The sequence below is a fragment of the Mercenaria mercenaria genome, chromosome 9 (genome assembly GCF_021730395.1).
Source record: "Mercenaria mercenaria strain notata chromosome 9, MADL_Memer_1, whole genome shotgun sequence".
Classification (NCBI taxonomy): domain Eukaryota; kingdom Metazoa; phylum Mollusca; class Bivalvia; order Venerida; family Veneridae; genus Mercenaria; species Mercenaria mercenaria.
This window is the reverse complement of record NC_069369.1, coordinates 59,350,263-59,460,050: the sequence shown is the minus strand read 5'-3', so window position 1 is coordinate 59,460,050 and position 109,788 is coordinate 59,350,263. Positions and strand designations below refer to the sequence as shown.

Genomic DNA, 109,788 nt, shown 5'->3' with positions numbered 1-109,788 from the left:
CATGCATTTCTACAGTAATGGGCCTTTGTATTCCTCTAATAACAGAATATATGAAAAATGAAAATGGTTTAAATGCGATTGACTAAAGTGTAGTAGTTTAGGTAACAACCCGACCGACAGTAGAATTACTCCTATACACCTTCTTCCCGTCACCCAACAAACACGCATGCACGCACGCACACTGTTTTCTTAAAAATTTAGGTACCATAAGCGTTCCGGACCTCGGGTCAAAGTCAAGGTTGCTGTAACTGAAAACGGAATTTTTTTTGTTAAAGAACCTTAGTGATAAATAAGGTTTTGCGACCAACTTTTGAACTGAGGACTCTTGCAACTTGGTTATGCTAGTTATATTTTGGGCAGTTTTGGTTAATGTCTGGGTTCTTGTTAGTAAAAAATAGAAAAGAAGGTTTTCTCACAATAACAATAATTTTATCATGGATGAACAGCAATATGTTGAAAATCATTGCTTATAAAACTGAAGTCATTGTATTTACCTCTCAAAGAAACGAAAAACATATAGAATCGGTTTCTGTGAAAATTGGAGAAGAGAACATTAAACCATCTAAATGTGTAAGTAATCTTGGTGCTTTTCTAGTCTCCAAAAGGAGCATGGAAAAACATGTTAACTCAGTTTGTAGATCGGGATACGGACAGTTACGTAAAATAGGCCACATCAGGAAATATCTAAATGATGTATCTGACATAGTTCTGCTGTCCGAAAACTCGGAAGATGTGCATTTTTATGCTAAATGTTTTAAAAGATTGTTCTTCTAACATTGACACTGAAACAAATAGCAGTTAAAGTAAAATTATTCATTTTTGTACTAACTCTGTTACTATAACCAGTGGCATCTTTACATGTGGCCCAGATATTATACAAGTTGTAGATAGCTATGTGTATTTAGAATTACTTTTAGATGACTTTCTTGATTAAAATGTTATTGCTAAAGCAGTAGTTCAGAGAGCAAGTTGTACATTAGTGCTAGTAATTGCCAAAGTGGGGTGCAATTTGATGTTTATACCAAATTGTTTGACTGTTTTATCTGGCTCATCATCAGTTATGGCCTTCTAGATTTTGGTGTGAGATCATTTTCTTGTAGTAATGCTGTGTTTAACAGATCAATGAGATTTTATTTGGGTGTTAGAAAATATACCCTAAATGCAACTGTAATTGGAGAAATAGGTTAGCTCCCTATTGAAGAGTGACAATGGAAATCTGTATGTATATACTGGTCCCGCTTATCAAATCTGAGTTTGTTAACAAACAAATTGCACTCTGGGCTGATGTAAATGCAGTTAGACATTGACGTAATTGGTTTTACTGTGTTAAACAGAAACTCATTCCATTTTATCTTGGTGTTAATTTTGATATCGGTGTTAGTATCTCTGATATTTGTAACCAGGTAGAGAAAGTGTCAATGCATCAATTTATTCAAGGCTGGTCGTAATGATAGTAGTTCTTGTAAGGGCGGTAAAATTGAGAACATACAGCTCATCGGAATATAAATTTTGCACTGAAACTTATTGCAGGGTAATATAAGCGCCACAACACATAGCGGCATCAAGTACATTCAGTTGTGGGATGGCCCGTATCAGAATTGAAACTGGTAGATATGAAAGTCTCGCACTGGAAGACAATTTATGCTCATTCAGCGATATCACTGAAGCCGAGTCTCGTGTGCTTTTAGAATGTAAGATGTATGATGACTATCGTCCTTTTTTATTTGAAAGAGCCATTGAAGAAAATGATCGTTACTTTATGCATACGAAAGATAACCTGCCGCTGTACATTACATACTTATGTAAACAATATGTCGTTTTATTACTGTATACATTTTCCATTTTGTCTGTAAGGCTATGGTTTTACGCAACAATATTATTCTCATCTGTATTCAAGTTAGTTTAATGTATGTAAATTAAACAAGACAATAATTGCCATTAATTGTGTGTTTTGCCGGTGAATACAATTACTAGTAACTTGAGGTATTTTCAGTTTTATATGTCATGCATTTATCCTTTACCACACATACCCTCACCTGCACATACATCTGATACTAACAGACACAACGCTAGCAATCACACACCAGTTCACATACACAACTAGCAACATTTTATGCTTTTTCCGTCACTGATTTTATATACTTTTATTAAAATTGTGTTTAAAGTAGATTTTATAGCTTAAGTACCAAGTACTTAAATAGTGTCTTGCAATTCTTATGAAAATGACCATTTTTTTGTTGTTTTTTTTATACCAAACTGACTGACACTTCTACATCTGTCTGGTTTTTTTTCGGCGACGCCGTCTAAATTCGTTTTCGTTACATATGCCACGTGACTTCAGTTTGCAAATCAAACTGCTTGATAACGCATTATAGATAATTTATCAAAATGGAAGATTTATGCAACACTCCGCCTGATTGGACGAGAGTGTCAATTTCTTTCACTCTGTTGATTGTGCTACGCTGAGAGAAATGCAGACAAAGCGTTTATCCTAAACGACGCTGTTCACAGTTTTAAAGCCAACTTTGGCTCAGTATATTTAGCAAGAATATTGATATATCTCAAAATGATAAGTAAGTTTAATAAATATGATAAAAACCTGTTCAAATACCAACATATATCAAATTAAAGAAAGAGCTGAATACGGTCTGCGTATCACATGAATAAGGGTGTGATAAGAGTCTTTTATGTAGAGAAGTGCTTTTTAAAAGATTTTCCTTGTTACAGTTGTCGTCTGTATATGAAAAGGTTTCTTGCTTTTGTGACTTATTCAGATTGCATATTAAAATGAGTACTTGTTTGCTTTGATATATTTGTTATAAATTATTTAACTGATTTATTATATATGAATATTTTTCTTTAGTATGGTATGCAAATATTGAACTCAGTTGAAATCTGTTTCATTATATATATGCTATATAATGACTGAATCTCATTACACTGAAATGAAGGTACGCTGCATACAGTTTATCTATGTGATATGACTACGGTCAAACTTTGCTTATGAAACAGAAATATTGAAATAATTACAATTGTATGTTTTGCTTGACCTTCACTTTTTTATAGGTGTGACGTCATTGTCCAAAGATTCATGATTAGCGAATATGCATTTGTTAAAGCGGGATCAGTTGGCCTATTTTAGAAATAAATAAAAATAATAAATAAAAAAATCCTTTAATTGATTTTTTCTCATGTATTCTAATCAAACTTGATTTGTAGCATCTTTATTAGGCCCGCAGCCAATTTTGTTCAGCCGGGACATTTGACCCCTTTTAGGGGCTGCTAGAGCTAAAACTAGAAATGCCTTTATACAGCGTCTCATGAACAGCTTGGTGGATCTTTGTCATAATTGGTCTGGAGCATCATTATAAGGTCCTCTTCCAAATTTATTTATATAGGAACTTGGGCCCTATTAGGGACCACTATAGCTATAAGCAGATATGCCTTTCTTCGCATTAATGGATTTTTATCAAACTCGATGTGTAACAATATCGTAAGGTCTCCTGCTACTTTGTTACAAATGGGGATAGGGACCAATTTAGCTAAAGATATAAACACGTTTAATGACCTCTTCTCATGAACCGCTTCATGAATCTTCATCAAACTACTGCTGTAATTATTCGTCTAAGGATAAACGAAACAAAATTGCAACCCTACGAAACCTTTGCGAAAAATTAAAAGAGATCCATTTAAATTGTTAAAGTGCGGTGTTTAGTTTGCAATTTGAAAAATGTTAGATGAAAGATGAATGTTAGATGAAAAATTCATAAACTTCTTTCCTTATAACAATTCGCCGACCATCATTTTTAAAGATATTTCTTGTTAAATGTATTTAACTTTCCTTGAACAACAACATGTGTACTTGTGTTAGGCGAGGGTAGGGGGTAGAGTCGGCGATGTGGGATGGGGAATGATAATGATCAAAGAAGATGTCCATAATTGTCCTGGTCTTGTGTGAGATGAGTTATGTCATGGTGAAAATACTACAAAAATGACTAACTTAAGCCTGTCATGTTATTTCCCTAAGATGGTGTAATTAAAAGAAGGCAAATGCTTTTCGGAGAATAGAAGCAGAAATTATCTTAACATAGAAACCTGAGAGAGAAAAAAGCTTATAGTAATCTTGTATTTCTACGTTTTCTTGAAATCTATAAATAAAAATACTATCTGCCATTTTTAAGATGTTGTAGTCCATACATACAAATGCAGCTACTAGTGATAATAGTGAAATCCCAGTCAGCAGTAGTATGAACCAATTTTCAGATTGCAAAAATGGTAATTATGGAAAGAATATTAATTTTGTGACTTTGGGGAAAACATTTTTCATAAAAAAAGTCAGATTTATGGGAAATGGAAATGGTATTCGCGCTTGTCCTATGGCACTAAAACATATTGCCAGTTTCAAAATGATATCTGGACGAGACGGGATATGGGCGGACAGGACAAAATGAGTCATATATAGACCCCTTCTCCAACAAAGTTTGGTGAGGGTATCATTTATTGATAAAATATCAGCAGTCAGTTACAAAAACATGTATCTTCTTGTATTACTTTGTTCATCCTAATCGATTGTGGTCGACAACAATGCACTTTTACTTTGATCTAACAGGTCTAAAACCACACACGGATATTTATGAAAAAATTAATATGCTATATAGCCACATAGGAAGTAAAAAGGAAAACACATAGAATATGTACATTGTAATAGAAAGTGCAAAGTTAAATGTTAAACAGTCTTTGTGGTGATTAATCCTGCCTGGCTTTTCAGTTTCTTACATTTTCAGTTGTTTTTCCATAGCTCACTTTTTGCTTGTTCCCAATTCGCTCAGGTCCATTGCATCAAAGGAAGAACAGTCAACGCTATAAAATGATGCTCAATTGTATTAAGTTGAGACATCTCTAAGTGCTCTAAGATTAGTATCCATAGTTCAAAATCTCAAAAACAATAATCACAATTTTCTAATTCTATAATAAACTTGGTTACAGTAAATTTACGGTCATTTATCAAAAATAAACAAATTTTTGTTGATTTCTATGCAGATTTAAACGCTTTCAGAAATTGATCAATTCATAAAAAAACACAATTTTTATTAATTCTTAAATGACCTTAATACCTTAAATGAAACTTGAAAATATCGTTTGAATTACAATATCGTTAGTTCTATTTCAATTTCACTATCTGTTGACCTGCCGTGTTGCCTTTTCATTAAAAATATTCATTATTTCAAAAGACATTTTCTTGTACAAATCTCCTTATGAGTCGTACATATGCCGTTTAATGATGAAATAAATAAGAAGGTCACATTTCTAATACTTGTATAAAGTATATGTATCTCAGTATACAAATGTATTATTATGTGACAACATCGATAAAATTATAACAATGTTTTACGATTTCAGCCGAAAGATCTTTTTCTGTGAGGTTTGGACGTAGTCTGTGCGCGGAACTGTAAAAACCTACCATGTCGACGATGTGTTGAAGACTTTCTCTGGCATCTTAGATATATTGAGACTGTCACACAAGATTCTACTCAATGTCACTTTCTTAATCTCCGTCAGCTGATCTACAAAGCAATAAGCAGTGCATGAAAGTTACATCATATTTGATAGCAATTTAATACAACAGCCTCGGTAGCCAAGTGGTAAAGCGCTCGTTACTAGTGCGGGGGTATTTGGTTCGCTCCCTTGTCGGGTCATACCAAGGACGTGAAAAATGGCACTATAGCTTCCTCGCTCGACTGATGCAGGACTAGGACTGGCCAGCTAGGTGTCAGTATAATGTAATTGAGTTGGGCATCATGTCACATGTCTACAACGTGATATTCAGGTGAGGCAGCAGTATAAAGTTGACATTGTGCTCACTGCTACAAGCAGACGACTGAAAAAATTGTCTGTCTTAGACGAAACTGAAAAACTAATCGGATATAAACGATTTGTATCGATTCAATCTGAAATTAAATTGATTAATGTTAAGTTTGCTTACCCGCGGTAAAGTCTGTACTTTCGTGCCAAAACCTGTCCCCATATTTTAAGTTTGCAAACTGCTTGGCAACAAGGCATGACTGTGTGGGACCCGAAATAGAGGTACCTACAGTCGTCTCCGTCACTACGCCTGTCCACAGGTCAATGTCTCTTGGGTCACTGCGAATAGAACAGAATCGAAATATTTATGTAGTGGTTTGTAATAATTTATACCTTCTATATATGTTATTTAGCTTTACTCTATATCTACTTTAGATCTAAATACAATTTCATTTCAAAAGTTTTCTCCAAGGTGTATGTTGCATAAATATGCATAAATATGCAAGTATAGATATCCAGACCTGTAATCTACGTAACCTTCAACAAACTCTCCATGTGGACATGTTACATTGACAACACGTGACAGGGATGACATTTTTGACGGACGGAATGACGGAAAAGCGCATTCCCATAGTCCCCGAAACTGGTTTTCAGCCAGTAGGGGACTAATAATGAACTTGTCCATCATTCCATTTGGGCAGTACCACATTATTTGGAGGGGTGTTCACCGAAAATTTACTGACTGAATAGCGAACAGTGCAGAGGTTGACTCGATAAGTATTTCAATACTTCCGTCAATATCCTATTGCTTGTGTTGTTATGTCTGTCTGTATGTGTATGAATGTATCTTGTTTAACATTTGCAATAAAATATTCTTAAACTAACAGTGCAGACTAACTTGTTCTGGACTGGCCGCAAAGGCAGAATTAGGCTAAAGATTAAAAGGGATTCTATAAGTGCATAAAACAAAAAATATTATCCGATCACTCCAATCGTAACGATAAATGAACAGTCTATCTGAGATGCGTCCTGTAAAGTAAATACTTATAGGTTATTAGCTTTGTATCGAAAAAAAATATGCACGAGTTCTTCTGCGGAAATATTGCGCGACTTTAGGAGTTTAAGAACGAGTGCATATTTCCCGATGCAAGGATAATAACCTTTTTATCACATACGCATCTACACGTATAAATATTATGTAAATATCATAAATAAGTTCAATTGCCTGAATAGGATTGACAATACTGAACTAAACAGAAAAAATAGTGCAACAACACACACTGAATTACGTCACGCACCCGATATGAAATTCAGGCGTCAGTGTATTGAAAAAAATTGACGTTTCCGGTACCAGTGTAACTTAACGGGGAATTGAAACGAGTATGTAATAAGTACTATATATTAACCTACAATTCTTTTGCCAATATTGAAAAAAATATCTTTTGCATAGTGATTATAAATATTCAAATAAGAAATTAAGCGATATACGTTCATTAAAACTTTTGTGCAAATCTTGACGTTAATGATATCAAAACTGATTGCGATTTCAGTTCATTAAATGTAATTAGTGATGTACATGTATGTGCAAACCTTGTTAAACAAATATGTTACAAAATGAATTCAAACTGAAATGAATCTTGTACGTTACGCGCGATTCCTAGGATCATGCGTACATTGAAATACTATCATGATATCTAAATATTTATTTCTTCTTTTTGTCCTTGATAAAAATGCATGTTTAAATTAACTTTATCAAAGAAAAACTGTTATACATTTATCTGTAAAAAATAAATCATAGAATGTGGGAGCCATTACAAATAAAGTCTTAAAAAGAAATTGAATAAGATGTATTGTACCAGATTTTTTTATTAAAAAATCAATTTTGAAATGTAGATTCATTTAAAGATAAAATATTTTTAAAGTTGCTTACTCTCGGTCATTTAGTATGTGCATTATGTATAACAATATAACTGCTATTAAGTCAAATGGCTCAACAAAACATTTTAGTGCATTGTACATGTAGTCTACATCACTGTTTCAAGATGTTATCATTTATATTGTTTCGACTAAAATTTGATTTACATTTTTAAGTTGTTAACATAGATTTTGGGATAACATTTGTGTCAGGTTAATTTACTTTTCTTCGGTGATACGAATAGACTGACGAGTGTACCGTGATTGTGCGATTTTCATTGTATTGTGTTTTTCAATACACACCGAGTATTAAGTACAATCATTCATTCATTCATTTCAGTAAATCACTTTACGGTCTATGTATATTATGCACAAAATAGCACTGTGGTCTTGCGACTTCATACGGTATACTTTACAGTCTTTTATGTGATTTCTGCGTTATGGTATTAACCTACCAACAAAACACAAACTCCGGTTTGCAATGGGCAAGACTTATTATATTTATTGGACGAAAAGCAGGCGCACAAAATATGCACATGTACGGTAACAAATAATGAAAATTGTGTTAACATAAAATCTTGCTTTAAAATAATTCCGAGAAGCGTAATGGGAATGTGGTTTACAAACTTCGGAAGGTTTTGGGTCATAGTAATTTTCCAACTGTATTTGATAAAAATGTAAAATTATAAAACGTTTTATCAAACGAGATTATGACCAAAATGTTTCGAGACACACCGCACATTTAGTGTTCAACCCTTTTAGAGTTGGACGCTACGCTTCCCACTGATTGTGTCTGGCGGAAGAGAGGAAGGACTCTGTGATAGTCAGTTTTTAAATCCCACCGGCACTGAGCTGTTTTGATAGTTGTTTTCTTGCCTGTTCCGTCGGGCCCTTAATAGTGTTCATCTTGATGCTCTTTCTTCTGAGTTGTGGGTCTTAAAGTTTGCTTTTCATATAAATTTATTCGAGCATTTTTGTGTTTTAAATGCTGATTTTCAGCTAAGTTATATTTTTATTTCTTTTTTAATTTTGTTGTTCAAAGTTTGTTTCTCAATAGTTAAATATTATAAACGGTGCTTGTAAAACGAGCAAAAAATAATATAATTAGAAATAATGCAAAATACTAAAATTACTTCTTTTTTTTTGTGTTGTGGCGCGCACCTGCTAAAATGTAAACAATGAATTTATTTGTCGGCTTTTTGAGTACAGTCAGAGAATTTGACGAATCGCATACTGCAAAATATAGATACATTGAATACTTTCATTATATCAAAAGTTATGACATAAATATAAATTTGCCTGTAGATTACGGCAAGCATTTGATTTACCAAGCGTTGTCAAGCATGTTTTTGCCATCGTCATGTGATTTGCTTTGTTTGACAATATATCTGCGCGGAGCTTGTGACTTTTGAACATGGTAGAGGTAAGAGTGTGGTTAGGGGCGCACCATAAACCATTTTAAGCTCTCCAGTGGTGTTTTTCCACTGATTGTTCCAAGGCGGTGCCCCACTGTGTTCATTTTTGTCCGCTTTGTCCTCATGTGTTTGCTGTGCGTGTGCGTGTGTGTGTGTGCTTGCGTGTGCGAGTTGTATATTTATCCTTGTTATACTATCAACATAAGTTCAAATATGCACATAGTAATCTTAAATCAATCGTTTTAGTGAAACCTTCAATATGAAAAAAAAAACAGTCATTACAAAAGCATCAAGTAGCCTATGCAGTACAATAAATCTCGTACAACTGAATATGAGTTTGTTATCCTGCATCGGCAAATTAGCAACTATTGTGAAATGTCTTTGTTAATTTGCTCACAAAAATGATAAATTCTAACTAATGTTACTTGTTGATAAAAAAAACGTACATAGCTATGAAAACTCCTACAGAAGTGATCGACTGGCCGAGGAAAACCCTGAAATAAACCTTTATATTTTTAAAGGGTAAAAACCCAGGAACCTCCACGCATTTGTCATCGACGAGTTGCGCCGGCTGTCGTAGCACTAGAATGATGTTGGGTCTCATCCCTTTACCCTTCCAAAACAATAGCGCCATACATTAAAATAATATTATTATAACCGTGGTGAATCAATTTATATAGCGAAAATACGCGTGGCCGTACAGCAGTCAAGCCTAGAACTGATTTATACGGCTCAGACTGCATCGCACAAAGTGTAACCGCTATTTTGTGCTTCGCTCAATTTTTGACATTTAGCAATTATATCCATCAAGTAAATTGCTTACAAAATATGGCAATATAATACAGTAATTAGTTTTTTGTCTAATATCGTACGCGTAACGTACGGTATAACTCTGAATTCCATATATGTTTAGACAATTGTATTGTATCATACAGAAATTCCAGTCAAATCAATTCAGCTCATCTTAACGCAAAAACGTAAAAAAAAAGGGATCGAAATTTTTTTAGCAATTAAACATTATTTTTACACAAATCATAAAATGTACAATGACAATGACCACGTTTTGTCAACACTAAAATGAAGATTTTAAAGTTGTTAAAGCTTATATTTAGAGAAGTATAAATGTAAATAACTACACAAGTTGTTTCCAAACAGATTTGCTCTTTAAAATACTCGCATAAACTTGTAACTGTTGTGAAAATCATCGTATAACCATAATCTGCTGTAAAATATGTCTGCCATACAACTGGAATGTAATAAACTTGTCAAATATTTGGAATTAATCATCTTATTCTTTCTTTCAAAAGTGCTCTTTTTTCCGATCACACGAAGACGCAAAGACACGACAAATCGGCCCCAAGCACACGAGGACACTAATTTTACACGTAGTCTAAGTGATCATAATTATAGTATTTACTAAATGTATCGGTGCCTTCGAACATAAAAGGGAAGGAACAAAAGATTGACTAATACAATGAGTTTCCATTACTCTCGTTCTTTGTTATCGATTAATAAAGAAGAGACAGGGAATAATCATGAGAGCATTTTTTGCTACCACAGAGTAAAGTATGACTGTCAAGAAATTAAGCATGGAGCGATAACGTAGCAGAAAAAATGTATGTGTTCATGCAGGCTGTTCTTTCGGTGTATCTTGAAAAAGAATCAAATAGGATATTCACATCAAACATGGGTTAGCAAAATGAGAGTAAGTGAAGTACTTCAGATTATAATGGAAAACCTATTCATAGTGTGTGTTTATTATACTCTAAAGTTTGCCAAATAAATGCGTTTATGTATTAGGCAAATAATTGCAGAATTGTATATTGAAGATGCTGTAATCTACCTTTGCTTTTTTCTGCAAATGCTTCTTCGGAGTCCTTGTTAATTCGATACCAATTAGTAAACATTTATCAACTGTTATGACTTTGTTGTATTTAAGAAATAATAAATATGTCCCTATATTTTATCAGTTAATAAAATACGGACAGGAGTTCGGATGCGTAATAATTAAATCCGAAAGACTGCCCATATTTTATTAACTCATAAAATTATTGGAACATATTTATTATTTCGATTCTAACCACGCAAATTCTCCGCATTTTACAGCACTACATTTTAGCTCGATACGTCATTCGGCTGGTCATTTATAATCAAAGTACAGAAAGGCTGGCTACCACAAAACACTGGATGAAAACTGTGCGGGAAAGATGTTTGCAAAATCTTAAATATTATGGTTTTTCCATATCAGAGTAAGGCAAGCATGTTGTGATGAATCATCTTGATTAACTTGAGAAGGTAGTGTAAAGATATTACAGACTATAGCTGGTGAAAAAAATACATTGTGTTTGCTCCATTGGGGATAACATAATTAGGCCTAAAAATATTTTTTGTTTCCGGTAACATGCTCAAAAATATTAGGGTAGGTAGGTCGGATTTTTTTTTTTTTTTTTTTTTTTTTTTTTTTTTAAGTGAGACTTTTCCGAAATTATATCTGTCAAAAAAATGAATACAAATATGGGGGTTATGCCTTTAGAGCATCAGTAAGTTCATTTCTTACATCACTGACCATGTTTAAAGCATAAAAAGTGAAGTTTTACAACTTTTTGTTAAAAAGATTATTCTCCAAGGCCATAAAAACATTTAGGGTTGGGCCAGAAATTTAGGGTAGGTCGGGATACCGGAAACAAACAATTTTTTTACGCCTTAGTGAGAAAAACGGCACATAATTCTCACTTGGGAATCTGAAAAACGAAAGATTAATTTCTAACAAAAAAAGTCAGGTTCCTAGAACGAAATCCAATCAAACCGCAACCCCGTAACAGTGTATGTATTGATTTGTACACATAAACATATCTTGAAAATATAAACGAAGTAAAAATTATCGACAAACGAGGGCAAACTGAACAATGAAAGGAACACAGTCGCATCGTCTTGTAAAAGTCAGTTGCAAAACACGTCACAGGTTAATCTAAACCGGTTTATGCTACGTTTGTAACCTTATCATTGGTCCCACCATGGTGTCAAAGTTAACACTAAAAAGCCAAGTTGATTCGTTGTCTTTAATATAGCATGGATTTGCATAATAAATAAGTAAAATCTCATATCAATATACCGTGTTTAGGAGACTATCCTAAGGACAATGAAATTGCTTACAATGTGTAAGTTTTAAGGGGTACAAACCATAGCAATACAAGACTTTCTTCTGGTTAGGAACATTGCAAACAAAAGTGAGGTATAATAAATAACAAGTACAAGAAATGGAGTAACTAAAAAGGAAGAAGAAGCAAAGAATGTGAAAAATACCCTACGTTGCCAAATTAAAACTTTATGAATAATTTATCGGCTTTTACTCTTGAACTTTTGGTAACGATTTCGCATATTTTGACAGTCAACGTTAATATATGCTTATAAAGATGCGATAATGTAACGATATTTTACTTTTTTTGAAAAAAAAACAACAAAAAACATTGAGGGACATAATATCAGATAACATATAAAGGTAACAAAAACAACATCCGTACTTCGATATGCAATCCCCCAAATCATGTATGAAAATTAATCAGGTTGAAAAGACTTGCATTTTTTAATAATGTTCTAGTAAATTACGGTGAATTTAATGCCAAAGGAATAAATTCCTATAAATATTATAAACATATACTTAGCACAGTAAGATAGAGAAACGTACGTGCGGTATGGCTTTTATCATGAGGCACAAATAGCCTAAAATAGAACATAGGAAAACCTAAATGATCTTAGGAAATCTAAAAATAAATGCCTGAAGCAAACTCCATTACTTGAAAAAAGGGATATAAAATGACATCGTTTTAATGTCTGTCAGAGTTTTATACCGTGTTCACACTAGCAGATCGGTTTATTTTTATCAGGCGCTAATTGGCTATAATTGGTATTTGACATTTAAAAACCCGTCAAAATATAATCTAGTTTGCTTCCACACTAGGCAAAGAAATGTGGTTTAAATATAAACCTGCAATGTTACAAGTAAACAAATATTTTGCAATAAGCAAAAAAGGTTACAAAGAAGGGGGCTGACAGAAACAAGAAGGAGTCATCAATGTTTAAACTTCTGTGTTCATCTAAGAATTTCTGTCCATCCATCTATAGTCCATTTTGAGCATCAGCATGACTCCAAATCGCAATTTAATGTTTTTGTTTCATCAACACTCCAATTACTTTTGCCAGCCATAGCATCAATTGTTTGATACAAAAGAGAAACACATGGTATTCATCCGCCAAAAGGTAAAATCTGGGAATTTAGGATTGTAAAACCAGTTCTAACTCCCATTTGCGTTCACACTTGTAAATAAATGTAGTATTACTTTTTAATATAGTATTAAGACCACCTCCCCAGGTAGTTTTAATGCTATATTACAGAAACCACTTGACCTTTACATAATTCACATTTTACACCACATATAGTGTGGACGCAAACAAGTTTAAAAGATAAACCCAAGTTAATATAGGATTAAAAACGTAGTCTGAACACGGTATTAATGTATCTTCAAGATCAAAGCACTGAAGTACTGATGAGGCGATCTTCTTGTCGGTATGAGGGAAATTTTGAGCTCGAACCCCGCTTCAAGCCGGACTGTTACTGATTATGGTCTAGTCCTGTTCCTTCCCTAATACGATGGCTAGGAAAATTAACGGACCCGTAATAGTGTACCTCCCTTTTTGAAGAGTATTCAATTCCTACCAGAAGACTACTTTATCTAATTTTTCATGAGGGCGTAGGTTCAAGCCCCACTAGGACCAAACATTTTTTATCATTGTATTTCTTTTATCTAGAAAGATAATTGTTTTTTTCAAGATTTATTATCATTGATTTGTTGTACAAAAGCGGAATTTTTTTTATTTGATTAGCCATTTCTTGCTATTAAAAGTGGATTTAACCTCTGATACGGAAGGGTGAAGGTTTAGACATCTTTGAAAATACTTATTTACATGTTGTAAAAATTATTGATTTTGCATTTATTCTTTAGTTAACAAATTTTGGAAGAAATATAGGTAGGTTTTACTTCTGCCCTATGGTTCTTTTTGAATGCAGAGAGCAAGGCCATAATTTTTCAGTGTTGGAGCTTAATTTCTGTCCAATTAAATCCTTTTACTTGAGGCTCCCCAGAAACATTTGTTATCGACAGTTTTATTTTGTGTTTTATAATTGTTACGCAATACTTTGAGGTTTCTTTTAGCAAAATATTTGGTATAATGAATTCTCTGCGATTGTTTTGCCCAGTGGTTATCACTTTGACATTTATTTTGAGGAAAAAACATAAATTATACAAAATTAAATTTTTTTTTTTAAAAAAATCGACACGGTAAAAGTTTTTTAAAAATGCAACACAGTACGAAACAATGCTAACTTCAAGACTGTATAGCGTTAATGCAATTGTTAAACATTACCATTACGGGTCCACTATCTTAATAAAACATGAAATACAGTTGAAAACGTGTGTTTAAAAAAAATCGCTTACATCTACGCCCCCACCCCACCCCACCCCACCCCCTTAAGTAAATTGGAGACAAAGTACTTTTTACAATTTTATTTTCAGCATTCGTCAGAATGTTTCTAAAACGAATTTGTTTAGTATAGAAATAGCCAAAAAAAAACAACAAAAAACAAACAAACAAACAAAAAACAAACAAATAAATAAACTGCCGTTAAATCAAATAATATTATAGTTTTTATTGTAAATGTTAACATTATTTCTGTAGCAAAACATAACATGTACGCTGTTTTGGTATGTTGTCATTTGTTTCTTCTCACGATACCGTGGCAATTCCACGCAGCGATTACGTCCCGTAGAACATATAGCAACTGATCTGCAAGAATCGGTTTTTAAAACTTATGCTTCCCTTTTACATTATACATATTTTGTGCTCATTATTTATTGTATTATATGCAAAATCATACCAAGTAAAAAGCGATACTTTTGTTAAACATTTAATTAATAATGCGCAGTATAATTCATATCGACATCTGTTATGAATGAAACTGTGCTTGGAACCAGTTTGTTTAATGAGCTATTTATAGACCGAGGTCGTAATCTATAACGATGTGGTCGCCGGAATTCCGTTTCCATTTAAACAACATAAAGATTATCTAAGTGTTTCGATAAAATTTTAATTCGATGTGTTGTATATTTTTGTTAAATACGTTTTACATTTCGCATGATTTATCAGCATTATCTCTGCATATTACACAGTGTGTGTATTATGTCAGTTTTACATTACCAAAGACGAAAAAGTTCCATTCATACAGACATTTCATTCATAGGGGGCGAATTCATTTACCTTCATTATGTAATATTTTCTAATGTTATTTAAAAGGATAACAGAGTGATGCATGACATAATCATTTACAGAATCAAACAAAATGGTTGAAAAAAAAGCTTTTATTGAACAGATGAGTTTAACAATCTTTAAACAAATCCGTGGTAAAACTGATATACATGACGGAACTGTTTGAATTGCGCATGAAATGATTTATGTTGTCAGTCTCAGCACTCGGTTGATCATTATGACTTTCGATTTGTGGTAATAATAGTCTGGCGAACAAACTCGCCAGCCTAAAAACCTCCCCACGATTGGAAAGCGTTGCATAACGGAATTTTCCGATATTTAGTAAATCTTAATTAAAGTACAAGTATTAAGTAGTTACTGCTGTGAAAATGTTATTTTCAATAACATCTTAGGTCGGAAAAGATCAGAAGTAAATACTTTATTCAAATGCAGTTTCTAAAAATAGTACACGTCACCTATGATGACACTGCAACATACACACGAGAACATTGCGGCATATAAACAGGTAAACACTCGAGTCTTAGAAGATTGGGGCATGAATTATAATTTATTTATTCTATATCTATTTTATCTATCAAATCGCGAACGTTCAATTGCAACACGTGACCGTACAATATATTGCGGTATTTGGACGCACGAGCGTACAAAAAATCCTGTATTTTCTGTATTTGGACGCACGTGCGTACAAAAAATCCTGTATTTTCTGTATTTGAACGGTTCAACAGTCCCATGTTAAACATACGATAAAGCCCGAAACGCGTGAAAATGTTCCGAATGTAAATCGGATGAAGTAGGCGCTCTGTGTACAGAGTTTGATTATGCGTCTTGAAATCAGGATTTAATTGCCATTTGTTTGTTTACAACACACAAAAACGATTCAAGTGATGACAATGCTATCTGATTTAGAACAAGTTTCAGAAGAAGAAGAACAGGTATTCTCAAATAGAAATTATGTAGATCTAGATCTATACAGATATAATTGGAAGAAAAATCTTATTGATTGGAAAAATCTATTATTTTGTCACAGGTTGAGAAAATTTTGAATGGCAGTGGCTAGGGATCTGGTAACCGGACCTCTAGACAACCCGTACAGGAAAACTGCAAATTTAGCCTTGTCCGCTCTTTAAATCCAACAGTTTTCATCTGATCTTCACCAAACTTGCTGACAATGTTCATGGGCATAATATCTCGACGTATTATGTGAACACCTGTGGCAGCGGGCGGGCGGTCGGCATCCAAAGCATGTCCGCTCTAATTCAGTTTTCATCGGATCTTCACCAAACTTGCTGACAATGTTTGTGGGCATAATATCTCAGCCAAGTATTATAACCACCCAAATCGCCAAATGGCTGTTGTTGTTGGGAGGTTGCACCATATAATTTATTTAAAGTAAATACTGATACGCAGAAAAACAACATTCAATGAATTACGTATATTACGTATGAAGTGAAATAAATATTGAATAAAAAGGCTATTTAGGGCCTAGCATTGTTCTGTATAATATATACATTTGCACTCATACCAAGCTGAGAAAATACAGAAAAGGCAGGAATACAATATTCAGTGAAACATTTTTAATTTAAACTAAGATAAAATAGATATAGAATAAAAAGGTTATTTAACATTGTACTGTACAATACGAGATATATTTGGACGAGTACCCAGCTGAGAAAACCATATTGGACTCGCCTAGCGGCTCGTCGTGTATGGTTTTCTCAGCTGGGTACTCGTCCAAATATATCACCGTATTGTACAGAACAATGTTAAATAACCTAATATTATTGTAAAAGTGGAATGTAGTTGACATTTGTGGTGCCTACAACGCAGAAATTGTAAACTAGGGCCTACGTACACAACCAGATATAGATGCTGAAACTTACTGGTACGGTGTAAAATGACTGAAACATTTTCTTACGGTAAAAATATAAACAAATAAATTCATAAGTTTGAAATTGTTTGTTTCAGAATATTTGATGTACTTTTTATTACTACTACTAAGCACTGAAAAAGTCGAGTATTTAGTCGGCATACAACGGAAGCAGAAGCTTATAGTCATGTTACAATCGTAGGGTGGAATGGAACAGCTATATTTTATCGTATTCAGATATAGGCGATTTCGCTATATGTTTATATAGCAACTGCTACGGATCGTGTTAGAATTGTTTTTCATCAATTGTTTGGATACTGTGGATACTAATACCTTCGATTAAGTTTCAAATGATTTTTACATGTTACTGTGCAATCCATGCGCTGCATTATTTGCGCCGGGTCAATGGTAATGATGTTTACTAATATCCGTTTGTATATCGCTTCACTTGTTTACGAATACCAACAGTTTGTTAATACAATAACTTATGGCAACAGTATAAGAATTAACAAAATTTTCTGCTCCAATCTAATTGGTGAAAACAGATCTATGATATCTAATAAAGGCTGGGAAAAAAGTTTATCGACATTTTTTCCGTAATATTTCTTTTCGAGAAACAATTTGAAATGTCACTATTGTATTATTTTGAAAGAAATATCATAAATTCGTTGACAATTTGAGGCCCGTCTGCTAAAATGGCATTAAAGCGCACCAGAATATTGTGTTGTGACTATTCAACTGCATAGAAAATCAAGGCTTTATTGTAAAGACACAACTGAAGAAACGTACCTCAAATACCCCGGGTAAAATCTCCTAACGGTAGATATCTCAGTTTTAAGCACGCCTGCACAGGGCGGACAAGAAAAACATGTATAAGTACCACGGTGTTTTATTAATATACCAAACTAATGTCTTTAATGTAAACGCGCCGTTTATCTTTTTTAAAGATATTTCTTGTTTGTTTTACATGTCATGCCTTCTGTTGCCATTGGATTCGCCCAGCGAGGATAACATTACTAGTGGGAGTATGAATAGATGTGCACCACCACTGGTTTAACCCCAAGTGTTATTTTAGCTACTGACCGTTCCAAGCGGTACCCCACTGTCTTTCTTTATATAATCATTTCGTTTTCGTGTGTTTGCTTTGTGTATGTGCGCGCGTGCGTGCTTGTTTGTGTATGTGCTAGTTATATGCACGTTCAAGGACTGTGAGAGTTTTGTTCTCTTATGTTTGCCTTGTGCTTGCGTGCGCGTGTGAGTGAGTGTGCTAGTTATGTGCACGTTCACGGGCTGCGAGCGTTTTGTCCTCGAGTTTGCTATTAGTATGCGTACGTACGTGCATACGTGTGTACGTGCGTATGTGTGTGTGTGTGTATGTGTGTGTGTGTGTGTGTGTGCTAGTCTTGTACACGTTCACGGGCAGTAAGTTGCGTTTTGGAGTGGCTGCGGTTCTGGAACAAGACTTTCCCCGTTGGATACCCATCCTTGTTTTTAAGATTTTTGAAAAATGTAATTTAATTTAATGAAAGAAAACCCTAATAAGCCCGTTGGGCCTACCCACAACCGATCACTTGATCATGACTAGAGTAAATTTCAGAGAGTTTCAGAGACTTTGTAGACTGGCAATAGAAAGAAAAACAAATCATTAATATTTCAAATATACTGAAAAAGAGTTAGCTGTTTTGTTCCTATATTAACGAACAGAAGTTTCGTTTAAACTAATTAATAAATTCGGTTTGACGATTCAGTATTATCGTATAACGGAACGAAATACCGAAATCAAAATGTTCAGGGGCTCCGTATATTAATATGTTATAACTTTCCGTCGTTTCGTCTGACTGTCAGACTTCCTTGTATGTTCAATTACTACAGTTTCCTTACAATTCAAATAAAACTCATATCCGACTTTTTCTCGAGGTAATTGCTTGTTCATTAAACTTAAAATGTACCAGCTACCTGCCTACCTTGCCTATTAAACTTTTACAGTTTCCGTCCAATTCAAATGAAAATTGACATGCATGAACATAAAAGGAACATTCGTATAACTATTAATAAGAATATATTCAAAGGTGACATTTTATTTTTCAGATACTTCTCCTAATAACCACTTGTGACACTCTTGTCTGTATTCACAATGTTGAAAAGGATGTTTGTGACTTATTTGTCTTCCTTGCCCGCAACCAGATAACAAGATAAAATACAGAAAACTTAAGATATACATCGTTAGAAAGAGCTGAACGCAGTGAAAGATCTTTATCTAGGGTTTTTTTCTACCAGGTTTTGTTTAGCAACAGAAATAATTTAGATAAAGTACTTGATGTTTACAAAGTGACATTGAGAAACTATACGTTTACAATGCTATCCACATAGTGATCCTTTTCATTTGTGCTTTGGCCACATTTGTACTTGCATGTAGCTGCAAAGTATTTTAAACTGTTCATACCATTAGCTTATTAATAACTGATTTAGGGACAATGTTTTTGTCAGTGATCATTATTCTAGGAATATATTCTACTTTTGGTACCTGTACTGCCTCGGATTCAACAGATGTATGGGAAAAACTGACTCAGGTTGAAACGATTCTGATTGATATGGTTGCTCAAATAGCAGATGTGAAAGGGCGACTAGACAATCTTGAAAAAGAAAAGGGTGAGATATTTATATCGTTATCAAATTGGCGTGTTTCCTTCGTTTCCGGTTACTTAAATGGTCTCGAAAAATATCATTCTAATTTCACAAGTAGAAGCATAACAGATATTCTCAATTTATTATAGAATGTAAATCTTGTGAATCAAAGTGTATGAGACAGATATGAATAAACAGTTAATTAAATGATATTTTCACAGAGTTACTACTTAACTTTTATTTCTTTCATGAAATGTATAAATGTTTATTTTAGGGGACGATAGAAAATCAGGAGCGGGGCTGGCTTGATTATTCATTGACAAATAACGAACTATTACTTTCATAAATGTCAGGCAAAATTATTTTTCAATTCTTTCACCATTGCTACGGTAAACTTTTCCATAAATGAACGAGCTGTCACTGAAATTGTCGATTGAATATAGGGAAAGGAAAATGTGATCATGATCGCAGACCGTCAGTGCGAACTTGACCTTGGACCTAGAAATATAAATGCTACTTTATGCAAATCTTCCCAGCGGTTTATAGTAAATTGCTGCTACAACCGATTGTACAATGACCGATAGATGTAGAAAGTTGGGAGGGAGGACTCAGCTTTTTTTTGTGTTTGGAATGGTATTAAATGCATCAGATGGAACCCCAGTCTCTATCTGTACCCCATATTCAAGGCCAGTGCGGTGTAGTTGTCAATCTGTTTTGCTCACATATTTCTTGTCTGAAATGGCTTTAAAAGCCACCATTTGACTTGACATCATTTCAAAGTATTTCATCGGGACCACAAAACTCTCATTCCTACATACACTTCAAATATTCGTACTAGCAGAGGGTACTTGTCAACGTGATTTAAAGTCAGATTATAATGTTTTCTTTCTACCTTTTGAATAAGAATCTTTAGAATATAGATTCAGTCAACAAGACTATGGCGGGCGGAGAGAGCAATTGATTACTGCCTGGAATTCAGGCCAGATAAAATATTTGCTTTGAACCTGAAGACAGACAATTGATGTACTCGTATATATTTTTAATTTTGGCCTAAATAGTATTTACTCACTCCGCCAGTATTTCAGACATACAAACTGGACAGATCCTTAAATGGGCATCCCCTTTAGACCTCTTATCATTATTTGCGTGTTACTCATGCCTCATTACATTTATATAATTATATAATCTTCAGCAGAATCCACAACACCATGTCGTGATCGTTGGGTAGCATATAAAGGGTCTTGTTACTACTTTGGATCTACTGCTGTTAGCTTCAGCGAGGCTCAGGTATAGATATTCATGTTTTACTATGTTTACATCGTATTTCAATGATTTTATTTATATAAACACATCCTGGATTCTGAGCAAGTACTGACTTGCTTTCCGCCGCAAATAACTGACAACTTTTCCAGATGACAGAGTCGTGAAGGACGTGTAACGAACTGTTTATTGTATTTAGGTATGTTCATGTAAAAAACCATTGGCATATCATTGCCATAACATTGCCTAAACAATCTGTTAAGAATATGGTTTGTCTTTGATTTGACTATCTGTTGGCCATACAAGGTTATATTTTGACAATAAACAAACTAATTCCAAATCATTTCCAAAGAAGGCACTGTCAAAACATAGTCAAAACACAGAATTCAAGACCATGGCCTGACCTTCAAATGGTAGTGTGCCAATTGACTAACGTGGTAGAACCATGACTTTACCATGGTCATTTTGGACCTATAAAAGAGCTAGAACATGGTCATTGACCCTGGTTCAACCATGGTTTTATCATGGTTTTACCATGGTTTGGACATGAATTTTTCCGCAGGGAGAATAATGCTGCAATCTGGTCACTTCAACGAGTATTGTGTTTTACCTGCTGACCAAGCCGGAAGGAATGGTTATTTCAAGACACACATCATATACACTGATATGTTAAAACCCTGTTGATTAAACGCTTGACAATGCAACGTTTTGTGTACATAATAGAATGCTAGTCTTATAACTCTATTTTGATTATTACGCTCTTGGTAATAAAGCATTATTTGTTCACAGAACCAACTGAACAAGCTTTTGAGGGTTTTAGCAAAACGAAAACAATTATTAACAACACAAAGGACAATAAATAACGATCAATCTATGTTTTCTTTTTCATAAGCTGTTTATCTATTTGTTACAGGATATATGTACATCTCTTGGGGCTCATTTAGTTCATGTTGACAACTACAAGGAAAACATGTTTCTTAAGGGCTTCATGCATAGTCACAGCAGTAAGTGATTTAAAATAATCCATTGAGAGTGACATATGCCAACATTTAGAGCTAAAAAGATCTACTGAATATCAATAATAAAGGCATTATAAAAGCTTTGTAATGTGGATACAATACTTCTTTAGAGATATTATTGCCTCAGAAGGCTTTATTATTTCAAGTCACACGGTCAAAATACAGAAACTGCAATTCAGCTACAAATGACAAATGAAAAATGTTTGCATAATTATTACATCAGTTATAATAAGTAATTGCTTTAAAAGATTAGCGGATGAAAAAGTACGTTCAGTTTCATGCAACCAGTCTAAAAGCGTAACATTACATCAAATTGAATACATATGTCTGCTGCTAATGGCAATAAGTTTTAATTTATCAATCATTTTTGAAAAAAAAAAATGGATTTTTTATTTCAGAAAATGATTACTGGGTTGGTTTGACAGATGCCGCGAAAGAAGGTTTATGGAAGCTTACGGGAAAGAACACAATAGCTCCTTTCTTGGACTGGGGAAGCGCAGAACCGAGCGGTGGGACTATTGAAAATTGTGTGATGTTTGCAATTGGACATCAGTACAGTTGGGGGGATGTCTCTTGCTCACGAAGAATCCGGTATTTATGTGAGAGAACCTGAGAAATAGAAGTGCTGTTGTCATTTGGAACGCTTTGGCCTATATGATTCTCAAACTTAACATTGCTTCAGCCGTAATTTGCTCCGCACAGGAGTACTCTTGTTTATCCACAAAAGTATATTTCTGAAGCAGCTTTGTTTGTTAATGTTCTTCAAGTTATGTTAAACTCAAGTTTTATAGAGTACGGATATACTAATATTATGTAGCATCTTACAATAATTTCTATACTTAAAATTTACAGCTTTGAATAAATAGTATATGAAAATATTGGGTTATCTTTTTACTGACATTGAATATTTTGCCAATCTTGAATAAGAAAACATGATTTGTACAAAACACAGTAAAATTGCATTAAATTTCGAAATATACTTTACACCATGTTCATCTGTTAGAACCGAGACGTAAACAATGGTACTAGTAGCTTCCTCGCTTGGCGCTCAGCATTAAGAGGATACTGCTAGGACTGGTCAGCCCAGTGTCAGTATAATGTGACTGGGTGGGGTATCATGCTACGTGTCTACGGCGTGATATTCCAGTGAGGCAGCACTATAAAGTTGGGCATTGTGCTCACTGCTACAAGTAGACACCGACGTTTATATGACTGAAAAATTGTTGAAAAAGACGTTAAACCCGAACACACACAAAGAACCGTGACATCGCGAAATGATCATGCACCAGTACTTGACAATGTGCTGCGAGCAAGGACCACGAGACCAGCTGAAAGGTCGTCATGGTGTGAGTTAGCTACGTTATTGAGGCATTTTACAAACACAAACTGTAGTGAAACCAGTCCAATTTTCTTTGATCTTTGTCAATATTTCTTACTGTGGAATTAGAAAAGTTATTGAATACAGTTCTTCGTCTAGGTCGTCTGAAATGAATTCATTCAAAAGCCCATGAGTTGTATTCGTTTATCCGCATCTTATGGAAAAAAAAAAATAATGAAATAACTACAGCTTGTATTTCCTTGTATAGATCTTCAAAAAGCGTATTATGTTGTATTTCTGTTATAGTCATTGGAAATGATAGAAATAAAGTTTGATAACTGAACACATTTCGATTTAACATGAACGAACGTTTAAGTAATACGTACCACCATCATAGAACGGTATAATAGTTATTTAATAATAGCTTTACATAAGTTACCAAATCCTCTTTTACAATATAGTATTATATTTAATATAATACTATATTGTAAATGAGGATTTGGTAACTTATGTTACTATCATATCATCTGGAGTCGTCAATGAATTGATACTGCAGAGTCGTAAGCATGGAATAAGACATAAATTCTAAGCATGGCGGAGTGATTTCATAGGAACATTTTGGCATTTAGCTGCAAATGCACTTTTGAAAATCGTCGTAATACCTCGTTTTAGTTAATAGTCAACCGAGTATATGAAAAGTAGTCATAATTGAGCTACAATACTTATCCATGAGTATTATCCAAAGCATAGCCTTGTGCCAAGAGTGAGAACGACAAATTAAACCCAAAAAAAGCAATAGTTCGATCAATATTGCTAGGTAAAATTTCTCCCCTTAGGTGTGGGAATCACTCTACTTATGTTTGTAAATACACAAGACACAAAGCTCAATTCCAGTTACGTTTAAATCTACGCTAAAGTCATGTTATAAAGAATGTGAACAGCAATTGTTTGAAAAGGGTAAGTTCTCTTTCTCTAACATATTTGCGACTTCGTAACCTTTCCTGCAGAAAGTAAACCAGAGATTCTCCGCAATGAAATACTCTAAAGGAAAGAAAACAAAACAACGTTTAAAATCTATTTAAAATTACAACAAAAGTTAACAACAGATGCAGTCGATATATTTTGGCAATATTAAACACTAGATGCAACTCGAAAATGATGCATTAGTCACATTATAGTTATGCCTGGTCTTTTGGAAATCAGGGAGTTGATTCGATGTACTTTTACCAACAGAGTGGTGCAAATGCGACGTGTCGCTGTTTTTCATTAACTCCTGTGAACAGAACGAGTCTGGTTTTATTTTTCTTGTTTGCGTTCAGTGCTACCAAATATTCTTATACATTCATTGTTTTCCTTATCATTTATCTACACAAGGCAATATAAATAGTTTTTATTGAAAAGGGCAGTGTCATTCACCTTCATGATAAATATGTTGTTCTGATATTTTTCACTATAAAATCCTCGTATTCTTTAACGTAAATGTTAACATCTGCACAATAGTTACAAAAATGAAACCCTTTAACATTAGTTAAGATAATGATTTGTTATAAGTTAATACGAGCAAATATGTTGGGATATAATACGTACCAATTATATGGTAAATTTGGTTATATACAGAAATTTCCAAACAGCATAGCTATCCGCAGTAATGCAGAGGAAGCATCGGTAGATTACTCCCAAACACCTCTTCAAAAAAGCCTCGCAACATCCAGAAATTAGATAATTATACAAAAATGGTTATAGCCTCATGATTTATCGATGAACAAAATGAAAGGTTTGAAAAACTGCTTGTACAAAGACGTTAGAGTACACAAAACTGATAACATTACTTCCTTTTTATGCTCCCGAAGGTGTGCGTCCATGAGTCTGTGCAACCATGCGTCCGTGTAAATTCGTGTCCGGCTTCTATAACTCTAACATACATGAAGGGATTATGAAATTACTTGGAATAAATGTTCCATATAATAAGACGATGTGTAAAGCGCAAGATCCAGACCCCTAGATCTAAGGTCAAGGTCACACTTAAAGGTTAACATAATCTGTTTCTTGTCCGGTCTGAAACTGTGACATAGATGAAGGGATTTTAAAATTACCTGGCGTAAATGTTCCCTATAATGAGATGACGTGTCATGCGCAAGACCCAGACCGCTAGCTTCAAAATAAAGGTCACACTTAGAAGTCAAATGTTACCATGGTCTGTTTCTTGTCTGGTCCATAACTCTGCCATTTATCAAGGGATTTGAAAATATTTTGACTATTGATTATTTCCTCGGGACAAAATATCTGCCAGGCATTCTCAATACTTTACTCATACAATTCGCTCAAATGGACAAAAAAAAACGTTGTAGGTAACGTGCACAATGGGTTTTGGGCGAAGTGTTCGAAGAAAGAACTGAAAATGTGATGGCCACCCTGATATCCTAATCGCCTCGGAACCCGAATAGTCAATGTCCGCGTCCACACCTTGGTTAAGGTTATGATGCACTTTTATTTTATCTCTGATATGACTTGATGGATTTGCTTCAAACTTAAAACAGTTATTCCTCATCGTCATCCACATTTGGCAAAAGGGCTGTAACTATCGCGAAAATATTATAATTGCCTCCACTTTCTTAACTTAAAATTTCATAGATTGAACTGCTGGTGCACTTTCACACTATTCACACTATTTCGTTTACAACTAAATGGGATCTGATTCAAAATTAAAACAGTTGTTCCAAATCATCACCCACATGATATGACACAAGGTCCATAACTGTGGCGTCAAATGTTTATGAACTATGCTCACGTTTTAGTTAGAATTTTAGGTGTTGGTGCATTTTCACTACATCTCTGTTATTACAGAGGGATTTGATTCAAACAAATATATTTTTTCCTCATCGTATGATACAAGTTCCCTAACTGGGGCATATTTTATGAATTACATGTATATCCCTTTTTTACTGATATTTTTACCAATAATTTAAGTCTAATTTTGATGCTTTACCGACATACAGTCGACTCTCATTGGCTCGAACCCGGATCGCTCGAATACCCCCGTTCGCTCGAACTCATCGTCTAGTCCCGATCTTATTTCTTATATATTGTATATTGTTCGACTCCGGATGGCTAGAACACCGATAACTATATCTTTATTGTTACTGAATGGATTTTATTCAAACTTAACATGGTCGTTCAGCATCATCACCCACTTCATATGAAACAATGCCATAACTCTAGCGCCGATAGTATATGAATTCCGCCCCATTTTTAATTTCAGGCTAAAGTGATGCACTTACTCAATTTTAGTTGTTGAGAAACTTGATTCAAATTTCAAATGGTTGTTTTACATTATTGAAGTGTGTCCTATTTCCCTATTCAGTAGTGAAATATAAAAGTGGAAAAGCACAGGTCGCACAACACGACATAAACGAAAATGGTGTAGGCTCGGTTTGATCGAGCCTGTTCATGGACGGTAGTCCACGCCCTCAAGCACCGGGTGGAGAGGAACTCAACATTTACAAATGTTAAAAGTACCAGAATAAAATTTAGAGACACCCGCAGATGTATTCATAAGGCAGAACTAAACAAACTGGAGAGGGGATATGCGGTTATGAGCCTGCATATGGCAGAAACTGCCAACAGCAAGCACCATATCCAAGGAGTGATTAAAAATATCCAAAGCTTTTAAATCGGGAGTTTTTGATTCACCCAAACCGAAATGTTTAAGCGGAAGAATTAGTCGATGAGCCAGTCCCGGTAATTTTGGCTAGCGGTACCACCCGAGGGGAATAAAGCTCATTGCTATTTTTGGAAAGGTGAACATCTGTATAGTCCGAAACTATGTAATAGCATTGCAGTGGTGGTAGTTTTTTTTGTGTGTTATTGGCCGTGTAGTAACCCAGTCCTAAATACTAAATCCTAATACTTTTTTTCAAACTTGCGTTAGACATTACAAGACTTTCTATTTCAAACTAATGGTTCTATCTTACTATTGACTATATTTGCTTGACAATTCAAAGAAAAATAGCTCAGATTATTTATTTCATAGAAATGAGGTTGAAATCTTGCCTGCATTTAATGTTGATCCTTCTTTTCACAAGAGGCAATCTCAAATACGCACCAAGTCTATAATCTCGAAACCAAAGTTTAACACTAACGGAGAAGGGCTACGAAAGATAAAGATACTGATTGCAGGTTAGTGTGTTATGTAATAGATCTGTAAGTCACATCATATTATATGCAAAATTGTACAACCAAATGGTGGAGCGTCCACAAGTAAGGCGCTTACTGATAAAACGGTGTACTGAAGTTTATCTAATTTCTAATTCCCCTCTACTTCCGTTGTCTGGAAAGAATAGCTAGCAGTGACATAAGTCTGGGGAGCGTCGGAGGCGTATGTAAAACCATGTTTAAAATGCCCGACCGCATTATATCTGGGTTAATACTCCTCAGAACTGAATGAAACTTCACACATACATTCCCCCAAGATACTCCTAAGAGAATGATCAGGGTCGTCATTTTGATTTCTGTTCGTCCGTCGGTCCGTCTGTCTACACTATTCTTCTGATGACATGTACTACCGATAAGAATTGTACCTAACTTGATCAGTAGCATCCTAGTCCTTTATCAAGTTTGTTCAAATGTTTTGCTTGGCCCTTTTATGGACCGCTAAAGTTACAAATATTTCTATATAGCGCTTAAGATTGAAATGACTTCTTCTCATGAACCGCTCGATGGATCTTCTTTAAACCTTGTCTTTAGTATTACTGTAAAGTCCTCTGTCAAGTTTGTTTAAATGGGGGCGCATGGTCCCTTTTAGTGGCAACTAGAGCTAAATATAGAACTACCTTTGAATAACTTCTTATGAACTGCATGATTGATCTTCATTAATTTTGGTCTGTAGGATCACGGTAAGGCCGCTCCTAAATTTGTTCAAACATGGGTACATGGCCCTTTTAAGGGCCGCTAGAGCTAATAATGGAAATATATCTAAACAACTTTTTAATGGACTATTGGATGGATCTTTATCAAACTTGGTCTTTAGTCTCACTGTAAGGTCCTCTGCAAAATTGTTTTCAAATAAGGGTGCATGGCCACTTTAAGGGGTAAATAGAGCTGATATAGGAATACCTTTAAACAATTTCTTGTCATGATGGGCTTGATGTGTCCGGAGCATAACGCAAAATCTATTGAAGGAATCTTACTCTTGCTAGAACATTATTCATTCAGAGGAAGTGCAGTACAAGGGGAAAATGACTACTTTCCTTACTCTTTAAATAGTCTTCATTTTAAAAAAATACTTGAAAGTTTTGAAAGGAATTTTTATAAAATTTTCCATCATGGTAAAGAACATTTCAGGAACTGCTATGTGTATAAACCGTAATCATTGCATACATAATGAATAAAGTAATTCTTGATAACACTCTTTTCCTCTTTAACGTATTATACAATTAATTATTTCAAAATAGTTCAACTTCTTGGCATGAAACATTGCAATGGTGGCTGGGGGAGATTGCCATGTCCAAAATGGCTATTGTAAATTTGGGCATTTATTTTCATGAATATCGAAATATTTGTTCCAAGAATGAAATAATTGCCATATATAAGTGAGGCGTTTTAATGCCCATATATGTATATCAGCAACACACTGTGTTTGGTAACGGCCACCAATACTTTTCTGTTCTATAACTGTTTGCCCTACAGCTGGACGTTGTATTTCATTGTCATATTTGACACATTCGTAAAATTGTACATGGTTAATTATCTTATTACCGTCGTATTGGTAGATTGTTTGCAATACGGATATTTGTTTTCTTCATTCATGCATTATTAGGTATTATTGTGTGAAAAGTTGTATTTGTTTGAGAAACTGTATGGACAAACATTGATCTTGTTCATGAATATCATTTACTATCATCTACTTTTGCCTGATTCTAGGCAATTATCCTTATATAACAACAAGCGAAACGTCCTGACATGGAACAAACTCCATATATCGTCAATATTAGTTTTTTCTATTATTTGGTTGAGGTGGAGGGGAGAGGTAACATTATTTGCTATATATACCTTAATACACAATATACATAAACAAAATAAAATTGTTAGACCCATTAATAAATTTGCTACAAACTCACTAAATAAACGTGTTTCTGGTCTTGTATTCACTTATCAACAATAAATGATAATCTGATACTTTTTCTAAAAGTGGTAGGATCTATCTCACTGCTGGATAAGTACCACTACTGACAGACTTTTCATATATTAAGCATGCTGAGTACTTTTTATTGAGAAACAAATGATCAGCTAAAGGTTAGATAAATTTAAATGTGAAAATGTGACTGATACCAAATGCTGTCAGGTTGAGTTAGAATGTCTCCATCTGTTGCTTGGGAAATATCCAAAAAGTCTTAGGCTAGGCATATAAACAGGATGATTTCACACAAAAAGCTACAACTGATACAATGCTATCACATATCATCTAACTCTAGGGTTGTATACCTTGCCAAAAATCACTGTGAGAATTAATCCCCCAGATGGTACAGACCAGCACAACGGCTCATCAACTAAACTAAACAGTACACTAATACGATATAAATGTCGTGCTGAACGATATGAAGAGATCGAAATATAACAGCTCTGATTGAAGGTACGGGGCACATCGAGCGCGAGATTTCTTGGGGATTTTTTTGATTTACATGTCATGCCTTCTGTTGCCATTACGAGATTCACCTAGTGGGGATAACATTACACTTTTCCTTGACTTTAGAATATAGTAGAGGTTAACAATATGAATAAATGCGCACCATAACCGGTTTAACCCCTAAGTGGTTTTTTTGCTAGGTGGCCACTGTCTTTTTGATGTGTTCGTTTCGTCCTTGTGTGTTTGCTTTGTGTATGTGCGCGCAGGCGTGCTTGTTTGTGTATGTGTGTACGCGTGCGTTCATGCGTATGTGCGTGCTAGTCTTGTACACGTTCACGGGCATTAAGTTGCGTTATGGAGAGGGCTGTGGTTCTGGAACAAGACTTTCCATGTTGGATATCCATCCTTGTTTATGAGATGTTTTGAAAAATGTTATTTAATGAAAGAAAACCATAATAAGCCCGTTGGGCCTAACCAAACCTTATCACTTGATCATGACTTGAGTAAGTTTGTTAGAGCTTCAGGGACTTTGTAGACTGGCGATAGGAAGAGAAACATTAATATTTTGAATATACTGAAAAAAACTTATTCCGTTTTTAAATTAATGAATTAAGAGTTCGCTGCAACGAATTGAGGTTTCGTTCCTATAACAACGAATGGACGTTTCGTTTTAACGAATTAATGAATTTGTTTGGACGATTCAGTATTATCGCATAACGGAACGAAATACCGAAATTAAAATGTTCAGGGGCTCCGTAGATTTATGTTATAACTTTCCGTGTTTTTTTCTGACTGTCAGATTTCCTTGTGTGTTCACTTCTTACAGTTTCCGTACTAATATCCGACTTTTTCTCGAGGTAATTTCTCGTTCATTGAACTTAAAAATAAACCAGCTACCTGCCTACCTTGCCTATTAAACGTCTACAGTTTCCGTCCAATTCAAATTAAACTTGGTTTGCGTGAACATAAAATGAACATTCGTATACCTATTAATAAGAATATACTCAAAGGTGACATTTTATGTTTAAGTAAATTCTCCTAAAAACCACTTGTGACACTCGTGTCTGTATTCACAACGTTGGACTTATTTTTCTTCCTTGCATGCATCCAGATAACAAAAGAACAATACAGAAACCTTAAGATACACATCACTGGAAAGAGCTGAACACAGTGAAAGATCTTTATCTAAGGTGTTTCCAATCCGGTTTTGTTTAGATAAAATACTTGATGTTTACAAAGCTACAATAAGATACTAACATAAGGGGTTTACAATGCTATCCGCATAGTGATCTTTTTCATATTTGCTTTGACCACGTTTGTTTCATATTTGCTTTGACCATATTTGTACTTGCAGGTAGCTGTTAAGTATTTGAAGCTGTTCATACCTTTAACTTAATTGATTAAGGGACAATGATTTTGTTATTGATCATTATTATAGGAGTATATTCCACTTTCGGTACCAGTACTGCATCGGTTTCAACAGATGTATGGAAAAAACTGACTGAGATTGAAACGATTCTGGTTGATATGGTTGCTCAAATAGCAGATGTGAAAGAACGATTGGACACAGAAAAGGGTGAGATATTTATATCGCTACCAAATTGGCGTGCTTCCGGTTACTTAAAAGCTCTCGAAAAATATCATTTTATTTCACTTGTAGATGCAGAACAGAATAATATTCTCAATTTATTATAGAATGTAAATTTTGGTAATCAAAAAGTATGAGACAGATATGACTAAATAGTTAATTAAATATTTTCACAGAGTTACTATTTAACTTTTTTTTTTTATGAAATGTATAAATGTTTTGTTTAGGGGATGATAGAATATCAGGAGCGAGGCTGGCTTGGTTATTCATTTACTAAAACACTGGCCAGATTAATTATTAACAAATTACGAAATTTTACTTTCATAAATGAGGCAAACTTGGATTATTTTTCAATTCTTACACCATTGCCGGTACGGTACACTTTTCCAAGAATAAACGAGCTGTCACATTGCCGATTTAATATAGGGGGAAAATGTTATCATGACCCCAGACAGTCACTGTGAACTTGAACTTGGAATCAGAAAGTGTATGAGACAGATATGGATAAACCGTTGATTAAATGATTTTCACAGTGTTTCTACTTAACTTTTATATCTTTTATGAAATGTATTGATATTTTGTTTAGGGGATGATGGAAAATCAGGGACTTTCTTGGTTATCCCCTTACTAACAAACTTTGGACGGATTACTCATTAACAAATGACGAAATTTTACTTTCATAAATGAGGCAAAATTGAAGTATCTTCAATTCTTACACTGTTGCTACGGTAAAGATTTTCCGTGAATAAACGGGCCATCACTAAAAACGATAACTAGAAATATAAATGCTACTTTATGCAAATCTTCTCAGTGGTTTATAGTAAACTACTGCTACAATTACCAATAGATGTAGATGGTGGTGGGGGTGGGGGTGGGGCTCAGTTTTTTTTGTTTGGAATGGCCTTAAATGCATCATTTGTCTTGTAGATTTCATTTTTTTTTTCGGGAAGCCCAGGTCGAATCCAAGTCCCTATCTGTACCCCATATTCAAGGCCAATGGGGTGTAGTTGTCAATCTGATTTGCTGAGATGTTTCTTGTCTGAAATGGTTATAAAAGCCACCATTTGACTTGCCGCATTTCAAAGTATTTCATGGGGACGACAAAACTCCCATTCCTATATACACTTCAAATATCCATTCTAGCATCTCTAGGGTACTTGTCAACTTAATTTAAAGCCGGATTATAATATTTTCTTTCTGACTATTGAATTAGAATCTGTAGGATAATGACTCACTCGAAAAGAATATGGCGGGCGGAGATAGTAATTGATTTCTGCCTGGAATTCAGGCGGATAAAATATTTACTTTGAAACTGAAGACAGACACTTGATGTACTCGTATACGAGGGATGTTCGAAATGAATTGCTTATTTCTATCTAGAGACTTCAAATTTCAAGTTAGCTCAAAAGGGCTCATTTCATGCCCTCGAAGTACTCCTCGTGGCTAGAAATGCAAAGTTTCAGCCGATGTATCCACTTCTTGAAGGCGTCACGGTACGCTGATTTGGGCACAGTAATAAGGTACTGATGAATGGCAGATCCAAGTGCCTGTCGGGACTGGTATTTCCGCCCAGCAAGGAAAGATTTCAATTTCGGAAACAAAAAGAAATCACATGGGGCAAGGTCTGGGGAATACGGGGGGGGGGGGGGGGGGGGCAAAACAGTTACTTTTTCTTTCTTCAAAAACGCCGTAACTATTGCGGAGGTTTGAGCGGGGGCATTGTCATGTAGAAGACGGACATAAATTTAAAATCAGTGGCAGGGCGTCGTTTCTGATAATACTTTTTCAGTTTCTTCAGTACTACGTCTTTGTAGTACTTTCCGGTGATGCTTTTGCCCTTTTTCACCGGCACTTTTATTGCGACTCCTTCACCAGAGAAGAAGATTGCATACAAAGCCTTCTTTGCACTCAAAGAACGTTTGGCAATTATTGGGCGTTTGCTGTGTTTAGTGGCCCATATCTTATTGCTAACCTTTCTGACGGGCTCAAAATAATGGACGCAGGTTTCATCACCTGTGACGACATTGGCAAACTGCTTTTGTCATATTTTGGAAACATTTGAAGCAGCTTTTTGGCCACTTTAACCCGTTGCCTCTTTTGCTCATCAGTCAACAGATGTGGCACCCATCTAGCAGAAATATTTCTGACTTTCAAATGCTCTTTCAAAATAAGGTGAACCGTTGATAGTGATATGCCTACCTTTCGTGCAATATCACGAACTGTAAATCTGGCATCTCAATGATTTCAATGATTTACTTTATTTTGGAAACGATTTCTTTACGAGATGCAGATTTTGGCCTACCTAATTTCGGTGCATTTTTGATGGACTCTACACCAGACTCAAATTTCTTTTTCCACCGCCGAACTGTGTCATAAGACACACAAGAAGGTCCATAAGCAGTAGAAAGTTCAGTCATCAGCTGCTTCAAAGAACAACCAAGTTTTGAGCGAGCTTTGATGTAAGCCCGTATTTCATCTTTCTTGTCGACGCTTCTACCAACCATTTTTACTACAGTGGTCAATGATTGCGTGTATTCAAATGGCAAATTTTATGTCTTACACTTAGTCTAACATGTACATTTATACACCGTTGTGTAGGATTTGAATAACCCTATACAGGTAGGTATTGGTTTTTATCGTGCCCCACGTGGATATCGAGCTAGAGGACAATAAGCAATTCATATCGAACACTCCTCGTATATCTTTAATTTTGGCCGGATAATTATTTACTCATTTACTCATTCCGCCAGTATTTCAGACATACAAACCGGGCAGATTCTTAAATGGGCATCCCCGTAAGACATCTTATAACTGTTTGTGTATTACTCATGCCTTCGTATATTTATAAACCTGACAACATTTTCAGCAGAATCCACAACAGCATGTCCTGATCGTTGGGTAGCATATAAAGGGTCTTTTTGCTACTTTGGATCTACTACTGTTACCTTTAGCGAGGCTCAGGTATATTCATTTTTTATTGTTTATGCCGTATTTCAATATTTTTATTATATAAACGCAGCCTGTATTCTGATCCAATGCTGACTTGGTCTCCGCAAATAACTGACAACTTTTCCACATGACACTGTTATGGATCCAGATGTCAAATCGCTTAGGAAATTAAATTAATTAAATGCTGCACCCTGGTCACTATGAAGAACATTGTGTTTTACTTACTGACCTAGTCGGGCGAGATTGTTATGATTTCGACAATGCAATATTCTGCGTACGTACTATAAATGATTGTCTATTCGCTCTGGAACAGTTATTTTAATTTTTTTCACAAAACCCATTGTATCATTCAAATCTGATAGCTGATTTTAAGCAAAAGGAAAACAAAGGACAATAAACAACGATCAATGTATGTTTTATTTTCAATGAGATCTGTATATATTTGTTACAGGATATATGTACATCTCTTGGGGCTCATTTAGTTCATGTTGACAACTACTTGGAAAACGTGTTTCTTAAGGGCTTCATGAATAGTCACAGCAGTAAGTGATTTAAAATAATCCATTTAAAATAGCGTGACATATAGGTTTCACATACACATGCCCACATTTAGAGCTAAAAAGACATTTACTACATGTAAGTAATGAAAGCATAATGAAAGCTTTGTAATATGGATAAAATCAGATGAATGCTTCTTCTTTTGCGGAAGGTTTATTGTTTTCAAGTCATACGGTTAACACACAGAACCTGCATTTCACCTACACATTACGAACGAGAAATGTTTGCATAATCATTACGTCAGTTCAGTAATTGCTTAAAAGACTAGCGGACGATAACACTCCGGGAGAGATACGTTTCAACGTATGTCAGGTCTCAACGATAATACGTGACGACATCGCAACGACAATTGGTGACGGTGTCGATTAATATGACCTGGCTGAGATTATTTACATGTATAATAATTACATTGATTACATTTACTTGTACCATTGCATTAAATTATATCCAAATTCTAAAAGTCAAAACCTACATTTGTCAAAAAATTAAAGTTATTGAATTATTCGTCTGCTATTGTGTAAACAGGAACATTTTGCTGTTTTCAATAATAAAAGTTTATGGGTTTTTTTTAAATATAGTTATAGACAGTCAAAAGTAAATGAAATGCATTGCCAGTGTTAACCTCAAGTATAACTTGACTGCATCTGCTTACTCTAAAAGAGCAATTTGTATTAAATAACATGTTCCACACTCCAATCGGTGATATTACAAACTCTAAACGAAGACACTGGTGAGCGTTACAAACTCTCTTCGAAGTATTGCGGCTAAAACATGGCCAACGCATCTAAATCAAAAGAAATCTACGTATAAGATATTATAAGCATATGCATGCGATAGTATCAGGTCTTGATTAGAAGCATGCGATATATGGTTTTATTTCATAATTTTTAGCATCCATCAGTCCCTGTTATTAAAACTGTTACATAACGGAGTGATATAACATTCCACACGTTACTATGGGGGACAAGAAAAGAAACTTTTGACAAAATATTTTGTAACCATTTAAAAATAGTGAATTTTGCATATTCTTACGCTTTAGGTAAATGCATTGTAACATGAATACCAAAAGTGGAAATTTGATAGCCCAATTAGTTGTATTCTGACTTATTATTCAAACGTGAAAGTGAAATAATTAGAAATGTCCAACTAAAATGAAATACTTGTGAAAAAGCATACAAGAATGAATTGATTACAACTTGTTGTTCCATTAAACAATTTTTGTTTAAGTTTCCAACTTCCATACACTAACAGTTGTCGTTGAGATGTTGTCACATGTTATCGTTGAGACATGACTTACGTTGGAACGTACCTCTGCCGGAGTGGATAAAGTACTTTCAGTTTTATGCCGCTAAACTAAGTTCTATGTCATCGAATTGACTATATATATCTGCTTCTAATGGCTGATACATTCCGTGCTCTAAACAGTTTAAGTTTTAACCGATAAATTTTTTAAAGAAAAAACTGGATTTGTTTTATTTCAGAAAATTGTTATTGGGTTGGTCTGACAGATGCCGCGAAGGAAGGTTTATGGAAGCTGACGGGAAAGAACACAATAGCTCCTTTCTTAGACTGGGGAAGCTCAGAACAGAGGTGGGACTTCTGAAAATTGTGTCATATTTGAAACTCAACATTGGTACAGATGGGCGGATGTGCCTTGCTCAGTAAAAAACCGGTATTTATGTGAGAGAATCTGAGAAACAGAAGCACTACTGTCATTTCGAACATTCTTATACGCCCAAAGGGACATATTATGTGAAGACATGTGTCGTCAGTCTGTTTGCAATTTTATTTTCTCTCATGAACATAATAGTTTAGCCTAAGATCGATCCTCAGACTTTATATGTATATAGCTCATGGGCAGTAGATGGCCTCTATTGATTTTGAGGTCAAAGATCAGAGTGACTTTTAGGACAAAAACCGTTTCCGCTCAATATCTTTCGAATACAGTGACATAGGATCCTCAAACTTTTCAGAGGTTATGGTCGAATGAACTTTTACTGATGACTCCGCGATTCATAGAACAGCGCTCTCCTTACTGATCTAAACAGGTGAGATCCTGTAGACAGCGGGTAACCTCTGTTGATTTTATGGTCAATGTCACACTAATTGTTCTTCTCAATATTTTTAGAAAGGTTTATTTTACAGCCCTTAAACTTTGCTGGCATGTATTATGTGATACAGTTACTAACTGGATAGTGTTGGTAATCGTCCCCATTTTTGCAATTTAATTCATTCAGTCTCCGCTAATTAACTTCGGACCTATGATTCTCAAACTTAACAGGCACATTGCTTCGAGCGTAGTTCGCTCCGCAGTGCGGTGCTCTTGTTTACCCATACAAATGCATTTCTGAATCAGCTTCGTTTGTTGATGTCATATACGTTATTTAAAACTCAAGTTTAATAGAGTATGGATATACTAAATTAAATGTTATGTTGTTGTGTACATTAGGTTTTTATGATGTTTGGCTGCAACAAAATGTTGGTAATGTTGATCTGTTCTTACATGTAGTGAAACAAATGATAACAGGTCAGTTTGTTCAAAACTGGCACAGTAGAATTAATGACTCGAGTAGAGCTTTATTCTATAGGAACATTGCATATTTTTTTTATTTCAGTCATATTTAGATTATTTCACTGTAAACAAATTCTGCCAGTCATTAGCTAGATTAAGGGTATCGTCACATAGATTAAATATTGAATCTGGTAGATGGGCAAGGCCAATTGGTGTACCAGTAAATTAAAAGGAAATGTAATCTTTGTAATATTCTTGAAGATGAGTATCACTTCATAATTGAATGTCCATTATATGTTGATTTAAGGAAACGATTTATTAGTTCAAGATACTGGAAACTACCTAATATAATAAAGTTTATTGAACTTATAAAAACCGAAAATAAATCAGTCATAAGAAAATTAGGGTCTTTTATACACAATGCATTTGCAATAAGAAATGAATATTTGTTAAGATAAGAATTCAGGATACTAAAAATCATCATTTACTTTATCATTTCTTCGTTTTGTTATGTATCAGTGTAGTTAAGCCAATGTAACAAATATAACAAAAAAGACAACAAATTTTGAAAATGTCAATGTTCAATTAATATAATATTTCCAAAATGTTAACCTTTATTCGTTTTTGGGAAAAGGTTTACACTCATTGGAATATTTTATACGGTAAAGTTATTATCATCTGGACCTTTCTTGAAAGGTTTACGGTGATCTAGTTTTCTGAGGTATGAATAATTATCTATATATTCCAATTTTCTTTGAAATTCGTCAATATTTCATAGTGTGGAATTTGTTGAATATAGTTCTTCGTCCAGGTCTTCTCAAATAAATTCATCCAAAAGCCTATTTGTTTATCCGGATGTTATGGAAATAAATTCAGTAAAATAACTATACCTTGTATGTCCTTGTATAGATCTTCAAAAAGCGTACTATGTTGTGTTCCTGTCTTATTCATTGGAAATGTGAGAAATAAAGTTCAATACCTGAACACATTTCGATTAAGTTTAATTAAAGCGTATACCACTTTACTTGTGGAACCACCACAATCATAGAACGCTATGATATTTTAGTTATTTAATTCTAGCTTTATATAAGCTGGTAATTCAAATTTACAATATACTATTATATTACATATATATTATTTGGAGCATTCAGTGAATTGATACTGCCGACGGAGTTGATGGTAATAATGTTTAACAGGATGAAGACTGGCTCAGTTCACTACGTTGAATAATTAAATTAAAATATCAAAAAGGTATATCATAGTCAAGAAGCTCGTCTAACATGAGCGGCGTTGCACATTTTATTCCTACAGGCGTATTTTGTGATGACTTTTTGTGAGTGAAATGGAACATTTAAATAACATTTTTTTCCCTTTTGTTTTGCAAAATTTCAGTTTTTCAGTTTGAATGTCTGACCTGGTCCATAAGGCGTAAAACAGTTTTTGTTTCCGGTATCCCGACCTACCCTAAATTTTTGGCCCGACCCTAAATGTTTTTATGGCCTCTGAGGATTTTTTTTTCAACTTTTAACAAAAAGTTGCAAAACTGCATTTCTATGCTTTAACCATGGTCAGTGGTGTTAGAAATCAACTTACTGATGCTCTAAAGGCATAACCCCCTTATTTGTATTCATTTCTTGACACAAAAATAATTTCCGAAAAGTCTCACTTGATAAAAAGTAATAACACCCCCCCCCCCCCCCCCCCCCCCCCCCCGAAAAAAAAAATTTCCGACCTACCTACCCTAATTTTTTTTAAGCATGTTACCGGAGACAAAGAATTTTTTTAGGCCTAATAATCGCATCAGATTTAAAGACACAAACGCGAAAACTAAATTTAAGAACAATCTTGCGTATACAATACATTTCATTCCATATACCAAAACTTAGAGGTAAATTTCGCATATGGCTCATGATCAGTAAATAAGCCGGTCACTAAATACAAAAATAAAAATCCTGCTAACACTACAAAGGCAGTGTTGTTGTTTTTTGCCAACATCTGTCTGTTTGCCTAGGGGGTCTACCGCAAAGACACCAGTATCGTTATGTCATCTCCTGTTCTATCAGTACAACATACACTGCTTTGTTTGGCGCGGAGTTTCCTTTTGCTGCATCTTGCAGCAACTTTCGTACTTGTTACCTATAGTGAACAGAGGTAGTCAAACCAAATCTGGCGTTAATTTCCGTGGCTGTGTGAAAGTATACCAAAGGGGTCTTCTTATCGATTTAATTAAATAGTCAGTTCTTGCTTGAGAACCTGTTATATAATACTGAATCATTTTCTAAGGGTAATACTACTGTAATGTCAAGGTCTTGACTTGCAGCAGTGCATTACTGAGAGATTTTATTTTTATGTTTACAGGATGAATATCTTTTTTCATAAAAAATGTGTTTAATATACATTTTCACGCATTTTTGTGCCTTTTCAAAACTGGGTTGCAGTCGTAAATTGGATAAATTTACATGAAGGCATGATTTGATTATTTTGAAATTTTAGTGTCATTCACAACCCATTGTTCATTTCGAAGATACTTCTGGTTATTTTTAAGGTTATTGTAAAGTAAGAAATGACTTGTTTAATCATCATTTACCATTATCAGCTATGATTTATGATACTAAATGAAATTGTCTGAGGTCTTCCTAATGTTTGATATTAAAAGAAAATATATTTCAAATGCGCATATGTTTTTTCAAATCATTCCTTTTAATCCAAGTAATACTCAACCCGTGAAACTAGTTAAAAGATATTATACACACATACTGTATATATTGTTGACGTAATAACTGTATTCCGTATTGTTACCGATGGTGAGACAATGAAAATACACTTTTGTTTCTATACCCAGAAAACATTGTTTCGATTTAAACTACTTATATATGAACAGGAAACTTTGACCGCAGATGGAGAGGTTAATCATCGATTATATAAGAGTTGCAGTAGCGCCGAAACCTGCAGAGGAAAATGGCTTATTTACATGCCTGTAAATTACTTTATCAGATTAACCGACAGACTCTTAGATTTTATCTTTACTGGAAGTATGAAGAGTGTCAGTATATCCTCAATAACTGGCCTTTTTCTCGATACTAAACAATCTACGCTCTTCCATCAATATCAACCTTTTCTAACTACACTACAGTTTGCTTTCAGACCGATCATTCGGTAGTCGTAGAATTCTGCTAGTGAATAAATATCATGTTAGCATTGCTCTGCTAGAATATTTATGATTCATAACAAGAATATCTATACTCTGCAAGATGTAGGCGTTTTTGTTTTATTAAGACATTCATTGTTAAGCTCTTTGGAGTTTTTTCTTGAAAATATTTTTATCGGTTTTGGATTAACTGTGAGAGGACTCTAATCGATGGTTTTGAAAGGTAAACAGTTTAAGCGTTTTTATGTGCTGTATGAATGTATTAGTTCTTGCACCTATATAAACGATTTTACAGCTTTAAGATTTATGTTATTTTCTTGCATAGACACATTGCGTGTCAGCTGCATGTCAGATCCATTTGGATTTATAATAATGCATTTTCAAGTACGGGTCCTGGTACGGTCTAACAAGTATACATGAATGTCTGAGTATTGTCCATTCGATCAATTAAATGCTTGTGTGTTCTGCTATCTCATGTTTTTATTAAATTTTACAAACGACAGAATGTTACAAGAATGTCTGCCATCGATCTTTTATTGATTAAAATAGCACAACGTACGAGACACGATAATTGTAGTGTATACGTCGTAACCGGATTGACTTTAATGTATTGTTTGACATTACGCGAAGCGTTAACATTTGCGAACCGAGAGTTGCTTATATTTTTAACATCCTTTCTAAATGATTTTGTTAACAGTTTAATAATGCATTTATTTCCGGGTGTTTTTGCTTTGTTCTCAGGTTTGGTTGATCTTATTTAACGGTACAGGTTGTTTACTATAGGTACTGTAGAAAATGATAAGGTGTGGTAATGTTTTGCTTTGAACATGCTACATGAACAACAGTTACTATTACTGTAAATGACTTCATTAACATTTGTGCTCTATACAGAGAAGAAAATGTTATTGATTAGGTCAATCCGAATTGAACAGATACAATATGCAGTCTGCTTATCTAACTACTTCTAGAGAGAATGTCACAGCGCGTGCTGTGACTCAATCGATAGCTCTGAGTCATAGACTTTTATATTTTAAATAAAAAAACAAAGAACACGTTAGATCAACTCTTCATGGAACGACAGCTTTCGTTTTTGTAAGTCTTCAGATCAGTTCAGATTGTGCAAAAAGAAAATTTTTGTTATGTTAGTAAGAGAATATAGTCAATTCTGCCAGTTCTTGTAAAAACACTCGTAAAACATGTACAGGCCGTCTTCTGGGTTAGTCGCTTAGAAAGTTTTGTCGCGGCTTTCCAGTTTGAAATTATATTATGATACAAATCTAGACCGGGTTGCTCAACGCCTTTTCCCGGTGAATAGACTGTGCACTTCATATTTGTATTAATATTATAGAATTAAAAATAAAAGTATAAGGTCAGCTAGTAGTCAGTGGATTAGTTTTGAGCAAACCAGCAAAGTAGCATATCTTTACAGGTATATTTGATTGTTGACATACCAAAAGTGCTCTAAGTTAATTGCTTTCCACTGGTGAATACCGTAGCAAATTCATAAACCATAATACTTTTTAGCATGAAGTTAGTTATCCCTCTTAAAACACATTTGAAGGAAGTTTATATCAAAACTAACATGAAAGAGGTTTTAATTAAAATAACATACACGAAGTTTATGTTTATAATAAGGAATAACAGTAAATTCTCTGGCATTTTCAAGTTAGGACGAGAAATAACAGTTTCGCCGATAACATGATTATATTCTCGTGTTATTATGATACCCTCGTACAACATTTCGGATTTCCTGAATTCACATCCAAGTACAAATCAGAGAAGAGAAAACGTTCGCTTACACTGCTGCACTTTTAGTGTGGAATTACGTGATTCATTCATGCCATGTGGTTTTGATTTATTTAGCTTTTTTTCACTTTTTGAGTTCAGAGAGATTAAGTGATTTTAAATTTCACTAAATTTCATTAAAAATATTTTTATCGGTTTTGGATTAACTGTGAGAGGACTCTAATCGATGGTTTTGAAAGGTAAACAGTTTAAGCGTTTTTATGTGCTGTATGAATGTATTAGTTCTTGCACCTATATAAACGATTTTACAGCTTTAAGATTTATGTTATTTTCTTGCATAGACACATTGCGTGTCAGCTGCATGTCAGATCCATTTGGATTTATAATAATGCATTTTCAAGTACGGGTCCTGGTACGGTCTAACAAGTATACATGAATGTCTGAGTATTGTCCATTCGATCAATTAAATGCTTGTGTGTTCTGCTATCTCATGTTTTTATTAAATTTTACAAACGACAGAATGTTACGAGAATGTCTGCCATCGATCTTTTATTGATTAAGATAGCACAACGTACGAGACACGATAATTGTAGTGTATACATCGTAACCGGATCGACTTTAATGTATTGTTTGACATTACGCGAAGCGTTAACATTTGCGAACCGAGAGTTGCTTATATTTTTAACATCCTTTCTAAATGATTTTGTTAACAGTTTAATAATGCATTTATTTCCGGGTGTTTTTGCTTTGTTCTCAGGTTTGGTTGATCTTATTTAACGGTACAGGCTGTTTACTATAGGTACTGTAGAAAATTATAAGGTGTGGTAATATTTTGCTTTGAACATGTTACATGAACAACAGTTACTATTACTGTAAATGACTTCATTAACATTTGTGCTCTATACAGAGAAGAAAATGTTATTGATTAGGTCAATCCGAATTGAACAGATACAATATGCAGTCTGCTTATCTAACTACTTCTAGAGAGAATGTCACAGCGCGTGCTGTGACTCAATCGATAGCTCTGAGTCATAGACTTTTATATTTTAAATAAAAAAACAAAGAACACGTTAGATCAACTCTTCATGGAACGACAGCTTTCGTTTTTGTAAGTCTTCAGATCAGTTCAGATTGTGCAAAAAGAAAATTTGTGTTATGTTAGTAAGAGAATATAGTCAATTCTGCCAGTTCTTGTAAAAACACTCGTAAAACATGTACAGGCCGTCTTCTGGGTTAGTCGCTTAGAAAGTTTTGTCGCGGCTTTCCAGTTTGAAATTATATTATGATACAAATCTAGACCGGGTTGCTCAACGCCTTTTCCCGGTGAATAGACTGTGCACTTCATATTTGTATTAATATTATAGAATTAAAAATAAAAGTATAAGGTCAGCTAGTAGTCAGTGGATTAGTTTTGAGCAAACCAGCAAAGTAGCATATCTTTACAGGTATATTTGATTGTTGACATACCAAAAGTGCTCTAAGTTAATTGCTTTCCACTGGTGAATACCGTAGCAAATTCATAAACCATAATACTTTTTAGCATGAAGTTAGTTATCCCTCTTAAAACACATTTGAAGGAAGTTTATATCAAAACTAACATGAAAGAGGTTTTAATTAAAATAACATACACGAAGTTTATGTTTATAATAAGAAATAACAGTAAATTCTCTGGGCATTTTCAAGTTAGGACGAGAAATAACAGTTTCGCCGATAACATGATTATATTCTCGTGTTATTATGATACCCTCGTACAACATTTCGGATTTCCTGAATTCACATCCAAGTACAAATCAGAGAAGAGAAAACGTTCGCTTACACTGCTGCACTTTTAGTGTGGAATTACGTGATTCATTCATGCCATGTGGTTTTGATTTATTTAGCTTTTTTTCACTTTTTGAGTTCAGAGAGATTAAGTGATTTTAAATTTCACTTTTAACTGAATATCAGATTATATTTTGACTGAACGAATAACTCATGATAATACACATCGACTTATGCCATATCACATTCCTATACGTTTTCGTCGACCATTAATCAGTGATGAACACTAAGATTTTTTCATAAAGATTTTTTTAAAGATTCATATCCATTATTAAAAACACGTCAGGGCTGAATTTAAACAACATATATACCTACTATAAAAAATTATATATCAAAATCTCCTAGGAAAGCTTCGCACATTCGATATTTTTTACAATAGAAAAAAGAAACAAATAAGACTGTTTTAGATATATTTATACCACCACTAAACTCCGGTATCAGCACTCATGCGAGGTTACCTCCATGTACTCGAGTTCTCCAGACATAAATACAGCCACTCCATCATGTCGATTAATCAAGATGAACTTCGAATTTAAAAATATAAAGAATAGTACAGTGTATTTAAGTGAGTTTAATAACAAATAGATATATATAGAAACATAAATAAGACTAAACTTGACAAGAAACAAACATATTTCATATTTTCGCGGCCTAATAACGGTATAATTATTACACATATTGAGTTAGTCTACATGCAACAATCCTCTATAATGGAATGTAAATAATTGTGGAAACCGTAATTACCAGCTGGTCGTATACGTTCACTAGCAAAACAAGGATAACAAATTATCAGTCTCAGAAATATTTACGAGCAAAATAAATACAATCATTCAATTTTTTAAACATCTGTCTTTAAAAAAATCATTTAAATAAAAACATCTTTGTTTTATTTACGTGTCTAGTTACTACCAGATTGTGTTCGGGCAATATATATATTTTAAGTACTGTAAATCAATCTTGAGTTATTGAATGGCTTGCCGGTCGATAGTCAAAACTATTGCCCGAGGTCCATAGGTCCAATGTTTCAGACTACTGACCGACAAGTCATTCAGTACGTGTTTTATCACATGACATCAGAAATTAATTTTCTGTTTTATTTTTCGATTTTTATTGTCTTATTAATAAAGAACAAACGATGAACCGGCGTTTTATGTAAGGAATCACATAATAATTGTTCCTATATAATCAGTGTGATAATTCGAAGCAATACTACCATTCCATTGAAATTACTCATTTGCGCTTGTCTTATACGAAAAGAAGAAATATTTATTTTTTATCTAAACTCCTGACAGCTTCCATATGTTAAACACTTTTTGTGTAAACTTTTTTCTTTACATTTAAAACCTCAACAGATATGCACGGCTGCAAGTCATGGCAGTGGCCTTATAGAAATAAAACGTGCAGGAAATTTATTGCAGCTGCATAAAAGTGATAAAAATAATATATTTCACATTCTTGGATAGTGATAGGTTAGTTTTTGTAAAAGATCTGATAACCATGTTTTGATTACATTTGAAGACCCTTTTTCAAAGGGAAAAAAACAATAGGTCTTTACTTTCCAGAATAACAGTGGTTATTTTTACATACGTATGTTTGCATCGAAAGAAAAAAATAATGGACAATGTCGCGACGACAGAAGCTTGGGCCTGATCGCTTCTGATGACCTGATCACTTCTGATGATTTCCCGGTAACGGGGTATCAGTTGACAGTTGTATTTTTTAAAAATAAAAACTGCTATACATAATTTTTGCAAGCAGTTATAGCCATTCCATTGCGCTTAATTTGATACTTGTGGGCGTGGGAGCAGCATACCTGATATGACTCGAAACTCGCAAAAATGTCGCCAAAATGTTTTTGAACTTCTCCTACACTACTTGGCCGATGATACACTGCTATTTAAACAGAGAAAAGTGTAAAAAGAAGTATCGCATTTAGTGCAGAAGAAAGATGTTTGATTTCGGAAAATTCTGTAAGATGTGATACCATACATAGGGCGGAAACCAGCTTCCTTTTTCACCCTTTAAATTGATTCAGTGAAAACATTTTGGTTATTTTACAAAATTGATATACCGAAAGTTCGTCCCTGCTAAGCAAACATGTTTGCTAGTTTACTGTTCATGATTTAAAAGACAATTTCACTTTTTCAATTTCCATATTGTTCATCAAAAGTTTACCTTTCATGGTACGGGTTTTGTTATTGTAAAAGATAAGAGGAATGTACGGCATTCTGTAAAATGTGCCCCTTATTCTCGCAAATATGTAACAAATGGCAACATTCACCGAGTTTACACTTGCGTACTTACCAAAACATGTTTAAAGATGACATTAATTGTTTTTCTGAGTACGAACGAATCTGTTTGCACCCTCGTATAATATCCTCGACATCTAGAGTTATGAAAGAAACATCTTCCTAAAGTACAACATATATAACTATATGTGGCTTAAAAGAATTTGAAAAGTTTGGGTGTTTTGTGCAATGGTCTGATCCTTTGTTAATGTTTTCTAAATATATATTTAGACTGGAATTCCATTGTATATTGTATTTACTAACTATGAAGCCTAACGTAATATTCTTTGAGTCAGTGCCAAATACCACTATTCAATAACATAAAACAATTCAACGAGTATAAACTTAATACATAATATTGAGCCGTGCCATGGGTAAACCATCCGCGCAGTCTGGTCAGGATCCACGCTGTTCGCTTTTAAAGTCTACTGCAATTAGAGAAACCGTTAGCGAACAGCATGGATCCTGACCAGACTGCGCGGATGCGCAGGCTGGTCTGGATCCATGCTGGTCGTAAAGCCACTATGTTGGTTTTCTCATGGCGCGGCTCATATTATTATATCATCGGAATAGAAGTCTTCAGGCTTGTGTTTCGCGTTGATAATGTGGTCTTCAGTTTGGTCCGATCATTTTTTTTTTTCATAATTAAAGGAACAAGTGGAAGAAATGATACGACTGTATTTATTTTTTAAGAAACCCATTAATTCATTATTTACAGGACGTTGCATATCAGTTCTTTAGTTAAATGGCGGTAGGATCTGCACGTGATTTCGGACTCTAATATGGGTGGTGAGAAGCGGGTAAAACCCAAGGTGAAGATCACTATAGAAGACACAGATGCTGGTACTAAAACGACAGAAGAGGATACTGCTGCTTGCAAGGTAAGTGCAGACATTGCTTTCTTGCATACCGGACTGGCATTTCCGGTGATTTTACTAATTTTTACTTTCGTGGATATTGTAAGGACGGATCACACTTGGCGCTTGCGCGACACGTGATATCCGATCTAGCAAAATCCACTCGAGCCGGACACAGCATCCCAGATCGAGCTGCTATTTTAATAACCCTATTATATTTTATGTTTTTTAACTATATGTCTGTTGCATGTTTTCTTGTACAGTTTACCTGCCCTATATCAAAACTGTATAGGCGCAACTATTTCTATACAGTATAGATATCTAGATTGCTCTGAAAGGTTTGATATGAAATAAATAATTATATATCGAGTATTTACTTCAGGTAAAATGAAATGAAAACAAACCTCATGAAATAGTATGTGATATACAATAGTACATGAATGTTAGGAAATTCCAATGTAATATTCAGTGTAACAGACCCCCCCCCCCCCCACACACACACTCCCTTAATCAAAGTTCGATCAGGTATTTTAAACTCTAACTCTTAAGAGAATCGTAAATACAACACACGGTTTTTATTGTTTATTTTGTTATGATCTAGAACAACATTTACCTATCTAAAAATACTTCAGGAAAATGTACTTTATCAGGGCAACAAATGTCAAATTGTTTGCAATTTGTTGCCAGTATGTTACGCCAAGTTATGTCATGTTTTCTGCATTAACATCACATACGACTGATGTAAGAACATACCAAGTAGCTTTCTGCAACAAGTGTTAAAATAATCATTTCTTTATCTAACGATAAAAACAGAGAAAGCGTATGTCTGATTTGCGTACAATCTCCAAATTGCGTAAAACATTTGACATTCTAGTTTTGAACGCGTGTGAAATACTTAAACTGCCATCCATGTTAAGCTGGGCTAATGTTCAACATACACATTAACTATGTTACATAAAAAAGCACTTTGTGATTAAAAACATACGTCTTCATACCAGATTGATTTTTTTTCTTATGAAAATAAACCACAAGTAAAGTGAACACGATCATATCGGCATGGAAGGGAACACCAATGTTGGTTCTCCCTCTCTAGAAAATTCTTGCCATTCTGTTTTTTTTTTATTTCTCCGAGATATACAAAACGTATAGCAAAACAACTTGTTGCAACCATACTCTTGATGTCATTCTACGAGGAAATGATTTACTTCCTTTAGCACTTGATCATTTAAAGTTTAGCGTTGTTCAAAACTAAACGTCAAATATTTTAAACTTTTCATCACTCAGTCTAATACCCCGGTGAGTAAAGTAGTAACGAAGGTCAACTTAGAAATATTCCATTGCGGGTGTCTTTTATTCATCTGTTTATTTTAATGTTTGGCCTATGTTTCATTTTTTTTCTTGTCCTGCTGTTGTATATATCTTATATTCCGCAATATGTCCATTTATTCTTTTTGTTGCATTTTTTTCAAATTAATTGTACGTTTAATACATACGTTATGTATGATGTTGTATTCATATTAAGTACAAAAATCGGTACCAGAAAGTAAAAGCCGTGAATTTCTCTAACCATTCAGTCGTCATAACCATTTAGTTTTTTCAAATCAAATACTACCAAGTGCAGTTTTCTTCCTCATAAATACACGTTAATAACGTATGAAAGTAAATTTGTACAACAGTTTCAGTGAACGGACAACCGTAAACTAAATCGTTTTCTGTCCAGTTTTTTAGATAGTTCGTGATATGACTTACATAAATATTTTAAAACAAGTTAAACCTAAAACCGCTATATTATCTATCTTTTCTTTTGCTGCAACTCTGTTGCATTCTGATTTCGAACATTTAATAAAAAAAACTAAGCGTAATTAAAATAAAATGCTCAAGTATCTCGTTGCAAGTATTGAGTCAAGTTCGTTGTCGACCCCAGTTTGTTTTAAACTAAACTAAACCAAACAATTTAATATAATCGACAAAATTGTCGAGCAAACTGTTACACCGTGAATGGAATGGTGTAAAGTGCTATGCAGCAGGTCTTTCAAAATATAATATTTGAAAGAACCAATTATGCGGCAACTCATGGAGAAAGTATTCTTGCAAAAAGTTATTTAAGGTAGTATACCTGTAATGTAATTCGGCAATTTCCGTGTGATTACGTATTTTCGTGTGCTGTTTCGGCATCCTTCGGTCATAGGAAAATTTGTTTCTCGTAACAACCGGAGAATGCATACAGAGAGTACGTAATCGAGCGGAAGTTGCCGATAGTCATTATATGGGTCCAATACCTTAACAGCAGATATAAATTGAAGATACGATGCGGATGGGTTTTTAATTGTTTTCAATTGATTTTATTCTTGTTTCAGGTTCCCCTAAAGCAAGGTATCAAATCTAAAGACGTCGTCGTTCAGATATTAGACAAACCACCATGGAAGCTGAAAGCCTTTGCAATCACCTGCTCGTTTTGTTCTGTGATACTCCTTGCCTCTGTGATCATACTGGCTGTGCATGCCGTCGCCATACATTATTGTTTCCTAGGCAACCTTATCATTCCGGTGAACACTGAAAATCCTGGTGTCTTTCAGGATATGACTTCAGAGGAATACAAAGCCGTTCTGAATTATATGCTCTATAAGTCAAAGATTGGTTTAACTCCATTTGGGAAAGCCACAGTTAACAGTAGTTATATTTATATGATTGACCTTCACATTCCATTAAAATCAGCTGTGTTGCAGTATTTAGACAGAGGAAGTATTAGGCTGAAAAGAGCAGCAAAGGTTGTTGTCATTAGAGGAAATCTTGCAACGCCGAAAGTAGAGGAGTACCTAGTATCACCCATTCCAAATCCAAGAACTCACAAACTTGCAAGGAATCCATCCTATGCAAGATTCCCTATACCGTACACCAGCCGGCCTGTGGACAAAGTAGATAATAAACAATTATATTCGATGATAAAAGATTTCTCAGAAAAGGTTTATCACATTCTAATTGAAAGTTATAATCTTTGCTATCATAATTGTACAAAGGGCGTGAATTGTATTATATTTCATGACGTTGCCCCACGTGGTCAAAAGAGTGGCGATAGAAACACGTGGTTTTGGTCATTCCGTGACGTCGAGGGCTACTATCTGCATCCATTAGGACTAGAGTTGCAAATAAATCACACCTCTAATAATATTAAAAAGTGGAAAATTGACAAAATTGTTTATAACAATCAACTCGTGTATACCGTGAATGATTTAATTGAACGGTATGAAACAGGAAGTTTAAGGAAGATTAAGAACGACAGACCTATAGGGCATCATCATGAGTTATATTCATCTTACTACAGGCGTGGGCAGTCAGACATGCACACACCTTTACAAGGACCTAGATTCACTGAGCCCGATGGCCACAGGTATGGAATCACAGGTCAACACGTAAAGTACATGCACTGGGATTTTGATGTTCGGATGCGTCCGTCGACAGGTTTACAGATATTTGACGTTAGATTTCAGAGTGAACGTATTGCGTATGAAATCAGTCTGCAAGACGCGGTTATTTTTCACACTGGGTACGGACCAGCTCAGACTATATCCAATCTCTATCTTACTTCTTGGATGATCGGAGCTTCATCGTTTGAGCTTGTGAGAGGAATCGATTGTCCAGACACGGCATCTTTTCTGGATACCGTCAATCTCGTAAACTCTGGAGAGCCATTACATTATAGAAATTCTATATGTATATTTGAGGTTAACCCAGGTGTTCCGCTTCGGAGGCATTATACAAACAATTACGCGGGTGGTTATAAATATTACGGAGGAATAATCGATTACCATTTGATAGTACGGCATATAGCTACCATATGGAATGGGGATTATATATTCGATTACATCTTCCATCTCAACGGTGAGATAGAAATCCGCGTTTCTACAACAGGGTATGTTCAAGCCACGTACAAACTTCCGTTCGAACAACCGTATGGGAATCCTATATATTTCGACGTAAATGCTAATGTACATCAACAATTATTTCATTTTAAAATAGATTTGGACATAGGTAGATTAGAAAATAGGTATTCTGTTTTAGACGTTGGCTTGGAGACTATACGTCATCCGTGGTATTCTAAATCAAATAAAACACAGTTTGTACTAAGCGAAAGAAAGATGGAAAGGGAGATGGATTTAGTTATTGATGACACCGACAATCCAAGATATCATATAATTTATGATAAATATCTTCATAACAGATACAAAACCAAACGAGCTTACCGTATTTTAAACAAGAGTAGTTCTAAATATTTACTAGATGAGATACCTGTTACAAACGCGGCTAAGTGGGCGAAATATCCGCTTGTTATAACAAAGTATGACGATACGGAAGATCTGTCCAGCTCTATTTATGCTCAGAATGACCCCTGGAATCCGGTTGTTGATTTTGAGAGATTTGTTATCGATAACGACACGATTGTTAATGAAGATCTCGTTGCCTGGGCAACACTTGGCATGTATCATATACCACATACAGAGGATGTTCCATCCACTTCAACATCATGGAATAAACTCTCTTTGCATCTAATTCCTTTTAACTTCTTCACGGAATGTCCCAGCGTGTCGTCGCCAAGTGCGGTGCACATTACACCCGGTAAGAACTATGAAAGTAGCAGCGTAAACACGTTTGGTACGAATTACGAATCGACTTGTGTACCACCAACATACGGACCAAGTACATTTTACGGGTATCGGGATGCCGAATAATTTAATACATCTTCAATGATCAAATATGGTACTCATAGCAAATATATAGCTCAAATATGGTATTCATAGCAAAATATAATGATAAGACTAATACTAACTACATAACTAAATATAGGATTTTAATTTCAACGTATTCGGTTTAATAATTTAAGACTTGAGATCTTTTTAGTATATTTAATGTTTAAATAAGTTTGTTATTCGTTAAATTACCTTTCATGGTATGAGGAAAGAACGATGACGTCATTGTTTTTGAAATGTCGCTGTTTCTTCAGAAACTAAATCATGAAATAACTGTATCATCAACAACTTGTGTCCGATTTTCATAACAGTTTTCACTTCTGTTTATGTTCTGAGTATAGATACTTTGAAACTGATCAACACAGTGCCTAGACCGATGAATGCCAAGTTCGTAGCAATTTACGTAGTTTTCTGTGATATATCACCCTGTCTCATGCAAACATAAGTGATGTCATTATATCATATCTCATTTACATCTTTGATATCTCAGTGTATTTGTATGTAAGCTATTCATACTGTTTTGCGTTATTTTATAAATCATTTATAAGTGTAAAGAGCTTGATGTGTTGTCTTTATTTTAGTACGTATTATTAATCAGGTTAATCATAAAAAACTGTTCAGTTTTTTTCATGGCCTTTAATATATATTTCAAAGTCAAATGTCTACCTACGTTTTCCAGAGAAATGTATAATATTTAGAAAATGAAGCCTCGTTATATTACAAAGTCTTTAACAACTATTTATTGAAAACTCTGAAAACAAAGAAAAATCTTAATATAATTATTGAAACGCTCGTGATCATGAAACAAGAGAGGCATGGTGGGTTTCTTAGCGCCAATAAAGTATTAATTTTATTACAGTCATACAAGAAACATTTCCTCAAAATTACCCCCAAATACGGGCCTGTAGATTCCGTATAACCATACGGGGGAAACTATTCAGATCTCCTGTGGCAGTTCCTTGTTTGACGGATCAAGATGGCTTGAACATATTTGTTACAGGGTTACTAATGTAAAATATCTGTGTTATTATTTTAAAATTGGGTTAACGATCTTAATAATATCATAACATTGGATGATGGTCATCAAAGTAACGACTATGAAATAATCGGCAGATTTTAACGGGGAGCCATTTAAAACTTATATAAAATACATACTGGCAAAAAATATCACACAGTTTGATAGCCATGTGTTTGTCAAACTAAAATAGTTTGAACGCTTTTGCTAAATGTATTACCCAAGAAACATTTCAGAATCTATGAAATTATTTCAGTATCAAACCATCGGTTTAGAAGTCGTTCCAACGGTTTTCTAGTTTAAGCCCTAATCGCCATGTCAGATCATCACAGTGAACAAGTGTGTGAAGTTTCAATCCATTCCCATAAGTAGATACTGAGATACCAGCTTACATATAAAACCTTAACCAAAAATTTCTTAGTCGAAAAAGAGCCATATTTTGTAAAAAAGCAAAGTAGAGTTATGGAACCTGTGCAATGAAAGTCAGTTTATCACAGTGAATAAGTATGTGAAGTTTCAATCCATTCCCACAAGTGGTTACTGAGATACCAGCTTACATACAAAAACTTAACCAAATCGGGACGCAGGCGCGGACGCCGACGCATGGGTGAGTCCAGTAGCTCTATCTATTCTTTGAAAAGTCGAGCTAAAAATCCATTGTATAGCGACATGAGTTGAAAATGCTCAGTTCCTTGGTGACCTTTTTTCCGACGAAAGAAATTTGGTAGAGGGCCACGAGAGGAACTTGTCCTTAACAGCTGTATAAGCACTGATGACCATACTCTTAAAGTAGATGAATGGTTTAAGGGAGTTTAGCACAGGGTTGCCCTGGAAACATTTCTGTAGAATTATATTGAAATCAGACCGGCATTTGTTGACAAGATAGTCAAATTTTCAGTTATATCTAATTATCTATAGCAGAAAAACCTGTCCCGCCCCTGGCGATCTTGAATTTAACGAAACGGAATTACTTGAAGGCGAGGCATTTAGTAGTCCAAGTGAACATTTCTGTGAAATCATTTTGAATTCGGTCCAGTGATTTCTGAGGCGTAGGTTTTTTATATAACCAGATTATTCATAGATGCCCTAGATTTAAAGGAGTGCAAACTGAAGAAAAATGCCTGTGAAATATTGTTCGTACTCAGCTGAGCTAAAATCTGAACACCCAGGAATAAGGTAGATCTGCATATTTAAAAAGAAATTGCGTTGTAAAAGAAATTAATAACAAACAACGTCCAATAACAAACAATTGTTTTATTGTTTTATTTGAATAAGAGCTAATATATAAGTACCTAATTCAACAGTCAATGACTCAATGACGAAATGAAAGCTGCCATTGGTTTTATTCCGTTTATGACAATCCAACATCACAACTGTTTGACAAAACAGCTGTATCACAAAGTTAACAAATGTTTAAACGATATTCAGTCTGATACGACATGAGTGTTACTTTTAAGGACACTATTTTTCAGATAAATAATAGCAGTGAAATGTTTATGAATACCGGTTTTATTGTCGTTTTCAGACAAGTAAACATCGAACGGAAGTTGCCGGTAGTCATTATATGGGCCCACTACGGAGACAAGAACAAACACAAAATTGAAATGTCTAAAATTCCTAATGGTGTTTTATAAGATTTGCATTATCTGATTTAGGAATATTAAGGTAATGGACCAGAAATTACAATCGGCATTTTCCGTTAGATTATGTGTTCCCTGTATACGATTTCGGCATTTTCCTTTGGAATTTTCACCTATGGCCGAATTGATTTATTTTGTTGGGTTTAATGTCGCGCCGACACAGTTAAAGGTGATATGGCGACTTTCCAGCTTTGATGGTGGAGGAAGACCCCCAGGTGCCCCTCCGTGCATTATTTCATCACAAGCGGGCACCTGGGTAGAACCACCAACCTTCCGTAAGCCAGCTGGACATGAAGAATTCAACGCCTCGAGTGAGGCTCGAACCCACAACGATGAGGGACAAGTGATTTGAAGTCATAGACCTTAACCACTCGACCACGGAGGCCCCTCCTATGGCCGAAGGATGCCGAAACTGCATAATGGAAAATATGCAATCGCACTGGCCCACTGCCTTAAATACTTTTATATATTTGCAAAGAAATAGTCTTAAACTGAGTTTATACTACTCAATTCATCAAATATGGCAATGTAATGTATAAAGATAACAGACTAATCAGAACAATGATTTGTATAGGGTGATGATAATTGTTTATACACAATGATAACTTTTGCATAACAAACAAAGTGAAACAATACTCTACATCATACACATATTGGCTTGACCCTAAATAGTTTTAACTAAGTTTTAACTATTGAACGATAACCCATTCAAAAGTGTTAAACTACATGGCATGAGAAATTAATTTTCTCAGACGTAATTTTTAAAGTTTTGACTGATAAGCCGTAAACACGCGTTGGCTATTGACCGGTTATATAGCACGAACTAGGGACGCAAATTTATTAAGGAGTCAAAAGAAATGTAACATATTAAGATATAACTGAACATCGAACGATGTAGACAGTTCTGAGACAGGGGTTCAGAAAGAAATGGGATTATTTCATCATGACGCTTCATCGAATCATTCATTAAATTTTTCTTTCATTTGTTATATTTTAGATAAGCTGAATAGCTGCATTACTTTTTCATAATACAATGCTTTTAAAATATTGATACGAGTGGTTATTTGTATTCTCTGATGTCCTGCATAATTCATATTAATTTGATAAACTGAAAAAACAATGAAACGTCAGAGCAATAAACATGACTGTATATGGAATTCAAGCTCGCAGAACATAATTTCAGCTTGTAATTATCCAAGCCAAAAAAACAGAAGTATTATGGAAGAAAAATAATTTAGTGTCTTGTGAGTAACACAAAATGCAGCTATAGTCACAAACCACAACCATTGCTCTGTCCGAAGTAGTTTCATTAAGTATAAGTAAAACAGTGGCTAACAAATACACAGGCTCCTATTTGTAACGTTAATTTTCAATTATCTCATGTCGTCGTCTTATTCTTAAAGAGAGCTATTTCCTCATTTTTCCATGTCGGGAAGTGTCGACATCAATTATTCCGGTTATCATGGTTAAAGTCATTTTTGAAATATTAAAATTCCGGTTCAAGGTGCACATAATTCTTTCTTTATAATTTGAATATTTTTAGCTCAAAAATGACAAAAAGATATTTTTCACTTCTATAGTGCGCTTAATACCACTGGTTCAATACAATGTGTTAAGATATACTAGTACTTCACTATAATGTTTGATTTAAAAAGGAGTTATCTCCTTATGTGACGAAACAAAAAGGATTTAGCTTAGTATGTAATGAAACAAAAAGTTAAAAAATGTAGGGAAAATATATCAATTTATCATTATATTGTGCTAACTCCAGGACATACCGCAGTGTAATTGGCAAGCATGTCTGCGAAATGACAGAAATATTGCAAGATATGACTGCAAAAAAAAGTCTTTAACGTGGCTTGCAATCTTAATTTCAAGGACACCAATAGATAGCTCTGTCTGAGAAGAATTCAGCGGTATATACAGATATATTAAAAAATGAAACTTAGCTCACTTTAAGAGTAAGGCGGCAATTTAGTAAACGGTAATGCTTATACTGTTGTCGAAAACTTTATTGCATTTAACGCTAACAACCTTTCACGACATGTTTCTTGTTTCATGCCAAGCACAATTCTTGTTTCATTTGCCTGTATAGACACTCCCTTGACCTTAGACCATACATCTGCATACTTCTGAGGGTTTGTCGACATTATTTGTACCTCTGCCTTGCAAACAATTTCCTCTCCTTTGTGTGTAACCAAGCTTAAAAGAAGCGTAATCCAGCCTGATTTTGAAAGCTGTATGCTTTCAAGTGATAAGTATTTCAGTTTCCTTTGACAGGAAAATGTGGGAATTACACCGAAGCGTTCAAAATTAATTCCAACTAGGTAAACATATTCTAAGTGGTGTAATCTAGGTAACACAGAGGCGACTTTTTCATAATCGGCTCTTATCCAGTGCCGAAATGGCTGCAAATGACCCAAGACAAGCGAAGACAAAGAACTGGATTCCGATAGACGACAAAGGCACGACGAAGGATTCGAAGCAGCTCCAGATATCCAAACACCTTCCAACTGCACTGAATAAGGCAGTATTGTGCAGACAGACGATACGTTTTCCAACTTTAGTCTTTTCAGATTGTTCGAGCCAGAGACGTCAATCAAATATTTACATTTTCTTGTTTCTCTTTTATGGTCTTCACAAATAACACTTTCCAGTTCAAGTTCTTTCAAAGTTTTAGAGGTCTTCAGGAAGCTTTCTAGCTGTTCTACCGTTCTGTGATCTCCAGAGATACTCAAACATAATGCACATATATTCCTTAGATAGGCAATTGAGTTTGGAAGTTCACGAATATTGCTGAGACACAAACATAACGAACGGAGTCTTTCCATTTGCGATGATGCCAACCTGAAGATAACTGAAGAGCTTGTGTGGTCCAGATGGAGTCTCTCTAGCTGACTCGTCTTGCAAATGACGTCTTCAATCTGTTCGCTCCTTTCAGACTTTGGCAGGTCGACATATATTGACCTCAAATGCGTTTTATTTTCTTTCAAAATTTCGATAACATCCTCGGCCAACTTATCCACAATGACAACGTCATAAAGTGGAAAGACAGTATCAATACATCTGACCGAAAACACAGAACCAAAACTAGTGGATATTTTGTTGTTTGTTTCCCCAAAGTATCTTCTGTTTAGTAGCATTTCTCGTTTACATTCTAACATTAAATGCTGAATGCGTTTTATTCTTCTATAGGAAAATGACGCATCTCTCGAACGTCTGAACGAATATCTGCCTTCCAGCGTCTGCCTGTATTGAATAAACGCGTCCTCGTATAACGCTGTTTTAGCCACGTGCTTTGAAATCTTCTCTGCTTTCTTGGGGTTTAAACCGCAAGCAAATATCAAAATCAACGACATCTCCATTATTTTCTCTGTAGTGTTGCATGCAGACCAAATAGCTTCAAGAGCTGCGTGGTTCTTCTGTTCCTCCCAACAAACCCATACAGCTGCTAACAGCTCTTGTAATGTTTTATGGAAGAACTGAATCCGCCCACGAGATGTTGATGTATGTATATGAGTTTTGGATAACAATCCAGTTATCAAACAATTGTTCATGGTTTCCTGGCCAATGAGTCCCTCAACGGGTCTTTCTTCAAAAACATAGAGCGATTGCAAACAACAGTCATACGCAAATGGGCAAAGCCTACGAAGAAGTTGAGCATTCTTTTTAACATGATCATGAACATTTAAAGCTCCAGGCAGGTTTACTGGTTTACTTTTGCCTGTTGTCGTTTCAGTCTTTCGTAGTAGATAATCCAATATTCCAATAAAGTTTACTGTCCTTGAATCTTCTAACCCATGCTGTTCCCGCCAAAGGCAGACTAGGTATATCAGTACCATTGGAACTTCGGCTATAAGTTGCATACTGTGTTTATTTAAATCTGTCATAAATTTCTCAACTTGACTGCCGACTGACTTGTTAAGAAGTCTATAATATTGGGTAAGAACATTGTGTACCAGTAGACGAATATTTTTCTCCTCGAGCTTAGCAATTTCTAAAATTCGTGTATTCGGCAAGCCAGTAAGAATATGCAATTTTGAATGTCTCGTTGTCCACAATATCTTGCAGAAGTTCAAGTCACCTCTTCTTGGCAAATTGGATGAAGAAAGCCATTCATCTAGTCCGTCTATAATAATTAAACACTTGTCCGGCATACCCTGAAAACAGGATTTAACGTTCTCAATAAGGGCTTTATTTTCTTGAAGAATTTGAGATGCGATCATATCAATCACAGATTCCTCGTCTATTGCATTTCGTAACGAAATAAAGTATAGCAGCTCATACTGTGTGATTAAATCGTCTTCAAGGTCAGTCAAATCCGTTTTCGACTCCAAAATCTTCTGAACAGCAGAGCACCATACACTTATCATACGTAGGCAAAATGTTGTCTTCCCTCTCCCAGCAGATCCTGTTAGAACAACATGCCGAGGAGGCACATCTGCATCTGGCGATTTGAATAGCTGCCCAAAATTTGCCAAATCTAGATACACATTTTCAGAAGCGATATAGCTTTGTCTTGACATTGGCGTTATATCTCTAACTTTCTCTTCAACGTATATTTTATCAACATGGATTCCTTCCTCGGACTCAAATGGGCATACTGGCAATCTTGCCATTGTTGAATATTCTGGGTAAACTTTGACAAGATGCCGTTGCAAGATGACTTTGTCTGAAATGAAATATACAGATGTGTAATAACATATCGGCGGTGAAGTTTAGTATATTGGCCATACCTTAAACACCTTCTTAGTATATACTAGTACCACTATCTCTACCGAAACGAAAATCGTTGACATAATATGTATATATGAAGACGGCGTAATGAAAATAAAAAGTTACTACAGATTATAGTAATATAACATTCTTTTTTCTCTTCCATCATAATGTTATTAGCTGATTACAGACATGATTTTATTCTAATTCTGTAGTTACTCACCATCATGTAGCTTTGTCTCCGTATTGTTGCTTTCTGTAACACTGATCAACCGTTCTAACTGATGTCGAATCGTGTCCAACACTGCTTCATCGCCATCAATACGATTTTCTTTGATGTCCTTCATTCTTTGCTGTGTTTCATTCTTTAAATTCTGATTGCCAATATGTTGCAATATATCCAAGATAGCCGTTTCTAAGTCTGTCCACACTGACTGAAACGTTGTATCATCAAGACTTGTCGTCGACTTATGACTGAACATGGTATTACGTGTTCGTCTTAGAGTATCAACTGCATGTTTTTCGACCGGCGACAATTTGCAACACTTATTTAATACCAGACAGAGTAAGGAGATGTCCCAAGTCTCAATATCTACTGGCCTTCCACCCAGGGGATAAAGGCAGTCGTACTGGTGTTTCTGAAGAGTTGGATTTTGCAGACGTCTTGAAAAATTCTTCAGAAAATCGTCAATGGTGCTGTAACCTTGTATGCGGACGTGTGTCTCAAATAACTCTTTTAGAACCGGTGTTCCTGTATCAACAAGTAGACGATAAGAACGAATAAAGTTCTTGTTGCTCTTCGTATAACCGACTGCAGCCATGCCTTCTTAATATGCCATACGACAAATTACTGAAATATAAAAACATATCTATAATGATTGAAGGCGTTTTCTAATCAAAATACTTTAGTAATTGGTGAACATGAAATTCAGTTCATTATGTAGATAGTAGATAGCAGTTTTTTTATAATATGTAAGCTTACATATATGTACTTACTTCTGAAACGAAACTCCGACATGAACTTACACTGAAACCGTTACAAATCTTTGCATACATGTACTGTTATCAACTTAGCTATCTGATACCGATAACTCAGCAGATAGGATGATTGAATACAAAGGGAAACTATTCATTTTAGCATCAAAATTATATATCATTGAATTGTCGAACATTGTTCAGTAAATTTACAAATGCACAGACACACAACAATCATAATTATCCTTTGAAATTTTTTACAACCAAAACAAACAAAATATGGACAGTAACCCTGGGACTTTTTATTGCAATGACTTGTCTTTTACCCTGCGTAAAATTAGAATTATCGAGTTTAACTTTTAGAATTTGAAGTCGTGTATACCTCCATAAAATCAAGAGGTTTATGCTCAAAATGAACAAGCTTCGAATTAAAAGATTCTGATCATGTATTATTACTAAATTGTTAACAAACCTGTTTGGGGGTCGACATAGATACCTAATGTTTGACCCTGGATGACCAGTTACAGTCTTGATGTAGGGGCATTCGTGGCCGAGTGGCTAAGGTCGCTGACTTCAAATTACTTGCCCCTCACCTATGTAGGTTCGAGCCTCACTCGGAGCGTTGAATACTTCATGTGAGGAAGCCATCCAGCTGGCTTAAGAAAGGTCGGTGGTTCTACCCAGGCGCCCGTCCGTGATGAAATAATGGACGGAGGGGACACCTGGGGTTTTCCTCCCCCATCAAACCTGGAAAGTAGCCATATGACCTGTAATTGTATCGGTGCGACGTTAAACCCAGCAAAACAAACAAACAAACAGTCTTGATCTCGATTTCATAAAGATTAACCTTCTGATAACGTTCCATGCAGATCAACTAAACAAAGTGGCATCTGTAACGTTAATAAGTTGTTGGGTTTTTTTTCTATAATTTAACCATATTGGCTTTACGCATATTAACCTGTCTCGAACCTGACCTGGATTTCATAAATACAAAGTTTGTGAAACATTCTGACTGGATTTCATGAAAAAGAAGATAAAACATTATCCAAGAGGACCCAGTATCGAACTTGTCCGAGTTTCATTTAACTATGGCAAATATGTTGGCCTTTGTGGTTGCAACAGTAAAATCTTTAACATTGGGCTACAGACTGCACTGTACGCTTTTGACACAGAGCGATCAAACTAAAACAATAAAGTACCAAACTTTTGTCATGCCGCTACCGAATCATAAATGAACAAAACAATTTTTTGATCTAGAAACGATACATATTATTGTACCGGCCAGTTAATAGTGTGTCTGGATTAGGAGTGTTGTCGTTGAGAATGCCAGGCAATGTTTAAGACAGAACAAACACAAGTTTCCTGTGCCACGAAGTGCGATTCGTGCTTCTCTAGAAGAGAATAAGTATTTCATTCAAGTTTCGCTTAAAAGAGAATAAGTATTTCATTTAAGTTTCGCTTAGAAGAGAATAAGTATTTCATTCAAGTTTCGCTTAGAAGAGAATAAGTATTTCATTTAAGTTTCGCTTAGAAGAGAATAAGTATTTCATTCAAGTTTCGCTTAGAAGAGAATAAGTATTTCATTCAATTTTCGCTTGACCATATTTTAGAAGAAAATATTGTAATTGGTCAAATAGATTTCCATAAAACATTGCGCCCAAAGGGATTTCCATCAAACATTGTGCCAAAGTAATCGGCAATTTTTAAGTCGAACGGGGGTCGTTATTTCTAATATTGTCAGACAATGATCTTGCCTTTGACTCACTGACCCCTACCATAATAAGGGCCATCTGCTGACCACTGGCAAACATCGTATAAAGTTTGTGGACAATAGGCCAATGCATTATTTTGTCATTGAGCTGGAACTGTTTTCAGATACAAATACAGCAAAAAGGTTAAACGACCCAGTGAGTAAAATTCTTTAGAACAGTCGAAAAAAAGCCATTACATTCCCTTTTATAAAGCCAAATGTTTCAAAGTTTTTATTATTTTGTACTCCCTTTTGAAAGATGGCAGTCTTTCTTTACAGCTTTGAAATATTCAGAACAAATAGCCAAGGTATGTTTTGCTCCTTCAAAGGAAGATTAACTGGGTAAGTTTGGTCTTGGAGAATTTTATTTCTTTATAGAGGCAGTTACGAAACTGGTTAGAAACCCGGACAAGATATGCAATTTTAAGAACTTCGGGAACCAATCTCAGAATGCAACACTGACATTGGTCAATTTCAAATAGTTGTGTGGATGCTTTATTTTTTAAGTCTGGTCTCCATTTACAGCTTAACCCTTATCCTGCTTAATTTCTAAAATGGACTGGTCATCATTCAATTTGGGCAATACCTTTAATGTTTTGGTCGCCACTGAAGTATAATGTATAACATTCAATATGTTGAATGACAGAAATAATGCTACTAAGACTGGAGTGTTGTTTCCGATTTGTTTTATTGAGATATGAACTGGCTTCAACACTTAGTGCTGAAACACAAGACAAAACAAACAAAATACAAGAATGTAATAACCAATTTGCAACCTAAATTCATTTCGTTTTATATCAAAAATAAAACAAGAACTAGGCAAACATATTTTTCTAACTGCTTCTCAAAGAACAAATTGTCAAAAAAGAACTTTTACATTTGCCAAACCTAAAATAGCTATCAAAAGTTGTGTAAAAAATCCTACCAAAGATAAATCAAAAGAATTTCATCTTTTTTCATTACAAATAGAATGGAGACTTCATTATGACATTTGATGATGATGAAACATAAATAATCAAACCATTCATACTCTTAAAATATAAAAGTATTAATGATTCACCTCTTATATAACACAGAAAATTATAACCTTTCAAGTGTAAATTGTAGTTAGTATTGCATTTCAAAAAAAATTCTAAAAATAGCAATGTCCTTTACATAAACATTCAATCTCTCTAAATCGATTTTGTACATTTTCAATTAAACTGAAATTTGATTCCTTATTGAGAAAATATCAAAACATTTATTAGGCAAATTTCCAAATATGCGTTACTGAAATAGATTGCGGAGTAAAGAAACAAATAAGTCAAGCATCACTTAACGTTACATGAAGACAATTGTACAAAAAATCTTTTGACAAAATAAACAGATTTATCAATATGACCCTTAAAAGCAAAAAGGATGTTTTCCATAAAAATTCTAATTTTACTTCCAAACTCACAAATCTGTGTAATAAACAGAAACATTACTATCAGAAAAAATACATTTCATATCAGAAGGAAGTAAAAAAACAGAAAAATCTGAAGAAAAATGTTTTCAAGGAAATGACTGTCTAATATATGCAGACCTCTGAGTCTATTACATATACATCTATACTCATGGCATGAATATCCAGAACTCGTTAAGAAAATTGCTGCAGTATCATTTGTACTTGAAACAAGGACAAAAAAGTCATTACAACACAATGGAATATGTTTAAATACTATCATAGCACTGACCATTAAGCATTTCCTATGTTAGATGAACTAGCCTTTTCTGTGTTAAATGAACTAACTAAATTTTATAACTATTATCGACTGGTATAAAAACATAACATGCAAATACATGACTAATCTATTTGAATTGGTTATAACATCAAAGAAAGATATTACTTTCTACCTATAAAAAGATAACATAATGGTCAGTCTTTTATGAAAGCATTTACACTATCATTCAAGAAAGCACTTAAAATTTCTTGAAAAAAAAACAAGATCAGCAATTTCAAAGTAAATTTAAAGGTGCAATTATGGTTCCATACATTTATATGCAACAACAGAGAAGAACGAAAGTAAAGAAGATGGATATTTGTTTGTTTAAATACAACATGGAAAAGATTTCAACCTGCCATAAACCAGATGCAGTATTTCCACAAGTGGCAGACACACATTTTGATCTTGCACACCTGCATGTAAAAGAAACACATTTTCTTTTTATTTTAGTTTTTAAAGATTAACATTTTAATAAGGGCATATTTCACAGTGTTTTGCTAAATATGATTCTATATGAATGTGAGATTAAGATAATTTCATACACCTACACGTTCAAGTGTTTCAGTACCTGTGAAATCATATCTGATAACCTCACTGTGAAATTATCATATATAATCCATATTGTAATATATGAAAACCATGAAATATAAAATATCAAATGTTACCATAGTTACTCTGACAACATCTTTATCTATTTTAACTATTTTATACCTCCAAATGGAAGGAAGGTCTGTTCGATACATATACCATATTTTTCCTTCCTCAATATACCATGTGTCTTAAACATATATTCAAAACTCAACCTACAGTCCTAGATTAAGTTATGTTTTTGTATAGCAAACAAAGGAGAAGGGATTGGGATTGTCATTTCATTTGCCTGTCACTTCTGTAGTTCAATAAACAATGACACTGTTAACAAAAATACTTTTGCTCAATTAGACTGTTAAAACATCACAAAAGATATCATAACTGGAAACGTAAATTTGTTCCATACTACTGAATAATAAGTTTGAACAACTCTCTCAAATTGTCATTTTCCTTCCAGCAATTATGAAGACTTTTCACTAAATTGACTTCTAAAATTTCACACAAAATTTAGTTCTTCAAGCCCGACAAAATCCCCTTTAACTCTTCTCCTCTGCACTTTTTAATCTTAAGCGCATCTCAAGATTCACGAAAAAGAACGAAATTTTCGGTAAAGGTTAGTAACAGCACAGCAGAGAAAGAATATAACAGATACAAAAGTTTGAAATCCTTAGTCTAAGAAAAGACGTTTGTCATTAAATGTCTACAACACTTTCAACTTTAAAACCTGCTATTTCACTTCTTAACTTGAAACCATTTGAAATACTGTTCAAGAATGTCCTAATTTATTCAAATACATGCCAAAAATTAGAACATCATTATAAATGATCAATTCTTGGCAAAATTATGCATTTTAGTAGCCTTGTACAATTTTGATAATGGGCATTAATTGATTTTAACTATAGGTATAATTAACAAGAGCTGTCCGTAAGACAGCCAAGCTCGACTATTCGAAATATTGTCACAGAAGCAGGAAATTATTACCCAAAATGTTAAATATCAAAAGAGTTTTAAGTTCGAAACGGGACATAATTTGACCAAAATGCATATCAGTTATGGGACTTGATGCTATCAACTAGTTTAATAACCCCGAAGAAACATGTGAAGTTTCAATTCCATATCTGCATTAGTTTTGGAGATAGTAACTTGCATGTAAAACTTTAACCAGAATTTTCTAAGTCCAAAAGGGGGCATAATTTGCTCAAAATACATGTTAAGAGTTATGGAACTTGACCCAGTGAGGTTGGTAACTGACCTAGAAAAAGAATAAATAAGTTTCAAAGCTATATGCCTTTTGGTAATAGCTGTATGTACTTGTACGCAAAACTTTAACCAGGATTTTCTAAGTCCAAAAGGGGGCATAATTTGCCCAAAATACATGTCAGAGTTATGGGACTTGATTCTATCAACTAGTTTTATAACCCCGAAGACACATGTGAAGTTTCAATTTAATATCTGCATTAGTTTTGGAGATAGTAACTTGCATGTAAAACTTTAACCAGGATTTTCTAAGTCCAAAAGGGGGCATAATTTGCTCAAAATACATGTCAGAGTTATGGGACTTGGCCCAGTGAGGTAGGTAATTGATCTAGAAAAAGAAAAAATAAGTTTCAAATCAATATGCCTTTTAGTAATAGCTGTATGTACTTGCACGCAAAACTTTAACCAGAATTTTCTAAGTCCAAAAGGGGGCATAATTTGGCCAAAATACATGTCAGAGTTATGGGACTTGACCCAGTGAGGTAGGTAATTGATCTAGAAAAAGAAAAAATAAGTTTCAAATCTATATGCCTTTTAGTAATAGCTGTATGTACTTGCACGCAAAACTTTAACCAAAATTTTCTAAGTACAAAAGGGGGCATAATTTGGCCAAAATGAAGGTCAGAGTTATGGGACTTGGTGCTATCAACTAGTTTTATAACCCCAAAGACACATGTGAAGTTTCAATTCAATATCTGCATTAGTTTTGGAGATAGTAACTTGCATGTAAAACTTTAACCAGAATTTTCTAAGTCCAAAAGGGGGCATAATTTGCTCAAAATACATGTTAGAGTTATGGAACTTGACCCAGTGAGGTTGGTAATTGACCTAGAAAAAGAATAAATAAGTTTCAAAGCTATATGCCTTTAAATGATAGCTGTACTTGCATGCAAAAACTTAACCAAGGTGTGACGCCGACGCCGACGCCGACGCCAGGGTGAGTAGAATAGCTAGACTATTCTTCGAATAGTCGAGCTAATAAAACTAAATTTAAAAAACAGTTAGAACTTAAGAAGCAGATTTTCAGTAGAATAATGCAAGTAGACATTCTGATATAAAAAACACGAGTTAGGAATTATATGAGCCGTGTCATGAGAAAATCAACATAGTGGCTTTGCGATCAGCATGGATCCAGGCCAGCCTGCGCATCCGCGCAGTCTGGTCAGGATCCATGCTGTTCGCTAACAGTTTCTCTAATTGCAATAGACTTTGAAAGCGAATAGCATGGATCCTGACCAGACTGCGTGGATGCGCAGGCTGGTCTGGATCCTTGCTGGTCGCAATGCCACTATGTTGGTTTTGTCATGGCACGGCTCATATAGACTTTGAACAGCAATCCGAGGCAGTCCTTTAGAAAGAACTAGGTCAAAGAGAGTATACAGAGGTAAAATTGTTAACTCTGAAATTCTGAGTACAATAGTCACCTCAGAAAGATAAAACTGACAAAACAGTGGTTAAATATGAAAGTAACAAATTTAAAATTTCTATGATCTATACATCCAAAATATGTCACTTTACTAAGAGTAAGTAGGTATTAACACTGATAAAATACTGCACTCTTTTAAAATTTTTAAATGGATATCTTCGATCTAATACATATTTCATGCCCAATAAATCATTCTGCAAGTCTTACATTCAATGAAACTTACATTCTTTAATAAGAAATTTCTAAAAATAAATCTTCCATCCCTAATGAATATTCAAATATTCAAAATAGTACCATTCACATGCATATCCGTATCATATCAATTTATCAAATTAATGTAAAACAGGTTTTACTTTTATGCTAAATTTCATATTTCAAATATATAAACAAAATCCATAATAAAATCAGAAAAAGTGCAAAAATAATAAACTGGAAAATCGCTTATATAATAAAAAATACTTCTTTTCTATATTATGAACATTGTAATTAAGGCACAATTTGCAAGGATTTAAATTGTTACCAGGTGACATGCGTATGGAGATAAATCATAGTCTTTGTACAAAAGATATACATTATTTACAAAGTAAAAATTTACATATATTTACAATTATTATTATAAATAGGTCTGTAAAAATCTCATACAAACTAAAGGGTTTGTAAAACAAAACAGCTCCCAAACAATTTCACATTTCTGCAGAAAATGCATATATTCTTAACAAATATACTAAAAATATTTACTTAAATCTCTTTACATGTTTGATTTTATTAATTATTGTATAGCATATTATCTAACTATTGTAATATTTCAAAGAACAACTTTTATTTAATCGAGTATATTGCCAGTCTGAAACCGCGGCAGAACAATTGTCTCCCTTGTCATATACTAACCACTTGCTTTTAACCCTTACCCTACTAAATTTCTATAATGAACTCATCCATCTTTCAATTTGGACAGCACCATTAACTGTTAAAATGAGTGCTTACCAAAAAATACTGACTGAATGGCAAACAGTGCAAATCATGATCAGACTGCAAGAAGTGCAGTCTGATCATCATCTACACTGGTCGCAAAGGCAGAATCAATTGTGTTTAGCATGATAAAGGGTTAAGTAATACAAAGCTCCACTTTATGAGAAAATCCAGTATTAACTAATTTTTGTCAAAAAATAACTACTACAGTATACTGTTGTAATACTTTGTCATTTGAAAAATAATTGTTAAAACATAACAAGGTGTAAATAATCAAGTCCATTTGAGACTAACGAAATGTTCTAATAGAAAGGAAGGTCCTGGGACATAAGCTATTTCTTTTACTTTTTCATCAAAAGGTAGTATTTGTTGAATTTAAAAAGAACTGCAAATAAATGTTCAGCTGAATTTGTTTGTTTTTTTTTTCTGACATAGTTGCATCTTTTAGTGTAAAATTTTATTATAAAGTTAGCTGCTAACACATTTCTCATAAAATAGTTTTATATGTTCTAACTGACATAGTAATGGTCATTCATTATGATGCTATTAGGTACAAATTTCTTCTCAGCTTTGATTCTGCAAATATTTCCGAGTCGCAAAAATCATAAATATTTCCATGTTTCAAAACTAAGCACCTGTCCAGTTTTTATTAATGTCACAAACATGAAAGAGATTATGAAACTCTTAACATGGTTCAAATAAACCAGTCCTTTTTTATACTTATGTATAATTTTGAACGTCACTGAAATAATGAAATTATTTACACATGAATTCAATGAACAATGCCTTAACCGCTGTTTGTAACAATTTCACACCAGGAAATTAGAAAGTGTTTATTTCCATTAGTGTCCAGTATTCAGCACTCTTTTATAAAATATTATTTCATCTCAGAATCAGCTTGTTTGCACAGTCAAACTTCCAGCACAACTTAAGCACTGTCCAGCACTCTATAATCCTTCAAGCACACTGATTGCAAGTTTTCAAATAAATCTAATAATTTCCAAGTCTGACTAGATTTCATTGTTAACCCCTGTTTGCCGTGTTAAAACTGTAAATATTTAAGTTGCTTATTCCAGTGTTTATAATCCTGTTTCGATCTAGATAAAATCCTAGTGTTGCATTTCAGAGAATTCCTTCAGTCATTTTTATCCACTGTTTTCGTTATTAATCTGTGTTTTTGCTGTAATTTGTTGCTAACCAAACAGTTTCTACAATTCAAGTTTGATGAAGAAAAAACTGGCTATCAACACAGGCAACGGGGGTTTCACTTCACAAAGCCTTCCTTTTGGCTGATCCTGGTTCTCGGCTATGCCTCGTCAGGTAAGATTGTAATACAAAGCCTCCTCTCAGGCCATCTGTAGGTTTTAGGTAAAAGTAACTGAAGAAGAAAGTATAAATACATTAGATCAAGCAAACTGTTAGCTATTATCTCTTATATCGGAAAAGCATCAAGTTAATTTCTTTATTTGAAGACTAGTTATCTTCAGAAATTTTTAACAGCACAGAAATTATTTTGGCATAATCTAAATTGTGCCAAATATTTCAAAATACTTTATTTCAAGCGACTACATGTACATGGCTTTATGCCTACAACTGTTCTAACTATATTTTCTCAGAGTATGACAATGTTTTTTTCTGTTCAATGTTTATGAAATTTCTTGCAACCACTGAAGTTTTATTAAGAAATATTTATAACTGTAAGAACAGGCATTCATAAATTTTATTAAAATTTTACATACATCTTCAGGATTAGACAACTCTTGTAGGTCTATACACATTTCTTCAATGAAATCATCAGCGAGTAAAACTTGTAACCATAGGCCATGTGCTGCAAACGGGTGCTCTTCATCAGCTATTGAGCCGTTTACACTAGGTGATACAAGAGTGATTGCAGAATCGTTTGTTGCACTCATAAACGTAAAATGTCGCCCATGCCGTAATCTTCCCCTGGAAATATGAAATAAAATTGTTGGAAGACAATTCTGAAAGTAAGAAGGTGCATAAAAAATCTCTTGAAATACACTGACTAACATGAATGATAGAACAATCTGTAACTCATGGCATATCTTTGTCTGCTTCAAAGGTACAAATCTCAGCAGTATGGAACAGACACAAACAAAACAACGGCAATGCACAATAAGAAATTTTTTCTACTTTCTTTCCGATTCACTTGGCCACAATTGGAAGTTTTCTCACATATTTTACAGACCAGAGAGCTTTATTAAAATATATAGAGTCAAAACTCTCTTAATCAAATTGGTACAGATACCCTTTTTAATATGAAATTGCTAGATCAATTAGTATAAAAAACAGAACTTTTAAGGCAAAGAAGTTTGCAGTTCTTTGAATAAAAGTATATTATCCTATATAACTTCTTTCTTACCTCAATGCTAAAGGCAGCAATGACGCCGCTTCAAGATTAAATTTGAGATGAACATATTCCAACGTTCTTGTCCGTAACAACTCTGTTGGGGCATCTGAACTTTCTGTGCTGTCAAATGAATTTTTCCTTGATCGTGGTCGACTGAAAAAGATACCAATTATTCCATTATCATAACAAGAGTGCAAGAATGTCACAATATACGCCCGTCACAGCAAATTTCTTTACTCTAGCACCTGTATTTGCAAATGGAATTTTAATTTTGTGGTTGTTTAGTAATAACTAAGTGTTTTGTTTTCTAAGTCCACAAAAAAACTCCTTACCAGGTAGAGATACCTTAAAATACACCTAAAATTGGAAAGTAACATCTATGTTGTACCACAGAAAAGTGGTCTTGGTTTTTCCCTACAGTCAATTATAAAAAAGTTACAATATAAGTTATTTATAGTAACAACTAAGGGAAGTTAATCTTAAAAAAAAAAAAAAAAAAAAAAAAAAAAAAAAAAAAAAATTGTAAGTCCTCACAAAAATCTTTACCAGGTAGAGACTGGTCAAAATACACCTCAAAATTGGATGTAGCATGCATGTTGTACTACAGAAAAGTGGTCTCGATTTTTCCCTACGACTAGTAATGAAAAAGTTACAATATAAGCTATTTATAGTAACAACAAAGGGAAGTAATTCTAAAGAAGGGAACTGCGCATGACACTTCGTCTCATGATGGTGTATAATTGTGTCAAGTAACATCAAAATCCCTCCATGCATGAAGAAGAAATGCTTCGGACAAAGTCATTCTTGTATCTGACCTTTGGCCTCTAAGTGTGACCTTGACCTTAGACCTAGGGACCTGGTTCTTGCGCATGACACTACGTCTCGTGGTGGTATACATTTGTGCCAAGTTATATCAAAATCCCTCTAAGCATGAAGAAGAAATGCTCCGGACAAGGTTTTCATTCTTGTATCCTTTGACCTCTAAGTGTGACCTTGACCTTAGACCTAGAGACCTGGTTCTTGCGCATGACACTCCGCCTCATGGTGGTGAACATTTGTGCCAAGTTATATCAAAATCCCTCTATGCATGAAGAAGAAATGCTCCGGACAAAGTTTTCATTCTTGTATCCTTTGACCTCCAAGTGTGACCTTGACCTTAGACCTAGGGACCTGGTTCTTGCGCATGACACTCCTTCTCATGATGATGAACAATTGTGCCAACTTTCATCAAAATCCCTCTATGGATGAAGAAGATATGCTCCGGACAAAGTCATTCTTGAATTTGACCTTTGACCTCTAAGTGTGACCTTGACCTTAGACCTAGGAACCTGGTTCTTGCGCATGACACTCCGTCTCATGATGGTGAACAACAGTGCCAAGTTTCATCAAAATCCCTTCATGCATGTAGAAGATATGCTCCGGACAAGGTCTGTGGACGCCGCCCGCCCGCCCGCCCGCCCGCCAGGGGCGTTCCCATAATACGTCCCGTTTTTCAAACGGGCGTATAAAAAGGAAGTATTCCACAACAAAATGTAACAAAAAACTTTGCTAAAACAATGTGTTTTTAACAAGATATAATGAACAATGCTCATATAAAATAATGTGCCCTATTACATCTTTTTTATAAATGCTGATCAAATGCCAAAGTAAAATATGTGGAAACACTTAATTGAACAGAAAATAAAATTTTGTATTCTTGAAAAAAAAAGGTTCAGCAGAAGATGTTATACACTACTAGACAGAAGATGTAACAATATACTTAACTTTTGTTATATAAAGACATTAAAATTATTTTAGTTTTGAACTCACTTGAAATCAGCAATATTTGGACGTAGATCTGAATGCAGCCCTCTTGACAGTGTTGCTTTGATTTGTTCTGATTCTAAAACGATATGAAAGAAGTAATTAAACAATGTGACTGAATATCATTAATCAAATAAGCAATGCTTAACAAACAAAAAGGTTCTTTTTTGGCTTAAATTAAACACACAACAGAGGACTATAGATATAAACCAAGTGCCAAGTTTGAGCTATGCCCCTAAAATTCAGGCCTCAAAGAACAATCATAAAACCCCACTGTGAATATATAAGATCCTGAAAACTTAAAACAAGTTTACAGGGTACCTTTAAGATTCAAACTCACCACACTGTCATATAAATAGGTCTTAATAAAATGTATAATGAATTAATGATACCAAATTGTATACAAAATATAACAAAGAAATCAACACATTTTATGAGAGAGGTACAATGTACTATACATTCAAATACATGTACTTGTGTGAGGCTATAAAATCATTTATTTTTAAAATCAGAAATAGTTTGTCAGATAGAATATTCACCATTTATAGTCAATTTGTGAAAAATATGGTCAATTTGTAAAATACAATAGACTGTTTTAAATCACAATAATGGCAATTCATTATAAGTATTTATTCTTGTGAATATCATCATCCATTCTAGTAAAACTAAAGCTCTCATGCAAATGTTTGGTTTTACAGTATCTTAGACACTAGTTGGTCTTTTTTTCTGATTGTAAATGACTCTTGGTATGAACATATTAACTCCTGGAGGGTGCCAAGAAATTTCTGTATATAATTTCTTGCGTTCTTGCTCAAAGTGTGGATTTCGATTCTTGGGAGGTCTAACATTTGCCTGCTAGGATGTCCAGGGGAGCCTGTTTTACATAAAGTTCACCTGTGTAAGTTCCCAACTCCTAGATTATTAATTAACATATTAACAACTATTACAATATTCTCTGAATTGCTAATGATCCCCCTGTACGTGCTAACAAGACCTCCAGAGATTGACGTCAGTTATGAATGCAGGGGTTAACTATTGTCTCCTCCGTGACAAATAACATCAAGTACTTCTCATTTCAATTTCCCACAGATATGAGGGTTAATCACAGGACCTGTAACTAGACTTACATCTGCAAATACATGTCTTCATCATGCAGGGATCATTCCTGGAATTCTAACGAAGAATTATTGAGCACTTTAGACCTCCAGACAGATCAATAGCGGACTTCATATTGCTTGCCCCTTTTGATATAAATAGCAATATAAACTTCAAACAGGATTGATAACCCATAAGAAACAAGTAGATTTATTGACCAAGTCACAGGATAATAAATAAAAGGAACAGCCAAAAGATGGGAGTGACATTCTTTGAAACCAATGTCAATAAAATATCTATGTATCTAAATTACCTAATATAGACAGGTGTCCTCTCTCAGCATCGTCTTCATCATCGTCAAACCCGTCCTTGTCATATAAGTTGTCTCGGTCATTCTCACCGGGCTCTTCCCAGGAGCACTTGCTGTTGACGCCACTCAAGTTTGAACCTTCTGACTCAATACCAAGATCAACTTTCTCCTGCAGACTGGGTCCATGTTCAAACAAAGACTCGCCCCGCCTCATATCAGTGATCAACCAGGGACCTCCCGCTCTACAAAAACCAGGAAATAAATAAGCTGCATGGGTCATTTTGAGAAATCATGCAGATAAGATGGTTGTGTAATTTTTAATACCAAAAATGATAAATATAACATTAAAATTCTTTCATTGCAGAAATCTTTAAACAAACTTGAAAGTCACTGATTTATAATTTTAAACTTTATCAACTTTCAACAACATATCATTAGCAGCATCAATTTATAACTCACATTTTTCAAACATTTCTGAAGTATCAGAGCTCTAACCTATTTCTCTTCAAGACAGTAATAACTTCATCAAAAACTTCTACGGAAACAAATTAATAAAGAGCTGATCTCAATTAAATATCATTCAAATAAAATCAAACTTACGATGAAATAGATCTGAGAAGTTCAATAACTCCTGGACCATTCCAATGCTGTGCTGCACGTAATTCTTCCGTGCAAACTCCAACAATCTGTGAAATAGAAATGCACATTTAAAACTAGCTGCAAGACATCAAAAATGTGTCATAGTCAAAGGCAGGATACTGGAGCTCTTTCAAAGTAATTTAGTAAGCTTTCATGTTTTTCTGACTTATCAATTAGTCTTAATTAATTCAACAGGTGCTTATCTCTCAATAAATAAATGCCAAAATCAGACCTATACATGTATACCTACATGAACATTTTCCCATATTACAAGATCATTAAAGGACAAAGAATAAAAACTCCTAAAAAACTGACCACATGACAAGGCAAGGTACAGTCACCAAAGAGAATTTTGTTTATATACAAAAAGCTATAACTTTGGTATGAACACAATGCATATAAAGTGGTTGACATATTCCTCAAATATGTTAAATTCGGCATTGGCAAATATGCCCATCACTTCCCATTTCATCAGCAAAATTGTTAATACCTGTACAAAGCACACAGGTCCAAATGGGGTGGTGATTGGATGCAGCTGAGGGTCTTCTGCCATAAGCATGTGTTGTATACGTGATTCGCTACCATCTAGCGGGATATGCCATGGCACATGGTCTCCAGCATATACTTTGTTTTCTGGAAAGCAAGAAAACTTCATGCACCAAACTGTGTCAAAATCCAAAATACATCTATGGCATGAAACATGACAATTTAAGGTAAGGCATTAATTCATAAAGCATCTGCATTCTGACATAGAGTGAAATTTAAACTAAAAGTCCAGATTAAATACTCCTTTCCTTCCAAGCTGTATTTTTAAGCAAAGCTGATGATTCAAAAGTAATTTAACATTTTGGAATTAATTTTTGAATAAAGCAAATAGCCACCTGTTTGAAAAACATATCTAGAGAGTGCTTGCATCAGTGTTGCTGGCCATGTTGGTGGGTTAGTCTCTCCAGGCTCACGCTTCAGTCTGAATGTCAACTCAAAACCAAAACCACTTGGTCCATCTGTACCTTGACATCTGCAAATACACAGGACATACCTCTTGCATCTAATTTAGACAATACACTTGACTGATTTACTTGTGGCAGGGAAGCTTGAAACTTTTCATGAAGGACTTTCGAGTGCTATCAAGACAATTTTTTAAAATGTGTTACCCGTATATAAAATCTGTAGTAAGATTTGAACGTTAGCTCCTGGCAAAATGTTTGGGTATGAGAACTACATAAGAGAATGTTATATTATGAACCTGATTATATTTAAATCTGTGTTATAAAAAATCGTAAGCTTTTAAAGACATCACGACCACCCTAAATGTGTACATGCCTAACTTCATGCGGAAACAATTTCCTTTTTGTCAATACCTTAAGACAGGCCAGGGTCACTTTCACTTATATACTGTATCAAATTTTGTAAACATTTTTAAAAGATAAGCTAGGAACAAACACACCCTTTCAAAATGTTCAATATCATTGCATGGCCAGCAGTTTTCATGACCTTACTATTCATTATTTATTTCAACTATTCAAATTTAAATGACATTATGTACTTTCGCATTGAAATAAACACTTCAAATGAAAATAATTTTGGCACTTTAAACAGGTATCATATAACTATGGACTAAACCTAACGGTAAATGAATCTAAATTGATTACATGTAAAGTTAGGCTACAATTTTAATGCAATAATTATATCTGGGTGTAAAATTACTATAACAACTAATGTTTCTTCATGTTATTTAAATGCCTTGTTATATATTATGATTGTGAGCGGGACAAGTGTCTTGTACCCCTGCCAGATTTTGTCAAAATCAAACAATACATACATTTCAATCGATACACGATTGTTTTCATTTTCTAATCTTTCCATTGAGTAAATTTCTTTACACAACAAGTTTCCGATTTCATGAGGTAAAGATTTTTTAACAGTTTGTATGACACTATTTTTCATTGTTGACAACAGTTTATTGTTCCAAATCAAGCATTTTGGAATGCGGCCATATATCCCACCTTAATCTATACGTTCAATTTGAAATCTTCCTTCTTTAAGTAGAATGTATCGCAATTTTGATCAGCCATTTTAACTTTTTAAACAGACGTTTAATTGTAATTTTGCTTATATAATGAAAAATCTGTACTAATAAATATATCATATGATCCTTATTATTTACAATTGTCAAAACAAACTACATTAAGAAGACCATTTAATGCTCTTTGATAAATTTCTTATCCATAAGATTTAAATACTCTGTCAATTATAATCAGCCCACTATTCTGTGATTAAATTTAAGAGATTCTGATAGATCTATCAATATTTTCCTTGTAATCCACTAAGGCAATTATAAATTTAATTTCAAGGCAATTAAAATTATTATTCCAATGATTAAAGATATCTTCATTTTATGATAACAAAAAAATTTATTATTCTAAAATAAAGTAAATTAAAGCATGCCATAGCGTCTCTTTTAATCGACAAATTCAATCTTTAATCTCTCCTTACGCAAAAAATCTAGAATGAGAAGGCATAGGGAGGTATGAAAATCTAAATATTTATACATTCAGGCCTTCAAATTTAAATAAAGAATACATATTCAATTGATAGTGTAATATCTAATTAATACAAAGATAATGCAGCATTTATAAAGTAGTCCGATTTACGCAAGCCCCCTAAGGACTGGAGACAGGCCAATACACCGACTCGGCAGTCTATAAAATAACCGTCCTATAATGATACAGCAAATAGTTTTAATCAGTAGGCTATCATTTATTATGTACAAGATGAGTAAAATATAAATATAAAGACTTTGCAATGGTCTGTAGTTAAGGTAATGATACTGCCTTAAACAAGCAGAGGGGGTCCATAAAAATGACAGTGACTCGTATAATATCTTTTTTTTTTTTCAAATTCCTTATTTTACGTGTACTGATTTAAAGTCTCTAATATGACACCTTTTATTATGATAATATGGAATTGTTTTTAAATCAAGAAGGTTCTATTTATTGTATTAAAAGATGAGTAAAATGTAAATATAAAGCCTTTGCCATGGTCCGTAGTTACGAAACTAATACCCAATACGTATAACTATATGGTCATGCTGTAAAAGGTTATTGACTAACAAACAAAGGAAGTCCGTAGAAATGACAGTAAATAGTATCGTATCATTGTTTTTACCCAACTGGTCATGTACTGATTTATTTTCATACAGCAAACGGGGAAATACAAGTAACTTTATATATGGGATGACTAAATAAAAATTCAGTACAATATTTACAATGAAATTGCAATTCAAAAATACATTTCATAAGTTTAAAAGTTTCTAGAAATATTTGGAACAATACTGATATTCAACTGGCATCAAATCAGAATGTTCTATAAAAAAAAAAAAACATTCTTAAATCACTCCTACGCACTGTAAGAACATAAAAAGTTAAGTTACATGTAACACATATAAAAACAGCTAATGAAATAACAGCCTAATGTGTTTAGAATGGTATATTTAATACACTTAATTCACAGTAATGATACTTTTAATCAAACTAATCGCAAAAATAAACGGCCCATCAGGTATTTCACAATCTTTTTTTTGCTAATGATATCCCATTCCAATGTAATATTCTAAACTTATTATTCTGTGTCTACTTTTGCAACTTATTAAAATTAACAAACCAGCCTAAACCTCCTACTTAAACACATTTTATTTTCTCAAATGGCTTTGAACATATTAGCATAACATCATATTAAATTATTTTCTCTTCATTTATTTTTATACTTTAACTGTTTATTTCTTAAATATCAGCGTACAGTAAGAATTTCTATATCTGCTCACAATAATATATTTTCTGGTATTGACAAATTGTAACCTACCACATAGAATGTGAAAAAAAAATCAAACATTTACCCTAAATGGTTGCATGCCCCCCACAGACTGGATTAAAATACTTTGGCCTATTAAAGCCAAGTGCAGCATTGATGGATTATATGGCAGATTACCATTTAATTAATCTGTACCTGTATCCTGTACCTATAGCCTACAGTTATCTCTGTTTTTTTTTTCAACTTTTTCTAACAAAGAAGCTTGGTACTATTTTGCAAAGCGGTATTCAAAAATGTAATATTTAGTTATTTGGCTTAAGGAAAAAAACATCAATTACAGATTTTTCATTAATAATGTATATCTTTTGACCCCTCAACTTTTCTGGCTATTTTCTTTTTCCTCTTTTTCACTGTTACAGATCATTTTCTTAATTGCACAGGCTCCTAGTGGGGAAATACGAACATAATAGCAAAATTATTTCAAATATCATCGGCTTATGATAAATACTTGCCCTTTTATCCCTCAACAGCAACTTTTAGAATCTTATAAAGGGGAATAAATAAAGAATTCCCTTACTCATGAACTCTGCCATCGCCATGGAGATCTGACAGGCCAAAGCTGATGTAGTGCCAATGTGGGGGAACCCCTTTGTCTGGGTCACCAGGATTGGCATACATACTGATGTAGTCTAATGGATCTGGACCACCCAGCCTGAAAAATAAATAATATTTTGTGTGTTTAATAGTATGTTAATAAATTTTACCTTTAAAGTAAAACAAAAACAACAAACACAGAACTTTCACTGAGCCACTGACACACACTTACTTTCTGAGTACCTCTGACATGCTGACCATTTTATCAAGCATTAAAATATCAAACTAGTTTAAAACTAATCATTTTAAACTATTCAAAGACAAACACATCAGGTGGGGATTTGACACCATTGGCCCCTTTTAATTCTAGTGTTAATGCACAGAACAACTTAATTGAATATAAAAAGCTGATTTTGATAAATTCCTTCATTTTACTTTAAAAGTACAAATTTCCCATTACGCACTCGACTTTATCAATTATTCAAATATTTTTACAAAAAATTATGTCATGTGAATGATCTAGTACTGAAGTCTTACTTTATCTGTGAAAAGTTAGTTTACCCCATGGGTTGATTTACTCAAGATGTAATAGCTTTTTTTTGCCTCCTTTCAATTGAAATAAAACAGTCAATTTTAATACCGAAATGTTTTATGTGTTTCAGGAAATGTGAGACTACAAGACAAATTGGAGGTCAATATCCAGCTTCAATAATTCTTAATAAAAATGTATCTGCAACAGGGCAGAAAGGCAAACGTGCACGACTCCAGGGACAATTATTTGGCAGAATTCAGTGTAGACACTGTGCATTCTTAATTTTTGCAAAACAAAAGCAGAAACAGCCTCGAGAAAAAAAACAAGGCCATTGCTACTGATTTCAATGATCTTTTGACATGAATTATAGATAATGGTACCGTCAATGGAGTTGTAATAATGTTAAAATGATGTAGCCTACCACCACCTAAGAAGATCATTGTATGGAAAGCAATTAAAACATGACCCCCTACCTAGCGTGTATTATTGACCTTTGCCCGATTATTCCGCCAGCCCATGTTTTGTTTCTGTAACAATCAATTCAGATCACTTAAATAAACATTACTATAATAGGAAACCGTACTGTTAGAACAATATGCTTCCACTTGAAAGAGAGAAAGGTCATTTGAGCAGTGCCATGAGAAAACCAACATAGTGGGTTTGCGACCAGCATGGATCCAGACCAGCCTGCGCATCCACGCAGTCTGGTCAGGCTCCATGCTGTTCGCTTTTAAAGCCTATTGGAATTGGAGAAACTGTAAGCGAACAGCATGGAGCCTGACCAGACTGCGCGGATGCGCAGCCTGGTCTGGATCCATGCTGGTCGCAAACCCACTATGTTGGTTTTCTCATGGCACAGCTCATTTCTTGATTTATCTGCAACCAAAAAAAGTCCCAACAAGTCCAGTATAATAATGCAGGTAACTTCAGTGTAATAACGCCTTAAATTAATCAGATGGAAGGCAAAGTTTCATCTCTTTGTCCAAAACTGGAAGAACGGCAAACTTGAAAAACTTCAAAAATACACATCGACACACCCATTCATTTTTTATACAAATTATGTTGACTAGCGATCATACTTGATCTATACATATGTCCTAAATGAGATTAAAATCTACCATGGGCAGTGAGAAAACTCTTTTATCATGACAGTCTTGAAGGGGTCTAGCCTCAGGGGGCTGACTTGGATAAACACGGTCACTAATCCATTTATGTCTCACAGTCCATGGTCGTTCACATTCTACATTCTCCCCACTTCTCTTATTGAAAGATGGTAAGATTTTCACCTTTACAACCAATCTGTTTACCAATTATTTTATGCTGGCAGTCTGCAGGGGGCAATATAGTGGATCAACTACAATAAACACCCAATAACTAAATGGGGATTATTTATTCAATCTAAAGAAGTGTACAGTCCAGGAGGGGTATATTTTATACATTAATTTGCAGCATTTTTCTTTCCCAGGGGAAGCCGATTATCCATAATTTCAATGCAATCAGGGTGCAAGAATCTGCGTTTTAACACTCTGATAAGATCAATGCTTTCATTACTGAATTCCTTGATTACAATATATATTCAAATTTGCGCCTGAAAGTCTTCACTACAAGCATGTATGTATTTAAATACAACCGATTTTCGCAACTAACCTGCAGTACCAACTACTGAAAAACAGAAACATTAAGAATTCACATGCAATGTGACAAGTTTTAAATGTTTTTTTATATTCACAACATTTTTTATATATAGATCTAAAATTTTATTTTTGAAAATTAAAAGAATATTTATTCCATTTTAAACTATACTTGCTTTTAGAAAATAAAAATAAAATTGGAGCAACGGTCTATTATTTCTTTTATTCATGTCATTAACCTTGAAATAATTGTTCTAGAATACTTTTAATATTTAACACTAATTTGGTCCATATTAATACCTTAAATTTCTTTTTTAAACTCATCTGACATAGTATTTCTTGTAATATCATCAAACTAAGTGCAGATTTAAATGAAAGGAAACTTTAAATCACCACCAATAAAGACACACTCAAGAAGTTCTGCATGTACCCCCTCCGAGCAAAAAGTTCATGAAACAAAGTTAGAACAAATACTTTAAATATTAAATACAAATTAATAAAATACGGTTTATCACTGGTCAAAATCCAGTCTGTATTAAACATCATGATAAATAGCATGTTGACAATGGAGCAAAGTAAGACGAAAACTTTGGCTTCTTTACTCCTGCGTTGTCTATCAGGTCCCCCGCTATGTAATATTATAGACATCATCTTTATAAAACAAACACCTTGCCTAAATAGCTCTTGACCTTCACCTTTCCAGCTCTTACAAAATATTTTCAATACAAAAGGTCATATCTTTAAATGCACTTTACATCATCAACAATCTTTATTAGAAATCCTGGTACAGAACTATTTACATTTTTTTTGTTAAATTTTTAAACTGTCATATATATCGTATTAGCCCTCCCTTAGTACACTGATGAAGGAAACAAATTAAATTTATTATGATTCTTCATTAATACTGTATATTTTCATTTCTATCAAAGCATCAAATTGCCTCTGCTTTTAAAATCATGAGATTCAAGCCCGTGGATTTTTTAAAGAACAATAATTATTTTCATTCAGCAAAGTACTTTTAATCTACATGATTGTATGTTTTTGTTACTCTGTTCTTTTTTCATTTTTATTGGGACTGCATTTTTCTTTAACCCTTATCATGCTGGACAAGACTGATTCTGCCTTTGCGACCAGTGTAGATCATGATCAGACTGCACGGATGTGCAGTCTGATCAAGATCTGCAATGTTCGCCATTCAGTCATTATCGTTTTAGTAAGCACCCCTTTTAACAGTTAAATAATGGTACTGTCCAAACTGAAAGATGGACAAGTTCATTATAGAAATTAAGCAGGGTATTATAAGGGTTAAACATCTGCAGTTGTTTCTTGGTAAAGGTGTATCTTATTAACCCTTAGCCTGCTGGCGGCAAGTGACCTTGCCTTTGCGACCAGTGCAGACCAAGATCAGACTGCACGGATGTACAGTCTGATCATGGTCTGCACTGTTCGCTATTCAGTCAGTATATTTTTAGTGAACACCCCTTTTAACAGTTAATGGTTCTGTCCAAATTGAAACATGGACAAGTTCATTATAGAAATTTAGCAGGGTAAGGGTTAAAAATAATTTCATACTCAGCCCCTTTAAAGCAGATCTGTATCTATTTCTTTACAGATGGCTCTGGTAGCAGATACTTCAAGTTCTATTATAAAATTTGGTAACAATTAAAACTTTTTATTATTTATGCATAACTTTGTGTTCTTATCTGACACTACCCTCACAATTACTCATTAAATATAATCTAAGAACACATCTGTTTTAAAAGCCATCACTGAGGAGGCAAAAAAATGTAGGCCTAAATTCTTTAAGTTATACAAGAACACTCCAATTGATCATCAAATTTTGTATTATGAAACATTCCGATCAGAACACCCCCTTGGATGGGAATACTATATGACATGATTTAGTATTCCGTGTAACCGAGTTTTGATCACATATAGCGTTTCTTATGGTATGTTTCCCACAATTCCCATCTAGATCGCGACAGATCATTACAACCCCACGGATGAGATGTGTTAACAACGTGCCATTCATCTTCCCATACTCCTCTGTATGCGCAAACTTGAGCCCCGTTTTTCTCAATGACTTGCTTGCAGATAAACCGCCCTCCCACAATGTCAACTTTGATACTATTTTACTGTGCCAGCTATTATTGTACCATATTTTACGATCCATCAACTACACAAAAATAGAACCGAGACAATGTGGGTAAAGCTATTAATGGTTTGATTTAAAAGCATTTTTTAAGCATACTTTATCAAAAAATGTTATTACAATTTGTGTATTCAATATTTTTCCACAATTTATGCAAATTGCAGTAGAAAATGATGCTAATGGGGGAACTAATGGACATAAAAATATCCTGAATCAAAGAAATTATGAGATTTCATTGTTCCCTTTCAAAATAAAACATATTCACAAATTAATTCACCCCATTATGTTTAGATATTCCCCTTTACCCAAAACTTTCCCCTGAAAGTTAAAAAAACCTGATTTACACAAACTGACCTGGTTAAAATTTCAATCTATTCCTTAGTGACTTAAATTTGGACTAACTCTGTTAACTTCTTACATCTTAAAACTTTAATTGCCCAACCTTATTAAACTTTATAGGGACTTTTTTTTATTTCAAATGAAAATTAACAGCAGGATCATGCCAGTTTAATTACCAAAAAAGTCTGACAATTAATGAAGCAATGTCTATTGTAAAATTTAGCTTTTTTTCAGAGTCGGTCATTGAAACTGTAATTTATTACTTTAAACAATAGAAGAGTCAAAATTGTTACGAACATTTTAACAAAATCTGTATCAAATAACATTTTAAGAAAAGATTGAATGGCAAAAAAGTCTTTCAAAATTTCTGACCATTCTTTCAAGCTTGGAATCGCATGACTTCCCTAAAATGATTTCCTTTCAACAGCTGGGTATACCTAAAAATTTATAAACAATTCATTGAAATCTGTTGTTAAATCTTTTCTCGTTTCACAGCACTAATTTTTCTCAAATTACACCCAAAGACAATATGTCAAAATACCTTTTTTTTTTCATTTTTACTGGTACTTGAAAGTTATAAATTAAATATTATTCTTTATGCATTTCACTTATGTAATAACAGGGTGTTTTTTTCACTCGCCCAGAAGGCGTCTTCCTCACATGATTTTTCTAATCATACAGTTTTCCCCTAAAACTGACTTTCCATTCCCCTTTTTCGAAATACCGAGCCCACAACACATACACAAGTAACAAGCCCAGACTACTGACACTCTTTAAGGCAAAATTATCTAAATAGTAATCTATAAGTAAGAAAAGAAGTTATAATTCATATTCTTAAATAACATGCAGATGGCAACAAATTACTTAATATATAAATTTACAAGACCTAGCTGTAATATCAGTTTTTTACATTTTTTTTTCTTGAAAAGGAAGAAATTATATCAAAAGCACTATTAAAGATGATATATATTTTTACACTATGTCATGCTATTAACTTAAATATATTCCCACATGAAGTAAAGTAGAATCAATAAAGAGCCATCCCCCACACGGAGTAAAATCGCGTCCCGACTTTACTAATCTTCACCCCCACCTAGTCAAATAGTCAATAAATAAACAACAAAATGCAAATAATTATATCAATCTCTATTATACTAGAAGGCTGCAAATATTCAGTATAATTGCAGGCATTTTGTTCATGAATGGTTCACTTCACCACACAGCGAGAACTTTCAAATAGCTGGTGAAAAGGGGAGCGAAATAAATTTAGAGAAAAAAACTCAACTTTTACATTAAAGCCACTACAAAAAGACTGATTCTTTTCAAATCAGGCATTTTGTTGTTTGAACAATATAAATGTATAAAAGATTCCAGTATCTTTCATTGTACCTGCTGTCAAAAACATAAATGCTTAACATTGTAACCAGCTGGTACATAAATATATTGAATACTCAGTATAGCTATTTAAATATAATTCTACACTGTTCTTTAAGTGTTTTAAAGAAATAAAATTCCAACTTCAGAAACTTCTATCAATATACACACAGGGGATATAACAGCAGAAAATATATCCCTGCTAAGTTTCATGGTGATAAAAAAAATAATATCCTGAAACCCTGACTGTATACCAAATCAAGCAATGTGTGGATGATTTGAAAATCTGTGTGAATTAGACTGTTAATTTGTGGTGTAAACTTCACAAAGTGGTTCAAGCCAAAGATTTGTGAATTCAAATTCTGATGAGAGAACATAAAATTTCTAAAATATCATAACAACCAAATAAGATCTAATTAATGAAGACACATTTTCTTCACACTTTCCTTAATAAGTGTCTAGGTGCTTAGGTGATAATGATTACACGAGGCACAAAAAAAGCTGAAAATATCAACAGTTAGTACTCTGTGTATATACCTTTACTGAGTTCTGTATGTTTTTACAGTTCAATAGCATGAGTCTCAAAAACACATGCGGGCTAGAATATTAAAAGACACTGAAAACTTGTAAGACTGGGATGAACTGAACTCGATCTTTTGGGAATATCTTACAAAGCAAAAAAAAATTTTGTTTAAAAAGATGCGATCATAAAAGGAAAGGAGTTTAAACTGATAAACAGTCCTTCATTAATCTGGATGTAGCAAAGTCGACTTAGAACAAAAAGATTATACTTATGCAAGAAAATAAAGCTTGGCAATGCACTTAAGTAAAGCAAGGTTTTTTTTTATATAAAATGCAAACCTGTAAACTTACTATATTATGTAGTGTTTTCTGATTTTAATTTTTTATGGGCAACCCTAGAAAACCCCCAAGATTTAAATTGTTAGGTAATCTAAATTCTAATGGAAAACAATTGTAAATTATTCACGATACTAAGAGTTCAAATAGGTATCCATTAAATTACTACTGCACAATTTTCTGACAAATAAAGCAGTAAAAAATAAAAATCATTGGATAGAAATAGCAGCGCACTGTCGGCAGATAGAGAAGATATGCACTATTTAATTAATTGCACTTACCTGCCCTTATGTTAGCGAATATAATTTTAGTTTTGCTCTTGTTTCCTTATTGTATTTAGTTTAGCAGCTGCATTTGATGTAAATTTCTTCATGTGTTACGTACTGTATCATAACTGATATTCATATATACTTAAATCTTTCTTAGCGTATCAAGCATTCATGTTGTTTAATAGAGATAGGCAAACAGAAACGTACTTTGCAGTTCTTTTCAAACATATTTCAGATATATTTTTTTTTTATTGGGTTGAATGTCGAACCGACACAATTTTAGGTCATATGGCGACTTCCCAGCTTTGATAGTGCATTATACAATAACAACTGACCTTCCGTAAGCTAGCTGGATGGCTTCCTCACATGAAAAATTCAACGCCCCAAGTGAGGCTCAAACCTACATCGATGAGCCCTGGCAAGTGATTTGAAGTCAGTGACCTTAACCACTCAGGCAAGGAGGTCCCCATATATAAATAAAGAAGATATCATAATACCTATCATAATAAGGAGTTGCCAAATCATAACCCTCTATATATTATATGCAATTCAGGGTCAATACCTACAGAGATCCCTAATTACAACCAAGTATATATTGTTACCAGCTTACCTAGGCATTTTTAAACTGTACAAGTTATGAACTTATGAAAGTTTGTCAAAATCAGAAAATATATAAATTAATGGAATATATTACACTTTTTTTACCTTTTTTCATTTGTGTAATTAACCTTTAGCATGCTAGATAAATTGTCGTTGGAAAGTCTTTGCTAAATGTAAGTTCATCATTTGCTCAAATTGAAGAAATGCGAGACAATAGCTTGGACTATCAACGCCGATTATGGGCTTGATCGTCAATTTGCAAAGGTGTAAATTCGCCTGCAGCAGCTAAGGTTATGACCCAAAGTACAATAGCTTATAGCTGTAAATCATCATGTAAAAATCAGACAGTCCATCTGTCTCATTGAAAGCTTCTGGGTGGTCTAAAAGCTGGTACCGAACGGTAAAGTTGGTTTTCATTGTTTCAATCCTGGTGCTTATTTTATATATTGGGGGTAGGCCCTATTTTTTTTTAAGACAGACTTTTGGAGTCTTATTGATAGAATTTCAGACTCCTGTAGTTATACAGTGCTTTAGAGTACATGTATAGAGGATTGCTAACAAACTTTTCCTGCATTTCAATTCAAAGAAAATAAATTTAGTAGTTTCTTCCTGTATACCAAAAGAAAAGTGCCTATTCTTTTCAAAACATTCAACTTTTAATGAAAATTCATTTGTGTTTTTCTCTCCTTGCCATTGTTAACATACACACTAATATAGTGTGAACAGGATAGTTTTGGCCATATTTCAATAATTAGTCCTAACCAGGGCTCCGAATTTTTGATAACGGCAGATCGGTATCCGAATCGAAAATCCTAACATCGGCACTAACCCGACCCACCGACTTCCCAATTGTAACAATATTTGTAAAACGTGATAGAGTAAATGAAATAAGCAGTTCATGCATAAAACTGAGTTACTGGTCACCGCGAGTTCCATACAATGAAGACAATTATTCATGTTTTGTTCTGATCGTTACTTTGTTTAAAATTTCGGATGATTTCGAGTCCTGCAGGATAAATTGACCGGCATAGACACGGAGTACGAACTAGTCTAAAAGCCAACGCACGTGACTTTGTACCGTAATTCAACGGCAAATACTCTGTAATGTTTCCTATTCTTTGACGGAATTCTATAAATTAATCGTCAAATGTGATTACAACGACACATACTTACTCTGCTAAACAGCTCAGTATTTTAAGAATACTCTGCCGTGGACCGAAATGTGTACGTTATGTGAACACTAGATCGAAATTTCCCGCATATTATAGTACCCAAAAGGTCATGCGGGTTGGCCACGGATATTTCATTTCACTTACGTTGTACTTCAATAAGCAACTACATTTTATAAAGTTATATGTTCTCTCCAGATGTAAACAAAATTTCATTTTGAAACGTTTTTTTAAAAGACCAATTTGATAAACAGCGCCACTCCGGTTTTCTTTATCATTCATGTTTGCCGGCCCATTTTTTTTCTTTTTCTTTTTGGTACAGTCGGGTTTCAAAGACGATTTTCTGCACTTGTTTCAACTGGAGCCCCAACAAATGAATCATGTAATTTTTTCAAATCAAGTAATTATAAAAAATACTTTTATCGGTTTTCCATGTGATGTCTCTTTAAATCAAAGACCTATAATGTACATGATTAAATGCAGTGACCTTTTGTTTTTTTTCCCGTGATCAGACATAACCTTTTGAAATAAACCATTCGTCGGATTCTAAATAAAAGAAGTGAATCCCCGTCGAAATGATTTGGATCCAGTCAGAAACATTTGGAAACCAGTCAAAAATGTTTAATGACATTGCAGTCGGCCGGCTGTCTGCAAACATTAAAGGATGTGCCGCGCGAGCGCTGATTGCGTCACGTGCTAATTATGGACTGATTATCAAAGTGACAATCAGACCGATTGATACGTTTATTGATTATCTGAGGGTGCGACCAACAATTTCCTGCTTGGCAGGTGGTCGTGTATTGAGATATCAGACCCAAATTTATACTTTTCTCCATTTTTACAGGACCGATTTTTTTCTTTTTTCACTTCACGAATCGGTCTGAAAAGTCAAAAATCGGTCCAAAACCGACAAACCGGCAAATTTCCGAAGCCCTGGTCCTAACAACCACATCAAAACAAACTTTCCAAGATTTTTTCACTATAAATCAGAAAAATTATGCATACTCTTTTAAAGAAAACATTCAGCTTTGTAAATTTCTACCAAATATTTTTTACTCTGATGTTTTTACAAACACACTCATTCAGTCAGTACAGGATAGCTTTCTAAGTACTGTACTGTAACGTAATATGTCTTGCCGACTAAGGACTTAACATAAAATTTAGGAAGTGTCTAGACAGAGGTCCAGTAATCAATATACTTATACTATTATGTACTGTATTACCACTGTTTAAGGTATTTGCTGGTTAAAGTTATGATTAGTTGTCATAAAGTTACTATTTATCTTCACTTTTTTCTCACTATAAACATTCATGACTAGAACACTTATCCAGTCTCACTTATCCCGACATGATTTCATTGTCTGATAACTTCACTCTATGTATCTCTCTCTCACCTGTTGACTAACAATCCGACATGCACTTATTTCCTGCCTATAACACTCGCGAGAGGGGTTGGCAGTATCCAGATACAGATAGATAGTTGACATTATTATGTTTTTTGTAAATATTTTATTGATAATTAGCTCTCACTCTGGTTTGGGGCATATTGAATACGAAACTTGTAACAGCGGTTTCCGGTACCGGGTAGTCACCGCTATTTAATATACTCAAGCAGTAAAACAAATTAAAAACTATTAATGAGCACAATCCATGACTTAAATACTAAAGAAAACATTAAGTTTATTATTTTAATTCATCAGTCCCGAGAAAAAACAAGAATTTGATTAAACCTTGTGATTACGGCAAACAGTGCTTTTCCAGGGATTAAAAAATTACAAGTGAACTTTTGAAATCATCTCTCATTTTTAAAGATAAAATAAAGTCTCCTCTCCGTAAATACCCTTCTCAGAAGTCATAATTTGATTACCGGACAGGGCTGTCTAGAGGTCCAGTTACCAGACCCATAGCCACTGGCTAAAATTTATCACATTTCTGTCAATAAATTGAAAATAGCATATAATACAATATTGAAAGATGATGTTTAGAAGATTTATACTGTATTGAGTGATAACTCTGGCAGAGAATATTTATCAGTTCAAATGAAATCATGACAACTGACAGTTTACTTGGGTCGAAAATGTTTAGGGCGAATACAATTTTCATTTACTAATTCGGTCATTAGTTTTCGGGAGACATAACCAGAATTGATTTCAAATGGGGTGAACTTTAACACTCTATATAAACCATGCTGTTTCAGACAAAATATTTCGTTCTCTTTGATCTTAAATCAAGCCAATATTTCCCCAATCAACGCAGTGAACTTCTTTGTTTACGTACCAAAAATGGCTACCAAAAAGACACAAACTAGAAAAAAACTTTCTTACCAATATTTTACGAGAGCTGTAACTTGTAACGGATTTGGTTGATCTTGATATAATTTCCGACATGCTGAATAAATAGCTTCTAATCCTGGTGGAGTCACTGGCACCTGATAATTCTGATAATTTGGTGCAAAATAATTGTCTCTATCATCCATGTTCGCTTGGTTGTAAGGCATTTTTGATACTGATCCGTTTATCTCCCTCGCGGGCGCACCTGTCATTACAGTATTCGTAACAATTCTATTTTTACAGCAAATGTCGACGCTACACAATTATATAGTCACTGTTTGACTAAATTTATTATTCTCTAATTTTAATTGTAAGAAAAATGTATTTTATTTTCTCTTATGGTCTAAGGCATTAAATGTTTTATATATGTACTCTCAGTTCTTTCGAAATATAGAACAGCCGCTAATTGTGTATTGGCCACCCACTTCGTTCGGGTCGTTCGGCTGTTTCCGTACGCAGTTTATATTGCGGAAATTGCACTCAGTATTGCGGTCCTCCTATGTCTGAGCAAATGCCAACACAGTGTTACCTCCCTTTACCGGCTGCACAGGCGTGTGGGTGCAAGAACATTCTAAATATTTGAATAGAGATGCGAAGTGTTAGCAGATAGATTTCAAAAATTATTTATTTTGATTAGGGGACTTTTATTGCTGGACAATAGTCTTCTTCTTTGTTATCCTTTGCGAAAAATGCTTTTGTATAAAAGAGTCCTCCTTAGGCACGAGGGGTGTCTCACTTTTCCGATTACCTCTCATGAACATACTAAATGAAACTGAGTCTTCTATGGCTTCCAAAGGATCTTCTTATAAAAATCGTTGGTGCATGCTGGAGGAGTAAATTTATCACTATCAGCAATATAAATCTGATTATTGCTAGTTCCCTACTACACTTTTTGATATCATATCGACTGGTTAGGAGCATTGTCAAAAATGAGGTATTTAAAAAAAAACAATTTCGAGAAACACCAGAAACTAAAAAGCAGGAAAAAGCAAGCTAAAAAGTAATGGATATTTATAATTCTTTATACCAAAGAGCTATAAAAATAAATATGTATTTTATATTTCTTTGTTTATACCAAGCCAAAAGAAATCAGTTCTGTGCTCCGTCCATACACGGCGTTTACCATCCGATCCTAGTGTTTTCAAATGATGAAATTTCAAATGATAAAATTTGTATACAATTTACACACAATGTCCCCTTGGTCCTGTTATAATATGTAGTTAGATCTGTTTGAAAATAAAAACTGTGATCTTATGCATTCGTTTCTAGTTTGACTGTTTTGACTGGATTGAGAAAAAAAACTCAATCCCTATCCAACTTAGCTTTTATAAGACCATTGTCCTAAGCACAGAACTTTTTATAAATGGTGAGATACGAATAAAGGTCCAACAATGGTATTTATTTTTGTTTCAAACATTTTTCGAATGAGTAAATAATGCATGTAATTTCATAAATAATTATTTTAGTTAAGAACACTATATTTAAATGTAAATAAAGTCTATGAAGGATTAGCATGTACAATAAGCTGCTCGATTTTTTATCAGCAAAATATCCTGCAAATGATTATGAATACACATGTAAATTAGTTGTTATTGAAAGAAAAGATGAACGCAAACTTGATTTGATGAATGGAAGTTCAATACGGCTAACGAACGATAGTTTCACTCTATGATATGCCATCAATTCACTTTATTTTCGTCTCATTACCAAACTTAGACATCATTAACAACTTCTACAAAAGTCCATACAAAACTGCTTCAACTGCTTCAATGTTAAATAAATTTCAGCCAGTCTTCATATTCGTAGTTTTATCATGACATCACCGTACATCAGGGGTCCTAACTTACTAATCAGAGAGCTGCATTTTCGAGTACCTGCCAGTTTCCACTTGGGTATAACGAAGTATATTTACAATGAACATATATAGTGTCTTTAGAAATAAATATACACTATTTTAGAAATCAAATTAAGATTTTTCACTGCACATGCCCCAGATGATGCTACAAACAACAGAATTGTGAAGTTTTATTGAAATATTATATGGATTTAATACCTTTATTTTAGTTTAAAGTTTGAGATTTTACACAGGGAGTCTATGATAAAGTCCGAGTAAAATATAATCATTACCCAAGTGAAATTAGTGTTTTGGACATGTTAAAATTATGAATTGCGATCTAAAATCTTCATCCCGGATGTCATTATCTATGTTTCTTTGGGATCATAGAGTTCTACTTAAGCCAGAACAGACGCTATTTGTCTCACATTTTATATATCCCCAGCCTGAATTTGTTACAAAACTGAAGATTTATTCTGTTGAATAGAGACAAGTATTGATATTCTGAGAGTTATATTTTTTGAAAAGTTCATAGCACATTTCATACTTTCAATATCTAAATGTAAGGAAAATGAGAAAAATAAAAATAAAATATTAAATACAGATTAAAGACGTTACTCATTGATTTCTGAAGTGAGATTTAAGGAAGTCACTATTCTCCTTTTTCTTTCTGTCTTCTATATAGCAAGACTTATTGGGTAAATGATTTCATAACTGGTATTTCAAAGATTAACTATGTTGACCTAACATAAGCCCTATATTAATTATCATGTAAATAATCACGAGATAATTCCTTGGTTTAGTCCGTTTTCTGGACTATTTTGCCATGCGTTGTTTGAAGTTACAGATTGTCTGATATTTCTAAAGTCGCTTTAGTGCTATACATGTTATAAATTTATCTGAAGTCTTTTAACAGATTTCTGTCGTTGTATCATTTCATGGTTAACTATTAGATATAATTTTTCTTCGGAACAGTTAGAAAAGTTACACCCTAGCTTTCCAGAAAAACCGTCAGACTCTAGAGATAGCAAACACTTTACATCTGCCGGCATAGTATCACTGGGCCTCCTGGTTGAGTAGTCAAGGTCGCTAACTTTCTAAAATTACTTGCCACTCACAAATATCGGTTCGAAACCTCGCTTGGGGATTCCTTTAACGTCAAAAGCTGGATTTTTTATGCACACTCTATACTAATACAACGTTATTGAAGTGCATTTGCCGTTCCTTTCTCTAGATACATTATGTATTCCATACTAATTGGACATCATTATCGACCAACATCAGTATCAGATTATAAAAACAATCCCATGATGAATGTAGACATTTGATTTGTTGAAAGGTAAGGGATTTGAAAATTGATATCGATTATCTAGGTATGTCCGCAGTCAATATGAGAAATGCTAGGCGAACAAGAAATTATTTAGAATTGTTAATTATTTAGAATGCAATTAAAATGGAAACAAACCGGAGGAAAAATACATATCTGAGGTAAAATTATGCACATATCTCATTTATAAGGCAAACTCATCTTCGTGAGTCGGTAGATTATTTGGAATCGTAAACCAGTCTTTTCCAAGTTGATATTAAATAGCATTATGAAACTATATACAACACTATTTGTTCGATATCACATTACATTTTTATTACATAACAACTGAGTACGAAGTACAGGTACAGAGTAATTTGTTCCAGCAAATCACGATATAATTTAATTTATATTATACCGCAATTCTTTTGCGTGACTATGATACTGAGTTAAGCATAATTTGTTCTACATTACACTATATTTTTATGACGTGACTAAGGAGTATGATACTGAGGTAAGCATAATTTGTTCTATATTACACTACATTTTTATTGCGTGACTATAGTGTGACTATAGAGAATGATACAGAGTTAAGCATAATTTGTTCCATATTACACTACATTTTTATTGTGTGACTATAGTGTAACTATAGAGAATGATACAGAGTTAAGCATAATTTGGAATATAGTACTGTGTATAGCATGATTAGTTTTATATCACATCGCATTTCTATTGCGTGATCACCCAGTAAGATGCTATTCTTTATCACATTGCATTTCTATTGCGTGACTACAGAGTATGATACTAAGTACAACACTATTTGTTCTACATCACATCATGACAATAGAATATGATACTTAGTACAGAATAATTTGTTCTACATCATATCGCATTTTTTATTGCTTGCTCACAGATAATAATACAAAGCACAACATAATTTCTTCTATCGTATTTTTATTGCGTAGCTGTAGTGTAAGGTACAAAGTAAAGCATGATTTGTCAGGATTATATCACATACCATTTCGGTTGCATGTCTATTATAAGTTTATGATATTTATACAGCATAATTTGTTCTATTTCTAATGATATAAAACTGTAGGCGAGTTCACTGTACTTTCGAAAGTAGTATTGTATAATAGCGTTGTAGTGAATACATAAGCATATATCATTGCACGGCTAAGTACTAACTCAAAGCTTCACCACAAGAAAGCGGTGATAAGGGAAGGAAACATGCAATTTCGGCGGTTGAGCTATTTCGAATTCTAAACACGAGAGTGATATTAATACTTTATGCAAAATTCCTATTGATAGAACTCATGACTGTTGAGCCGTGTAATTACACTCATATTCCTCAGGTTTAAAATGTGCCAAGACATTTTCTCCTGACTCAGACATTTGTACAATATGATATCGGTAAGTATTCCAACTAATGCACAGAGACGCTAAGAACATTATTGCGCATGCATATGGTCCAAATACGCATAATGCATCAGTATTAATAAAATCTCGATAAAAGCCGGGAAATACGCCGGTAGATTTAAAAGTGGTGGCGCTGTTGCTATGGTGATAGTGCCATACATTAGTGGTGGCTCTTTGATGTATGATTTCCAAGGAATTCAACCGTTTCATTACGACTGTCAGTTCATCAATATATTCTGAACAAATTTTTTCTCATAGAACTAGCAGTTTTCCAAAGTCCAACGTCTTCTGCATCGGAACATTTGATCTCATCTAAAAACATCATAAATGTAGAAATATCCATTTGAAATTTTCCATGAGCGACTAATGTTATAAATGACAGAAACTTTCATTTTTACTTTTCAAATGATTCTGAAACATCTTTGAAAACTTCTGATATGGCTTCCTCTTCAAACTTCTTTTTGTTGAAGTTAAAAGGACCACTCGGTTTGTCTGCGTAATGATGGTTAAGTCTTCATGTGTACAAAACGAATACAAAATCATTCCTTCATTTCATTATCATTTTCAGACCATTCTTGACTTTTCTTTTTTTGTTCAATGGTTACTGAAGTAGCAAACGTTTCACGGTTGTTCCCAAGCCCAATTAAGTACGTATCTGTTATTGTGTACCAGGCCTGTCGCTCAAAGAAATCGCTATCTGAAATGGATCAACAGTGTATTACAGAAATTTCTTTTAATGAGTACTTTACTTGAGTCGTAAATAGGTGATTTAAAGCGTTCTAGTGTGATTCAAAAAATAATCGTACACTGCTTGTTCTTAATTGTATAATTTCTTTTATGACATCAGAATAAAAAGTTCTGTCACAATCCCCTAGAAGCACTGAGCACAAGAAAAACTCCATTAGTCGGACTACCTATTAATTAGCATTGTATAATTTCAAGTGTTTGACCTTGGCCATCATTTAAAGGTCCAGTGTAGGCTTCATAAATAAATGAAAATGCTTACATGTATTTTGTAACGCTATACCTCGCAGCGCACTAGTGTAAAGCGATAGCGGCACCGCTTTAAAATTATTGGCGTACTTCTTTTTACGTATTATCTGGACCATTTACATGCGTAACAGTGTTTTATACGTTGTAGTTAAAATACTTACCGATATCAAAATGTCTTAATCAGAATTAAGAAAAGGCCATGACACTACACTTTACTTAATATATTAACAAAATTATAGCCAAGTTATAGTAAAGGTGTTACTACACGGCTTTATATTCTCCGATTTTCGAAATAAGTTGTTACAATAACAATATTACATAAACAATAAATCTTACTTTTAAACTTGTCATAGCTGTACCATGGAAATAGCCACTGCTCCTTTCATTATCACCAGTATTTAGGGATAGAACTTGGGTTTCGTTGAACTGAAACAGTTTCTTCAGAAATATGTTCACACTTAAAAACTTCTTTATGACAAAGATTTTCCAAGTACCTTCTTTACATCAAACAAAATCATGCCTGTAGTGTAATGTTGTTATACTGTTTTTGGGATTACTTACTCCATTCAATGTTTTCCACTTAAGCTAGGAGACGTGAGGTGTGTTGCACATTTCATTACTTCTAAAGAACAGACCAAATTAAACAGAGCCTGCTATTCTTCTGCTTCGTTGCTTTTATGTTTCCAAAGGGTCTCCTTATTGTCCGTATGTATTCACCGGCACTCCATGAACGAACACTTGTCCGGTCCTTAAGATTTTAGTCGACAGTTTGTAGAACGGTTTAATGACATATACGTAGAAGAATGTTCAAAAGTAGTGTCTTTCTTTCATCAAATGAACAATGAATCATGATAAATGTGACAATTTCCCCGTCTGTTAAGTTTACAAATGAAATAGAAAAAAAACTATATGGTCAGACAGAGACCTCGAACCCACAACTCTGAGATTGGTGGCTGAACGCTTTGTCCGCACATCTATATTTACACCCGCGACATGATAATGTTAAAAAATGTGTTTTATTAGTTTTTCAAAAGTTATATCGTTATTAAGGTCCGTCCGTACAACGAGAATCAATTTACGGAAACATACGGAATATTCATGAGTGCCGGGACAATGAATAATACAAGTGAAATATTGCCTTCACATTCTTCTCTCAACTCTACCATCTCGAATCTTCAACTACATAAGAATTTGAAGTTGTGTTTGTGACACAGTCACGTCTTCTTTTCTTATACTTTGCAAAACCGTGAGCCTCATGCTGTATGTGATATTTCACTTGCAGGTGACTGCTGTCAAATTATGATACAGAAACAAATGTTGTAAAGAATGCCTACACTCATTAAGAAGAAGACTGCTGTTGCTGCTTTACCGATCATGGTGGTTTTTGGACTGTTGTTATTTTGGGAGATGGGCAAAATAACTGAAATAATAGGTGAGAAAGAGACTGGATATTAATTCATTTATATTCTAAAGAAAAACGTGAAAAAAGTTCTGTTTTAATCTGCTATCGTATTTAATAAACTGAGTAAAATTCCATTGCTTAAACAGTTCAAAGGTAAAGATTTCAAATTTAATATGGGTAGAAGTTTAAAATCTGGAATGGATCGAACGACTTAGTTTCAGTCTTGTCAGCAGCAGGAGTTATATACTTAACACATTTTCTAATTCCACACTTTTGTTTTGGTTCGTATCACTGTAATATTGACATGTTTCAACAAACAATTGACACTTTATTCAAGGATAATTTCTTTTAACAAAAGAGAACAACCAGTTATTATTGGGGCAGAGGACAGTAAAACGAACACTTCACAAGAAGGAGTTCAGCGCATGAAAAATCATAATAAATACAATTTTGAGAAATATCAAGACAGAGTATAACGAATATACACATAGCATAGAGCTAAATAAGTTAACACTTTCTTATTTGTGATGAATACCATACAAAACCAATTGAATATGAATGTCTATAAAATAGATCTTCTCCTTTTACTAGTATTCAGAAAACTCGGGACACAATACGGAACAAGCACATGTCAATTAAAGTGGTATGATGTAATGTACACCTGCTCGCAGCAAAAGTATGAGACACAAAATCGTCTAGTATTGCGGAAGGCGCTTATTACCAGACAGCGGCCAGCATCCCGATGCACTCATTATGAGAATTTAGAATTTAGAGTTATGTTATTGTAACGGCCACAGCTCAGTGAATTAACTTCCGATTGTTTATCGTTATAAGTTTTATTGAAAACAAAATCATTGAATATTGTATCTAATTTTCACTGAAGTATGTTAATATTTGACAGAGACAAAAACCAAGACGTGGGGTTGAAAAGTTGTTAAGTATATTTATCTCCTCATCATTTTGTCTAAGCCGATATAATATTGTTGGTGAATTGATCTTAAACACGGTAAATTGTGTTTTCCTACTTTCATTCAGTTTTTATGAAATTAAAGACAGTCTTTCGTTTTTCAGACATAAAGGAAGAACTACCCTATTCAGATAATCTTAAAGTGCAACAAATGAAACGAGGATCCATTGCTCGAGGAAAGAAAGTGAATTTGTTAAACGTTCATCAGATGGAATTTGAACCAGAAGTTTTAGAAGACATTCAGACAAATAATTCCGAGACACCTAGAATTCCTCATATAATTCATTTCATTTTCATATCTGGTCTACAAGGAAAAGATGGTATACCGTGGTTTTACAAACCCAATGTCAATTCCTTCTTGCATTTCAATCCGAACTTGACATATTATTTTTGGACAAAGAAGTCGGCCCGTAACCTAATTTCATTGAGGCAACCTGATTTACTCTCAACATGGGACAACTACCCTCTTGTGATCAACAAAGCGGATGCCTTACGTTATGTGTTGCTTTATGAATTTGGAGGTGTTTATGTCGATCTAGACATGAAATGCATGCGACCACTAGACCGAGCAACCATAAAATATGCATGTATACTGACTCCAGAACCTTTCGAACACAGCGCCATTCTTTTTAAAATTCCGTTTCTGCTAAGCACTGCCTTTATGATGTGTCGACCAAAACATCCGTTTATGAAACAAGCGATTCTTTCTTTGCAAGAGTTTTCAAGAAGACGTAACATGTTAGCCATTGCAGGTCCACTTTTCTTGACAACAATGTTTAAGCGTTACAATAAATTTCAGCCAGGTGATGAATTTAGAATGAAAACCGACTTCGAAAGTAATTCCCCATACTTTTACAAGGGCTCCCTTCGACAGGACCATAACAATGCTGTTTATGTAGCAAATACACTATACTTTATGAGCTCTTTCGACACCCAAGTGAATTTTCAACGTGTGTGTAATGACACTCAACGGAGAATAGTTAAACGTGGATGTTTTCTTTGGAATAAGAGAAAAAACAGTAAAACTAAGCATCCTTTTTCTTATACCGATCACAAATGGGCACATATTTATTCTGTAGATGAACTAACACATATGATACCAATAGAGAACGTTATTTTAAGATCAAAATTGAAAATATGGCAGCCCGGAAATCACGAATAGGCGTTGATGTTCTGTGACAGAAATGAAATAAATGTAGTGCTAGTATATATCGCAAAACTAATTTAGGAGGATTGGAAAGGGTAACATTTATTAACACGTGTCCCGTATTTTGATTAACTGTTTAAACTGCACAACTGACCGTCCCAATGCAATACCCCACTCACTGATTTTTGTGTTCTAGCATATCAGTTTTGCTTTGGCTCAATCTGACTAAAGTACATCTCCTATTACGCTATGCATAGGATCTGACAACGAGCTATTGATGGCCTCGTTCTGACAACTCTTCCGCTAGCCAATCAAAAGCTAACTTACAACATTCTGCAAGCTTTAAAAAGCCTTGGTTTTTGATATCAACAATTTTTATGTCGAAAGATGTCAGATAGCCGGTTAGCTCAGTCGGTAGGGCACTTGCTCTGTAAGCGAAAGGTCCCGGGTTCGAGCCCTGGATTAACTGCAAATTTTTCTTACTCTTTGACATTCAAACAAGTTGTCTGATTGGTTCAAACGAAAATAGATTTGCGAAAATAAAAATAGCAATATTGGAAATCCAAAATATACAGAAGACGAATGTGAATGGGTCGTTCTCAGATCTTCGTTTAGAAGATCAAGTACTTTAGTCAGATTGGCTTTAGCTATGATTTTGTTCGCATATTCATTATGTATACATCCATACGTACTTACTTTGAACGTGGTTCTTCCTGTTGGATCTTGTCCGTGTACTTCTAAGTTAATAAACTGGAATGTCACATAAATCATTAAAGAATAAACATAAAAACCATTGACAGTATATCACTTTGTTTATTATATCTGTATTTCCTGCGATAGAAAATATGTTAATGTAAATGCGTTATACAAAATCAGATGTCAGATATATAAGATTATGAGTGCATTGCACATAGTGTATGTACAATTTATTATTAAACAATTACACAGCGTATGTATACAGAATTACTTTCACAGATGAAGGGGGAAAAGGCGTGATTCTAGTTTGTGTGACTATTACAAAGTCGTAATTTGTATCACTTAAGATCAGTATCTTTTTAGCATTTTGTGAACACTATAATAGAACTCTGAATACCTATCACTTAGATAAACTAAAGCATAGCCACCGAGAATTTCTAGTAATTGATCGTCTACCTTACGAGAGCACAATTTCATAAAGTTCTTAGAACTGACTATTTCATACAGTTCGTGTCATAACTGACTACGTTCAGTTTCATTGAGCGGGCAATAGAAGATAATAGGAGTCGCTTGGTGTCGGAATATCTTTTCATCTTTTCCTACACATTTTTTTTATCTAAATTATATGTTTTACACATGTACACAGCAAATTAAACACATAGAAACACGGCTTTTTAAAGCCGTTACATTGTCGACAGAAGTACCAAACACTGCAAAGTATATGCTCTGAATCAATGTAAAGAAGGTTCATCAACATCAAACCTTGTGCTATATTGTCTGGGATCGAAACTTCTATGTTGATTTATGAGGAAAGTGTCCTGTTGCTTGATAGTCTAGCAAAACGTTTGACAAGTTTATTTACCTAGGACTATAAAATATTTGGGAAGAAACTTGTAGATGTAAGAGGTGACAATAGATACATAGCCTATTTGCAAAATTCATGCTATTTGTTTCTCAAGCATTTGGATTGCAAAGTTGGCGTAAATTAGTTTTCTCTAGACAAACATTCTACACATATTAGGGGCTTTAAGGCTTTTTATTATATAACAGGAGGTTCTCGGACTTGCAAATACTACTTGCCAAAACATTCCAACAGCTTGCATATATGATATTTTAACATTTTCCAGGAATGAAAATTATGGCCTTAGATCAATTGCACATAATGATATTTTAATTCCTAAATATCACACTAATTATATGAAAAGGTCATTTGGCTATACTAGCGCTAAAGTATGGAATATCATTCCACAGAATATCCGTTGTGTGGATTCACTTACTTCTTTCAAAAACAAATATATTGGATCTGAATAAGCTAAAACTTTTCTGTCATTGCTATTTCCTTATCTTCTTTTGTGTGAGTGACTGTTTATCTGAGTGCTTTGACTTTTTTTTCGGATTGATATACATGTATATATTTTTTTTCTAATTAATTGGCGTGTTTGTCAAGAGTGAATGTTGTATTTAAATGTTTATCACGTAAATTTGATCTTTTTTATTATAATTAAATAATCAGTTTTTATCTTGTTTATGTTGAACTGTTGTATTTTTATTTTACAGAAGGCCACATTGAAACTTAAGATTTGTAATATGTTTAAGAACTATTATATGTATTTATGTGTTACCTTCTTTAAATAAAGTTATTATTATTATCATTATTATTAAATTTGTATTATTAATCATTACAGATAATCGAACACTTGTGTGGAATGTCAATTATACTGAATAATTTATTGCAAGCGAAACACGCAATACTTCCTTTCATTCGGATTTTTATGCATTTTAGTTTAGTAGTAGCTGAAACTTTGTGACATGATTCGTTAATCCCTGTCATAATACTAAAGTATCACAAAAAATCTAAATTGCATAAGGTTTAAAACAATGCCAGAATATTAACTTTACGTTTTGTTATTGCATCTAGTTTTCACAAAAATAAAAATATGTCGTTATATCAATTGTTAAGTACAGCTCCATTCCAAAAATGATACAACTTCGTTATACTGCAAAATAAGTTGCACACCGTCCTTCATTTCCATTAATATCTATATTAATATAGAAAGTAACGAAAATGGCGCTGTTTGGTGTCATAACGAGCCATGTCCATCAATTATTCATTTGTTTTGCCGGTGTGTGCCAGGTACTATTTAGTCATAACGACCCACTGAACGTCTTAACGTAATATTAAGGACAACGCGACCACGTAAACGTACAATGGCCATGTTGATTATCAGTACCATTGTTGATCATTAGCTAAGGAATACAGAACTCATTAACAGTAGATCTAAAACAAATTCCTTCTTTTATTTTATCCGAGTAGAATGTCTGTCACTACAGCGGTATCAGCTTAAGTATGTTCTTGTTGTAATCGCAAGATGCCATCTTGTCAAATGAATAGATTTTAATTTGCATGCTAGAATGTTATATATTGTTTAAAGATTTTTAAACTCAATGAAAACAAAGCAATATTGTCAATGTTTGCAACATGTTAGTATACAAGTATAGACACAACGAACATGTCTATATATTGATGACGTAGTTCATATGACTTCTTAAGTGCTAAGTGGCGGCCGTAAAAAGTCGCCCCGACTTCATCTCAGTGTTGTTATATTTTATGGTCTTTCGGGACCATTGATTTCAACTCATTTAGATTTGAATATTGAATACTGCTTAATCCGGTGCTAGGAGGCGTGGGCAGTGTTGCATTTTCCATTACTGCTCATGAACAGACTCAATAAAACCCGAGTCTGCAATTTTCACTGTTTGCCTTGTTCTCGGTGCTTCCGAGGGACCTACTTTTCAGATTTCATCTGTTTAATAACCGGTTCCATGCTAAAATCGATGCGATGAAATCCAGTCAGTTTCAGTTGCGTGCTGATAAATTATGAAATTGGTAGCCTGCTGGCGGCCAGTGATTCTGCCTTTGCGACCGATGCAGACCAAGATCAGCCTGCACATTAGTGCAGTCTGATCATGGCCTGCACTGTTCGCCATTCAGTCAGTATCTTTTTGGTAAGCACCCCTTTTAACAGATAATGGTACTGTCCAAATTGAAATATGGACAATTTCCGAAATTTAGCAGGGTAAGGGTTTAAGACATTAATGCTTGATTGTCATGTGCGATTATGAGTCAACTGCCCTCAAAAGGAATAATGGCATTCGGCCTATGTCCAATATTCTTAACAGTAATGTATTAGCGTCACAATAAATTTCAACTGGATTTAGAATATTTAGAATGAAAACCGACTTGGAAAGTAATTCACTATTACAGTTTTACAAGGGCTCCTTCCACAAGGACTTATAAATATATTGTTAATGTAATAGATGAACTCTTAGGACGCCGGTGGAATTTACAGCGTGGCTGTGTAATGACCCCCAATGGGGAAAAGTAGGTTAAAACGTGGATGTTTTCTTTGAAATAAGAGAAAAGGCAGAAAAACTAAACATTTGTTATACACCGATCCAAAATTGAAACCAACAAAAATGTGAATATATTTTGAAATATTTCAAGTGTATATAGTGTTTGGAAAAGAGCTGTATGTGCATTATCTCTTGTTGATCATCATTTGAGCCGCGACATGAGAAAACCAACATAGTGGCTTTGCGACCAGCATGGATCCAGACCATCCTGCGCAGTCTGTTCTGGATCCATACTGTTCGCTTTCATAGTCTATTGCAATTAGAGAAACCATTAGCGAACAGTATGGATCCTGACCAGACTGCGCGGATGCGCAGGCTGGTCTGGATCCATGCTGGTCGCAAAGCCACTATGTTGGTTTTCTCATGGCACGGCTCATATAACGATCATTAGATGAGCTGTGATAACCAGTTTTGATCATAATGGGATGGTCCAGGAATCAATATCTATTAAATGTATTATATAACAATAATCATTAGCGAGGTATGTCAATATACTATGGGTTGGCTTCCAGGAAAATTGCTCGCCTTTTGTTGTTAAATACATTAAGGTTTGCATATTTCAAACTGTGTATATGCTTTTCTACTTAAAAAGTAAAAAGAAATATTTCATATGAGAGATATCTTTGACTTTAATCATAATAATTCAGACATGGGATATTTTTATAATTATCTCTCATCACATCATAATGTGCAGAACGTTTTTCTATACATCGTTAGACCTTAACAAAACGAAGGTATTTAGAAGAATGAACTTTGAACTGTGAAACAATATTCTTTAAAAAATGAGATGCGGACAACACATATCAACAAGAAAAGACAGAATGCTTCTACTGCGAAATATGAGGAGACTTGCAGTTGCATTACCCTTAATTGTGCTTTCCGTGTGTTTCGTGTATTGGAAGATGACTAAAACTATAGGCTTAAACGGTGAGATAATTGATTTTTATACATGTATTGAACACCCTAGGGAAATGCACTGGTTTTAATGTGTTCTTTATTTGCATACAACATGAAATAAGCGTGATAGCCTGTCATTTAAAAATAATATGACGTGTTGATCATATGTGAAAATTTCTAAGACAGTGCATCAAGTCTTACGTGTTTATCGAAAGCTATATATTAGTATCTGTACATATTTTTAAAGTTACTTAAAACCTATATTCAAGTAGTTCTGCAGTTCGGATCAGTCGTGTTTCTATAATGCAGTATTTGATTAAACCCTGATTTTTCAGAACTTCAGAACAGCCTAAGAAAATTCGGCAAATAAAGAAATAGCTAGGATCGTGGTTACTTCACGCAAGTTTCGTTACTGGAATTTATGGGAAAACCAGATCCTTGTGCTTATTTTTGAAATATTTTCCCATGATTAAAGAGATCCGGAAATTTCAAGCGGATCTGAAGGCATTATTTGGAATTATTTCACGTGTCAATGTTTTTGTTATCATCTTTTGTCTTTACAAAGGAAGTAAAGCTGTCATTTTGATAAATATATACACGACATGACATTATACGTAGGATAATTTGCCTTCTAGTATGCTGGTCCAGTCTATATTTTTTATGTTATGCGGATAGATGACGTTACGACACGACTTCTGGTAAATCAAACGTGCAGAACTACTGTAAGTATACCAGTCAATCATTTCGTCGTTCGCCAAAATTGTTATAAGTCTCGTCATAAATAAAACAACTAAATCGTATTTCCTTTCAGAAACTGGAGAAAAATTAGTTAAACCTAAATTGCAGCCGAAGAACATTGCCTTGTTAAAGTTTCATCCAATGGAGTTTGAGCCAGAAGTCAGAGAAGATATTCAGACAGTTGATACTTACAAAACTTATATTCCTCATATAATCCATTTCATTTTTATAAGTGGTCTTAAAGGAAAGGTTGGCATACCTGGTTATTACAAAGACAATGTCAATTCCTTTTTACACTTCAATCCAAATTGGAAATACTATTTTTGGACGGATATATCGGCCCGTCAGCTTATTGCAACAAGGCATCCTACGTTACTTCCAACTTGGGACAACTACCCACTTGTGATAAAGAAAGCAGATGCTTTACGTTATGTGTTGCTTTATGAATTTGGAGGTGTTTATGCAGATCTAGATATGAAATGTATGCGACCTTTAGACCGAGCAACAATGAAGTATGCATGTATACTTACACCGGAACCATTCGAACATAGTACGATTCTTTACAGACTTCCTTTCCTGCTGAGCAATGCGTTTATGATGTGTAGACCAAAGCATCCGTTCATGAAACAGGCAATTCTGTCTCTACCAGTATTTGCAAATAGTCCTCATCCATCAGCTGTGGCGGGCCCCTTGTTCCTGACAACTATGTTCAAGAAGTATAACAATTTTCAACCAGGTGATGAATTTAGAAAGAAAACAGATAACGTGAGTAATTCGCCATTCTTTTATAAAGGTTCTCGTGCGGAAGATCATGTGGAATCTATTTATATAGCGAATACACATTATTTTATGGATTCGATTGACACTCGAGTGGACTTCCAGCGTATGTGTGAAGGTCCTCGAGAGCGAATGGTTAAACGTGGATGTTTCATTTGGACTAAGAGAAAATTCGGTAAAACAAGAAAGTCGTTTTCTTATACTGACCACAACTGGGCACACATTTATTCTATTAATAACTCTACACGAATGATACCTATAGAAAGTGTTATACCGGGTTCAAAACTGAAAATATGGCAAGCAGAACATGGTTGACAGTTATGATTGATGGAATAATATGTCGACTTCTTTAAATTTGACAGAAAATTATATTATGTTTTCAGAAATAGTTTGTTGATGAATAGTAAGCGAACCTGAAACTGGCCATAGTAAAATGGTCATTTGAAAACTTAGGGAATTGAAGTACACTGTACTGTAATATTGATGTTGAATATAACTCGTGTAACCACTGTTCCAAACTGTTATGTTATATCTTTTTACCTATGAAATAATGTTTAAGGATCATTGACTTTGTTTAAATTATGGATACCAGTTTTTGTTATGAACATGAACTATATTACTTTTTGTCCAATTCTCTTTTCAGTAATTGTTATCTAAAAGATTGGTCATATATATGAAGATATAATAAATATAATTAGCAGTTTTATTGACTCCGTTGTTTTTATTATCTCCCTTTAATATAGTTTTGTCGGTTCAAGTTCATGTGTAAAACTGAAAGTAGTGGTTTTCTTACCGTGTAACCTAGACTAACCTGGTTCCCTGTCCAATATTGGTTCCCATTCAAAATGGCTTCCAATTTTTTTTTGAAGTTCGCAGGGGACCAGTCTAAACCTAGACTAGCCACTAGACTGATAATAAATATATTTCTACATTTTTCACTTTTTTGTCGAATTCAATTTCATAGACAAAAGCCAGTCTATTTTAGAGATTTTCACAGAGGAATGATGTTAAAATTATCATATGATATTGGACATAGGATATAGACTGACTCAGTTCACTACATTCAGTCATAAAAAATGTAAAAAGATATATCATAGTCTAGGAGCTAGTCTACGTGTAATCATGCATATTCTCCTATAATTAGATAGCTGTTCTTTCTAGTTTAGCATTAAATTAAAAACATTATGAATTTTGATGCTCGCGTTTTCACATGATGAAGGTAAATCAATTGTATATTAAAGAGCTTTTTGGCACTTTAAGAAAATTAATTTGTATTACTTATTTTTTTTTTTCAAATTTAACTAATGCTTATTGCAAAGATCGTTGGACGGGATACAAGCGATAGAACGTTTGTTGGTCGGCCTTACTGATAGAAAGTTAGACTGACATAGGTGTATGGATGTGTAAATGATTCATATTTAAATTATTTAACATTTACCCTGCTAAATTTCTAAAACAGACTGCGTGCGGACGTGCGGGCGGATCTTGGTTTATGGTTAAGTTAAACAAACAAATAGTGAGAACAAAACAAACATGAAGGGACACAGTGAGGTACCAGCGGAATATTATGTTACAAGCGAGCTTAAACCGTTCTGTTGTATTCGTTAATAGATCTACTACTACCAATAAGTTTCCTATCAGCCATAAACTTCGCAAAACGTACACTGTAATTCTGTTTTAATTCTAAAGGCACTTATTCAACATGGTATATCATAAGCTTATTTTATGGATAAGTAATTTACAAACCTCGTAAAATTACAATCATTACTACTAGAATTATCAAACTTACTTGATATATTTTACATATACAAAGTTTTAATTATTTTTGAATCGTACTGAAAAGAAATATATTTCGCGATAAAATTCGTAAATACATCTTGCCAGCTTATCAACTACAGGACTAATAACGAAAATCAACGACCGGTTTATCATATTGAAAGTTAATATAAGTTTGATAAGTTCAAATATTCCATTAGGCCAAAAGACCCATGAGGATTTACAATCAATATAATGGCGAGACAAATAAATCATTGATACAAAGATTTAAACGGAGAAGGTTGTACAGTACTAAATCACTATACACACATTTATGTATTAAATTTTGTCCTGTCAACATTTACTGTATAACAGAAACGGCATGTAAGCTTAATTAGCAACTTGTATTACGTAGCATACCGTGTTTACATGAAACTATTGCCAAATGCTTACTCAACTAATTTAAATAATTATTACAATGCGTATGTCAAAAACGATCTTGAATCCATATAACGAATGTTCGTCTTGTCGAAATGAAACACAAGAACAACGTTTGGAACCCGTGTAATATACGTTTTGAATACGACTGTTTAAGTAACTTAATAAAATAATATGCTATGTAACACTGCATGTAATATGTTACAATATCAGTATAATTATAGTGAAATATTACATAAAATTATAAATATGCCATGATATGATAACCATCATATCGTTATAGACTATATCTACTTTGTATAACTGATTGTCTGACGAATAAACAGTCAGAAACCGATATATGGCAAATAAACAGTCAGTCAGAAACCGATATATGGCAAATAAACAGTCAGAAGCCCTGACAGACATAAACATAAAGGTCATAATAAACGTTAAGGTTCAATTATCTTAACATAATTGTAAAATTTAATAAGTGCATATTTATTGGGAAAAAACAACATTAACCATACTGTATAATAAAGGTTCAAGTGAAGCGCAAGAGCGGGTTAACTTAAAAGCCAGTTACGCATAGTGATATTACAATATATGAAACAATTTCAAATTCTGTGACTGCATGTAACTTTTTAAATTAAACTTTGCATAATGTAGATATACATTAGTTTCCATCTGCCTGTTTCGATATGCAATCGATGAGAAGAAACTCTCAATTTAGTAAAATCACTAAAATGCTGCTTAATATTGTACAAGAATAAATCAATATCACCAACATTTTGCGATAGCCATACACCATAGAATCCTAAAGAACATAACAATGATTTAACTAGGGAACACCTGTTAGTCTTATTTGGGTAATCTTCAAAATCTTGTTTTAACATAATATAAACTTTATTTACATATTTATTTGCTTCACAATGAATGACCTTAATCCAATATTTCAGTTTATTATAACAACGTTGTGATTCTAACAAGACGATGAGCGCGATTCACATACATGTCACGCCGGCTGATATCTAACATATCTTCTAAAATAAAAGTACCAAAAACATCGAAACAGTCCTCTCCCTCGCATTCAACATGCCCACGAAATATCAGGTTCTGGCGTCTTGAACGGGCTTCCATGTTTATAGATCTATAGGTCAATGTCTTTAAAAATTCTGTTTGTGCATTTGTTATCTCGATCACCTGGCCTACCCGTTTTTGCATGTAAACAAAGAAAGGACTGTTGGAGACCAGATACACCTCAGCTACAACCAATCTGCTCATGTTTTATGGATCTAAGTTCATCAAATATATGCAGAAGCTTATCATCTGATGCACTATTTGCAAACTCTTGCCTAGAAACGTCTGCTAAACACATATCCGACCGAACAAGAACTCCATTGTCAATGTTTACATTTTCCCGCTCGTACAAAACTTCAAAACTGTTGCTCGTAGAAACGTTATAAATCCTGTTTGTATCCATGTTTAGATTCAAAAACACAATATATCATTACAGCCTGTATATATACACCACAATATGGAAAAAAAATCAGCACTTTATTAAAAGATTAAATCATAAAAAAATATTATTTTTCCCTCCGTTCAAAAATTTATCAACCTGCTCTGTCCGCCACATTTAATTATTATCTAGAAATCATATTAATATTAAATGCATTGCCTCATACTGGTCTGTT

General features: G+C 34.1%; 7 protein-coding genes across 9 annotated transcripts; 5 read left to right on the top strand and 2 right to left on the bottom strand.

The window, feature by feature from the left end:
* The first annotated feature begins 19,793 nt into the window (after positions 1-19,793).
* LOC123546228 (perlucin-like protein) lies at positions 19,794-23,090 on the top strand. The gene is made up of 4 exons (XM_053550583.1): positions 19,794-19,968; positions 21,137-21,231; positions 22,118-22,208; positions 22,622-23,090. Exons 1-4 carry the CDS (start codon positions 19,794-19,796, stop codon positions 22,834-22,836), a joined length of 576 nt encoding a protein of 191 aa, XP_053406558.1. The 3' UTR covers positions 22,837-23,090.
* An 8,404-nt stretch (positions 23,091-31,494) lies between these two features.
* Positions 31,495-38,713, top strand: LOC128559702 (C-type lectin domain family 4 member F-like). 2 transcript variants are annotated; one of them, XM_053552059.1, is made up of 4 exons: positions 31,495-31,739; positions 34,618-34,712; positions 35,152-35,242; positions 36,740-38,713. In XM_053552059.1, the coding sequence occupies exons 1-4, from the start codon at positions 31,574-31,576 to the stop codon at positions 36,859-36,861; spliced, it is 474 nt and encodes a 157-aa protein (XP_053408034.1). In that variant the 5' UTR covers positions 31,495-31,573; the 3' UTR covers positions 36,862-38,713. The 2 variants fall into 2 exon arrangements, with proteins under 2 accessions (XP_053408034.1, XP_053408035.1); XM_053552060.1 differs by having other exon boundaries at positions 34,621-34,712; positions 36,740-38,712.
* Positions 38,714-40,878: 2,165 nt separating this feature from the next.
* On the top strand, positions 40,879-52,932 carry LOC128559541 (amiloride-sensitive amine oxidase [copper-containing]-like). 2 transcript variants are annotated; one of them, XM_053551512.1, is made up of 3 exons: positions 40,879-41,141; positions 47,492-47,654; positions 49,988-52,932. In XM_053551512.1, the coding sequence occupies exons 2-3, from the start codon at positions 47,556-47,558 to the stop codon at positions 52,355-52,357; spliced, it is 2,469 nt and encodes an 822-aa protein (XP_053407487.1). In that variant the 5' UTR covers positions 40,879-41,141; positions 47,492-47,555; the 3' UTR covers positions 52,358-52,932. The 2 variants fall into 2 exon arrangements, with proteins under 2 accessions (XP_053407487.1, XP_053407488.1); XM_053551513.1 differs by lacking the exon at positions 40,879-41,141 and adding an exon at positions 42,836-42,903.
* A 1,692-nt stretch (positions 52,933-54,624) lies between these two features.
* Positions 54,625-60,786, bottom strand: LOC128559540 (uncharacterized). The gene is made up of 3 exons (XM_053551511.1): positions 60,743-60,786; positions 59,970-60,596; positions 54,625-59,702 (listed from the first exon to the last, which is right to left on the bottom strand). The coding sequence occupies exons 2-3, from the start codon at positions 60,565-60,567 to the stop codon at positions 57,022-57,024; spliced, it is 3,279 nt and encodes a 1,092-aa protein (XP_053407486.1). The 5' UTR covers positions 60,568-60,596; positions 60,743-60,786; the 3' UTR covers positions 54,625-57,021.
* Positions 60,787-63,140: 2,354 nt separating this feature from the next.
* LOC128559539 (suppressor of fused homolog) lies at positions 63,141-90,704 on the bottom strand. Its single transcript, XM_053551510.1, has 10 exons — positions 90,327-90,704; positions 79,062-79,196; positions 75,556-75,692; positions 75,165-75,307; positions 74,636-74,721; positions 74,039-74,277; positions 72,637-72,709; positions 70,840-70,980; positions 70,196-70,403; positions 63,141-69,834 (listed from the first exon to the last, which is right to left on the bottom strand). Exons 1-10 carry the CDS (start codon positions 90,542-90,544, stop codon positions 69,763-69,765), a joined length of 1,452 nt encoding a protein of 483 aa, XP_053407485.1. The 5' UTR covers positions 90,545-90,704; the 3' UTR covers positions 63,141-69,762.
* A 7,659-nt stretch (positions 90,705-98,363) lies between these two features.
* On the top strand, positions 98,364-99,610 carry LOC128559701 (uncharacterized). The gene has a single exon (XM_053552057.1). It carries the CDS (start codon positions 98,405-98,407, stop codon positions 99,413-99,415), a length of 1,011 nt encoding a protein of 336 aa, XP_053408032.1. The 5' UTR covers positions 98,364-98,404; the 3' UTR covers positions 99,416-99,610.
* A 4,470-nt stretch (positions 99,611-104,080) lies between these two features.
* On the top strand, positions 104,081-106,581 carry LOC128559700 (uncharacterized). Its single transcript, XM_053552056.1, has 2 exons — positions 104,081-104,437; positions 105,219-106,581. The coding sequence occupies exons 1-2, from the start codon at positions 104,293-104,295 to the stop codon at positions 106,235-106,237; spliced, it is 1,164 nt and encodes a 387-aa protein (XP_053408031.1). The 5' UTR covers positions 104,081-104,292; the 3' UTR covers positions 106,238-106,581.
* The last annotated feature ends 3,207 nt before the right edge of the window (positions 106,582-109,788 follow it).

Coding starts and splice junctions, on each gene's coding strand:
- LOC123546228 (XM_053550583.1), top strand. CDS start 19,794: ATGTTTTTGTCAGTGATCATTATTCTAGGAATATATTCTACTTTTGGT. Junction 19,969..21,136: donor CAATCTTGAAAAAGAAAAGG/GTGAGATATTTA, acceptor TATAATCTTCAG/CAGAATCCACAACACCATGT. Junction 22,209..22,621: donor CTTCATGCATAGTCACAGCA/GTAAGTGATTTA, acceptor TTTTTATTTCAG/AAAATGATTACTGGGTTGGT.
- LOC128559539 (XM_053551510.1), bottom strand. CDS start 90,544: ATGACAGGTGCGCCCGCGAGGGAGATAAACGGATCAGTATCAAAAATG. Junction 75,693..79,061: donor GGCGATGGCAGAGTTCATGA/GTAAGGGAATTC, acceptor GTGTATTTGCAG/ATGTCAAGGTACAGATGGAC. Junction 74,278..74,635: donor CTTCTCAGATCTATTTCATC/GTAAGTTTGATT, acceptor TGGTTTTTGTAG/AGCGGGAGGTCCCTGGTTGA.
- LOC128559701 (XM_053552057.1), top strand. CDS start 98,405: ATGAAACGAGGATCCATTGCTCGAGGAAAGAAAGTGAATTTGTTAAAC.
- LOC128559540 (XM_053551511.1), bottom strand. CDS start 60,567: ATGGCTGCAGTCGGTTATACGAAGAGCAACAAGAACTTTATTCGTTCT. Junction 59,703..59,969: donor GGAGACAAAGCTACATGATG/GTGAGTAACTAC, acceptor ATTTCATTTCAG/ACAAAGTCATCTTGCAACGG.
- LOC128559700 (XM_053552056.1), top strand. CDS start 104,293: ATGAGATGCGGACAACACATATCAACAAGAAAAGACAGAATGCTTCTA. Junction 104,438..105,218: donor TAAAACTATAGGCTTAAACG/GTGAGATAATTG, acceptor ATTTCCTTTCAG/AAACTGGAGAAAAATTAGTT.
- LOC128559541 (XM_053551512.1), top strand. CDS start 47,556: ATGGGTGGTGAGAAGCGGGTAAAACCCAAGGTGAAGATCACTATAGAA. Junction 47,655..49,987: donor AGGATACTGCTGCTTGCAAG/GTAAGTGCAGAC, acceptor TTCTTGTTTCAG/GTTCCCCTAAAGCAAGGTAT.
- LOC128559702 (XM_053552059.1), top strand. CDS start 31,574: ATGATTTTGTTATTGATCATTATTATAGGAGTATATTCCACTTTCGGT. Junction 31,740..34,617: donor ACGATTGGACACAGAAAAGG/GTGAGATATTTA, acceptor CAACATTTTCAG/CAGAATCCACAACAGCATGT. Junction 35,243..36,739: donor CTTCATGAATAGTCACAGCA/GTAAGTGATTTA, acceptor GTTTTATTTCAG/AAAATTGTTATTGGGTTGGT.